Below are 103653 nucleotides of genomic sequence, written 5' to 3' on the forward strand. Positions count from 1 at the left end.
CTTAATAATCCACAGAACACTGTAAAAAGTTTTCACTGGTATCACTTTCTATGACGCCTGTGTCTATAATGCATTATAACCAGGTTTGGGAAGGTTACTGTGGAAATGTAATAGATTATAGATTACTAGTTACTCTATTTAATCTAATGTATTTAATTTACTTAATCAGAGTAATGTGACTTATTACATTTGATGACCACCAGCACCAAAATCTAAGTTCAGCTGTTTTTCATGGATACTGACATGATTTATAAGGAGATCATTTCTTATAAAGCAACATTTATCTCTCATTTGAAAATGTATTAATTAGTTCATGTAGATTTTGGAATATAAAATAAAGATATTTTATGAAAAAAAGTCAAAAGTCTGGTGCCTTTACATGTAACTACTTACCCCCCAACACTGATTATATCATACTTATAATGCATTATAATCTATTCATAGCACTGTGTAATTATAATTATAAGCACTCGTAAAAACTCATAATCACATTTTAAAGCACTGACACTTTTTGCAAGGCTCATAGTATATTATAATTCTCATAGCTGTAATATATTATAATCATTAAAATGTTAATATTCTTTTATAATATCCGTTAAAGTGCACTATAATGTGATTATAAATTACTCTAACTGGTCATTGGGTGCTTTAAATAATACAATTATTGATGATTAGGCATATATAAAACATTACAAGCTGATTATAAGTCACTATAAGTGGCCATTGTGTTTATGTGTCTAATATTAAGTAGCCTATTATGATACTTGACCTTATGACACATTATACAATTATTTACAATGTGTTATATTTATTGTTATAAAGCATATTGAATGTTTATAAGTGCTTAAAACTAGAATTATACAGTGCTATAAGCAGATTTTAATGCATTATAAGCATAATGTTTATGATGTATTTTATAGACATGGGTTTCATAGAAAATGCAACCAGTTGTTTTTTTTCTTCAATTCAAACTGTGGATAAAGTAAATTATCTTTATATTTAGATTAAACTGAAGTAAATTAGAAAAATATGTTATGTGATTATTAAGTGAACTGACTCTTTAAATCTTCTGATGAAACGCATATTTCACTATAAATATTTTCAGGCAGCTCAACCAGACATGAATGCTGATTGTAAAGAAACCAGTGAAGGATGCTTATTACTGCTCATTTTTAGAGATAAAACACAAACATTCATCCTTAATTTAAAGTGAGGAAGCTCATAAATGTAAAATGCATCTAACAATCATTTTAGGATATATAAGACTTGTCTTTTTTTTTTTTTTGGACAGAAATGTGATGCGAACATCGAAACAGGTTATATCTTCTTTGTTTGTTAATACGTGGTTCCTCACTAGTTTATTTATTAAAATATATGTTCCTATATATATATATATATATATATATATATATATATATATATATATATATACATGGACTATATGTTCACTTTCAGACACAATTTTAAAGTAAAAGCAGACTTGTATTAGCATTAAGAGTAATTTGTTGTTTTTTTAATCAGTCATCATTGTGTTATTGTTCTGTGTTCAGGTATCTTTACTAATGTTAATGTGCGGTGAGTGCCTTGAAATTAAAGACGCCTTTTAAACCTTCACATTTTGGTCTCTGGTTAGTATTTCCCAAAATGTTAAAAACTGTTACTTTAACTCAAGGTCCACTTACTGGCTTACTTTTCCAAGGCTTTCAACTTTATCCATTTTTTTTCTCCCCAGCAAATTTTGTGTGTGTGACAAATTTAATCTGCTGAGGAAGATCTTGATAAAAAAAATTAAGTGTTTCTACTTTCACACAAAGAAATACAAACTTTAAAACATGTTTTTTTTTTTACTTTATTATTAGAATTCCCTTAGTTGACATTGGAAAAAAAATGAGGTACTGTGTCTAAAATGACAAAGAAATGAGTTTTAAAATCATGACAACATAATTAGATGGAAATACATATTTTAAATGTATAAACCAAAGAAAAAAAAAGACAGGAGGAGAGACAGGATAAAGACGTAAGACAGTTGGGACTTTACACCCTTCTCACATTTATCCTATTAAGCATTTTGTTTTTCTTTGACTGGAATCATTGAGAGAACAATAAACTGTACAGATCTGAGGAGTGTAGATAGAGAAAGAAATCAAGAGAAAGAAAGAGAAAGAGAGAGAGAGAGAGAGAGAGAGAGAGCGCTGACAGTAACGAGTGCAGTCCCAAGAGCAACATGAGGAAACAGCTGGCTGTCGAAGTTAACACGCCCGGTGCCACTGAACCGCTAAAGATACCTACGAGACCGTCTATGCAAAAACAACCAAAGAAGAAGAAATAAGAGAAAAAAAATAAAAAAAAATCCTCAAATGATGACGTCCTCGTTCTTTGTGACCGCTGCTCTAAAGACAAGACAGATGAAAACAATATTGTAGAAATGTAAGGAATAATATAAGCTACCTAACTACCTAACTAATTAATATAAAGCTACCGGAAGATTCCACTACATTGATTTCACCTACCGATTTAAAAATGAGAAGTCACAAAAAAAAGGATTAAAAGATCATTTGGGGAGCATCTCATTGCTCCTGTAAATCGATTAAATAATGTCCAAAAAACACTCCTCATTAAAATGTGTTGTAACAAAAAAAACATGTACATGGATTTAAAAGTGGACAACAAAACTGAGCAAATCAAACAAAACAAAACACTCTGCACCTTTTTTTTCTTCCTGTTAACCAAGCAAATAAGCTTCTTCTTTTATTGTTTTAAGCTCTGCATCCCACATTCTTTTATATGCGTTTAGGAACAGCTGGAAAAAAAACTGAAACTTTATGTAAAAATGAGCTACACACGTACACCGATAGCTACGTCATCAACAATCGATCTACCTAACAAGGGGAAATAAATAGTTTCTGCTTCAATAACCAGAAAAAAACCCGGTAACAAACCACATTATGCACCGTCAGTTTCAACCTCACAGCTCCTTTCTTGATGGGGTGGTAAGGGGGGGGGGGTTAAAGAAGCTCGGACTCGACTATTACTGTCAAAAATGCTTGATAAGTGTGTGAACTGAGAGAAGGGAGGAGGAGGAGGAGAGGAGGTGCTACATGATGATGGTGGTGAATAGGGACAGAGGAGTGTGTGTGTGTGTGTGTGTGTGTGTGTGTGTGTGTGTGTGTGTGTGTGTGAGGGGCTTTTTCTTCTTTTTCATTGGAAGGGGTCCCGACTCGAGGTTGTTCTCTCTCTTTATGCTTCCAGCTCGAAGCCCATCCCCACTTTGTGTCCACCGGCGTTGAAGTTCTTCCCGTCGATCAGAGCAGAGAGGGTAACCTTCACACCTGCAAAAAAACCCACAAAGAAGAAGTAATTAACTCTCACTTTCTGTTGTAGTACAGAGGTTTTAAAGTTTTTAAAAAGTGGGAGGTGGGCCTGGTTTTTCTGGATGCGAAGAAATATTACATTACTTATTTTTAAAAAAAGGAGATGGTACTTCTGTGTTCTCCTCATTGCACCTGAGGTTAATTCATTTACACTTCCTTCATTTCCACCACTGAGGTGCCTCAGAGCGACGGCCTTTAACCACTCCAGCAGATTAGTCTGACTATTAATATACATGTATAAAAAGTATAATACATACAGTTTCAGACTTAATAATAATATAATATAATAAAGAATAATCCTCATGTTTTATTAAACATTTCACAGCTTACTGAAGTCTCACCTCTTTATAAATCTTGACCTATTTTCATTTGATAAAGTCTAATTTCTTGTGGCTTATTCTATCGCAGAAATATGGCGTGTGTGTGTTCTCTGTGTGTGTGTATATGTGTGTGTGTGTGTGTGCCTCTCCATTATGGTTAATGTGGTGTTTTGCAGCAGCTCCGTGCAGAGTGGAGCGACGATGCAATCATTGACCTCTGACCCCAGGCTGTGGTAACGTTTGTGGGTGAAGCTAAATTCTAAAAAATGAAGCTACTGAAATATCAGGAGGAAGTAGCAGCTACCAAGTTGGCGACAAAAACACTGTTTGAGTTCTTTATCTGTAGAGATTAACTGCTATAAGAGCAGTGCTGCAGCTTTTAGGTTAAAAAGTTGAGCTTCCGAGCATTAAATAACTGCACAGAAACCACAGGACATACAGCACAACTCGCTTGTTTTCCACTATAGATATATATATACATAAAATAAGCAGAATTAAATCAGATATTAACACAAAAAACCCCAAAATATACAATTTCATTGCTTTTTTGTTTGTTTGTTTGTATGTTTTTGTGTCTTTTGTCTTTTCTTAAACATTTCATCTTATTCTTGAAGATACTTGTTTATGTTCGCGGCATCTATTCTTCAGTAGAAGCTGCGATGAAGCTTTTTTAAAGAGATAAATTAAGCAGCTTTAAATCAGATGAAATATACAGTTTAATTTGGCTTTTACCCAAAGTGACGTACATCTGATGGATAATGCAACACAAGCAGGGATGCATGGAAGAAGTTTTTTGTTTGTTTTTCTTCTGTCACTTCTTCTTATACTTAAAGATACTTGTTTATGTTAACGGCATCGATTCCTCAGAAGAAACTGTTATGAAACTCTTTTTAAAGAGATAAAATAAGCAGAATTATATCAGATATTATAAAAAACCAAAAATGAGCTGTCCCAAACCAACATCTGGAGTCGTATCATCTCTTAGATCTTCATCCTCTCGAACGTTTGACGCCAAGCCAGGCAGCGTTCTTCAGATCGTCTGTTACAGATTATAAACATCTCACACAGAGAGAGACCGGCCTCCACAGCTGCCTTTTTCCCAAGAACAGATAACACGACGATTACACGAGTACCTTTAAGAATCTAATCTAAATCTTGTTATTAGAGACCCATAAAAACAAACAAACGACTTCTTCTCTGCGTTACTGCTTATGTTGCATTAACTCTCAGATGTACGTTGCTTAGGATAAAATCATCTGCTAAATGAAATGACTGTAAAGTTTGATTTATCCTCAACTTTTGAAAAATGTACATCGGTCTGCAACAGCACTCCTAAACAAAATCAATCTTTTTGTGTTGCATAACTTAAGTTTGTTTATTATTGAAGATGATTTATGGCTGTAAACATGTTGCTGATGATGCATTTACAAAATTAAACTGAATTTAAAAAAAGCAGGTGTTTTTTGTAATAATATCTGATTTAAAAGCTGCTTATTTTATCTATTTAAAAAAAAAAAAAGCTTCATAACAGATAGAATAGATGGCAGTAACATGAACGAGTATCTTCAAGAAGAAGAAATGTTTAAGAATAAACTTCTTCTCTGCAGCCCTGCTCATGTTGCATCAACTCTCAGATGTACGTTGTTTCTGCTAAATTGAATTACTGTAAAGTTTGATTTATCCCCAACTTTTGAAAAACGTGCATCCGTCTGCAACAGCCCACCTCAAAAGAATCAATTTTGATGTATTGTTCATATTCTGTGAAACACAGTTTATCTTTTTGTGTTGCACTACTTTAAAGTTGTATTATTACTGAAGATGATTTGTGGCTGATGATGCATTAGACTACACAGACTGGAGCCTACCTGGCCGGAGGCTCTGGGTGTATCCAACTCCGATCAGACTGGCGTTATTCACTTTGGCCTGCAGAGATGAAACAAGACATTACATGAAGCTAAAAAATACAAACCCAAAATAAACAAAACAGCAGAATCATTCATGAGATATTTTCTTGAGAGAGCTGTAATTCAATGTTTCCTTCACTCACAGACAGAGAGGTGTCTTTATCCAGCTTGTATTTGGCTGCGATGCCGAAGCGAGTGTTGTTGCTGCCGGCGGTCCAAGCCAGAGTGACCGCTGTCTCCAGCTCATCGTTCACCTTCTGGTAGATGGAGCCGCCGAACTCGGTCCCGTCGTTACTGAGAAAGAGAGAGAGAGATGCTGAGTCAGAAACATTCATGCACACAAATCCTGGCAGTAAGGACAGATGGAAGGAAGGAAGGAAAGATGGAAGGAAGGATGAAAGAAAAGTGAGAGGGAAGGATGAAAGGAAGGAGGGAACGACAAGAAGACAGGAAGGAAATAAAGGGAGGAAGGAAAGATGGAAGTAAGGAGGGAGGGAAGAAAGGGAGGAAGGACGGACGGAATGAAGGAAGGAAGAAAGGGAAGAAGGACAGACAGAAGGACAGAACGAAGGAAAGATGGAAGGAAGGAGGGAGGGAAGAAAGGGAGGAAGGACGGACAGAATGAAGGAAGGAAGAAAGGGAAGAAGGAAAGATGGAAGGAAGAAAGGCATTAAGGACAGATGGAAGGAAGGGAGGAAGGAAAGATGGAAGGAAGGAGGGAGGGAAGAAAGGGAGGAAGGACGGACAGAATGAAGGAAGGAAGAAAGGCATTAAGGACAGATGGAAGGAAAGATGGAAGGAAGGAAGGGAGGAAGGAAAGATGGAAGGGAGGAAGGAAAGATGGAAGGAAGGAAGGAAGGAAGGAAGGGAGGAAGGAAAGATGGAAGGAAGGATGAAAGAAAAGTGCATCTGTCCAATTTCTCTGCAGGATTATAGTGTTATAATAAATCCTGCCTGCTTTACCAAACTGTTACATAAAACCTTTGCACCGCCTGCAGGTTTTTTGTTTTCCACTTATGCGAACACGTTAATTAAACGAGTGGAGCCTGGAGTGAAAACCTGCAGCCACATGTCGTTTCCCTCCTTTTATATGAAGGTGTTTGGACATTCTTGCTGTAAACAGAGTCGCTATCACACAAGCCATGTCCGAAATATTTACTGACTTAATGGAGTTTGCAAACAGAAGTACACAAACACACACTTAATTTGACAAATATACCCCTTTAAAAATTTAAAATAATTATATATAAATACACATATGACAATGTAAGAAGGAGTTGAAATACACAGAGATTAATGATACTGAAAGAAAGCAGGAAAAACAACATTTCTGCAAAACAAAATGTTTTTACAGACGTATTTCCTACATTTCCTCTCTTTGTCTGTTGTGAGTTGCTGCCAAATGTTAAGAGTTTATCTACACAACTAGTGGATAAGCATTAATAGTGAAAGAGTGTAAGAAGTAGATGTTGCTTTGTTTTTAAACCCTGAGATATTAAAAGCTAAAAACAGGACATCTGGTTTTATATAAAGAGGAACACTTCACAGATTTAGTCTCACATCAACACTTCCATAAAAGTTGACGACTAACAAGAGACAGATTTTTAAAAAACGTATTCTTACAAGAGAAGATGAGAAACTTTTAGTCTCTAGAATTGCTCCAACAAAATGCTGAACTGTACAATTCCCAGGATGTAACTACATGAACTATTTTTTGTAATATATTTTGACATTTCTTGAGACCCTCCCTGCCTGATAAACACCTCCAAGTCTTTCCAACATTTAAACACGTGTAAAAAATTTATCTTAAATCCCATCAGGGTTATTTTCTCAGACTTTTTAAGCTTCACCAGAGACACAGGAGACTTTTAAAATCTATGACATCACTCTAACAGATCAATCTTCACACGTATGAAACGACCAGCTGGATCTGAGTGTGTGTCCCTATCATGCTTTCTATACAAGATTATACTTATTGAGAGTCTATATAAGCTATATATTAAACTATATTTTCTTTTAATGTGGGTGTTTTTGTATGCATGTATGTATGTATATATGAGTGCATGTGTATCACCAAAAGTAAGACTGAATGCTCCTGAAAATGTCAAATGGTGTAACCACAAAAGAATGATACATATTAAATATTTTATCCACCTACAGTGTATTTAAGTGTATTTATACAAATAATTACTTCATTTTAAAAAGCATCAAATAAAAAGAAACATTTTGCAGTATTTCTACATTTAAATTTTAAAGCATTTTGTCAATATTGAGCAGGACATATCCTAAAAAATAATTTTCTAAATAATTTGTGACAAATTATGTAAAAGTTGTCAAAAAACAGTGTTTTTACAAAAGTGGATTATATTTATTCCACATTTTAGTTCACATTTATTTTCCTGTATATAATCAGAATTTTATGAAAAAATGCTGGTTACACCAATTGACACTGGGTTGCATCACATCATTGACCCATACATTATTTTATTTCTATTTTTTTTAAATTTAATTTAATTTATTTATTTTTCTTTCAGCCTTGTGATGGGCGGAGTTGTATCGCTGTTAATTGTTCTGTAACCTGAAAAAAGGCCATAAATAAAGTGCTTAAAAAAATATATAAATAAATAAATGCCTTGTGCCATTAATGGGGAATTAAAATGACCAGTTATGTCAATGCACTGTAATGGTTATTTGAGAAAGGTTTGGATATCATGATGTATAATCCTAAGCAGGAGCAAAGGAAAGTACCTTTAAGCTCACACAGGTATATAAAAGGATGAGTTTCCCTTTAGCCAGTCAGTGTCTGATCCATGGAGCAGCTCTCACTTTGCTTGTACAATAAAGTCTCAATTTCTTTCTGACTATTGAATTTCTTTTGTCTTAATTGAAAAAACATGTTGAGAATAACTCAAAACCAGCAACAATCCCCTGCAGTACTCACACATTGGTGTGCAGCTGGAAGTCTCCGGCCCTGTATCCCAGAGCGAAGTTGTTCTGGGCCAGTTTGGACTTGGCCGTGTCGAAGGCCATCTGGTAGCCGGCCAGCCAGCCCTCGTAGCCAAGCACGGCCGTGGCGTGGATGATGGGACCCTCGAAGTCGACGTCGCAGCCCAGGTTGACGTAGTCGCGCTTGTAGCCCGACTTCAGCTTGCCACTCTTCTTACTAAAAAAACAAACAAAAAACAACAAATGCATGAAGTTAAAAGTTAGTTTATATATGATATTCTATTAAAAAGGATGAGTAAATATGTTTTATTTGTCTTATTATCAATAAATCTCATGAAAAGACCAAGCCTGATATATATTTGTGTTTTTTTAAACCTGCATGCAATTACTGTTTTGTCCACTTGAGGGCAGCAGAAACAAGACACATCATCACCTCTTAAAAAGTTGATATGTTGGACTTGATAGTTGTTTATTTCCACATCAAGCAGTTAATGATCATTCATTTCATTCACCTGCTGAACGTAAGTCCAATATTCACTCTCTTTTAGCTCTGTTTTATACTCTCTACCAACTCCTGAGGGAAATATCTAAATGCTCCACTATGTTCACCAGCTAGTCTACAGATAACTGTGTCTGTTAGCAGGTAGTGTACAGTGGCTTTTTATTTTTTTACAGCTTTCTCTCTGAAAATGACGCTATGAGAGCACTGAGTGTGAACTGAAACAGTAAAGTTGCAGGCAAACAGCTAAACAATGAGCTGAAACTCACTATAAAGCTCCGTAAACCCGAGAGGAGCTGCAGAGTCATATATATTCATATATATTCATTGTAGCTGCACTAATTATTAAAAATCAACAAGTGAATCTATTTCTACAGAGTGAATAATGAGAATTGTAATTAATATCAATTATAGCTGCAATAAATCTTCAGACAGAACTAAGGGGCTTCTTACTGGGAGTAGGAAAGATGTGCATTTAGAGATGGACGAACACATTGATTTTAGTCTTGTCATGTTGTTTGTTTGTTTATAATAACAATAATAATAACAACTTTATTTGTATAGTACCTTTCATACAATAAATGTATATTTGTATAAAATGTTTTTAAAAAAACAAAAAGCTATGTAACATAAGATAGAAAATAAACATCATTCAAATCAACAGTCATAATTTTAAAATAGTATAAAACAGAATAAATAGAAAATATAAAGTCAAGTAAAATACAACATTTTAAAAGACTTCTGAATCACCAGTTTTCTTCTTGTTAAAAATAAGGTCAGATCAGATCAGTAAAAATAATAATTAAACATGTGGAGGAAGGTTAAAGATAGATTAGTCTAATTTCAAATGTGGTGACTCAAAAAAAAAGAAGAAATAGGAAGGTGAAATCTATTCGTCTAACTCCTCGGGCCATTCAGAAAACTGTGAAAATAGCAGCTAATTATTAACACACACACACACACACACACAAACACCTATGGTTTAGTTTTTACCCACAGTTTATACTCCTTACGAAACGTTTCATGCAATCCATCAAGACACGATATCTATCTATCTAATTCATATATAAAATAAACTCACCCTGTGTTTGGTACAAAAGACGTGTCCAAGGCAACCTTCAATCCTTGAGCCAGCTGTGGATAAAGCAGCACTTTGTGTCAACACACTTGTACAATATACATTTCATCAATGGTTTGGACATTTTTCTGTGACTGTACCTGGTCCTCCACAGTAACTTCAGTCGCCAGCGTGTTATCTGTGTTCCACTTCTGGTTGAAGCTCAGGCCGAGCTCCTTCATCTTGTATTTGGTCTCCAGGCTCCCGGCAGCCTTTCCTGTGTCTGTGTTACTGGAGCCAGATGTGTTGAACTCCTGATGTGATTTAAGCAGGAGGAGACAAGAGAGAACGAAGCATTAGTTTTTGATTGCTTGTTTGCTTAAAAAATGTTCCAAAGAGTATCGAAAACCAAAAAAGGGGGTTAAATTAGAGAGAGAAAGAGAGGGAAAGAGTCATTCTAACATCAACTGAGCAAAAAAATTTAATTTCCTGTAAGCTATAAAGAAATACAAAAAATAAAACATGCTAAACATTTAAAAAGGACAAGTTAGTCATATCCTCATATGTACACTGAAACGGATATAGTTGGCTGCAATCATTCCTCCTGTTCATACTCTTAAATAATCGCTTCCTAAAGCTAAAAAAAAAAAAGCTAAAAATGTAATATAAATGAAGGTGAGACAAACTCCTTTTGTCTTTGATCTGTGCAAAAATAATCTTAAATAAAAAGAAAAGTTAACAGATTAATAAAAAACTATTAATGATCAGTATGAAGCAAGCTGCAGCTATCATATATGAAGACTGTAGTACCACCGACGGCCACTAGATGCTCCCACTGAGTCCCATTCAAAAAGGCCTCAAACTACTGAGTCAATCATTATTTTTACGAGTCATTCTGGGCTTATAAGTAGCTTTGACGATAGCTGTGATTGACAGTTGGCTCTGGACTATAGTCGCATATTTAATTAAATTTAATCTGGTTCATCATGTAAATCAGGAAGCATTACATTTCTTTCTTTTGTGGTTACACCATTTGAAATTTTCAGGAGCATTCAGTCTTACTTTTGGTAAAAAAAAAAATGGTGCAAATGTCATTTCAAATTATATAAAACCAACAAAAATACAGAATGTACATTTTAACAAACCTAATGCTGCTTTTAAAACTATTTTTTAACATATTTTTGATTTGCTTATCTTGCCAACCTTTATTTGTTACTGACCCATGAACAGGAAGAATGATCACAGCAAACACAACCTGTTTAACCCTCCTGTTGTCCTCGAGTCAAGGAAGGAAGGAAGGATGGAAGAGAGGAAGGAAGGAAAGGAGGGATGAAGGAAAGGAGGGAGGAAGAAGGGAGGAAGGAAAGGAGGGAAGCAAGGAAAGGAGGGAAGGAAGGAAGGAAAGGAGGGACGAAGGAGGGAGTAAAGGAGGGAGGAAGGAAAGAAGGACAGAGGAAAGAAGGAAGGTAATGGGGAGGAAAGAAAGAGAGAAGGAGGGAGGAAGAAGGGAAGGAATTAGAGGAGGGAAGGAAGGAAGGAAAGGAGGGAGGAAAGGAGGGAGGAAGGAGGGAAGGAGGGAGGAAGGAAGGAAGAAGGAAGGAAAGGAGGGAGGATGGAAAGAGAGTGAAGGAAGGGAGGAAGGAAAGAAGAAACAGTCAAAACAGACGGGCTGAATTTGACCCGGGAGGACGACAGGAAGATTAAAAACTATATAAAACCACAGAAAGACAGTTTAATGGAGAGCAGGATGTACAGTATGAGGGTTAATGTGTATTCAACATATATAAACAGTATCGAGACAGAAAGTTAGAGCTGATTATGACAGGAAAGAAAGTCACACATCGATTTTCATGCTTTATAAATGATTATCACAAAGACAATAAAACATCAAGACCATGATAACAATAAAAAATGATGTTAAACTGAACAATGGTCGTTATATGAATGAACAGAACAGGGACAGAAACTCATGATGAATGAACTCGGGGCTCTGATACACCGATCTTACCATCTAACATTAGAGCAGTGAGCAGTCCAGAGCAGCAGCGTGGAGACAGAGCAGGGGTTAGGAGAGTGCAGACAGAGAGACACACACAGGCCGCAAACACTTAAAAAAAAAAACCCAAACAGGCCTGTTGTGTTTCTCTAGAACAGAGCAGAAAGGTTAAAGCCAAGCAGCATCGCTCGCCTGTAAACCTTCCAGTTCAGGGTTACAGCAGGAAATCAGTTATTGAAACTTAAAAGGATGAGTTTATAAGTTTTCAGTGTGTCTTTAAACCAGCAGTCAGGTTTTTCCTTTGCTGTAATCATTCCTCCTTTTAATACTGACTATAAAAAGATCTCCTTCAAATGTTGCTTTTCAGTGTAAAATGATGCATTTAAAAGTAGATGATAGTAGTCTGAGTTAATCATATCAAGTGATATCTGACACATTTACTGTCTTTTTAGCATCAAATTCCCTCTTAAGGGGCGTTCAGACCAAAAGCGTCTAAAAAAAACGCGAAAAAATCGCTTCTATCGTGCCACTTAATTATAAATATAAATTTTTGGATCATTGGTTCATTCGCGCTTGTGACATCAGGAGAAACTCGCCGCTGATTGGATGTCGCTTCAGACGCTTGATTGATTCATTCATTCGCTTCAGACGCTTGATTCATTCATTCATTCGCTTCAGACGCTTCATTCGCACCGCCTGATATAAAATCGCTTGTTATCGCGCCATTTACATTCATTTTCTATGTAGACTTGCTGCTCAATTCGTGTCAGACGCTTTTGGTGTGAACGCAGCTTTAGTGTTTCCCTGTTGAGCTGTGGTGGAAGTATAGTAACAAAAAGACTTTGGTACTAAAAACACTTTAACGTTGAAACATAGAAGATGAATATCCTTGATCTTCCTTGTTCTTTCTTCTTCTTCCCTTCCTCATCTTTCTTTCTTTATCTTCGTCCTCCTTTTTCTTTCTTTGCTTCTTTCATTCTTTCTTTCCTCCTTCCTCCTTTTTCTTTCCTCCTTCCTCCCTTTTCTTTCTTTATCCTTCTTCTTTCTTATGCCTTTTCCCTCTTCTCTGTCTTTCTTCATCTTCGTCCTCCCTTTTCTTTCTTTCTTTCCTCCTTCCTTTTTCTTTCTTTCTTTCTTTCTTTCTTTCTTTCTTTCTTTCTTTCTTTCTTTCTTTCGCTTTTTCCCCTCTTCTCTTTCTTTCTTCATCCTCCCTTTTCTTTTTTTCTTTTGCTTTTTCCCACTTCTCTTTCTTTCTTCATCTTCGTCCTCCCTTTTCTTTCTTCTTTCTTTCTTCACCTTTTTCTTTCCTCCTTCCTCCTTTTTTCTTTCTTTCTTTCATTCCTCCTCCTTTTTCTTTCTTTGTTTTCTTTTCTTTCTTTTGGACGACTGAAGCTTCATATTAGCTTCAGATCAACTTTTAAACACATTAATTTTGCACAGAAGGAGGACTGTGAATTTAGTCCTCCTTCACTTCCATTGTAAGTGCATTATGAAAGCATCTTTTAATGGTCAGTATGAACAGGAGGAATGATTACAGCAAGAAAAAACATTTAATATTCGTTTGGGCTCTTGACAGTTGTTTTAAGACAGATTTGGAAAAAAGGGGGTGTTTTTGGAGCCTTGTGGGGGTTGGGATTAAAGTTTTCTAAGTGATGGCAGGATAAGGTGAAGGCAGGAGGGATGAACGGGGGACACAGCATTAACAAAAACAAGTTTCCTCACCACTCCACTTTGTGATTTGGTCTTGAGGTCCAGCTTCACAACACCAAAGCCTGAAAGGATTTAAACAAATAAACAGACTTGTATGTTAGCAGTATTGTGGTGCATGATGAATCAAATATAACAACATTTTAAACTACATTTTCATCATTTTTAATTCTTGTGGACATTCTTTTTAGTTCAGTCTAGAGCTGGGCGATATGGACAAAATCAAGTATCACGATATATTTGACCAAATACCTTGATATCGATATTGCAACAATAATGTAGAGATGACTCTTGATGCTTTCACAGAATATTTACACAATGAAATGTTTGATAAATAATCATCAGTAATGTGGATATAATGACAAAGTGGGTAAAAGGTAACAGTCCGTTAAGTTCAGAAAATTACATCATATTATAGTAATGCAGTCTTTAAAACCAGGAAATGAAAACTCTGATGACATATCACGATATTACGATATCCAAAATCTAAGAAGATATCTAATCTCATATCACGATATCGATATAATATCGATATATTGCCCAGCCCTATTTTATGTTGTCATGGCCTTAAAGAGGCAGAAAAAGCAAAGAAATTATTTTTTTAAACAGCATTTATTTTGTGTGACCTAAAAGTATCTGCAGTAAAATGTTCACTTCGTCTGTTTAAAAAAAAATATCTAACCTGGATTACGTCAAACGTATTCAATCACTATGTATATATACACACACATATGTAGATATTGTGTGGTAAAATTGTATATATACTTATATTAAATCCATATTATCCACCTCATGCTTAATCAGTAATAAGAAGCTTTCTGGGTGTCATTTCAAACCTCACACATATACTTTTAAAGCTTCCACACTTCACTTTATCTTTGGTGTTCTGCAGGTTTTGCAATCTGCTGCCACCCAAAAAAAAAAAAGATTAATATATCTTTAATCTAAATTTTTATCTGCAGAGTGGACAGAAGTCTTACACCACATTTGTACAGACTTTGTGTGTCTTTCAGGAATTTCTAATAGTTAATCATTTACTCTTTTTTTTTTTTTGGTTAAAAAATAAAAACTCACCATAGCCCTTGCTGAAGATATCCTTGGCAGCTTTGCCGAGGTCTGAGTATGAAGGAGGGACGGCCATTGTGCTGCAGGAGATAAAAGTCAGAAATGAGATCATTTGTGTATCAAAACTTAGTTTCTTCTTCTTTCTTCTCCCATTAATCATCTCACCACCCCTCACATTTATCTGCTGACCCTTTGGAGGGGCCCCACCCCTAGGTTGGGAACCACTGGACTAAACTAGCTAACTGTAGTAGTGTAAACTAGCTCCACCTCCAGCAGCTACAACAGTAACATGCTGCTCTAACACTGATGCTTCACTATTAATAATCTAATGATGTCATATATAATAATATATCAGTCAGAGGGACCAAACCACTACTTTTACTGTAATACTGCATACTACATCATTCATAATACTGCAGTACTTTTACTGCAATACTGCATACTACATCACTCATAATACTGCAGTACTTTTACTGTAATACTGCATACTACATCACTCATAATACTGCAGTACTTTTACTGTAATACTGCATACTACATCACTCATTATACTGCACTACTTTTACTGTAATACTGCATACTACATCGCTCATAATACTGCAGTACTTTTACTTTAATACTGCATACTACATCGCTCATAATACTGCAGTACTTTACTGTAATACTGCATACTACATCATTCATAATACTGCAGTACTTTTACTGTAATACTGCATACTACATCACTCATAATACTGCAGTACTTTTACTGTAATACTGCATACTACATCACTCATAATACTGCAGTACTTTTACTGTAATACTGCATACTACATCACTCATAATACTAAAGTACTTTTACTGTAATACTGCATACTACATCGCTCATAATACTGCAGTACTTTTACTGTAATACTGCATACTACGTCGCTCATAATACTGCAGTACTTTTACTGTAATACTGCATACTACGTCGCTCATAATACTGCAGTACTTTTACTGTAATACTGCATACTACATCGCTGATAATACTGCAGTACTTTTACTGTAATACTGCATACTACATCGCTCATAATACTGCAGTACTTTTACTGTAATACTGCATACTACATCGCTCATAATACTGCAGTACTTTTACTTTAATACTGCATACTACATCACTCATAATACTGCAGTACTTTTACTGTTTCATGCAGCACTTTTACTTGTAATGGAGTATTTTTACATTGCTGTATTGGTACTTTTATTTAAATAAAGTATCTGAGTATTTCCTCCATCACCCTGACCAGGTTTTCCTCTGAGCTCCAGCAGAAAGGAACAAGCTGTTCCTTTAAAGGCAGCTGGGAAACTAACAGCAACATCAGCTCTTGCATCTGGTTGAATCAAGAAGCTATTTGGACAACTTAAATAGTGGAAAGCTATTGATAAGTCTTAGTATAGTGGGTTTTTGATCTAGATCTAGTCTAATGTGTTTATGAAGGAGAAAAATTTAGTGAAACCATTTCCAAATAAAGATTTCACTAATCTGAAAGTGGGTTTAAACAATTTTAAGGCATTTTGCTATGATGTCTAATGCTTTTTCACACAGAACCAGCTGCTAAATATCATTATTTGTTTCCCCTTAACTTAATGACAATGAAGTCAGCTTCTGAGTCAGCATTAAGAGAAAATTTAGGGGAGAACTTAAGGGTGAAATATATAATGCTATTAAGCAGCTGATTTTCTGCTTTTGCATCACTTAAGATTGTGAAAAGAATGTTAAACATCGTTGCAAAAACCCCTTAACACTGTTTAAACCCACTTCCAGATTTGTGAATCATTTATTTTGCATAGTAGCAGTATGCAAACAGAAAAAAGGACGGTTCCACTGCTTCTTTTTCTCTCTTTTTTTAACCCATCCACATCACATTAAACTAGATCCAGATTATAAAAAACCCCACTATACTTACACTTATCAAATCTGGCTTTTAAAAATCACTGTGTATTAATGAGTCTCTGGAGTATCCTTGTTAATTTAGTCTAATATGCAAACATAGAGATAGATAGATAAATAGATAGAACAACCATGAATACCAAAAATGAAGCACAAAGAATAGAAACAATTCTAGTATGCACTAAATATAATTAAAAGATTCAAATAGTCATACATTATAACATATAGCTAATTAAGAGAATCCTATCACACAAGCACACAAATAGAACACCATACTATATACTTATAAATTGTGGTTTATATGTTAGTGTGAGTAAGATTTGATGAGTCTAAATGTAAAGTTAATGTGTTTTTTATCTGGATGCATTTTAAAAAAGCAGTAAAATCATCATTTTTTTAAGGTTAAAGTGAATTTAAACTATGTTAAGGGTTTTTTTGTGTGCTCATAAGTGAAAGTATCAGATGGTTTATATTAAGCTATGCATGTTTCCCCTTAACCCTGAATCTGAAGCTGACTTCATTGTCGTGTACTGCATCTTTTATTCAGGACAAAGGGACAACAGATGGGCCACAGAGACACAGAGACAGAGAGAAAGAGGGTTAGACTGATTATAATTAGCGTATGTCACTTTTTAGAGTAAAGTTAACCCTTCCTGCTTACAATAGAAACCTTTTTTACTGCAACTATAGTCACAAACCCTGTGCAGATAAAGCTGCTAAACCTGGCTGCACCATCACAAGGGGAAAAAACCTCTCATCCAAGGATTAAACTGTGCATTACAAGGCTGAACATCATTACATAACACAGGCACCCTTAGCTGCACGCATGCTAGGTTATCTTGCTAACCTTGGAGATTATACCTAGCTGCTGTTTGCATGATATTAAAACAAATACAATACAATAAAAGTGTTGCATTTGTGAGTAAGTAGTGGTATTAATGCGTCTTACCGGTGCTAATGTGTGCAAAGGGCGTCTGCAGAGCTTGTGGAGGGTCCCTGGTGTGATGCTGCAGGAGCGGATTGACAGCTAGCTTAGCTTCAGACAGGGCACAATGAAGGAGACATATGGCGCATGCGCAGACTGTGGGAAAACGAGAACAAAGAGTCGCGGCGAGCAAGAGATAAATCCTCCCTCCTTCTCCTTCCTCCTCCCGCCCAGAGAGAGAAAGCGAAGAGAAGCAGCAGCAAGAGAGAAATCCCCCCGATCAGAAACGAAGATGGTTTTATCTGAGTTTTATTCGCCAGTGTTATGAAAACTCTAAATAATTACTTACTAACTCAAAATAATGAAAACCTCTCAAAATAATGACTTACTAATTCAAAATAATGATGTACTATCTCAACAATAATGACTTATTGACTCAAAACAATAAGAAACTCTCAAGATAATGACTCAGTAAATCAAAAGCATGAAAAACGATCACAAAAATAATGACTAAATATCTCAAAATAGTGACTTAGTAACTCAAAATAATGATATACTATCTTTAAATAATGACTTGTCTCAAAATATTAAAAATCTAACTCAAAATAATGACTTAATAACTCAAAAATAGATATACTAGATATACTGGCTCAAAATAAAGATAAACTATCTCAAAATAAAGAAAAACTATCTAAAATGATGACTTAGTAACTCAAAATAATGACTTAGTAATTCAAAATAAAACATTAAGAGAATGGGTCGTGTTTTGTGTTGTATTTCTGTAGAACCAGACAAAAACAAACAAACAAAAGAAAAACCCACATTTTTTCTCTCCCATCACTGAGGCCCCTTCCTGCTTAAGGGCCCCTGGGAACTTGCCCAGATTGCCTGTATGGTAGATTTGGCCATGAGACCTACTCAAGCAAAGTTCAAGTACTTCAAAATTGTACTTAATTACAGTACTAAATGTAAAAACAACGGGCTGGAGCCCAACTTAACAAGGGAACCAGTTTTTTCTTACTGTAATGAATCCTCCTGTTCATACTGTCCATTAGAAGATCCCTTCAAAGTACAATGGAAGTGATGGAGGACTGAATCCACAGTCCTCCATCTGTGTAAAAAAAAAAAAAAGTATTCAAAAGTTTAATCTGAAGCTAATATGAAGCTTCAGTCGTCCAAATGAGTCAAATCTTCATCTTCTATGTTTCAACGTTAAAGTGTTTTTAGTGCCAAAGTCTTTTTGTTACTATACTTCCACCACAGCTCAACAGGGAAACACTAAGAGGGAATTTGATGCTTAAAAAGACCGTAAATGTGTCAGATATCGCTTGATATGACTAACTCAGACTGCTGAAGCTGAATAGAAGCTTCACATCTACTTTCTGTAGATGTTTTCCTCCATCACTTTCCATTAAAAGCACATTTAAACGAGATCTTTTAATAGTCAGTGTGAACAGGAGGAATGGGAATAGACACCTTACTGCTGTTTTTAAGCACACAGTTGAATAATTGTGAACTGGTCCTTTTATGCTTATTTATTACTCTTGTAAATCTAAATCTAAATAATTTAAATAATGTCATGATTATTTTACTACATATTTCTTACTATTATTGTTCTTATAAGGTTTTTTTTGTACTTATTATTTATTGTTCTTTATTCTTCTTTTTTTTTTTTGCTGATCTTATATTCTATTACTGTCCACTTGCTGCTGTGACAATGCAAACTTCCCCATTGTGCTGGGATTAATAAAGGAATCGTATCTTTTATTGAGGTGGAATGGAAACAGCGCCCTCTGCAGGCCTGTTTTCACATTGCAACAAAACACTCCAGTCCACCTTAAATGTTTATGACAATCATGGCGTTTTTCCGTGATGGGGTGGTGGAGGAGGTTGGTGTTTGGTGGAGTAGTGTGCTGGTGCTGCCCCGCCCTGAATGAACACTGACTCGACGCTATCAGCCCATGAGAGCCACGGAGGGAAACTTCACTGTCAAAAAGTACACAGACATTATTATCAACTCCTGCTCAGTGCTTAAAGTCCAATGGTCAGCTCGTCCTGCTTTGCCTCTGCACGGTTGCATCGCGACTCCTGCACAAAGCACCCAGACTGCATGAAGGCTTGAAAAAAGGGGCTCACTCGGTTTTGTTTTTTTGCTGCTGCAGTGGAGCACGTCCGTGTTGATATATAAAAAGAAAAAGTTTTCAAGGCCGGTTTGATCGCAGTCATGTCCGGACAACCAAGATTCGTGAGCCCGTTTCAAAGACCTCAGTGTCTGGCTGCTGCAGCTGCTGCTCCGGCGGGGAAACCCACATTTACGCACCCTGGCAAAGCTATCCTGGCAGGTAAGAAAGTTTATGTGGGACAGTTGCAGGAGGAGCAAGTTACACACACACACGTATACACACACAAGCTGCACTCAAGTTGTTTACACGTTTTATTACTCAATTTGCAGATGAGATCAGAGGCCTCTGCTGCAATCACACAGATCTTAAAAAGTCCAACCCTCCACTCAGGAGAAATGTTAAATTTGGTTTATTGTGACTTTACTTTGGATGTTTGAGCTTCACTGTGCAGGATGATGTATGTGCACAGTTTGACAGAGGAGGTTTTTATTTTATTTTATATTAATTTGTATTATTTCTTATAAGATATTAACCCTTAAACAGGCAGGAGTGGTAAATGACGTGATAATTATTCTTTCTATTTACTTTGGTGTTACTAGCTATCTTATTTGCACCAAAGTAAAACATTTCCACAAATAATTAAAAAAATGTTTAGTATACTTTGGATTTTATGAGTTGTATCTCCACCAGGATACATTGCCCCTATTAAGGTATAATAAAAAGTAAGTATATATGTATGTATCTCCTGGTGCACTTTGCCTAATATGCTGAAAGTGAAAAGTTTAATTGAAAGCTCATTGAAAATCAGATTTTAGGGGGCGGGCCTATACAAACTTGATTTGTGACATCACAAGTGATTTGCAGCCACTTCTGGAGTATGGACTTTACACTGAAGTAGGAGACACCTTGAGGTTTTTCATACATGTGCTGGCTGGGCTTGATTTGGTTTGACTTGTTGCATCGGCCCAGTACAGCAGGGATTGGCATTTCAACAGTTATACCCACTTAAGGTGACTTTAACTGATGATGCACCCGTCTTGAGTAGATGATATTTAAAAGCTGCACCCTCTTTAATGCTGTTTAATCAAAGCCCCTCAGGAAACGTGATGGGCTGTGACTCGTGGTTTAAAGGAGCATCTGTCAAAACGGTGGATAGGGCTGGGCGATATATAGATAAAATCAAATATCACAATATATTTTGACCAAATACCTCAATATCGATATTGCAACGATATTGTAGGGATGACTATCGGTGCTTCACAACATATTCACACATTGAAACTTTCTTTTAGATCAGTCCTTATCCCAACAGAATAAATAAATAAATGGAGTAAGCATAAATAAAAGGAATAACAAGGAATAAAAAGTCAAAATGACCATCAATATCGATATATTGCCCAACCTTAACGGTGGATACATTTCTTTTAGTGTCAACACCTCTCCAGAATGACTTGTTTCACTATCAGAGTTTGATGCATTTGGTCCGATAACATTTGTAAAAATCTAGAAGAGCTTCACCGATGAATAATTTATCCCATGCGTCTAAATTGAAAGCTAGCCAGCTCGTCCCTGAATGATGACGAAACCCATCTGACATCACTGCGACCCGCTTGTAGTTTGGTGAAGGACACATCGACCCAACTTGTGATATGATCCATCCATGGCTGGACTCAGCAGAACTCTGTGGGTTTAAACTTTTAATGGAAACACAAATCAACACAGCATGTTTTCGGTTTGGACAAAATTGCCAACCATTGGTCTAGAAGGCAAAGAAATTCAATTTACTCTAATGTAAGACAAGGAAAGACTGTACATTTTCACATTTGAGAAACTAAAACTATCAAAATGTTTGCTTAAAAAGTGACTCAAACGATTCATTGTCAAAATGGTTGCCGATTAAGTTCCTGTTGCTCAACTCGCTGATTAACTGACTAGTCGTTGCAGGTCTAAATAGAATACCATATGGTTTTGTAGGTCTAATCCTAACCCTATTTTAAAGTATTTCATTGATGATTCATTGATAATGAAAATAATCATTAGTTGCAGCACTACTGACTTTCCTCTTCATAGTTGGAACAAAAATAACAAAAGCAAATGGAAATCTGTGAGGGAATCCTGTTCCACCACAGAGAATGCTTTCATTTTAGGCCAGATTTATGGCTAATCTCGTTAAATATCGTCATACCTTATTGGTTTTAACAGACTTTCCATGACAGATAATCTCAGCTTCAGGCTACAGCGGCAAAACCTGTTACTTAGTTTGAAGACTTGAGGTTGGATTGTCTGGTATGTCTGCTGAACTTTAGCTAAAGGCCTTTTCCAAAGAAACCGGATTGATGCGAACTTTGGTATTAGTCAATCAGTGACAGATGATCTAACTCCACACTACAAGGCAATCATTATTGGTAATGTTGCAACATCAATAGGAAGCAAAGAGCTGACGGGTGCTGAATCTGTGGTGCCACTGATAGTATTTGAACCATAAAAGTTCAAGAGTAAAGCTCAGTTGTCTCTAGTTTTACATGCATTACTCTCTGCAGTTCAGTCGGGCCTTTTCTGTTGACCTGTTGCCCTCATACTGTGTACTGAGAATACTCACTGAGGCCCAGGCCTTCATGTTTTGCTCCACGAGCCACGATGACAAAGCACATTGCTCTGTCAGCCCCTGCACACATTCACCTGCGTTACAACATGCCTGTCACAAGTCCAGGTCAGGACCTTTTTACAAAACCGGCATGAGCGGTCAAGATGAATTATCCGGCTTTTTCTTATTCAGTCATGGCATGAATCATAAAATACTACTAGATGCATTTGTTTTTGTTTTAAAACAACAACTGTTAAGAGTTATAATAATTATGGGTTTCTAATGTTCATGACAACACTCAATTCACAATTGCAACTGGGAAACTCCCATTTTTATCTAAAAGCTCTGACATACTGTATTCAACTTAGCCCTTTATTATATGAAAGGGCTTGGAAACTAAGAAAGCATAGATGCCTCAAATGAGCAGAAGTATGTGGTTCAATTGTAATTAAATCAACATTTAATAGTATAATAGTATAATTTCAATGCACAGTATATTAAACCCTCTCATGTCCAATTTGATTATCATACAACCTTTCCTGAGCTGTCAGATGACGTTGCTAAAGCCCCCGTTTGACGTGAATGCTGCATAAGCACGACTTTAATAGACGACCCAGAATCAATGAATCAATGAGCATGGGTCACTTTGTTTGCACTCCATGAATCCTGATAGTACACTGAGCTGAAGGGATGACGTGGCAGCTATCAGAAAGTCACAAGTGGTCACTCTCCGGCTGGCAGAGAATGACTCAGTCACATGCCAAAGCTTTGTAAAACCCCCTGATCCCCACTGAAGCAGACAGCTTGGTATTACAGTGGGTAAACTCTGGAGTAATCTGTATTGATATGTTTTCTTTGTTGTGGTTGGTATCTCCAGAATCAATGCTAAACGAATGCATCTACAGGAATAGTTTTTACTTTTTTGGGAAATACAATTTCTTGAAAATGGATACCGCTCTCGTGTCTGTAAAGTCAATATGATTGCTCGAGTGAGAAGTGGTTTATCTTAGCTTAGCATAAGGACTGGAAATCAGGGGAAACAGCTTGCTTGGCTCGGGCTGAGAAAGTCACTGTGAAGAATTCATCTGGCAGATAACTAAAACCATGACCGTACTTTCCTACACATTAAACAAACTATATATACCATGTTAATTAGTGAGCTTTAAAGGTGCTAGTAAGCAGATTTCTTTCAACCTTTGGTCACAGAGCCAGGCTAGCTGTTTCCCCTCTATTTCCAGTCTTTATGCTAAGCTAAGCTAACTGTCTCCTGGCTGTAGCTTAACATCAAGCTGCTAGTTCCAGGTCTGAAAAGTGAAGCCAATGCGAAAGTGCCTTAAACCTGCATTCTCTCGAATGGCCATCATGGGGCGATACCACTGGCTCAAAAAACAAGTCTGTTTATATGGAAGAGTATGAGAAAATGACCCTACTTCTCACTTAATTTATTACCTCAGTAAACAGTTTCCTTATGAATTTATGGTCTCAATTATTTATGATTTCTATGACATTTTGTAAATTATAGCCCTCTTATAGCCTGAGTAAAATAGATGATAAAGCAGGGTGTGCTTTAGGGTGTGGCTACCTTGGGATTGACTAGCTGCTACCACAGTGGTACAAGAGGTGCTGTACTTTGAGCCTGGGCAGCTCGTCCTTTAGCTCCACACTCTTGTCCAACTATAGTTTCTTCTGGCTCCAAAAGACCAACATGGCAACAGTCAAAATGTCAAACTCAAGGCTTCAAAACGGGAGTCCAATGAGTGACGTCAGGGTGACTACGTTTATTATTTTTATACAGTCTATGCTTGACTTTTAACAGGCAAATAAATGTGATAAAGTGTGAAAGTAAAGGTATAGCTTCACATCTCGACATCAGATATTTATGATTGATGATCATGCAAACTTCATAAATTAATGACCCCTACTAGCTAAGGCTGGGTATCATACCAGTACCAATCCAAGTAATCTTAAAGTGATACCGGCACCAATTGAGTACTTCATCGATACCCATCGCATTAAATCGAAAAACGCTTGCATTGATTGGCTGTGAGCAAGTCCATACAAAAGGTCATATTTTCTAGCTCTGGGTGCAAAAAACGATCAATTGCAGGTATCGATTGACGGGCGACGTTTCAATACTACTTTATTTCAGTCGATACCTTAAAAGTACAGACACCCATCCCTACTTCTAGTATAGCTACATCCTTGAATTACTGTAATCACACACTGATATGGCTTTAATTATCAGAGCTTAATTTAATGGATTTGACTCAAAGATGTAGTGTAGTGGCTCAAAATAGTAGACATGTGTTTGTTATTTTAACTGTAAAAAATGTAAATAGAAAACAATATATTGAGTCAAAATCATGACGCTAAGCTCAGGTGGAACCAAATTTATAATCAGTGTCTCCGTTACACTGCAGTGACTCTGTTAGCCGTGACAGCCAGCCAGCATGCACAAGTCCTGGAGTCTGCAAAACAACCATTAACAAAATGTCGGCCTTGCAGGTTCCCTGTCACCTGCAGGGTTAAGACATATATCACATAACTGCAAACGTGGCAGTTTGATTCTTGCCTCAAACCTTGCCTGTCATGTCTCTCTGTCTTCACTTTCAACTGTCAAATAGAAGACTTGAGTTTTAGTTTCGTCTCAAGTAAGTCTGCAACTATTTGCATGTGTTTCCAGATTAATCACTGTGAAAAGGGCGCAAGGTGATCTCATTAAATGTCTTGTTTTGCCTCATTAAAACCCCCAAAATATTCAAGTTACTACAATGTAAGACCAGAAAAAAGCCCTTAAGAATCTGGAAACATCAAATAATCAATTTTTTTTTTGCTTGAAGAAAACCTTAAACAATGAATCAAATCTCAAAGTTTTGCAGCTTCTATTGTTGAGTTTTGTGTTACTTTTGCATTAAAATACAGTTAGCGACCCCCACTACCTCCCACCTTCCTCCTTCCTCTTCATCACACTCTTACTTCCACTACACCTGTCCTGTCTAACTGTCCATACATGCTGGACTTGATAAACTGGTTCCTTTGTCTTTTTCCAGCTACTTGAATACCGGGACGTGATGCAGGTACAACATGGGGGCTTGTTTGCAGATGATGATGATAATAATAATGATGATGATGTGGAATATTTTTTGAGTCGGTTTTAATTAGTAGTTACAGCCACACAGCTGCAGAAAACAGCGTCTAACCAAAGGAATGCCTGCATGTGACATAAACAGCACCGTTAAAGAGCTGCAGTTTGGTATTTTTGGTGTCTTTTTTAAATAAAATTTTAAAAAACAGTGATTAGACGAACTATAATCTTTGGATTTTACATGCACAAGCAGCGTGACTTGCATGTCTGATAGTAGGCTTCAACTATGTGTGTGTGTGTGTGTGTGTGTGTGTGTTGGATTTCTCTGCATGACATTTTGGGTAGAAAGAATGTATGTTAAAGCTCCAAGTATCAACAAAGAGCCCCTTTATACATTGGTAAAAGACGATGAAAGCATGCTTAAAAAAAAAAAAAAAACTCTACTGTTCATATTAAAGCTTCTTTTATCAGTTTTAGTGATTTTTTTTTTTTACCACTGCTGCAAAAAAATCTGGTATTTTTTAAATTATTACTTGCAAGTTGAGCCCTAAATAAACATATATCTAAGTTGTTAGATGTAGGATCATTTGTTAAACTTTCTCAGCTCCTTTACTTGAAACTGCACTTTTTTGTGGTTATTTTTGTGTCTGAAACTGTTAGTTTGCTTTTCTCCGCTTCATGCAAACTTCCTCACCTTCTGAGTGCATCAGAGGAATTGGACCACTGACTGACTAACTGACTGACTGCTTGTTTGTGTTGTTGAGCGGTAATGTGGTGAACACTATGTGCTCTGAAGGCTACACACCCCCTTGATTTGGACAGAGGCCAAGGGGAGTATCTCTACTCAGTCACACTGAGATCAGCCGAGCCAATGAGCGGCCGGCTGCGTGTTTGCTGTTGAACGGCAGATGTGTGACCGCCAGGGATTTAAGGTGGTTTCTGTAGATGAAATATCATAGAGCAAACATGCATGAAGCAAACTTTGTACGACTGTGATGATTACTAATGTGCACCTCGCTTAAAACTTATCTATTACTGAGAAATGTTCACTGTATTTTACTTCACCTGCAGTACTACTTGACATTTATTTATTGCTGATTTTATTCATTTTTAAATGCCTATATTAATTGATGCCTTTTGTTTTTTAATATTCCTATTCATTCCCATTTCCTGCATGTTTTATGTGGGTTTTTTTGTGAAGCACATTGTAATCCATATTTTCATGCAAAATGTGCATTATAAACAAAGTTGAATTGTTTAATGTGAAAAATAATGGAGGGACATTTTTAAAAGTAAGTTAACACACAAGGCAGTGTGATTAATGAATCAATCTTCCCCATTTAAATGAAGTATTTTACATTTTTGAAACAAGTATTAAAGTTTAAATTGTAATTTTCTGATGAATTACTTTCAGAGCACAACATTGCAAATAGATGATGTTCTGCAGGGGTGACAAATATTAATCAAGGAAATTATATTTGGAAAGTAAACTTGACTTTAGGGTATATTTATTGTTTGCCAGGGTTTGGTGTGTTGATGCACTTTTGTCAAATGAACGATTATTCCTCCCTGAAATGCATTTGTGTGTCATTGACAGAAAAACCTTTAAAGTGTCCATGTTTGTGGCTCTCTCGGTTTAAAATCTGTTTATTTCATGGCTTAATGTTTTTTCTGTGTTTTGTGATATTTCAGGAGGCATTGCAGGAGGAATAGAGATCTGCATCACTTTCCCCACAGAGTACGTAAAAACACAGCTGCAGCTCGACGAGAAGGCGAATCCTCCCAAATACAAAGGCGTTGGTGAGTGTTGTGTGTCTTGTTTTTACACCTCAACTATTCAAATGAGTTGTTAAGTATAACTTTAATTTCATTGGTGTGATCACGTGATAATAATACAACTATTTCCTTTTTATGCTCATATGTCTTTATTAGTTAATGCACTTGCTACCATTCAGAGGAGCATGGATGGATGGAGCTGTAACATTTTTTTAATAGTATATATAGTTGTCATTCAGATCTACTCAGTAAGTCAGTAAGAGACTGTTTTAAGCTATAATTGTCTACAGCTTTTATCAGTAGCTTTTGATTTATGATGTAGATTTTATTATCAGTCGTCTTTTTAAGGTTCAAAGTATTTATTTTGCGCACGTTTTATAGGTTTCATCTTCAAATCTTCAGATTGTCTAACGATCCAAAGTAACTTCTGACGTCGTCGTTATTGCAGATTTCGCTGGAAACATGAACAAACAGATGTGTGTTTGTGTAGTAAGTTAGCGTTTGTTTGATAAGAGCTTGTGAACTTTGACACAGAGCATGTTTGTCTGCAGAAACTCAGTATGAAGGACTGTTGTTTTAGCTGCAGTACACACGCACGTGAACCCCAGAAGGCCCCTGTTCCCCTCTTATTAACAACTGAGTAAGCTTTTTCTTGGCAGCAGTGAAATAGCCTTTTGACACCAGAACAAGAAATCAGTGTCTTGCCTTTTGTTCATCTTATTTATGACTTCTTCTTCTTCTTTCACTTATCCCCCTCTCTTTCTTGTTTTTTTCTCTCCCGCAGGTGACTGTGTAAAGCAGACGGTGAACAGTCATGGGGTGAGGGGTCTGTACAGAGGTCTCAGCTCTCTGCTCTATGGCTCGATACCTAAAGCAGCTGTCAGGTACTGCACCAAAACACTACAACCTAACATACTTGTGAATTAGGGCTGCAACTTCTGAGTATTTCTCTATTCATTCATAGTTTGGCCTTAAAAAATGTGAGAAAATAATGAAAAGTGACCATTATAATTCGTCCATAGCCAAAGATATTCAGTTATTACAAAGAAAAAACATGAAATAATCACATTTCAGACACTAAAACCAGCTAATTTTTGCATACAAATGAATAAAACAATGTATTAGTTAATAGTAAATGTGAAACAAACACTGTATAAATGTACAACAGCTTATTTTCCAACATAACTGCATGATGATCAATGCTAGATATGTAATACAAAGTTTCCACATTGATTATTTTATATTAATTATGATGAGGCAGCCTTTATAAAGTATTTATAAGTTGTAGATCTGAAACAAGACGTTGATTAATTGATTTGTTGGTTTGCTTAATATTAACCTGCAACAATTTTGATAATTGATTAATTGGTTTTTGATTATTTTTCTACCAAGACAGAACTCTAGAAACTATGATGACCTACTTTTAGAAAACAAACGTTAAGTGCAGCCCTGATAAGCTGTGATAGATATTTATTACTGGTTAATTAATAACTCACTAATGCTTTATACTGTATATCAGTTATAATCTGTTTATATAGAACAATATTTGAGTTGGCAGGTAATTCGGCAGGTGTGTCCTCCCTATTTATTAACCAATAAAGCCTCTGTCATTCAGGTCATTAACCCTCCTGTTGTCCTCGAGTCAAGGAAGGGAGGAAGGACGGAAGGAAAGGAGGGAAGGAAGGAAAGGAGGAAGGAAGGGAGGAAGAAGGAAGGAAGGAAGTAAAGGAGGAAGGAAGGGAGGAAGAAGGAAGGAAAGGAGGGAGGAAGAAAGAAGGAAGAGAGGGAGGAAGAAGGGAGGAAGAAGGAAGGAAGGGAGGAAGAAGGAAGGAAAGGAGGGATGAAGGAAGAAGGAAGGAAAGGAAGAAGGAAGGAAAGGAGGGAGGGAGGGAGGGAGGTAGGAAAGGAAGGAAGAAAGGACGGAGGAAAGAAGGAAGGAAGGAACGAGGGAGGAAAGGAGGAAGGAAAGGAAGGAAGGAAGTAAGGGAGGAAAGAAGGAACAGTCAAAACAGACAGGGTCAATTTGACCCGGGAGGACGACACAAAGGTTAATTGTGTTTTTTTAATTCTCTGTTAACTTACAGATTTGGAGTGTTTGAGTTCCTTAGTAATAAGATGCGGGATGAGAGCGGTAAACTCGACAGCAAGCGAGGATTCTTCTGTGGTCTCAGTGCTGGAGTGGCCGAGGCTGTGGTCGTAGTCTGTCCTATGGAGACAGTAAAGGTAAAAAAAAACGGGAAAAAAACTGCATCATTAAACCTGCAACACTAAAACATAACAATCACACATCAATACACACCTTCAATCAATCAATGAATGAATCAATCAATCAATCAATCAAAACTGTATAAGTTTATTCTCTATTTGGTAAATGTTTCAGAAAGGATCTTTGACTGTTGTGTAGCTAAGAAAAAGTCTGTCTATGTACATGAGAAAGAGTTTCCATGTGACTCTAGTTTGTGCCATTAATATCATGGAAAGAGCTCACACAGTGCTTCTAAATTTGGTTACTTCTCTAATAGTTTTGTGTCTTAAGTTGTTCATTTATGATCTAAACATCACACATGAAAACGTCTCTAATAAGGAACCTAAACATGTTATTTCATGTCTGTCAATTGTTTCGTAAATCTGTAATCAAAAGAAGAGAGGAATCGGAAAAGAATATTTTCCTTTAAAGAGCTTTTAGTTAATGATTTATTGTACTAACATGGAAATAAACTGTTCATAATGCTGTTTTGCACCTTGTACCATTTGTCAGATTTTTAACAGCTACTGCAATCGTCTTTGTTTTGATTCTCTGACACTTTGGCTCGTTTAATCTATTAATTATTGTTTTAATGTCATTTTAGGTCAAATTCATACATGATCAGACATCAGCGAACCCAAAGTACAGGGGATTTTTCCATGGAGTGAGGGAGATTATTAGAACTGAAGGTAAGAAAGGTTTCTCCGTTTATACACAGTCAGTAGCTTTTTACTGCCACCTACTGGTCAGACTTTGCCACATGAGAGGAAATTACTCTTAGAGGTTGTTTCTCATCACATCTATAATTTAGAGCAGGAGGGTCAAACTCGTCTTCATTATAGGGAAACATACATCTGATCTCATGAGGGCTGGTCCGTTAAAAAGATGGAAGGAAGGAAGGAAAGATGGAAGGAAGGAAGGACAGACAGATGGAGGGAAGGAGAGAAAGAAGGACAGAAGTAAGTAAGGAAGGAAGGAAAGAAAGAAGGAAGTTAGGAAGGAAGGAATGACGGTAGGAAGGAAAGAAAGAAATAAGAAGGGAAGGAAAGATGGACAGATGGAAGGAAGGAAGGAAAGAAAGAATGAATGAAGGTAGGAAGGAAGGAAAGAAAGAAAGAAAGAAGTAAGGAGGGAAGGAAAGATGGACAGACGGAAGGAAGGAAAGAAGGACAGACGGAAGGAAAGGACAGACGGAAGGAAAGAAGGACAGACAGAATGAAAGGACAGACAGACGGAAGGAAGGAAGGAAGGAAAGAAGGACAGACAGACAGAAGGAAAGAAGGACAGACAGACAGAAGGAAGAAAAGAAGGAATGACAGACAGAAGGAAAGGACAGACAGATGGAAGGAAGGAAGGACAGAAGGAAGGAAAAGAATACAGGAAGGAAAGTGGGCCAGATCAGACCCCTCGGCAGGCCAGTTCGGCCCCCAGGCCTCATGTTTAACCCTCCTGATTTAGAGGGTAATGTCCTTTTATAGCCTCATTATTACTTCCTGACTTCATTATTAATGTAAGTGTGGGTGAGTCAGAAGTAGGAAGTAGGAAGCTGATGCTGCTGCTGATGTGTCCTCAGGCCTCAAGGGAACGTATCAAGGTTTAACGGCCACAGTGCTGAAACAAGGCTCCAACCAGGCGATCCGCTTCTACGTCATGACTTCACTGAGGAACTGGTACAAAGGTGAGTGAGTGCATGAAATGTTCTATTTATAATCGTCACATAAAACCACTAAAGCAGCCCCAAAAAACTCATCTCTCTCTGTGTGTGTGTGTGTATTTTTTTTCATCACCAAGGCGACGACCCCAACAAATCCATTAACCCTCTGATAACTGGATCGTTCGGAGCCGTTGCTGGAGCTGCTAGCGTGTTCGGAAACACTCCGCTGGATGTCATTAAAACCAGAATGCAGGTTGGTTGAATAACACTTAATAATTATAATATCATAATTTAAATATAGTAATTAACGTGTGTGTGTGTGTGTGTGTGTGTGTGTGTGTGTGTGTGTGTGTGTGTGTGTGTGTTTTTTCTCAACAGGGTCTTGACGCTCACAAGTATAAAAGCACACTGGACTGTGCCGTCAAGATCATGAAGCACGAGGGACCAAAGGCGTAAGTTCATATAATGCAGGGTGGTCAAACATGAGGCCAGAAAACGGCCCGCTGAGGAGTCCAATCCAGCCCACTTTCCTTCCTTCCTTCTTTTCCTTCCATCTGTCCTTTCTTCCTGTCTTTCTTGCATTCTTTCTTTCTTCCTTTCATCTTTCCTTCCTTCGTCCCTTCCTTCCTTCCATCTTTCCTTCCTCCCAGAGCAGGGGGGTCAAACATGATGCCCACGGGCCAGAACCGGCCCGCCGAGAAATCCAATCCGGCCCACTTTCCTTCCTCCCTTCCTCCCTTTCTTCCTTCCATCTGTCCTTTCTTTCTTTCTTTCTTTCTTTCTTTCTTTCTTTCTTTCTTTCTTTCTTTCTTTCTTTCCTTCCTCCTTCCTTCCTTCCTTCCTTCCTTCCATCTTTCCTTCCTCCCTTTCTTCCTTCCATCTGTCCTTTCTTTCTTTCATTCCTTCCTGTCTTCTCTTCCTTCCATCTGTCTTTCACTCCTCCCTTCCTCCCTTCCTCCCTTCCATTTTCCTTCCTTCCTCAGCCGTAGCCTTTTAGGGCCTGATTTACTAAGATCCCAAATAGTGGGTACTAAATTGCGAGATTGCGCAGCGTTTAGTTAGCGTGTGTTTTGCGGCTGATCTACTAAAAATAACTGAGTAAATGAAAACAGGTGCAACAGGTGCAGACAGCAGTATTTAAATGAAGGTTTTGTGTCTTAATGGAGAGTTTGGACGAGCAGAAAGCTGCAAGCGCAAAATGAAATGTGATCAGGTTCTAGTGGAAGAGGTTAACAAATGTATTGAGTTATAACAAAAACTAATATTACCAGAAAAAAGGACATAAGTCGATGCTGTTAGTAAAACCAAAAATATTCCACTCCACAAATATTAACACAGGTGGAAAAACTCCGTCCGTCCATAGTAACAGCCGGTTAATACCTGTCCTTCAAAGGTATTATTTATAGACGCAGTTACCATCAGAAAAATTACCTTCAGGTTTGGTAAATCACAATGTGTGTGCTAAATAACATATATTTGCATTTTCTCCTCCCTGTATTTTGCACACTGGGGTTGAAACGCCCCATATTACATATTCATTAAGGCAAACGTACTAAATGGACAGAGCGTATTAACTTGTACAGTTGAAAGATGCAAACCTCAGTGCGCCGAGTTAGTAGATCAGCTTGCACATTACTTGCAGGTGATGTCAAGTTTGCATACATACATATCCACTCTTTCTTTTTGCCTATTCAGGTTCTACAAAGGTACTGTGCCTCGGCTGGGTCGGGTGTGTATGGACGTGGCCATAGTCTTCATCATCTATGAGGAAGTTGTGAAGATCCTCAACGTAGTTTGGAAGACGGACTGAAAAAAACGGGGACACGACGGTGCTACACGAGCAGGCAGGAGTGTTAGGACGAAGGGCCGCTCACACACTTTAACCTTAACAAACGGCCCCCGGTCCCAAACCAATCTCCTTAAAAACCCTGCTACTAGGTTCTAATATCTACCTCTAAGTGATTCACAGAAAGAAAGAAAGAAAGGGATTGGTATTTTCTTGATTTTATTTATAACAAAACTATAACAAGTCGGATCTGCATGAAAAAAAAGAATAAATGCTTACACTTTAAATTCCAGAGGGTGGCGGGTGGTAGGGGGGGGGGCGTTCCTTAAGAGCTCAGGGAGAGGAACAAAGGTGTTTTTATTTAGGACTAGACCTGCTTGACTAGAGAAATGGGAACACTGTCACTGGTAAAGAGGAGTGTGTCTCAACTACAGCACAGCGCTTCGAGTTAGGTGATACAAACGCTGTACGTACTTAATGAAAGAGAAACCAACACCCAACCCAACATAATGTGATTTAGACACTATAGACAAAGAAATTATACTTGAAGACGAGTGATGATACCAGAGATCATACATTTTAAAAGCCCTTTTTTTTTTTTTTTTTTTTAATATGCAAATATTTTAATTTTTGTTTTTTCTTTTTAATTCATTCTCTACCTGATGTCAAAAATCTTTAATTCAGATGTAAAATGCTGCAGAGGCTGAAGGGCACACTAAGAACTTAAATGCCTTACTTTAAATCAAGATTAAATTAAAAATGTATCGCGATTGCAGGATTCACAAATACAGATGCAGGTTTATTTAAAAAACAAAACAAATGATGTCACATTTTTTTTTCAAATGCATATTTTACACAAAAAAAACGTTCACAATAGTTCACTTTTTAAGTTGCAGGTATTGTTTTAAAATCTAATTAACGTACTAGTTTGATACTCTGAGAAGTGCCTAATATATCGTATGATTCATTTTGAGATCTTTTGAGATTAAGAATGATTGAATGTTGTATGTACTTAGTCACTACACATCTGTTAACAAAACACACGCACATGCAAACACTGCAGTGATGCCAGATGTTTAATTCCAGGCGTTGTCTGAGGTATATCAGAATTATGTATAGATCTTCTCAATCCATCGTAACTGCTAGTATTTCAATCATATTTCTGCTTCTAAAATGTTTATTTGCCTTTATTTTCATAGACATGCCTGTTTGAGAAATGCCATATATTATTATAGTAGTGCCTTCCATCTCATTCCAGTGGAGGACGAGTGGTTCGGGATAGATTTTTATTGCAGATTCAGTTTTAAATTTTTTTTTTTTTTTGGAACTATGTGATATTAATTGCCTTTTACTTTTATATCAACTGATAATCCAATGTGCCAACTGCTGCTCAGAGATATACAAATAATATCATGTTATAGACTGGAGTTTGTGAATCTGGCACGTTTACATGCAAATGCAGTCAGTTGTTGTTTTTTGCTCATCATCACACAGTTAATGTGTTGGACGCACAATGTTTACTTTAAGCTACATATTGTCAGCTTCAGCTTCAACGTGAACTTGCATACATGTAGACATGTGTCAGATATTTAGATATATCTTTTGGAGTTTTCATGTTAAAGGAGAGAGGGTTAGTCATGTTTCAAGTCAGTATTAAAACAACAGTTTGAAACCTTTTTTTCTTGCTGTAATCATTCCTCCTGTTCATACTGACTGTTAGAAGATCCCTTTATAATGCACTTACAATAGAAGTAATGGAGGACTAAATCCATAGTTAAAAATGGATTTAAAAGTTGATCTGAAGCTAGTTTGAGTCACCCAAACTAGTCAAATCAAGTGTGCATCTTCTAAAATGACCATCTTTTTTAATGTAAAATTCCCTCTTTTTGTTTCCCTGTTGATGTATAGCAACAAAAAGAGGGACATTTGTACTAAAATATCTGGAACTTTGGTAGATGTTGACTGGATTTGACTAATTTGGATAGCTTTAAACTAGCTTTAGATAACGTTTTGAGTATATTTTTGCACACAATGACTGGATTTTGCCCCCACATCTCTTTCATTGTAAGTGCATTAGGAACAGATCATCTAATAGTCAGTATGAACAGGAATTCATATGTGCACCTGACTGTTGTTTTAAGAGAGACTTGGAAAAAAAAAAAAGTGTGACGCTTTCCTTTAACACATGAAATTTCCCCAGTAGTGAAAATCCAGTATTGTGCCTTCAGTCTAATGAATTCTAATATGTATGCTCACAAATAAACATTGGATCAGACTGTTTAACATCGTCGTGTTCATTTCAAATATCATCCTGGTCTCATTTTTACTATTCAAGTCTGTCTTTAACCCTCCTGTTTTCTTCCCATTGACTGTGTAACTTTTGTTTGTTTGTTACAAAATTGGGTTAAATAGGGGATTTAAACCTGGTTTGACTGTTTATCACACAATTATTTGTTAGACCATTTTAGCCAACTTCAGTCCAACTGATTACCACAAGGTTTACACATATTTTTGGAAATGATGGTCAATAGGAAACCTGTTTTTCTTGCTATAATCATTCCTCCTGTTCATACTGACCATTAGAAGATCCCTTCATAATGCACTTAAAATGGAAGTGATGGAGGACTAAATCCACAGTCCTCCTACTGAAGCTAATATGAAGCTTCAGTCGTCCAAATGAGTCAAATCTTCATCTTCTATGTTTCAACGTTACAGTGTTTTTAGTAGCAAAGTCTTTTTGTTACTATACTTCCACCACAGCTCAACAGGGAAACACTAAGAGGGAATTTGATGCTAAAAAGACTGTAATTGTGCCAGATATCACTTGATATGACTAACTCAGACTGCTGAAGCTCAATAGAAGCTGATCATCTACTTTTAAATGCATCACTTTACATTGAAAGCACATTTGAAGGAGATCTTTTAATAGTCAGTATGAACAGGAGGAATGGAGGAGGAGCATTGCTGGACAGCTATTTTCAGCTCTTTCGAGAGATGTTCAATCAGGTTCAAGTCTGGGCCACTCAAGGACATTCACAGACTTGTCCCGAAGCCACTCCTTCATTGTCTTAGCTGTGTGCTTAGGGTTGTTGTCCTTGGAGCAGGTTTTCATCAAGGATCTCTCTGTACTTTGCTCCGTTCAGCTTTCCCTCGATCCTGACTAGTCTCCCAGTTCCTGCTGCTGAAAAACATCCCTGCAGCATGATGCTACCACCACCATGCTTCACCGTAAGGAAGCTATTAGCCAGGTGATGAGAAATGCCTGGTTTCCTCCAGACGTGACGCTTGGCATTCAGGCCAAAGAGTTCAATCTTGGTTTCATAATTTCTGAGAGTCCTTTAGGTGCCTTCTGGCAAACACCAAGCGGGCTGTTCATGAGCCTTTTACTGAGTAGAGGCTTCCGTCTGGCCGCTCTACCTGATTGGTGGAGAGCAGCAGAGATGGTTGTCCTTCTGGAAGGTTCTCTCATCTCCACAGTGGAACGCTGGAGCTCTGTCAGAGTGGTCTCCTCCCTGACCAAGGCCCTTCTCCCCCGATGGCTCAGTTTGGCGTCCAGCTCTAAGAAGAGTCCTGGTGGTTCCAAACTTCTTCCATGTACGAATGATGGAGACCACTGTGCTCTTCGGGACCTTCAATGCTGCAGATATTTTTTTTGTACCCTTCCCCAGATCTGTACCTCAAAACAATCCTGTCTCAGAGGTATACAGACAATTCCTTTGACTTCATGTCTTGGTTTCTGCTCTGACCTATAGACAGGTGTTTGCCTTTCCTAATCATGTCTAATCAATTGAATTTACTTCAGATGGACTCCAATTAAGGTGTAGAAGCATCTCAAGAATGATAACAGGAAGCACCTGAGCTCAATTTTGAGTGTCATAGCAAAGGGAGTGAATACTTATGTACATGCGATATTTCAGTTTTTTATTTTTAATATATTTGCAAAAATTTCTAAAAAAACGTTTTCGTTTTGTCATTATGGGGTATTGTGTAGATTGAAGAGGGGGGAAAAAAATAATTTAATCCATTTTGGAATAAGGCTGTAACATAACAAAATGTGGGTAAGTTCAGGGATGTGAATACTTGAAGACAGGAAAGAAAGAAAGAAAGAAAGAAAGAAAGGGCAGATGGAAGGAAAGAAGGAAGAAAGGAAAGAAGAGAATACAGAAAGGAGAGATGGAAGGAAGAAGGATGGAAGGATGGAAGTAAGGAAAGAAGGAAGGACAGATGGAAGGAATGAAGGAAGGAAAGAAGAAAGGAAAGAAGAAAGGAAAGAAGAGAAGACAGGAAGGAGATATTCAAGGAAGAAAGAAAGAGAAAAGGAAGGAAGGAAAGAAGGAAGGACAGATGGAAGGAATGAAGGAAAGAAAGAAAGAATAAAGGAAAGAAGAGAAGACAGGAAGGAGAGATTCAAGGAAGAAAGAAAGAAAAGGAAAGAAGGAAGGAAGGAAGGAAGGAAGGAAGGGAAGGGAGGAAGGAAGGATGGAAGGAAGGAAAAGAAGACAGGAAGGAAAGTGGGCCGGACTGGACTCCTCGGCGGGCCGGTTCTGTCCCGCGGGCCTCACGTTTTGACACCTAGCGTTTTCGTCTTGTCGTGACCTTGCTCTGCGCCTTTTAGACTCCGCTCGCTCGCCGTAGTTGTCAGTGCGGAGAGGTCGGAGGCTCGTTTGTAGAGAAGATGTTTATGTTCGTGCAGCAGTATTATTATTATTACTAAGAGGAGTCTGCTTTATTAAAACATGTCTGTCACTGGAGGAGGAAACAGAGGGTTTTACTTCAACACCGTGTTATCTTTGGCTCGGTCTCTTGCAGCTCACCATCAGGCTCCATTAGAAAAGGTAAAACGCTTCCTGCAGCTATTCAACCACAACGAGCTAAAGTCTCACTAAAAGAGGTTTAACTTCACCCCTATGTTCATATAATCGGTTGTGTTAGTCTTTTAAAAAACACAGTAAAAATAGCAGATGTATATGTTTAAATGTGTCACTGTGTGATTTATGGTGTTGTTTTGTGATTTAAAGCTTGGTGACAGAAAAGCTAGCGTCTTGTTAGCTGCTATTTAATCTTCTTGTTTGTGTTCAAATTGACATGACACATTTAACATGCATATATTAGTAAAAGTGACACCATATCATCAAATTTGCACCATTTATCTGTGATTATCAGTAACTTGTTACCAGATGAAAGCACAGGAAGCTCATGTCTTTAATTCATTTTCAACTCACATCTTTATAGTATTTAATCTCCTTTTTCGTGTTCAAATTGACATATTTAACATGCATATATTAGTAAAAGTGGCACTATATCATCACATTTGCACCTTTTATCTGTGATTATCTGTAGTTTGCTGCACAGTAAGCTTCAATTCATCTTTAACTCACGTCTTTAGAGTATTTAATCTTCTTGTTTGTGTTCAAAGTGACATATTTAACATGCATATATTAGTAAAAGTGACACCATATCATCACATTTGCACCTTTTATATGTGATTATCAGTATCTTCATCTTCAACTCCGATGTTTATAGTATTTAATCTGCAGAAAGTAACATTTATAGCCTATAAATCAATACACTTAGTATAGAAATGATCAATCTGTGTGTTTCAAAGCTTAGCTGCTAATCTGGTAGTAACAGGGCGTTGTGTGTTTTTGTCTATTGCACAATTATATTTCCTCATTTTAGTGTGTAGAAATAAAGAGGAAATGCATTTAACTGAGTCAGTGGTGCTGCTAGACAAATAGAGAAATAAAGATCATTATTAAAACTGATCAGAAATAACCCAATAAAACTTGTCTATGCAATTACATGCATGAAATATTTGTTAATTGTTTTAGTCATTTATTAATTATTAAAAAAAAAAAAAAAATATGCTGGTCCAGCCTCTAAAATGAGAAGCTTTTGAGGTTTTTCCTCTCTCTTTTTAAAAAAAACTTTTAACGCCATTCATAAACATTAACAGGCAATTTTAACTATACAGAATAAAATCAGGTTGGGCTTCATGCACACACATGTAGGCTAAATTACAAATAAAATAATGCTACATAGGGTCAATATGTTTAAACATCACATAAATAATGAAAGTTTTAACCAAGGTAGAGGATAATAACAATAAATGTAGGTATTTTGTACCTCACAGGATGGTTAATATGCATTATATATATAATTGTTTTTAAAAGTTCAGGCCACCAATGAGTCCTAAAGAACGTCATCTTCACTTTTATTTATTAAAAATACCAAACATATGGTTGTTGCAGCCTCTAAAATGATTGATAGATTTAATCCTTACAAGATATTCAGGGTCATATTTGATACATTTTTACATTTGAGAGCTGTAAAAACATCCTATACACATTAATTTTAGCTGGATTGTGTACAAAAATGTACAGTGTACAAAAATGGAGATAAAAAGCATCTTTATTAAATGTTTGTGCAGCCGATACACATTTTTAGATATGCAAATGTACAAATGTGGTCTGTGTTTATTAAAAAAACATTTAAAATCAGCATTAAAACATGATGTTAAATTCTTCATATGCTATAAAATGTTCTCCTGGAGCATAAAATAGTGATTATTTTCCCCCCAATAAGATCAATCAAACATTTATTAATGATTATTGAGACTAATATGAACATATATATGTAAAGGTTAAGGCTTTTACTGTGATCTGTTTATTGATAATAGCTCAGCACAAATATATTGATCTTTGCAAACATGTCTGCATAAAGCAACAAGAGGTAGTTTGTCTTCCTGAGAGAATTAATAGCTTTATTTTTAGTTCAGGGGCTAATAAATTCAGAGCTGCTGCAACTAAGAATTATTGTTTATTATCAATCAATCAGCTGATTATTTTCACAGCTGTTTGGTCTTTGAAATGTCAGTAAATAGTGAAAAGGGACTTTACAGTTTCACGTAGCGTTACTGGTCTTGTTTTAATCTGATCAACGGTTCAAAACCCAAAAAACCAGTCGCTGCTCTAATTTGTATTTGATGTTTGCTCGTTATGTTCTGCGTGTGTAAACATGTTTGCTGAGTTACAGTTGAATAAACACACAAGTGGAAAAATCTTAAACACACAAATGAAGATAAAATGAACCAGCCACCACTACATTCCTAAATAATGTGTTCGCTCAGAGGTATTAACCCTCCTGTTGTCTTCGAGTTAAGGAAGGAAGGATGGAAGAAGGAAGGAAGGAAGGGAGGGAGGAAGGAGGAAGGAAGGAAGGCAAGGAGGGAAGGCAAGGAGGGAGGGAGGGAGGAAAAAAGGAGGGAGGGAGAAAGAAAAAGAGGAAGGAATGAAAGAAGGAAGGGAGGAAGGTAGGGGGAGGAAAGAAAGAGAGAAGGAGGGAGGAATAAGGAAGGGAGGAAGGAAAGAAGGAGGGAGGGAGAAAGGAAGGACAGAAGGAAGGAAAAAAGGAGGGGAGAAAGAAAGGGGGATGGAGGAAGGACAGAAGGAAGGAAGGAAGAAAGAAAGAAAGGGGGATGGAGGAAGGAAAGAAGGAAGGGAGGAAAGAGAGAGGAAGGAAAGAAAGAGAAGGAGGGAGGGAGGAAGTACAGACGGAAGGAAGGAAGGGAGGAAAGAAGGAACAGTCAAAACAGACGGGGTCAATTTGACCCGGGGGGACGACACAAAGGTTAAATGAAGTTTATTCACTCTTTCTGTTGCTGTGTTATAGTGAGCACTGGTTAAAAGCATCTTCATTATGATATAACTGATTAATCTTTTATGTTTTTTTTTTTTTTTTTGCTGATTGCAGCTTCTCCATTTTAAAGATTTGCTGCTTTTTCTCATTTGCTGCAGAAAAAATCCTGTATCAATATATTGGCAGACAGTGTTATATGCACAGAATATATACATAAACACACTTTTTTTTTTTTTTTTTTTGCAATGATCCTTTAAATGTGGTTGTCAAACACTTAATTTATTGTGTAAAATGACGTCACTGCATTGAAACAGTAAACTTCACTTTGAATTTAATAATTATTATGAGCCACACATTTTTTTTAAAAACACACTGAACCAGACAAAATGCATATATTAAACTTGAATGCAGAAAAATAATCAAGTATGCATAAAATGCTGTTTATGTAACCGACACATAACAACATATTTGCTGATGCCGATATCTCTCAGTGTTTCCCATTAATTATACAGACTGTAGTGGCTCATCATAGTCTTAATTTATGCCACTGCAGATTCATAGTGTGCCAAACATGTCTGTGTACCCTACTGAACTAGTTTAACTTACATAATCACGTCTGCTTTGTTTGTTTCAGAGCTGAAATCTGCACATTAGTCTTTTGTTGATGGTTAATTTGGAACATTTATGAACTGGTAATCATTCCTATGCTTTGTGTGTGTGTCATCACCATTCATACTTAATACAACCAGTAATTAAATTACTAAAGCACAACATTGTTTAGAGAGCACGTTTTTTAATATATATATATTTTTAAAGATATTACCTCCTAATTTTGCTCTCAGAGTGCGCAAAATCATTTTAGTTCAAGGGTCACATACAGTCCAATTTGATCTCATGTGAGCCAGACCAGTAAAACCATTGCATAATAATCTATAAATAATAGTGATGCTCGATATTGTCCAACTCTTAATTTACGATTGCGATATCACCCGATACCGATATATGCAGGCTTTTTACACAACATATCATATCTCCTATTGTGGAATTAACACATTATGCCTAATTGTATTGTGATGCCCCACTGGATGCATACATAAATGCAACATGGCTTTCCAAATGTAAAACACTGTCTGTGCAAAATAAGAGAACAACTTCAACTTAAGTTATGGAAAAAAGTTTCCGAGCCTGCATGAACGCAGCATGGGACGTTTACCGGCGCGCGCTTGATGACGTATAACGACAACAACACGCAAGACTCGTGGGTCGCTAACCGTGGCTAATAAGCTAGCTCGCCCCGGTGCATGACGTTATGTCCAAGTGTGTCCTACGGAAAGTAAATTTGCAATTTGCAATGACTACAAAGCAGCATAATAAATATGGCACTATTTCTTGTTAAACGTCATCAAGCGCGCGCGCCGGTAAACGTCCCATGCTGCGTTCATCAAGGCTCGGAAATGCTGAAGCCTACAGAACAAACATCGGCTCTAAAAACCGATACCGATACCTTCCGATATTACATTTTTAAGTAAATATTGGCTAATAAATAATATACATAATATATATTATGACTTGACTGGAATAAACCATCTATTCACAAAACAGATGAATGTATACTCTAATACTCTTTGAGATGCAATTTCATGTTATGTCTCTGTCTGGAACATAGTTTTGTTTTATTGATCACAGAAAAAGAAAGAGAAAGAGATACTGATAAAATTGTCCTTCAAATCTGAATCACATTACAAGTTATTCATTCTTCCAGGTTGGATATTCTTAACTCTGAATGGCAAGCAAAAAACTATATGAGACAGGCATTTTAGTCTTTGCAATTGTTATGGGGAACACTGTCTGTGATAGATGAATATCGGCCAATAATATCTGTTAATCGATATATCGGTTGGGTTTTATAATGATAGTATATTCAATATGTTCGGATTTCTCGACTGTTGGTCACACAAAACATCATCTTTGTCTCTTTGTCATTATGATTGTCTTTTTTTCCACTATTGTCGGGTTCAATGGAGCAAATAATTAATCAGTTGTTCCAGGAAATAAATGTCAGGTCAAGGTATCTCTGATGTAATTGTACATTTTTGAGCCCTGCAGGAACAATCAATAGTACATGAGATAAATAAAAGGTTGAACAATTTATATTCCCTATAAAGGGCAGGCAGAGGTTGAACTGATTAGATTACAAATAGAGGGAAATGTTAACCATGACTTAGACAGAAAATATATGATATAATAAAAGCGATTGAGATTTAACCCTCACATACTGTTCAGAGTCAAATTTAACCCATTTTTACATTTATAAGCAGTAAAAACACTCTAAATACTTCTTACTTTTAGAGTTTTTGACCTATTGCATTCTTCACATTTAATATTAATGTTTTATTCTCTATAAATAAGAAGTGCAAAAACGGAATAATAAAGTCTCTTAGCTCTCTGAAAGCGTCATTAAGGATTCATCTCGCTATTTATCTGTGACTGATGGTGACTTATTCATGAATAATTTGGTCGAGACTAATTATAAAGAGGAAACTGTGAAGAGTCTGAATATGAACAGTGTGTGAGAGTAATAAATGAAGTCATTGTAGGTTTTGAGCCTTGAATAAATGGTTAAACTATTTATATTCACTATAAAGAACAGGCAGAGCTCGAACTGATTAGAAAGGAAGAAAGGAATGAATGAAAACAGATGGAAGGAAGGACGAAAAGACAAGAAAGAAAGAAACAGATGGAAGAAAGAGAAGACAGAAAAGAAATAAAGAAAGAAAGAACAGATGGAATGAAGGAAAGACAGATGGAAGGAAGGACGAGAAGACAAAAAGAAAGAAAGAGAACAAATGGAAGGAAGAGAAGACAGGAAGGAAAGATGGAAGGAAGGAAGAGAAGACAGGCAGGAAGATGGAAGGAAGAAATAAAGAAAGAGAAAGAAAGGGTGGATGGAAAAATAGGAAGGAAAAGAAGACAGGAAGGAAAGATGGAAGGAAGTACGAGAAGAAAAGAAAGAAAGAACACATGGAAGGAAGAAAGAGAAGACAGGAAATAAAAAAAGAAAGAAAGAAAGAACAGATGGAACGAAAGACGTAGAGAAGCGAGAAAGAGGGTGGATGGAAAAATAGAAGGAAGGAAAAGAAGACAGGAAGGAAAGAAAGAACAGATGGAACGAAGGAAGGAAGAGAAGACAGGCAGGAAGATGGAAGGAAGAAATAAAGAGAGAAAGAAAGGGTGGATAGAAAAATAGAAGGAAGGAAAAGAAGACAGGAAGGAAGAGAAGACAGGCAGGAAGATGGGAGGAAGAAATACAGAGAGAAAGAAAAGGTAGACGGAAAAATGGAAGGAAGGAAAAGAAGACAGGAAGGAAAGTGTGCCGGATTGGACTCCTCGGCGGGCCGATTCTGGCCCACGGGCCTCATGTTTGACCCCCCTGGATTAGATTAAAAATGAGGAAACGTTAACCACGATTTAAACAGAAAACATGACATATAATCAAAGAGCTGTGTTTTTTTTTAACAATATGCAGCTGTATCATTGTTGTGTTGACGTGTTTGGGGAAGTATTATTTAGAGAAGCAGTTGAGGAAGTAGAGCTGGAAACAGGAAGTAGTGTGTTGCTGACCTCCAGATTGTTCAATTCACCTCCTGATTTAAAAACTCTTCCCTGCGGCTTCAATACATCAGCCTCACTGTTTGCACAATAACCATTTATGTGAGGGGGTCAGGGCAGACGGTTGTACTTAATAACACACTGTTATATTGTGTTATATTGTGTTATATTGGCTTAAAAATCAAAATGTGGCACTGTGGTTCAATTCTAAGTAGGTTATTTAATCCCTTACATACTGTTCCGGGTCCAAATTTCACCCATTTTTACATTTAAGAGCTATAAAAACACTATATTCACATTTACTTTTGCAGGACTTTTCCTAATGTGACCCCAAAATGGAAATACAATGCAGTTTTTATTTTATTTTATTTTTGTGCAGGTGATAAACATTTTTATATATGCAAATGTACAAATTTGACCTGTATTTATAAGAAAATTCAAAAATCAGCATTAAAACATGTTGTTGTATTCATTATATTCTATAATATGTTCTCCTGGAGCATAAAATAGTGATTGTGAATGTCTTTTTTTCCCCATTCCCATTTATTTCATGACTGATGGGGGATTTATGACTAATTATGAGTCAGAATATGTACAGTATGTAATGGGTTAACATAAGCCACCACAGCAGTTTAATCTTTGGCATATAAACAGCTGAAAACCTGAATTTTTCTTCTTTTTTTAACATTTATTGCTGCCACTTTGTTCCCGATAAACATACCAGAGTTAAGATGATTTTTAGCGTTTAACATCTAGTGTTAATGATTTTTTAAATGGCAGATATGAGCAGAGACCCTCCTCTTATCCTTCAACAACATTATCAGTTTAAAAGATCCTCTGCATTGAGAGTGACATGCAGGCTCTGTGGCCGGTTTCACTCTCTGTGTTTAAGTGGTAGCTAATCCCTCTCAGAGCTTTTAAATCTGCCACTTTAACATTAGGCTAATTAATGCCGCAGGCAAAGGTTTTGGCTCGGTTCCTGAAACCCATTTAGCATCAAAAGAAAAATCATTATCGCTAATGGAACCAGACGTAAAATATGTCCTGTAGGCAGGTTCAGTATATAAAAAGATCAAGAGGCATTAGAGATAACGTCTGCAGCACTTTCTTTATCAAAGTTGCGTCTCATGTGAACTGTGAACTATGTTTTGTGCTCCTGCAGGTTCAGAAGTTACAATGCATGTGCCCCGTCGACTTCAGAGGAGTTTTCCAGCTGGATGAGAGGAGGAGAGATGCTGTGATTGCTCTGGGAATCTTTCTGGTAGAGTCCAACCTGCAGGTAAACATCGTACCATGATGATTTAGCAGCTACTGTAGAAGGGTCAGTGGCAAATAAGAGGTTGGCAAGATGAGCAATATATTTATTTAAATATCTTTAAAAAATAGTTTTTAAAGCATTATCAGGTTGCATTTGCACCATTTTTTACCAAAAGTAAGACTGAATGCTCCTGAAAATGTCAAATGGTGTAACCACAAAAGAATGATAGATATTAAATATTTTATCACCTAAACTGTATTTAAGTGGACTTATACTAATAATTACTTGACTGATCACTGATCTCCATGATTCCCCAGATTAAATGTAATATTTAGAACAATTGTATTCCATTACCTTTATTGAACCTTTACATAGTATTCAGGCTCAAATTTGACCCAATTCTACATTTCTTTTAGCTGGACTTTGACCTACAGTTTACAAAAATGGAAATAAAGTGCATCTTTTTACCGATTTTTACTGATACCGATTTTTGTATATGCAAGTGTACATTTTGACCTGTGTTTATTTATTTTTTTAAATTCAAAAATCCGCTTTAATTAATTAATATTATTCTATAAAATGTTCACCTGGACCATAAAATAGTGATTGTGAATGTCTTTTTTTCCCAGTTTATTAAAACATAATTAGCAACTGATGAATTTATGAAAGTGAATTGGTGTAAACACTAATTATGAGTCTGAATATGAACAGAATGTAAAGGGTTAACATAAATTTATAATGTAAGATCATGCCAAACTAGTTGATATGGTGTTTTATTGAGAATTTGGTGTTTTTAAGCAAGTTGAATTATTTGGTACAAAGTTTTTATGGTTACAGACATTTTTGCCATAATCCTCTAATATATTCTCTCAAAATTGATTAAAAGCAGAAATTTGATGCTGATCCACAAAAAAAGAATGTGTGCAAGTTATTCATATGTTTATTTTCACATTTTAACCCCTTTAAATTTGACTAAACCACATGGACACAAATATAAACATCATTGACCCATAAATATATATAACACGCTATTGAATATTTCTGTTGCAGCACAAAGATGCTATCGTCCCATACCTTCTTGGATTGCTTAAAGGACTTCCTAAAGTTCAGTGGATTGAAGAAAGCTCGGAGCGTAAAGGACGAGGTGAAGATATTATTACATGTATCATACAGTATAATGTTCAATCATATACTTGTCTGATGTTCTTGCTGCTACATTTATGCCGCTGTTAATTAACGTTTGGTGAACTTCCTGTCTTGCAGATGCTCTTCCTGTTGCAGAGAACTTCAGCTTTTGTCTGGTAACACTTCTGTCAGACGTTGCCCAAAGCGATGAGACCTTACGAGGACAGGTGTGTGTGCGTGTGCGTGTGTGCGTGTGTGTGTGTGTGTGTGTGTGTGTGTGTGTGTGTGTGTGTGTGTGTGTGTGTGTGTGTGTGTGTGTGTGTGTGTGTGTGTGTGTGTGTGTGTGTGAAATGCTGCCTGCAAGCCAAAAGCCAGGATTTCAAGTCAACCTGCTCTTGACACTTTGTCTGCAAAGTTACTTCTACTTCTTTTACATTAAAAATATAATATACAGTGTATTTTTTTTAGAGATGCGACCCCAGTAGTGTGTAGTTGAGAGCGTTTGTTGTGTTTAAAGGAGACATATGTTCTGTTATTTATGTACTGTTATTATGTTGGATACTAAACATAGTCATAGTTCCTAAACGTACAGATGTTTACATTTTGAGTAAAGAAGGAGAGAAAAATATGTGAAATCCTGCTACTATAGTTAGTTTATGTTGCCTCCGGAGCTGGAGGAAGCTTCCTGAAGCCGACCAATCAGAACTGAGTGGGCTCATCAGGAGGAGGAGGGGGGGCCTTAAAGAGACAGGAGCTAAAACGGCCTGTTTCAGACAGAGGCTGAACTGAGCGGCCACACAAAGGACCAGTAGAAGATAAATAAGGAGTTTTTAATGCAAAAATATTCTAGTAGAGCCCCAGAATATAAATACAGACCTGGAAATGTGCATGATGATTGCTGATGAAGTGGTTGAGTTGTGAAGAAATGTGCAATAAACACTCTCAGGATTCATGTCAATGTGCACTAAACACTTCATTATTTATGTCCAAGTGCAATACACTTAATACTTAATATTTAATGTACACACTTAATATTTATTTTACACAGTTAGTATTTATATATGTATATTTTTCTTTTACTTCTTTATCATTTTTCTTGTGTGCTACCTTTTTAAATCTTTTAAAATCATATAGTAAACAATCAATCAATCGATCAAACATCTTTATTTATCCCCGCAGGGCAATTCAGTTTGCAGCCTCAAGTCACATGGAAAGAACAAAAAACAAAACAAAAACAAAAAAACACATACAGCATCCGCTCTGTCAGTACCACAGGTTGGCATGGGCAACCGGAGCTAGCAGCAAGTAACAGTAATAGAAATATACACATTAGGGCTCTCAGGTTTACAATGCGTGACCTTTGTTCATTTAGCTGTCAGCAGCATTTAAAAGCCTGATGGCCGAAGGAATAAATTAATTTGCATATCTGTTTGTCTTCCTCAGGAAGTCAAGGTAACGCAAATAGAATAGAACAGAATTCAATAAAGTTTTGTCTAGGTCTAAGTCTAAGATTTGACGTACTTTTCAGATCCTGGAGGCGATCATGGAAATCATGCAGGTCCTGCAAGATATCTGCAAGAATCCAGAGGATCACGATAAAGGTACCAACATGACACATCTCATAATTCCTCTGTTTGTTACTTCTGAATATTAACACCTGCTCTCTCTCTTGTTTTAATACAGAATACCTGTGCAGGTACACGGTTCCCACCCTGCTCGGTGTGGCCAGAGCTTTCGGCCGATACAGCAACACCGACGAGCCGTTACTGTCCAAGCTGTTCCCTCGACCGGTCGTTCCCCCGCTGAACACGGGAGAAGACAGCGATGCGGTGCGCCGGCGGTCCTTCAGCGATTTCCGCTCCATCATGCCGAGCTCGTTGCTCAGCGTGTGTCACTCAGACAGTCTGAGACGTAAAGGCACCTCCATGACCAGCGTGTCACAGCAGGTACGACAAAAGCAAAGGAAGTTAAACTTGACCCATGAAACAGTGTGCAGCTATATAAGTCTGTGATGATATATCTGTTTTTTTAATGTTCTCAGGCCAGTCCAGAGAGAGTAGCTCTGACTCCCAGCTCACCTGCTGATCCTTCTGCACAGTACTTTGAAGGTAAATGCCTTAAATATGCCTTTAACCCTCCTGTTGTCCTCGAGTCAAGGAAGGAAGGAAGGAGGGAAGGAAGGAAGGAAAGGAGGAAGGAAGTAGGGAGGGAGGGAAGGAAGGAAGGGAGGAAAGGAAAGGAGGAAGGATGGAGGAAAGAAGGAAGGAAGGAAGGAGGGAGGGAGGTAGGGAGGAAAGAATGAAGCAGGGAGAGAGGAAGGGAGGAAGGAAGGAAGAAGGAAGGAAAGGAAGGAGGAAGGAAGGGAGGAAAGGAAAGGAAAGAAGGAAGGGAGGAAGGAAAGGAGGACAGAGGAAAGAAGGAAGAAAGGGGGATGGAGGAAGGAAAGAAGGGAGGAAGGGAGGTAGGGAGGAAAGAAGGAAGGAAGGGAGGAAAGGAAAGAAGGAAGAAAGGGGGATGGAGGAAGGAAAGAAGGGAGGAAAGAAAGAGAGAAGGAGGGAGGCAGGAATGAGAGAAAGAAGGAAGGAAGGAAGGAAGGGAGGAAAGAAGGAACAGACGGGGTCAATTTGACCCGGGAGGACGACACAAAGGTTAAATATGTATGTATCTTGTGGTGCTCGTTGCCTGTTTAAGAGTTTAAATAATTTAACATCTCACTACTATAATCCTCACAATGGACAGTTTATTAAAAAATACTATGAAAAAATATGTTTTATTCCACACATTCGTCTTCCTCCTATATTTTCCACAATGCAGCCGAATAGCTGAGAGTTCACTTGGAGATTTATGGTCCTCAGCTTGAACCCATGCTGACTCAAATGGCATCAATTTCTACACTTTCTGCATCACTTGTCACAATCAGATTCCTCACAGCTCCCTCCGAAGACACTTAAAAGCTTTTATTACTTTTTCCACACATGCAGCTGATGTGTAAAATCAGATTTCCACTTGAACAGATGCAGTTGAGCCCGTTGTGACTTTTTTTGTGAGCATATTTTTCAAACTAATCCGACTCTTCTCTTCTTCAGGCTCGTACCTCCCTGACGGCAGCGCTGTGGACCCGGATTACTACTTCTCCACCATCAGCTCCAGCTTCTCCCTCTCGCCTCTCTTCACCGGATGCAGCACCGGAGAGTTTCACGTCCCTCTCGACATGCTCAGACAGCTCCTCAGCATGGTCAGCATCAAATCAGCAGCACAGGAACTTAAAGATATAGACCAACATACATGCACAACATAACAATAACAATTAAAGCCGTAAGCGGCGATGGCGGGCCCTGGCTCACCCGTGCCACCGCGGGGCCTGAGGCATGGCGGGGCTGTGGCGTGAAGCAGAAAGTGAGAAAAAACCTGGAAGGAGGCCAAAAATGCAATGTTTCGTTCATCCAGTAGGGGGCAGTCACAGGTAGTTACACATATGGTCTGGTGTGTTCAGGGCGGTCACTCATCAATCATGTGAAGTTTGGAGTGAATTGGACAAAGCATGAAGGAGTTATGAGAGGTTGATGGTTCATCCACCAGGGGGCAGTAATGGGATGCATGCAGGTGTGTTCAGGGTCAGTCCCTCATCACACATGGGAAGTTTCGTGGAAATTGGACAATGTTGATGCAAAAAATGGCACTTCCTGTTTCCACTAGGGGGCGACATGAGCGACACCCCTATCAGATGGAAGAGGTCTCCACCCTGGACCTGTGTATCAATTTTCATGATGATACGTGTTCAATAAAGCCATCAAAAAGCCAAACGTATTTTCATGGCGAGGAATTGATGGTAGCCACGCCCCCACAGGGACGCCATTACTCGTAGCTTCACAGTGTTCATAATGTAGCTTCACCAACTGGTTCTGCATGTTTTAGAAGTGGAATGAAGTTGATGGGGTCAACTATGTATTTTTCATGAATTTAAGTTCACTTCCTGTTACCACCGGGGGGCGCTATGAGTTACGTGGGAAGTTAATATATCGGGACGTTCAGGGCCGAGCCATCATCATGTCCAGCAAGTTTGAAGCTGATTGGATGAAGTATGTGGGCGTGAGAGCCACTCGTATGTACATGGCGAGCACGCCAAAGTTAGTTGAGCCCTGGCAGACACGCCCTTTGACCTACGGATGCGCAGAGCACAACTTAAGCTCAGCTAGGTCTGGAGATGTTGCGTACCTAATTTGAACTTGATCGGGCGAACTCTGTGGGAGGAGTTAATTTTAGGCGGGAAAAATCAAAACCAAAATGGCCGACTTCCTGTTGGGTTGAGGTCATGAGGTCAAGAGGCTTTTTTGCATATGTGGGTATAATACATATGTGTACCGAATTTTGTGAGCATAGGACAAAGTTAGCAAAATTCCCTATGGGCATTTTTGGACTTTGTAGGGGGCACTATTCCGCCATTCTGCGTCGACCATGTGCGACCACCCAAAAATATCAAATTTCGGATGAGGCCGGACGTCCGTGCAAAAGTATAAGCATTTTCGCATTTGGGAAAGGGGCGAAATTGGGGCACGAAATGTCGGAAGAATAATAATAATAATAATAATAATAATAATTAAAGCTGCGAGCAGCGATGACCGGGCCCAAGCTCCCTCACCACGCCACTAATGAGCGAGACTTGGCGCGACGCATCTTCTAATTCAAATGGAAACAAACAGCGCCAAAATCGCAAATCCGATTCAAAATGGCCAACTTCCTGTTGGAGCGAGGATATGGGTCCAAGAGACTTTTTAGTGCGTCTTTACACAATACATATATATACCAAATTTTGTTCATCTACGTCAATCTAGAGGGAGGGGCTCAATTTCCTTAATCTTCTACGGGGTGCAGTGCCGCCATTTGGCCAGCAGTTCCTGTTTAATGGCGAAACATCAAAATTCCTCACATCACCACGAAGCAACCAAACCAGTAATCAAAAAGATTTTGATAACTTTTCATATCCAATGTCTGAAGATGTTTCTGAGTGAATTTGAAGGTGGTCAGATTAAATATCTAGGAGGAGTTCGTTCAAATACGAGGCGTTGAAATCGGCAAAATCGCACATATTTTTCAAAATGGCCGACTTCCTGTTGGAGTGAGGGTATGGGTCCAAGAGACTTTTTTGTGCGTCTTTACATAATACATATGTGTACCGAATTTTGTTTATCTATGTCAATCTGAGTTGAGGGGCTCAATTTTTTTTGATTTTCTACGGTGCGCTTTTGTATCCAGTAGGTGGCGCTATGGAGCTAACACAGTATTGATGCATAGACGTGTTCAGGGTGGGACCTTCTACATGCGTGATTAATTTGGTATAGATCGGACGATGTCTGTAGGAGTTATAAGGACTTCCTACTTTTTGGCGAAGGATCGAATGGCGAAGGAAATTGTCGGCACCGCCACGCCCAAACCGAATCCCTAATCAGAAAGTTTTTGATAACTTTTCATCTCCAATGTTTCAAGATGTTTCTGAGTGAATTTGAAGTTGGTCGGATTAAATCCCTAGGACAATTTCGTTAAAGTACAGTTTTTGATTTTCTAGGGTGCGCTATTGTATCCAGTAGGTGGCGCTGTGGAGCTAACACAGTATTTATGCATAGACGTGTTCAGGGCGGTACCCTCTACATGCGTGATTAATTTGGTGTAGATCGGACGATGTCTGTAGGAGTTATAAGGACTTCCTGCTTTTTGGCGAAGGATCGAATGGCGAAGGAAATTGTCGGCACCGCCACGCCCAAACCAAAAAACTTTTCATCTACAATGTGTCAAGATGATTCTGTGCAAATTTGAAGTTGGTCGGATTAAATCCCTAGGACAAGTTCGTTAAAGTACGGGGCGTGGAAATCGCCAAAATCGCACATATTTTTCAAAATGGCCGACTTCCTGTTGGAGTGACGTCATGGGTCCCACTGACTTTTTTGTGCGTTGGACATGATACATATATATATACCAAATTTCATTCATGTACGTCAATCTGTCATATTTTTATATTCGTTAGGGGGCGCTATTGAGCCATTTTGCGACGGCCATTTTGGCGGACCATAAAATATCGAATTTTTCGCCGAGTCTGATGGGCGCGCAAATTTTCGTGAGTTTTGGGGCACGTTTAGGCTGTCTAAAAGGCGTTTGTTTTCTATAATAATAATAATCTCTACGATTACAATAGGGCCTTCACACCTGTAGTGCTTGGGCCCTAATAATAATAATAATAATTAAAACTGCAAGCAGTGTCGAAGGGCCCTCGCACCCCCCCGTTTACCCCCCCAATTGTAACGCCGTACGTGCACGTCGGTGCGTGCGGCGGTCGCAGGGCTGTCAAAACTGGCATGTAGATGTCTTTGCTCCTGTGCCTTTAATTGAACATTGTGTGCAGCGGTTAATGTCTCCACTAGATGGCAGTCTAAGACCACAAATGAGTCTGAGTGACTTCTAAGCAATAAGGAATGTGGGTGAAGGGTCAAAAAATCATTGAGATTGAGCATTTTTGCCTGGATTGCAGACTTCCTGTTGGACTTAGGCTATGGCTCCAAGAGGCTTTTTTGTGCGTCTTTACACGATACATGTGTTTCCCGAATTTGGTTTGTTTACGTCAATCTGAGTGGAGGGGCTTGATTTTTTAAATTTTCTAGGGGGCGCTATTAATCAATTTTTGCGTCGGCCATTTCCGTGCTCCTTAAAATATCAAAGTGTTCTCCGGATCGGACATGATTGCAAGTTTTGGTGAGTTTTGGGGCATGTTTAGGCTGTCAAAAAGGCGTACAACTATAATAATAATAAAAATTATCCAGATTGAAAATTTTAGCCTGGATGGCCGACTTCCTGTTGGACTTAGGGTATGGGTCCAAGAGGCTTTTTTGTGCGTCTGGACATAATACATAGGCCTTGTCGATTTCATTTTTCTATGTCAATGTGGAAGGCGGGGCTTAAACTTTGAAATCTTCCAGGGGGCGCTGTGGAGTCATCTTCTCACTTAAAAATCCCAAACTTTGTCAGTAGTCAATCTTTGTGAATGTTGACGTATGTGTTCAATTTGGTGAGTGTAGGAGTTTGTGAAAATGTACAAAATGGATAAAGGCATTAGGGGGCGCTATTGAGCTGTTGTGCCACGCCCAAGGGCAGTTATGGTCTCAAATTAAAGTGCTCCTGAGTGTGAGCCTATGTGGCAAATCTGGTGATTCTGTGAAGACGGGAAAGTCCTCTAAACGCAGAGGGAAAAACGGAAAAGTGACGCAGGAAATGCACAATAACTCACTTCCTGTTAGAGCGACAATTTTGAAAAAAATAATTTGGGCGTTTACCCATGAGTGCTATGAGTCCTGTAAATTTCACTAAGATCAGACAAAGTCTTTGGTCACATGACCTGCTGTTAGGGGGCGCTATGGAGACCCCTTGCCACACCCACCCCCAATGATGTTGAAATTGAAACGGCGTCAACAAGTGTGACTTTTCACGTGATACATGTATAAACATCCGACAATGTATTGAGGAGTTATAAGGAGTTGTTTGTTTATACACACAAACGACTGCCACGCCCACCTGGTATAACGTAGGTAAAATCTGTTGTCAAGTTTACATCATCAAGATCTGAGGATGATATAGTTCCAATCTGAAGTCTGTGGAGTCAAAACTGCAGGAGGAGTGCGTTAAAGTGCGAGACCTGGAAATGGGGAAAATGGCGGAAAAAATGCACCTGTGATCCAAGATGGCCGACTTCCTGTTGGACTTAGGATATGGGTCCAAGAGGCTTTTTTGTGCGTCTGGACATGATACATGTGTTTCCCCGAATTTTGTTTGTCTACGTCAATCTGAGTCGAGGGGCTTGATTTTTTTAATTTTCTAGGGGGCGCTATTAATCAATTTTTGCGTCGGACATTTCCGCGCTCCTTAAAATATCAAAGTTTTCTCCGAGTCGGACATGATTGCAAGTTTTGGTGAGTTTTGGGGCATGTTTAGGCTGTCAAAAAGGCGTACAACTATAATAATAATAAAAATCATCCAGATTGAACATTTTAGACTGGATGGCCGACTTCCTGTTGGACTTAGGGTATGGGTCCAAGAGGCTTTTTTGTGCGTCTGGACATAATACATAGGCCTTGTAAATTTCATTTCTCTATGTCAATGTGGAAGGCGGGGCTTAAACTTTGAAATCTTCCAGGGGGCGCTGTGGAGTCATCTTCTCACTTAAAAATCCCAAACTTTGTCAGTAGTCAATATGTATGACTGTTGAGGTATGTGTACAATTTGGTGAGTGTAGGAGTTTGTGAAAATGTACAAAATGGATAAAGGCATTAGGGGGCGCTATTGAGCTGTTGTGCCACGCCCAGAGGCAGTTATGGTCTCAAATTAAAGTGCTCCTGAGTGTGAACCTATGTGGGCAATTTGGTGATTCTGTGAAGATGGGAAAGTCCTCTAAATGCAGAGGGAAAAACGGAAAATTGACGCAGGAAATGCACAATAACTCACTTCCTGTTAGAGCGAAAAATTTGAAAAAATTAATTTGAGGGTTTACCCATGAGTGCTATGAGACCTGTAAATTTCACGAAGATCAGACAAAGTTTGTGGTCACATGACCTGCTGTTAGGGGGCGCTATGGAGACCCCTTGCCACATCCACCCCCAATGATGTTGAAATTGAAACGGCGTCACCAGGTGTGACATTTTACGCAGTGCATGTATAAACATCCGACAATGTATGGAGGAGTTATAAGGAGTTGTTTGTTTATACAAACAAACGACTGCCACGCCCACCTGGTATAACGTAGGAAAAATCTGTCGTCAAGTTTACATCATCAAGGTCTGAGGATGATACAGTTCTAATCTGAAGTCTGTGGAGTCAAAACTGCAGGAGGAGTTCGTTAAAGTGCAAGGCCTGGAAATGGGGAAAATGGCGGCAAAAATGCACCTGTGATCCAAGATGGCCGACTTCCTGTTGGACTTAGGGTATGGGTCCAAGAGGCTTTTTTGTGCGTCTGGTCATGATATATATGAATCCTAAATTTCGTTCATGTACGTGCATGTAGAAGGCGGGGCTTCATTTTTTAATGTTCTAGGGGGCGCTGTAGAGTCATTTTGCAACTTAAAAGGTTGCGGTTATATCCAAAAATAATATTCGTGAGTCTTGATGAGTGTGTCCAATTTGGTGAGTTTTAGAGCTTGTCAGTACATGCTAAGTGGGAAAAGGCATTAGGGGGCGCTACTGAGCTGTTGGGGCAAAATATTGGGCAAATGTGGTATCAGATGAAAGAGCTCATGATTTGAAACCTACGTGGCAGGTTTCATGATTCTGTGAACATCATAAAGTCCTCAAAGCGGTGTTCGAAAAATGAAAATCGGTGCACGCCACGCCGCGTGGGCGACTTCCTGTTTGGTAAAAAAATTCCACAAAATTAATTTCCCAATGATCCAATGAGAGCTGTAACATATTTAAATTTCATGCCGATCCGAGAGGATTTGTGGTCACATGACCCGACGTTAGGGGGCGCTAGCGAGTCCCCTTACCACGCTTGCGTCCAATCACATTAAATTAAATAAATTTTCACCAGCTGCGACGTTTGTGCAGAATTTCATGAGTTTTCATTTATGTTCAAGCCGCCAAAAATGCGATTCATTACACGGCATAAGAACGTGAATAATAATTAAAACTGCAAGCAGTGTCGAAGGGCCCTCGCACCCCCCCGTTTTCCCCCCAACTGTAACGCCGTACGTGCACGTCGGTGCGTGCGGCGGTCGCAGGGCTGTCAAAACTGGCATGTAGATGTCTTTGCTCCTGTGCCTTTAATTGAACATTGTGTGCAGCGGTTAATGTCTCCACTAGATGGCAAACTAAGACCAGAAATGAGTCTGGGTGACTTCTCAGCACAAAGGAATGTGGGTGAAGGGCCAAAAAAGCGTCAAGATTGAGCATTTTAGCCTGGATGGCCGACTTCCTGTTGGACTTAGGCTATGGGTCCAAGAGGCTTTTTAGTGTGTCTGGACATGATACATGTGTTCACCGAATTTCGTTTGTCTACGTCAATCTGAGTGGAGGGGCTTGATTTTTTAAATTTTCTAGGGGGCGCTATTAATCAATTTTTGCGTCGGCCATTTCCCCGCTCCTTAAAATATCAAAGTTTTCTCCGGATCGGACATGATTGCAAGTTTTGGTGAGTTTTGGGGCATGTTTAGGCTGTCAAAAAGGCGTACAACTATAATAATAATAAAAATGATCCATATTGAACATTTTAGCCTGGATGGCCGACTTCCTGTTGGACTTAGGGTATGGGTCCAAGAGGCTTTTTTGTGCATCTGGACATAATACATAGGCCTTGTCGATTTCATTTTTCTATGTCAATGTGGAAGGCGGGGCTTAAACTTTGAAATCTTCCAGGGGGCGCTGTGGAGTCATCTTCTCACTTAAAAATCCCAAACTTTGTCACTAGTCAATATGTGTGACTGTTGACGTATGTGTACAATTTGGTGATTGTAGGAGTTTGTGAAAATGTACAAAATGGATAAAGGCATTAGGGGGCGCTATTGAGCTGTTGTGCCACGCCCAGAGGCAGTTATGGTCTCAAATTAAAGTGCGCCTGAGTGTGAACCTATGTGGGCAATTTGGTGATTCTGTGAAGACGGGAAAGTCCTCTAAACGCAGAGGGAAAAACGGAAAATTGACGCAGGAAATGCACAATAACTCACTTCCTGTTAGAGCGAAAAATTTGAAAAAAATAATCTGAGGGTTTACCCATGAGTGCTATGAGTCCTGTAAATTTCACGAAGATCAGACAAAGTTTGTGGTCACATGACCTGCTGTTAGGGGGCGCTATGGAGACCCCTTGCCACATCCACCCCCAATGATGTTGAAATTGAAACGGCGTCACCAGGTGTGACATTTTACGCAGTGCATGTATAAACATCCGACAATGTATGGAGGAGTTATAAGGAGTTGTTTGTTTATACAAACAAACGACTGCCACGCCCACCTGGTATAACGTAGGAAAAATCTGTTGTCAAGTTTACATCATCAAGGTCTGATGATGATACAATGCGAATCTTTAGTCTGTGGAGTCAAAACTGCAGGAGGAGTGCGTTAAAGTACGAGGCCTGGAAAAATGCACCTGTGGCGGAAAAAATGCACCTGTGATCCAAGATGGCCGACTTCCTGTTGGACTTAGGGTATGGGTCCAAGAGGCTTTTTTGTGCGTCTGGTCATGATATATATGATTCCTAAATTTCGTTCATGTACGTGCATGTAGAAGGCGGGGCTTCAACTTTTAATGTTCTAGGGGGCGCTGTAGAGTCATTTTGGCACTTAAAAGGTGGCGGTTATACCAAAAAATAATATTCGTGAGTCTTGACAAGTGTGTCCAATTTGGTGAGTTTTAGAGCTTGTCAGTACATGCTAAGTGGGAAAAGGCATTAGGGGGCGCTACTGAGCTGTTGGGCGAAAATATTGGGCAAATGTGGTATCAGATGAAAGAGCTCATGATTTGAAACCTACGTGGCAGGTTTCATGATTCTGTGAACATCATAAAGTCCTCAAAGCGTTGTTCGAAATTGTGAAAATCGGTGCACGCCACGCCGCGTGGTCAACTTCCTGTTTGGTAAAAAAATTCCACAAAATTAATTTCCCAATGATCCGATGAGAGCTGTAACATATTTAAATTTCATGCCGATCCGAGAGGATTTGTGGTCACATGACCCGACGTTAGGGGGCGCTAGCGAGTCCCCTTACCACGCTTGCGTCCAATCACGTTAAATTAAATAAATTTTCACCAGCTGCGACGTGTGTGCAGAATTTCATGAGTTTTCATTTATGTTCAAGCCGCCAAAAATGCGATTCATGACACGGCATAAGAACGTGAATAATAATAATAATAATAATAATAATTAAAACTGCAAGCAGTGTCGAAGGGCCCTCGCACCCCCCCGTTTACCCCCTCAATTGTAACGCCGTACGTGCACGTCGGTGCGTGCGGCGGTCGCAGGGCTGTCAAAACTGGCATGTAGATGTCTTTGCTCCTGTGCCTTTAATTGAACATTGTGTGCAGCGGTTAATGTCTCCACTAGATGGCAGTCTAAGACCACAAATGAGTCTGAGTGACTTCTAAGCAATAAGGAATGTGGGTGAAGGGTCAAAAAATCATTAAGATTGAGCATTTTTGCCTGGATGGCAGACTTCCTGTTGGACTTAGGCTATGGCTCCAAGAGGCTTTTTTGTGCGTCTTTACACGATACATGTGTTTCCCGAATTTGGTTTGTCTACGTCAATCTGAGTGGAGGGGCTTGATTTTTTAAATTTTCTAGGGGGCGCTATTAATCCATTTTTGCGTCGGCCATTTCCCCGCTCCTTAAAATATCAAAGTTTTCTCCGGATCGGACATGATTGCAAGTTTTGGTGAGTTTTGGGGCATGTTTAGGCTGTCAAAAAGGCGTACAACTATAATAATAATAAAAATGATCCAGATTGAACATTTTAGCCTGGATGGCCGACTTCCTGTTGGACTTAGGGTATGGGTCCAAGAGGCTTTTTTGTGCGTCTGGACATAATACATAGGCCTTGTCGATTTCATTTTTCTATGTCAATGTGGAAGGCGGGGCTTAAACTTTGAAATCTTCCAGGGGGCGCTGTGGAGTCATCTTCTCACTTAAAAATCCCAAACTTTGTCAGTTGTCAATATGTGTGACTGTTGACGTATGTGTACAATTTGGTGAGTGTAGGAGTTTGGGAAAATGTACAAAATGGATAAAGGCACTAGGGGGCGCTATTGAGCTGTTGTGCCACGCCCAGTGGCAGTTATGGTCTCAAATTAAAGTGCGCCTGAGTGTGAACCTATGTGGGCAATTTGGTGATTCTGTGAAGATGGGAAAGTCCTCTAAACGCAGAGGGAAAAACGGAAAATTGACGCAGGAAATGCACAATAACTCACTTCCTGTTAGAGCGAAAAATTTGAAAAAAATAATTTGAGGGTTTACCCATGAGTGCTATGAGTCCTGTAAATTTCACGAAGATCAGACAAAGTTTGTGGTCACATGACCTGCTGTTAGGGGGCGCTATGGAGACCCCTTGCCACATCCACCCCCAATGATGTTGAAATTGAAACGGCGTCACCAGGTGTGACATTTTACGCAGTGAATGTATAAACATCCGACAATGTATGGAGGAGTTATAAGGAGTTGTTTGTTTATACAAACAAACGACTGCCACGCCCACCTGGTATAACGTAGGAAAAATCTGTCGTCAAGTTTACATCATCAAGGTCTGAGGATGATATAGTTCCAATCTGAAGTCTGTGGAGTCAAAACTGCAGGAGGAGTGCGTTAAAGTGCAAGGCCTGGAAATGGGGAAAATGGCGGAAAAAATGCACCTGTGATCCAAGATGGCCGACTTCCTGTTGGACTTAGGGTATGGGTCCAAGAGGCTTTTTTGTGCGTCTGGTCATGATATATATGAATCCTAAATTTCGTTCATGTACGTGCATGTAGAAGGCGGGGCTTCAACTTTTAATGTTCTAGGGGGCGCTGTAGAGTCATTTTGCCACTTAAAAGGTTGCGGTTATACCAAAAAATAATATTTGTGAGTCTTGATGAGTGTGTCCAATTTGGTGAGTTTTAGAGCTTGTCAGTACATGCTAAGTGGGAAAAGGCATTAGGGGGCGCTACTGAGCTGTTGGGGCAAAATATTGGGCAAATGTGATATCAGATGAAAGAGCTCATGATTTGAAACCTACGTGGCAGGTTTCATGATTCTGTGAACATCATAAAGTCCTCAAAGCGTTGTTCGAAAAATGAAAATCGGTGCACGCCACGCCGCGTGGGCGACTTCCTGTTTGGTAAAAAAATTCCACAAAATTAATTTCCCAATGATCCGATGAGAGCTGTAACATATTTAAATTTCATGCCGATCGCAGAGGATTTGTGGTCACATGACCCGACGTTAGGGGGCGCTAGCGAGTCCCCTTACCACGCTTGCGTCCAATCACATTAAATTAAATAAATTTTCACCAACTGCGACGTGTGTGCAGAATTTCATGAGTTTTCATTTATGTTCAAGCCGCCAAAAATGCGATTCTTGACACGGCATAAGAACGTGAAAAATAATGAATAATAATAATAAGAATCCTGGCAAAAGCAATAGGTCCCTCACTGACTTGTCAGTGCTCGGGCCCTAATAATAAGAATCCTGGCAAAAGCAATAGGTCCCTCACTGACTTGTCAGTGCTCGGGCCCTAATAATAAGAATCCTGGCAAAAGCAATAGGTCCCTCACTGACTTGTCAGTGCTCGGGCCCTAATAAACATTACAATTTCAATAGGGCTTTCGCCAGGCGACTTGCTGTTCGGGCCCTAATAACCATTTAATGTTTGGAAAGGACTTTTTCTCGTCCTTCCCCCTTTTTTTCTTAAACAACAGAAACACACAAGAGAATAAAAAGAGCTAGAATAAAGAAGCAAAAACGTTAAAAATGTGCCAAAATGAAAATTAATTTTCCTTTTTTTCTCTTTACCAGGTTGAACAACTTGTGTCAGATTCATTTTTAAAATCACTGGATGAAATCTTGGCAGAGTTTTTACAGGTATGACTCTCTTTTCCACACATTTTTTTGCACTTTTTTTTTACACCACTGGTTCATTGTTATATTTCTGTTGCTTTCTTTTTTCACCAGTTGAATCCTGGTCTTCATCTGCACTACAAAACCTTCAGTGATCCTCTCTATGTAGCCATTTTTAAAATGCTAAGAGACACTCTCTACAATTTGAAAGGTAAGGAATCTTTTGCTCTCTTCTTTCTTCAATTTATCGAGCAATTAAACCTCCAATTTCTCTTCTTTAACCTTCGTGTCGTCCTTCAGGGTCAAATTGACCCCGTCTGTTTTGACTGTTCCTTCTTTCCTCTCTTCCTTCCTTCTGTCTGTACTTCCTCCATCCCCCTTTCTTCCTTCCTTCTTTCCTCCCTCCCTCCTTCTCTTTCTTTCCTCTGTCCTTCTTTCCTTTCTTCCTCCCTTCCTCTTTTCCTTTCTCCCTCCCTCCCTCCTTCCTTCTTTCCTCCATCCCCCTTTCTTCCTTCCTTCTTTCCTCCCTCCCTCCTTCTCTTTCTTTCCTCTGTCCTTCTTTCCTTCCTTCCTCCCTTCCTCTTTTCCTTTCTCCCTCCCTCCTTCCTTCTTTCCTTCCCTGCTTCCTTCCTTCCCTCCTTCCTTCCTCCCTCCTTTCCTTCCTTCTTCCTTCCTTCCTTCCCTCCTTCCTTCTTCCCTCCTTTCTCCTTCCATCCTTCCTTCCTTCCTCCCTCCCTCCTTTCCTTCCTTCTTCCTCCCTTCCTTCCTTCCTTCCTTCCTTCCTTCCTCCCTTCCTCTTTTCCTTCCTTCTTCCTTCCTCCCTTCTTAATCCCTTCCTTCTTCCTCCCTTCCTTCTTTGACTGGAGGACAACAGGAGGGTTAAAAGGAGAAAAATCAGTAATAATGTGTTTTTTTTATTCTGCGCTCATCATCAGACCTGCAGACGGACTTTGTGAAGGAGGTGCATGACTTTGTGTTAGAGCAGTTCAGCAGCAGCCAGGTGGAGCTGCAGAGGATCCTGCATGATGTGGAGTATCTGCAGAGTGAGCTGAGCCCGCTCAAGCTGCGTTGCCAGGCCAACGCCGCATGCGTGGACCTGATGGTTTGGGCTGTGACCGAGGAGCAGGGTGAGAACTCAGTGCACTCAGCCTAGTTCCTGTCGTTTATCTTATCCTACCCCACATTATTTCCTGTCCCCTCTGCTTTTGGCCACTGTATGAAAGTTAACATTTTTCCAGGCTAAGTTTACTTCAGAATGTCTCACTTGTCTGTCTGTCTTTCTTCACCAGGAGCCGAGAACCTTTGCACCAAACTGTCTGAGAAGCTGCAGTCCAAGACGTCCAGTAAAGTTATCATTGCTCACATGCCGCTGCTCATCTGCTGCTTACAGGTAACAGTTTCATTCTTAAAAAATCCTTATACTTACTTCACTTCTCATCCATGATACCTTCCATTTAGACAGGAACCATTAGATAAGATAAGATCAGATATTCCTTTATTAGTCCCACAATGGGGAAATTTGCATTATCACAGCCGCAAGTGGACAGTAATAGAATATAAGAGCAGCAATAAGAAAAAGAATAAAGAACAATAAATAATAAGTACAAAAAAAAAACTATAAGAACAATAATAGTAAGAAATATGTAGTAAAATAGTCGTGACATTATTTACATTATTTACAAGATTTACAAGAGTAATGTTAGTATTGAGTGGTAATATATCAGATATTCTTATTGCACAGATTAAAGTGAAACCATCCCAGTGTAAGCACTCTTACTACTATGGCTCACTGAGACACTGTGAAACTGAGCCTCTGTAAATGTTACTGGTCCCTGCTGTGATTTAGCAAATATCTCTGCTGTGAAAAGTGATGTCATGTCATATTTTTTTTAAACATTGCTTTATGCTCCTTTTAGGCATTTCTTGTATGAAAAGTGCTATACAAATAACGTTATTATTAAGTTATCTGAACTCAATGGATGTTAAATATCCTGGAAACTTCAATAGCAGCAGCCTTTATAAGTCATGTGTCTGTGTGTTGTGTGTTTTCAGGGTTTAGGTCGTCTGTGTGAGCGTTTTCCTGTGGTTGCACACTCCGTCACCTGTTCACTCAGAGACTTCCTGGTGGTGCCCTCTCCTGTCTTAGTGAAGCTGTACAAATATCACAGCCAGTACACTTCAGGTAAAAACAAAAAAAAGCACACAACACAATCACTCAGCAGCAGCAGCAGCAGCAGTGTTATTTCCACCTCTTCAATGCTTTACTTGGTTTTTTTTCCAAAGGAGCCGGCGAGATAAAGATCCACGTGACTAACGAACACTCCCAGTCGACCCTCAGCACTCAGAGCAAGAAGTCGCTCGCAGCCGTCCATGTACGAACAGCTGCGGGACATCTCCATAGACAACATCTGCAGGTGAATTCATCCACACACACACACACACTTCTCCAGCACACACACACACACACACACAGACACACACACTTACACACATACAAACTTCTACAGCACATGCACACACACACACACACACTAAAGTCAACACACACCTTTATTTAAATGTTCTCCTTCTGTCCTCAGGTGTCTGAAAGCAGGACTGACGATGGATAACGTCATCGTAGAAGCTTTTCTCGCCAGTCTGTCCAATCGTCTCTACATCTATCAGGAAAATGATAAGTAAGTCAAACATTTAAACTCTCTAAATTCAAAAAAAAGAAAGAAGAGTACTTACAGGCTCCTTTCTCCTCCTCAGGGACGCCCATTTGATCCCGGATCACACCATCAGGGCTTTGGGTCACATCGCTGTGGCTTTGCGGGACACTCCCAGAGTGATGGAGCCCATCCTGCAGATCCTGCAGCAGAAGTTCTGCCAGCCTCCGTCCCAGCTGGACGTCCTCATCATAGATCAGCTGGGCTGCATGGTCATCACAGGAAATGTGAGTTTTTATTCCTCTGCTTACTACTAATGGAGCAAATCTAACCTGCATGTTATCTACTGTTTGGAGGTTCAGGGAAATACTTATACAACAATCAAAAATCCAATTTTTATACTAAAGAAAAAAGCAATAAGAATTTAAATACAGCTGATTATCATGAACCAGCCAACATGTTTTTAATAAAATCACATATTCTCAAATTTAGACATCTGTTGGACTTGTATGAGGATCCAGAGTTTGTCCCAAATTTGAATGAGTCAATGTGAATTAAGAAGAATCTGCATATTAAAAAAGAATAAAGAGATCAAATAGAACAAATGCAAAACAAAGGTGTGTGTATCAGTTAAAGGACTCATTTTGTGGAATATACCTGAAAAATATTTTAAATACTGCATATATTAAAAAAGTGATTAAAGTCATTAAATATAAAACTGAAGCATAAATATTATTGTATATATGGATTTTGTTATGTATATGAACCTTGGTACTTTTGGGTATATATAACAATGCATATTTGAATTTTAATGTGTTTATTTATTTCAAAGATGAGAATAAAAACAGATAAAGAAGATAAACAAAACAAGAATAACAGTGTTTGAAAAGGAGTAGGAAGAAGTATGAAGTACATATTTAAGGAAATATGCATGTGTGTGTATATATGTATTTGTGTATATATGTGTGTGTTTTAAGTGTATGTTATTATGTAGGGAGTAGGGATCTATTCAAAAGACTAATTTAAAAAGCATAGGTGTTATAAGCTAAGGCTTTGTTTTCGGTTTATCACTGTTTCTAAAGGAGAAGAAGAAAACAAGGACATATTTACTTTATTTATTTATATGTGTATTTGAGTTGAAAATGGCTGAAATGAACTAAACTAAACTTCATAACTTTGTTTCCTTTCTTTCTCACCTCAGCAATACATCTACCAGGAAGTTTGGAATCTGTTCCAGCAGATCAGTGTGAAGGCCAGCTCCATGGTTTACTCCACCAAAGACTACAAGGATCACGGTTATAGGTGAAAAAGCAGCTTAAATAACACAAATACAGTTCATTATGGTTGTTAGATACATGAGAAAGTCAAAGTATGCTCCTCTAATGTAGCCTATAGTGTCATTTACAGTGTAGTTAAACGTGTGTGTGTGTGTGTGTGTGTGTGTGTGTGTGTGTGTGTGTGTGTGTGTGTGTGTGTGTGTGTGTGTGTGTGTGTGTGTGTGTGTGTGTGTGTGTGTGTGTGTGTGTGTGTGTGTGTGTGTGTGTGTGTGTATAGACACTGCTCTCTGGCTGTGATCAACGCTCTGGGGAACATAGCAGCGAACCTTCAGGCTGAGCATATGGTGGACGAGCTGCTGGTCAATCTGCTCGAGCTTTTCGTTCAGCTGGGTTTAGAAGGGAAGAGAGCCAGCGAGAGAGCCTCGGACAAAGGCCCGACTCTGAAGGTACGACACACACACACACACACATATATATACAATCACAGCAGCAATGACATCACTGTGTGGGTTTATTAAATACATGCAAGCACACATTTCAGTAACAGTGTTTCATACAGAAATGTTTACATAAAGATGGAGGAGCAAATAATTACTACCATGATTACTTTACAGAGTTGTAAAATGCCTCAAATGAGTTGAGAGGTTTTATGGAAGCAAACGAAAGTAGAGCCTAACCGATATATTGGTTAACTGATATTATCTATCACAGATATATCAGTATTGGTGTTGATGCTGTCTGATATGTGCCGACATTTTAAAGATAAATAAGCCAAATTTTTTATGTATATTTTTTGTCCTTTTTCCTAATTCAAGTTTAATATACACATTAAACTCCCAGTGAAGTTTACTGTTTCAGAGCACTGATGTCATTTTATAAACATTTTTATCATAAAAATGTATTCTTAAACTGTTAAATATATCACAGCCTCCATTGCATATCTTTGTCATAAATGTCTGGTAGCCACATTTGAAATAAAAGTGTGTTTATGTTTATATATTCTGTAAGATTATCGAATCTTAACAAAGGTAATATTTACATTTAGTCAAAAACACAATGTGCATTTCCTTAAGGTCTAACAAACATGTTAAATGCATTTTCTTACCCATAAAATATTTGCTAAACAGATTTTTTAAATCTCATATTGTTGACATCCATGTTTGCAGGCTTGCAGGCTTCTTCTTCTCTGCTTTTTTTGGTGTATTACAGCCACTAATCATTGGAGTAGTGTGAAACCATTTGGCAGGATATAAAAAAATGAGCACCCACTCATAAAAAAACTGCTTTAAAATGCTGATAGATGTCATAAACTCCTCAGGGTGCGTGCCCATAATAATGCAGCTCCTTGCAGTTTTAGTGTTTAGTCATTTTCTGCTGCATTGCTTAAATAAATGAATGAGGAGGCTGCGTTTTTTTTCTATCGACCCAAATCAGCTAAACTCAGGAACGAAAAGTCTCTTTTATGTTTTACTGCACCTGAAATACCATGATTATTTCACAGATTAGACTGACGACAGATTGCATAACGATGGCAGCGTTTGAAAAGCGGTTATCTCTCACAAGGAAGCAACAATACAGAGTCATCCTGTTGTTCTTTGTGTTTAATGCTGCGTGACTCTGATGTTTTGATTTGGATGTAATGAACAGATAAAAAAGGAGACATGCAGGGATGGAAAAGAAGGCTGAAAGCTCCTTATTGTCTGTCTTTATGTAGACAGAGACAGGCAACATAGCTTCATTTTTAATGTTGATAAATATGATACTGTGGCACAAGTTGCTGCCACCATGAATTCCCTCAGCAGAGAGCACAGACAGACACAGTTCAATTAACTATTTTATTTAATAATTCAAAACTCATAATACAAACTTAAAGCTCTTCAGCCTTTTTCTGCTCTGACGCTCCATCACTCTCTTTTGACGCTTTTCCACTATACAGTTCTAGCACTACTCGACTCGACCTCTTTTTTTTCCCTTTTCCATCAGGGATAGTACCAGGTACCTGGTACTTTTTTAGTATCTGCTCTGGCGAGGTTCCAAGCGGGCCGAGCCGATACTAAAATGTGACGTCAACAGACTGCCGGCCACTGATTGGTCAGAGAGTCACTGGAAGAGTCATGAGCCGTCCCACACAAGAATCAAACCCGGCATTTTTAAATACCGGCAACAGCGTTACAGCGATTCGTTTCTATTCTCTTGCTTTGTGTGTGACAGAAAGCCTCATACAGCAGCAAGTACACCACTGCCTCCATGTCCTCCATTATTTATGTGTTTGTGTCGCGTAAAAAATGAAGTCACGGCAGTTTAATGCAGCCGTGCTATGACGACCCCGCCCACATTGATGAAGTACTATAGTAATGGAAAAGGTTTCTGGTACCAAACTGAGTCGAGCCGAGTAGAGCTAGAACTGTATAGTGAAAAAGTGCCATTCGTCCAGCTCTTGATTAGACATCTCATCCCACCTGGAGCAGCTCTGCCTCTCTCTCCTACAGCTGACTTCCCAAACCACTCCCACCTCCACAGATACATTTCTCAATACTGATACTACAGCACTTTCATATTTTATGAATGAAGCTGAACATAAGTTCCTCTGAGACTTTGTTTGAGCAGTCAGTCCCGCTCAGCCCTGCAAACTCTTTCCCAATACTTTTTGAATCATCACAGTACAATCACTCTCCTGTTTTGTCTCTTCAGGCTTCAAGCAGCGCCGGAAACCTCGGTGTCCTCATTCCAGTTATTGCAGTGGTGAGTAGTTTAAATATTTCTAATGTCAAGTTTCTTCACTTTTAGTAGTCAGGCTCCATCAATTAACTTCACTTTTTATCTAAACTTGAGCATACGAAAGTCACTTTGTCTCACATGGTGACTCTTAGCATCTACGTGGATCATTTAATAACTGCAGAGATCTATTCTTTCTCTATTTTTTGCTGCTGTTAGCTGACTAAGAGGCTGCCACCAATCAAGGAAGCAAAACCACGTCTGCAGAAGCTCTTCAGGGACTTCTGGCTCTACTCTGTCGTCATGGGGTTTGCTGTGGAAGGCTCAGGTACAGAGTTTGTTGATCTACAGGAATATTAAATTAACTTGTGCATTTGAAAATTAAAATGTGTCACACTCGGTGGGGTCGTATAAGACGATTTGTTTCTGTTGAACTCTTCAGGTCTTTGGCCTGAAGAATGGCACGAAGGAGTTTGTGAGATTGCAACCAAATCTCCGCTGCTCACGTTTCCCAGCGGAGAGCCTCTACGCTCAGAGCTGCAGTACAACTCTGCACTGAAGAACGACACCGTCACTCCGGTAACGAGAACACACACACACACACACACACACACACACACACACACACACACACACACACACACACACACACACACACACACACACACACACACACACACACACACACACTCATAGCATAACTTCCCTTAGCAAAAAGTATTATACTTGAAGTTCATTTTATTAAGTATGCTTGAGTGTAAGTATAAGTATAGCAAGTATACTACGGACCATGTACTTGTAGTGTACTAGAAAGTATACTATTTTAATACCTCTTCGGACTAAATTGGAACATTTTTAAGTTTATAAAAGTTTACTTTAAGTATACTTTATAAGGTCATTTTAAGTTTATAAAAGTACACTTTCAAGTATACAACAAGTACACTCATCTATATAGTACTAGTGTACTAGGTATATACTTCTAGTCCACATTTTAGTTTATTGAAGTATACTTAAAGTATAGCACAAGTCCACTCTTCTATATACTGCCATTGTACTAGTTATATACTATATGATCTTGAACATATAAGTTTATAACAGGGGTAATACCTCAAAGCAAATGTGTGTAGTGAAAAACATTTTTATTCTGCTAAATTAAATGTAAGCACGAGTCAATGACTTGACCTTATTCTGTACTTGGATCAAGATATACTAAGTATTAGTATAGTCACAAAAACTGTCCAGTCCTGTTATTTACAATTAAGAACAATCTCCAAACTCAAGCCGATGCTCACCCACTCTGACCTGGAAAGAATTATTCATGCTTTCATTTTTACCCGTTTAGATTACTGCAACTCTCTCCTTTCCGGATTACCTCAAAAATGTCTCTCTCGCCTCCAACTAGTTCAGAACGCAGCAGCTAGGCTTCTTACTGATTTTAACAGACGACATCACATCACCCCAATCCTCGCTTCTCTTCACTGGCTCCCTGTTCATTTTAGATTTGATTTTAAGATTTTACTGATCACTTTTAAAGCACGTCTGGGTCTAGCTCCAAGCTACATAACGGACATGTTGACTCCGTATGAGCCGGCCCGCAGCCTTAGATCCTCAGGTGGGGCCTTTCTGGTTGTTCCCAAGTCAAGGCTGAAATCTAGAGGGGACCTTACTTTTGCCATCAGGGCCCCTCAGCTTTGGAACAACCTGCCTGAGGAAATAAGGCTGACACATTCAGTATCTTCTTTTAAATCATTACTAAAAACTCATTTCTACAGACTAGCTTTTATGTGATGTCATCTGCTTTTTTGTTCATTTTGCATATTGCTACTGTCTATTTAATCTTATTTTTACTTTGTCTTATGTATTTTATATATTTTTATATACTCTCATCTTGTCAATGCCAGTCTTGTTACCTCTCTCTGTGTTGTCTGTCTTGCTTTGTATTTTACTGCTTTTTGCCTTGTCTGTCAAAGTACTTTGTGAACCTTGTTTTTTTTAAAGGTGCTATATAAATAAAGTTTATTATTATTATTATTATTTTTATTATTAGTACTTTGTGGCAGAAAGAAGTAAAAAGTATACTAAAGTACAAGTATAAGCTTTAGTATTAAAGTATAAGTGTAAGTCTTAGTATTAATGTACTTAGTCTTAGACTTTTCTTTATACTTTTCAGTATAAGCCAAGTATACTTCACTATACTATTCTTAAGTATATAAAATATAGTATATAAAAAGTAAACTTCAAGTATACTGCCTCAGTTTTAGTATGAAATAAGTATACTCGTAGTACACTTGAATAAACTACTTTTTACTAAACTAGTAAACTAGTTTATGGTTTCCTGTTTAACTTCAGGCGGAGCTGAACGATCTGCGTAGCACCATCATCAACCTGCTGGATCCTCCTCCTGAAGTCGCTGCTCTCATCAACAAACTGGACTTTGCCATGTCGACATATTTGCTGTCAGTTTACAGATTAGAATACATGAGGTATGAGAAACATGCACACTGTATGTTAATCACTTCATCTGCTGGACTGTTTTCAATGATTATAAACAGAAGTGTGATTTATGTTTTCTCTCTACGTCTGTCAGGATGCTGCATTCTCAGGACTCGGATCGTTTTCAGGTCATGTTTCGATACTTTGAAGACAGAGCGATACAGAAGGATAAATCTGGTAAAGCAGAAGACAAAAAGATATAAAACATGCACTGTTAATGTTGGTGGTTCATTATTATGCATTAATACTTCATATATTCTTTCCAGGCATGATGCAGTGTGTGATTGCTGTTAGCGACAAGGTTTTTGAAGTCTTCCTGCAAATGATGGCTGAAAAAGTAAGCAAGAACTTATATCTTATTTACTGTGTATTCAGATTTTCACTTAGTGTTTAATTACACAGTGGGGGATATTAAAAAAGGGTTGTGTTATCATTGTTGCAAATTGTAGGTTTGGGCTCATGTAATATGTTGTTATGACCCAGCTTATAAGGAGAAATGGAAGCAACATAAATAACCAGGTTTATTTGGTATAATTAAAGTTGTTTATTTAACCCTCCTGTCGTCCTCTCGGGTCAAATTGACCCCATCTCTTTTGACTGTTCCTTCTTTCCTTTCCTTTCCTTCCTCCCTCTTTCTTTAATATTTCCTTCGTTCTTCTCCTCCTTCCCTCTTTCTTTGCTCCCTCCTCCTTCCATACTTCTTTCCCTCCTCCCTCCCTCCTTACTCCTTTCTTTCCTTCCTTCCTTCATTCCTCCCTCCCTCCTTACTCCTTTCCTTCCTTCCTTCCTCCCTCCCTCCCTTCCTTCCTTCCTTCCTTCCTTCCTTCCTCCTTCCTTCCTCCCTCCCTCCTTACTCCTTTCCTTCCTTCCTTCCTTCCTTCCTTCCTTCCTTCCTTCCTTCCTTCCCTCCTTACTCCTTTCCTTCCTTCTTCCCTCCCTTCCTTCCTTCCCTCCTTACTCCTTTCCTTCCTTCCTTCTTTCCTTCCTTCCTCCCTCCCTCCCTCCCTCCTTACCCCTTTCCTTCCTTCCTTCCTCCATCCCTCCCTCCCTCCTTACTTCTTTCCTTCCTGCCTTCCTTCCTTCCTTCCTTCCATCCTCCTTTCCTTCCTCCCTCCCTCCCTCCCTCCCTCCCTCCCTCCTCCCTCCTTCCTTCCTTCCTTCCTTCCTTCCTTCCTTCCTTCCTTCCATCCTCCTTTCCTCCCTCCCTCCTTACTCCTTTCCTTCATTCCTTCATTCCTTCCTTCCTTCCTTCCTTCCCTCCTTCCTTCCTTCCTTCCTTCCCTTCCTTGATCTGAGGAAAACAGGAGGGTTAAGAAAAAGATTGTTTCTAAAATACACAAACACACAAGAAGCAAACTAACAAAGAAGAAGAGGCCTGTGGATGATGTTTAAACCTTAGAAAACTAAATATAACCAAAAGAAAGACTCTTAAATTTGAGCTAAAACTAACACAAAGAAACAAATATGAGAATAAAACCTTCACTGTCTAATGAAACTAATTAAAGGAATACTACGTGTGTGTAGCAAAGGAGTGCCTCGTACTAGTTTCACAGCAAAATTATCTATATTTTTGAGTTTACTGTAACAAATAGCAGTCAGTGATCGAGTACTTCTTACTAGGTTCACAACCAAAGATAGATCCTCTCTGTTAAAAAAAAACAACAATGACAACATCCCAATAAAAATTATCTAATACAGCGCCGTAAAGCATTCACCCACAACCCCTGCAAGGCTGATAAGAATTAAAGATAATGTCACATCATGTAACATCATGATACTGTCTGTGACTTCAGAGGTAATATTGACGTTAAAATACATTTTGTTTAAAACTCGTTGGTCCATAGTTTGCTTTGTTATGTGTCAGAGACCTTATGGTGAAATCTATAGGCAACATTAGGCAGCAAATTCACCACAAAGAGCCGGTCAGGAAGATTCAGAAGTAAACTACAACTTAAATTGAGTTCTTACTATTTCTTATATTATTTTTTATTTATTATTACATTTGTGCATGATTATATTATATTTTAATAACTGTACAGCACTTTGGTCAACTGAGGTTGTTTTTAAATGTGCTTTACAAATAAACCTTGACTTAACTTGACTTAAAGGTAAAGTAAATATCTCAATGTGTCTTAATAAGAGAAACAATGAATCGATAGAATTTGCTATTTGTTTCTGTTATATATCATGGTAAACTGATCATGTGTTTGGTATTGTTTGTCTGATTACTGGCATTTCATAGACCAAACTATTTATCAATCAATTGAAGAAATAATCTTCAGATGAATCGACAATGGAAACAATCGTCCCAGTCTTAACCCTCCTGTTGTCCTCGAGTCAAGGAAGGAAGGGAGGAAGAAGGAAGGAAAAGAGGGAGGGAGGAAGAAGGAAGGAAAGGAGGGAGGGAGGAAGGAAGGAAAGGAGGAAGAATGAAGGAAAGGAGGGAGGGAGGAAGGAAGAAGGAAGCAAAGGAGGAAGGAAGGACGGTGGGAGGGAGGGAGAAAGGAAAAGAGGAAGGAAGGGGGGAGGAAAGAAGGAGCGGGGGAGGAAAGAAGGAAGGAAGGAAGGAAGGAAATAAGGAGGTAGGGAGGAAGGAAGGACAAAAGGAAGGAAGAAAGAAAAGGGGATGGAGGGAGGAAGGAAGGAAGGAAGGAAGTAAATAAGGAGGTAGGGAGGAAGGAAGGACAAAAGGAAGGAAGGAAGAAAAGGGGATGGAGGGAGGAAAGAAGGAAGGAAGTAAAGAAAGAGAGAAGGAGGGAGGGAGGAAGGACATACGGAAGGAAGGAAGGAAGGAAGGGAGGAAAGAAGGAAGGAAAGAAAGAGAGAAGCAGGGAGGGAGGAAGGACAGAAGGAAGGAAGGAAGGGAGGGGAGAAGGAAGGAAAGAAAGAGAGAAGGAGGGAGGGAGGAAGGACAGACAGAAGGAAGGAAGGAAGGGAGGAAAGAAGGAACAGTCAAAACAGACGGGGTCAATTTGACCCGGGAGGACGACACGAAGATTAAACAAAATGTTATATTTTTTAGGCAAAAACCAAATCCCACGAGGAGGAGCTGGAACGCCACGCTCAGTTCCTCTTGGTCAACTTCAACCACATCCACAAGAGGATCCGCAGAGTGGCTGATAAATATCTGTCGGGTCTGGCTGAAACGTGAGAGAGATAGCACTGATACACATGTTCATTCACTCAGACAACCACAGCAACACTTTAATAAGCAGGTTCATACACCCGGCAGAGTCAACATATCATCTCTCTCCTTAGATTCCCTCACCTTTTGTGGAGCGGCCGCGTGCTGAAGACCATGTTGGACATCCTGCAGACGCTCTCCCTCTCGCTGAGTGCTGTAAGTGGTCATCAGTCAGATTACTCATCAGTGTAGCAAATATTGTTTCAGGCTGGCTTTTATACTTCATTATTCCATGATGTTTAATGCTTTGTTGCAGGATATTCATAAAGACCAACCGTATTACGACATCCCAGACACTCCGTACAGAATCACCGTCCCAGACACGTATGAAGCCAGAGAGGTAATGTTATTGTAGTTAAAGTGCAAAAGTGGCAGCGACACACAGTACGAGCACAGATCTGAAGCCTAAGAAGGGTCGCTAACTTTGACGTTTTTTCACATTATAATAGAGAGCAAAAGCTCCAGCATCTTTGTATAATAAACAGAGACAAACCTATCTAATGAAATCACTTCTGGGTGTAATTCTGCTCCAAGTACGTGGTGAGAGAGGAGCAAAGCTGCATTAAATAAAATAAATGCTATTCTCACCTATTATCACAGTCGAGGCTTCTGATCTGCTTGTGGACGTTCAACTTAAAATAATTGACTTGAAATTTGTTTCAGATTTAAAGGAAATTTTCATCCTTCATGGGTTTGGACACATTTTAGATCAGGGGTGTCAAACATGAGGCCCGAGGGCCAGAACCAGCCCGTCAAGGAGTCCAATCCGGCCCACTTTCCTTCCTGTCTTCTTTTCCTTCCATCTGTCCTTCCTTCCTTCCTTCCTTTCTTCTTTCCATCTTTTCTTCCTGTCTTCCCTTCCTTCTTTTCCTTCCTTCCATTTGTCCTTTCTTCCTTCCTTCCATTTGTCCTTCCTTCCATCTTTCCTTCCTGTCTTCTCTTCCTTCTCTAGCTTGCTTCCTTCCTTCCTTCCTTCCTTCCTTCCTTCCTTCCTTCCTTCCTTCCTTCCTTCCTTCCTTCCTTTCTTCTTTCCATCTTTTCTTCCTGTCTTCCCTTCCTTCTTTTCCTTCCTTCCATTTGTTGGAATGATTGAGAATGTTGGGTCTCTTTAAAATTAAACCTTACGAGTACGTTTTAGACGGTTTGACGATGACTTTTGTTGTGATTTGGCGACATATAAATAAATAAAGATTGATAGTTCTTGGTGTGGATGGGCTTTTACTCAACTGTTTGTAACATGTATCTAAAAAGTGTGAAATAAACTTGAGAGTGTCTGACTTTTTGCATCTGTGATTGTAGAGCATAGTGAAGGATTTCGCTGCTCGCTGTGGTGAGATCCTTAAGGAAGCAATGAAATGGGCTCCATCAGTGACCAAATCCCACCTGCAGGTAACACAGACTTTATTATTAAAACATCTTAGAAATACAAAACAATCTCTACTAACAGAGTTCTTATAATAATAGATAACGTTTGTAATGAGGCCTCTGAACATTGCTTATTTAACTACTGTACTGTATGTGTGTTTTTTGTTTTTTTCAGGAGTATCTGAACAAACACCAGAACTGGGTGTCGGGTTTGTCCCAGCACACGGGCCTCGCCATGGCAACGGAAAGCATCCTGCACTTCGCTGGTTACAACAGACAGAGCACCACACTGGGGGTGAATAAAATAATAATTAACGGGTTTGTTTTGTAGTGACAGAGACAATTAATTTTAGCCTGATAATCTTTAACCTTCGTGTTCCCTCCCAGGTCAAATTGACCCTGTCTGTTTTGACTGTTCCTTCTTTCCTCCCTTCCTTCCTTCCTTCCTTCCTTCCTTCCTTCCTTCCTTCCTTCCTTCCTTCCTTCCTTCCTTCCTTCCTTCCTTCCTTCCTTCCTTCCTTCTGTCCTTCCTCCCTCCCTCCTCCTCTCTTTCTTTCCTCCCTCTCTCTTTCCTCCCTTCCTTCTGTCCTTCCTCCATCCCCCTTTCTTCCCTCCTTCTTTCCTTCCTTCCTCCCTTCCTCTTTTCCTTTCTCCCTCCCTCCCTCCTTCCTTCTTTCCTCCCTCCCTCCTTCCCTCCCTCCCTCCCTCCTACCTTCCTACCTTCCTTCTTTCATCCGTCCTTCCTCCCTTTCCTTCCTTCCTCCTTTCCTCCCTCCCTCCTTCTCTTTCTTTCCTCCCTCCTACCTTCCTTCTTTCCTCTGTCCTTCTTTCCTTCCTTCCTCCCTTCCTCTTTTCCTTTCTCCCTCCCTCCCTCTTTCCTTCTTTCCTCCCTCCCTCCCTTTCCTTCCTTCCTTCCCTCCTTCCTTCCTCCCTCCTTTCCTTCCTTCCTTCCCTCCTTCCTTCCTTCCTTCCTTCCTCCCTCCCTCCTTTCCTTCCTTCTTCCTCCCTTCCTTCCTTGACTCGAGGACAACAGGAGGGTTAATAGAAATTGTCTGCTCAGTTTAAAGTGTACAGAGTTAATACAAGGTTTATTATACCCAAAAAAGAGAAGATATACATACATACAAGTACAGAATTAATAAAGTAATTGTAGTAAAAGGAAGTTATACAAGATTTCAGTCCATTTTTTTAGACATTTTACATTATTTCCACCTAATCAAGTAAAATTCATATGCTTTTTATTTAGTGTTATGTCTCTTCTCTTTCACTTTTAGTCCACTCAGCTGACGGAGAGGCCGGCCTGTGTGAAGAAGGATTACTCTAACTTCATGGCGTCCCTCAACCTCAGGAACAGATACGCTGGAGAGGTAAAAAAACACCTGATCATAACAATTATTATCACATTCCCGTTCTTTCACTCTCTTTTTATCAACTACACTGTGTCCCAATGCAGCTGAAATCATAATTTAGTCGCTCTTATTTACTTATTTACTGTTTCTGTTGTCTGACATTGCAGAAATGAAAAAATATGGACTGAATAGTGGCTGATAAATATTAACTTTTAACTTCAGCTGCAGTGTTGGCCAAGTCATTATTTTACGATTGTGTTGTTTACTGTTTGATATAGTAAATGTTAATCCACATTAATAGCAACGGCTGTATTGTATTAGCAGCTATATTGTCATTTAAACTGAGTGAATACAGAGAAAGTTAAATGCTTCTTAAAGTGCAAACACAAGCATCTAGATGAGCTCCAAAACCTTATTCTATAGGCTTATAAAACACAAAAATATAGGCGAATCACTGCCTTATTTACACATTCACTACTCCCTATAGTGAACATCAAATCAAGATTTTGGACACTAACTAATCGTCTACATTTTGTGTCGTCACCATCAGCTGTAGAGTCACTTGATGGCAGTTTTCACGTCTTTAAAATGTGTGTATGCCATGAACGCTACTTTTTTCACTCCATCATTGAATATTTGAGGACAAAATATAATAGATATATTTACACGCTCAGCATTCAGACACTCAAATAAAATGGTAGAGGGTAAATGTAGAGCTCTGTATAGTAAATAGGAAGTGATTTCAGACAGCTGCTAAAGAAAAGAGAATCTGAAACTTTTCCGGTGGACATTGAAGCTGTAGTGTAACTGTAACATAATCCAGTCTGATCCAGTGGACATGGATGCTACTCAGTATATCATATTAATGCTGCTCTCCTTCATCTGTCTCTTTTCTCTTTTTGTCTCTAGGTATCCGGTATGATCCACTTCGCCCAGGCAGTCCGAGGACAGTCCGATCTGAGCCGGCTGATGATCAAACAGATGGGAGAAGCTTTGGACTCTGGACAGCCTGAAGCTTTCACCGAGTCCATGTTCAAACTAGCCGCTCTGCTCATCAGCACCAAAGGTTTGACGTTTACTTTAACAACGCTAAACATCAGTGCTGCACGATTAATCTAAGCGCAATAGCAATGTCAGCTTATGCACCATGAGAGGAGATACTTCACGCACTGCTGTCAGTCTCTGTGTAGTCAGTGATGGGTGTGCAGTGCATGGTCACATGACTTGCAGGTGTGCAGACCACAGACCAGGTGCTAATGGACGCTAAATTGGTCGCCAAAAAGAACGCAACCTCTGTTAAATGGTGATGTTTTGGATTTAAGCTCAGCGACATCGAGCAGAAAGAGGAACTCTGTAAACATCTCAAATAAAAGGGTTAGGGTCACGCAGCAACTCAACATGTTTATATCAGCAGCTTAGACAGCAAAAAGTAAAATATGAGATGCATCGCAGTGAAATGCTAACTAATAATGACTGAAAGCTGAGGCCTGTAAACAAACACAAAATACAAACTGATTCCGTAACGTGCTGCATGGCAAAAGACATGATGCTCCTGTACTCGGTTAGCAATGAGGGCTTTCAGAAAATGACTTGAGGATCACACCGGCAATAACACAGCGTTGGGCTTTAAAGAGGAATTGGCTGCATGTGTGAGGAGCGTCAGGTCGTTATTACAACAGATAACTACATTAACATTGTCTGAAAGCAGTGGAGCTTAATGAGTTAGATTCTCAAAATCATCAATAATGATATAGCCTTTTTCTCCCTTATGAAATTGGGGGAAAAGGTACAGAAGCATCTGCTCAAGAAACAACAAGACTGCTTCAAAGTTACTTCCCCCAAGCAGTCAGGCTCCTGAACCTGAAAAATAAATGAACTGCCAGTCAAATGACTGAAGTGAAGCACTTGCACCTTAGAGAAGTCACCTTATTGTTATTTGATTCTTAGCTTATTTATTTATAATACTTATTTTAGAAAATCTCACAATGTCTTGCCTTGTATCCTCTTTTTATTGATTCTCTTGGTTTTATTTTAAGCGAAACATTATTTCGTTTTTATTTATGCAAATGCATGAAAATGATCATTAAAGTGAATCTGAGATGAATATATATATGAATGAATGAATATAGAATACAAGAATAAGGAAAAAACACAGACACACATGGGGAAAAAAACAACAAAAAAACAAACAGATTAGTCTGAGAAAAAGCAGCAAAGTAGATCAATGAATCACATTTGTATCATGTGTACAGTGAGAGAGACTGTCACTTTCAGGAGGTAAGTATTCCAGTTTGTGGCTGTTCACTGAGCATTGAGCGTGCACTACTCATGATACCGTTTTGTTTATCATATCGTAATCGCAATATGACTTTTTCACCAAATCTTACAGCTCTACTAAACATACACGTTCACCTCAGCATGCTCTGAATTTACCATCTGACTGCTGCTATCCTTTTTTCTTTGGTTTAATGGTCGTCTAGACTGCGATCCTCAGCTCCTGCACCACCTCTGCTGGTCTCCTCTCAAGATGTTCACCGAGCACGGCATGGAAACCGCCATCGCCTGCTGGGAGTGGCTGCTGGCAGCACGAACTGGAGTGGAAGTACCGGTACAGCGATGCGTTTTATCATTTTTATCTATTTTTTTATGTCCTTGTCTGTCAGTGAACAACAAGATTTTATATGTGGCCCCAAAGCACAAGCACCAAATCAGACACAATGCTCATAACTGGATGAAGATGAACACATACACACAAACTAGAGATAGGGCAAATCAATTAACAGCAAATATCTTACTTTATTTTAAAACATCTATTAACAATATATTAAAATATGAGCAGTTAAGAATAAAAAATGAAAAGTATCCAAAATGATAAATATTAATGTCAACATATTTTACACGATAAAAGCAACACTCCTGCACATCACAAGGTCTATAAGTAAAGACAAATGATGAACACCAGTAAAACCAGAGCAAAATATTCATAAATATTAAAATTTGAGAGGCTAAGAAAAAAAGCAACTTGTACAAAACAAGGTCTACTTTATAAGTAAAGACAATGACAAATGAACATGAACACCCAATACGTCGCACACAATGCATCCATGTAACCATGGCAACACGCTGCACCCAGAGCCCTGTAGACCTCTGGTTGGAACTGTTGTGGCTATAAAACAGTGGATAAATTGATTTGATTGATCAGTGAATGTATATTTTATACACACAATCAATCTCAATCTCAATCTCCTCCTTTTTGTCTGTTTAGTTCATGCGGGAGATGGCGGGAGCTTGGCAGATGACTGTGGAGCTGAAGATGGGCTTGTTCTCAGACGCTCAGGTGGAGGCGGATCCTCTGGCAGCATCGGAGGAAAGTCAACCCGTCCCTTGTCCTCCAGATGTTACCCCTCACCACATATGGATCGAGGTCAGACAAAAGATATCTTGCTCTGGTTGCTGCTATATTTTCTTATCAATCTTCTCCTTTCACGTGTCTTATTGCTTCTTCTTTGATTTAGTTTCTAGTCCAGAGGTTTGAGATCGCAAAGTATTCCAGCGAAGATCAAGTGGAGATCTTCGGCAGTTTGCTACAACGCTCTCTGTCTCTTAACGTCGGTGGGGCGAAGGGTAGCCTCAACCGCCACGTGGCTGCTATTGGGCCTCGCTTCAGGTACACAAACACTCACACAAAAGCCTAAAGAAAAGGAATGGTGTGTTTTATGGTTCTTGTGCTTCTCAGATTCTTAGGTGTAATAAAAGCATGTTTAAGTGTTGGAGTTTAAGTGACAGATGATGTGTTTTTTAGTGATCATATTTCTCTGTTGCTTCAGGCTGCTGACTCTCGGTCTGGCTCTGCTCCACTCGGACGTCGTCACCAATTCAACCGTAAGAAATGTGCTCAGAGAGAAGATCTACTCGACCGCCTTCGATTACTTCAGGTAGCTACGATCATATTACTCTCTATATTTTCTAGGGCTGATTGATCTCTAATCCATCTATAAAATGTCAGAAAATACTGCAAAATAGCTCCCAGAACTTTACAGAGCTCAAGGTGACATCGATCAAATTTATTTCTTCAACCAATCAATCCAAAATTAAATGAGAGATTAAATTCACAGTGATACAAAGTGACAGAGAAGAGCAGAACATCTTAATATTTAAGATTATTTATTAGAGATCATTTTTCATTCATTGCAATTTCCAATTTTAGATTTTAAAGTTCTTGTTTTTTTAATTATTTTCTTTTTATTGGTAACATGTCTATAATGTCTTAAAACTTTTGGGGTTTTAAAATTTCATCAGCACATTCCTTTAACGTACTGGGTTTTCTGTGTCTTATTTATAAAATAAGTAAATAAATGAAATAAAACTAAAGAATTTTGGACAAGGAAATGTTTGGATTTTATGTTTGATAAACTATAAATTGGTAACTCAAATTTTAGTCAACTAAACACTAGTTTTAGCACTAGGGGCCATTTAATATATGCATATATGTACAAATTCTTTTCAATTCAAACCAGGGTTATTGTAGTTAATAATAACAAAAACTAGCAGAGATAAAAATCATTTTGTTAACTGAAAAAATAAAAATAATAGTTTAAAAAAACCCCAGTAAAAACTAAATAAAACTACTATGAACAATGCAAAATGAACTAAAACGAAACAGAATTGCAGATAAAATCAGCTTTGTTTTACTTTTGATTTAGCTCCTGGTGATAATTACTGAGCTTTGATGTGGGTTGAGCATCTTTAATGGTTAAAGAATAAAATAATAAAATGGCTTTTTGCACATTATGGTTCCTTTTTAATAAACAATATCACTTGGTAAACCATATTTGGTGCCATGCATTCTTTCATCCTTTTAAGCTTCTACAAATCAATTAAAAAAAAAATCATTTCCTCCTGATACCTGAAAAACAAAAATTGAGACTAAAACTAAATAAAAGCTAAACTAAAACTAGTCAATTCCTCAAAAAAACAACTAAAACTAAACTGACATTTTAAAAAAACAAAAGGAAAATAAAAACCATAATAACCCTGATTTAAACTCAATTGACTTAAAAACTATAACTGAATTTCACAAAAAAACACATAATAAACAACAAATAAAACATGATTTAAAAGAAAAACAATAGCTAACTAACACCTCTACTGATAACATACCTCTCCATTTCTCAATTTTCTTCTTCTCCTGTCTTCTCCAGCGTGTCTCCAAAGTTTCCCACCCAAGGCGACAAGCGTCTGCGCGAGGACATCAGCATCATCATCCGTTTCTACGCCAGCATCCTGTCCGACAAGAAGTACCTGGCAGCGTGCCACTTGGTCCCACCTGGTGAGCTTGGTACTACCCCGGCCCCGAGCACGCTCTCTGCCGGGATATTCGGATCGCTTATCGTGTCCAGCACTTCTCCGATATCTATCTTAAGTAAGCCTAAAGCGGCGCAGCTCGGACTGCACTGCAGCAGGGGCATGCTTTTACGCCTGTCAAATTTGACGCTTTTTATATCCTCACAATGCTGCTGATAGATCTTGGTATCTATCTGTGAAATTCACCTATATTCACCTACCTTTTTTTGTGTTTTTATAGCTTTTTTCCCCTCAATTTCCTTCTCTTGGTCCCTCTTATTTCTCACTTGTACCCTCACTGCCTTATTCCTTCCACTTTCCTTTCATTATATCACTTTTAATCCTCTTTAAAATCAGTCTGTTCTTACTCTTTTTTGTTTAGCAGCTGTGAGGAAAAAGCGCAAATTTGTCAGTTTGCGTTAAGATGCATGATTATTCATCATGTCAGCTAACCCCCCCCCCACCCCCACCCCTTCAGCCCCTTCTCCTGGAGTTATCAATTTGGTACCAAAAGGAGAAACCAAACAAAACAAAAAAGTTATTTTTTCACCCCACCTCAGAAAAATCCTCTCCATTCCCGACGACTAATGAGAAAAAAGACTCGGTCTCATTCTCATTCACATCGAACCGCTGTGCAGGTAGACGAAGTGCTCTAACCGCAGATCCTGGATCAGATTAAACCACCTTTCAGCCTCCTCGCTGCGCATTAACAAGATGAAATAATAATTAAATATAATTATAATAGTAATGACATCTGAGCCAGTATCAGTGGTTGAACTTCTGTAGATCCTGCTGGATTTCCCTGCTTTCCAAATGCATGATCATCCTGACAGCAGAGGACTAACTGATACACAGCTCATCTCGCTCTGCAGAAATTCCCTCATCATCGATCACATTGTTATGGATGTTTATCTCTGTTTAGAGTTTGTAAGAATCATCTATATTTATGTATGTTTGTATGTATAAAACCACATGAGAGCATAAGTTATTTTTTATTTATTCATAGTTGTAGTTTTGCCAATCTAGAAGAGATGACATGTTCAGTTAGAGGTAAACTAGAGCTGAAATAATGGATTGTAGATTTATATTATAATAGAATATAAATAACAAGTCTTTAAATGTATTAAAGTATTTAAAGAAAAAAAATCACACTTTTTGAGAAAGTTGAAATATTTCCAGAAAATAAGAATGTCATAATATGTAAAAAAAAAAAATTTGAATTTTTATTTTTATTTTTAGAGGAAGTTATAGTATATAAGGGAAAAAGTTATAAAATTTCAAGAAAAAATAAGTCGTAATATTTTAAGAAGGTTGTTTTTTTAAAGTAATTTGTAATATTTTAATTTTTTTAAAAGTCACAAATTTCAAGAAAAAAAAAGTTGCAATATTTCCAGGAAAAATGTCAAATTTTTTTGAGAAGTTATACAATTTAAAGACGTTTTTTTTTTGGAGGAAGTTGTAGTATAGTAGGAAAAAAGTTACAACATTTCAAGAAAAAAAATAAATAAATAAAAAAAGTCGTAATATTTTAAGAAGATTATATTTGTTTTGTTTTTTTTGAGGAAATTGTAGTAAAGTACAATTTTAAGTTGTAATATTTTAAGAAAAATACTTTTTGTTTTTAAGTTGTAATATTTCAATAAAATATAAAGAAATTAAATTAAATTTTTTTAAATTAAAAAAATAAAAATTATACATTTTAAAAAGTTGTAATATTTCAAGTAAAAAGCAATCATTTTTAAGAAAGTCATGATATTTCAAGAAAAATGTATTTATTTTTTAGAGGAAGTCGTAATATTTCAATTAAAAAGTGACAAAATTTCAAGAAAAATAAAAATGTTTAAGTTGTAATATTTCCAGGAAAGTTGTCGTATTTTAAGAAAAAAGTTATAAAAATTTAAAGAAAACTAATTATTGTTTTACTGGAAAAACGTCCAAAACGTTTACTAACTTTTAACATTTCAGGCCACGAGAAGGAGAAAGAGAGTTTGTCTTCGCTCTTCTCTTCTCCGTACTGACTCTGTTCACGTGTGTTTAGATAATCAGGATCCGTCCCTGAACAGTCTGTCAGTGATGAACGCAGCCGACCTGCGGAGCAACATGGACTCCAGCTCTCGCTCCCAGCAGAGCAGCCAGGGATGGATCAACACTTATCCTCTGTCCAGTGGCATGTCCACCGCCTCCAAGAAGTCAGGTAGTAGTACATTAACACAGAACAAGAAGTCAGGTAGTAGTACATTAACACAGAACAAGAAGTCAGGTAGTAGTACATTAACACAGAACAAGAAGTCAGGTAGTAGTACATTAACACAGAACAAGAAGTCAGGTAGTAGTACATTAACACAGAACAAGAAGTCAGGTAGTAGTACATTAACACAGAACAGGCCTTTTATGGTAATTTTCCATTATGGATCCAGCATAAAATTTCTGCTTTTAATCCATTTTGAGAGAATATATTAGAGGATTATGGCAAAAATCTCTAAGTGGCGTAACCATAAAAACTTTGTACCAAATAATTCAACTTGCTTAAAAACACCATATCAACTAGTTTAGCATGATCTTACATTATAACTTTTATATTAAATAAAGGTAATGGAATACAATTGTTCTAAATATTACATTTCATCTGGGGAATCATGGAGATCAGGAAACATTTACATGTTTTAAATGAAGTCATTATTAGTATAAGTCCACTTAAATACACTGTAGGTGGATAAAATATGTAATATGTATCATTCTTTTGTGGTTACACCATTTGACATTTTCAGGAGCATTCAGTCTTACTTTTGGTAAAAAATGGTGCAAATGATATAAAACCAACAAAAATACTAAATGTACATTTTAACAAACCTGATTTTAGATATTTTTGACATATTTCATCTTACCAACCCTTATTTGTCACTGACCTATTACTTAATTGATCCAAAAAGAAGAGTTTGATTAATTTCTTTAATGATTCATTTCTGGTAATGAGCTAGTAAACGGTTCCAACAGAGAGGAGCTCTGAATGAAATTAAAACATTTGGAAAATGTGTGGTGGAGATTATTGGCTGATCTCGTGTTGTAATCATGTAGTTGGCTAGCTGTGGACTTTTCTCACACTGTCTCCCACTAAAACACAAACACAGACTGAGAAAGATCTTAAACTTTAACACAGTAGTCTGACTCTCCTCACCTTCTTTTCACACCAAGGCACGTCCAAGAAGAGCAACAGAGGAACTCAGCTTCACAAATACTACATGAAGCGCAGGACTCTCCTACTGGCTTTACTGGTGAGTGTTTATAAAAGGGTTTCCATTGATCTCACTGATGATACCAACCAATCTTCACGCTCTCTTTTAACTCTTCTTCATCTTTATCCCCCCCTCCCTCTCTCTCTTCTCCAAACCTCAGGCCAGCGAGATCGAGCGTTTGACGACGTGGTACAACCCGCTGTCCACTCAGGAGCTGATCATCGCCACGGAGCAGTCGGTGGAGACGAGCATCGCCAACTGGAGGTCGAAATACATCAGTCTGACAGAGAAGCAGTGGAAGGACAACGTCAACCTGGCCTGGAGTATCGCTCCTTACCTGGCGATGCAGCTACCTACCAGGTTAACATTAAATATATACCTCCTTAAATCTGCAGGAGTATCACTCCTTACCTAGCGATGCAGCTACCCACCAGGTTAACATTAAATATATACCTCCTTAAATCTGCAGGTGTAGGAATAAGTTAGAACATTAAATATATACCTCCTTAAATCTGCAGGTGTAGGAATAAGTTAGAACATTAAATATATACCTCCTTAAATCTGCAGGTGTAGGAATAAGTTAGAACATTAAATATATACCTCCTTAAATCTGCAGGTGTGGGAATAAGTTAGAACATTAAATATATACCTCCTTAAATCTGCAGGTGTGGGAATAAGTTAAAACATTAAATATATACCTCCTTAAATCTGCAGGTGTAGGAATACGTTAGAACATTAAATATATACCTCCTTAAATCTGCAGGTGTAGGAATAAGTTAGAACATTAAATATATACCTCCTTAAATCTGCAGGTGTGGGAATAAGTTAAAACATTAAATATATACCTCCTTAAATCTGCAGGTGTAGGAATAAGTTAGAACATTAAATATATACCTCCTTAAATCTGCAGGTGTAGGAATAACAGTCAATCAATCAATCAATAAAACGCGATCTATACAGCAGCTTTCATTCAGGTTAAAGTAGTTTCCTCTTTTTTTCCTTTTCTTTCTTTCCTCCTTTTTCTTTCTTTCTTTCTTTCTTTCTTTCTTTCTCTTTCCTCCTTTTTCTTTCTTTTCTTTTCTTTCTTTCCTCCTTTTTCTTTCTTTCTTCCTTTTTCTTTCTTTCCTCCTTTCTTTCTCTTTCCTCCTTTTTCTTTTGTTTCTTTCTTCCTCCTTTTTCTTTCTTTTCTTTGTTTGTTTGTTTCTTTCCTTCTTTTTCTTTATTTCCCTTTCCTCCTTTTTCTTTCTTCGTCCTTTTTCTTTCTCTCTGCTTTTATTTCTTTCTTTTCTTTCTTTTTTTTTCTTTCTTTCTTCCTTTTTTCTTTTTCTTTCTTTTCTTTTCTCCCCATTAACCAGATAATGAATTACAGTATAGTAATAATATAAAATAAAAGTCCTTATATCTGTTATTATGTATTTACAGGTTTATTCACTGCTTATAAATGCTAAATAAGAAAACTGCTACTGATTATTATTCGCTTATTTTAAATCCTTGTTTCCAGGTTTAAGAATGACGCCATCGTTGCCGAGGTAACCAGGCTGGTTAGACTGGATCCTGGAGCGGTCAGTGACGTACCTGAAGCCGTGAAGGTAAAGTCACATCAACTAATGAGCTTCAGATATTTGTCTTTTATATATATTTGTGTGATTTAAACATTAATATCTAATGTCCTAGTTCTTGGTGACGTGGCACACGATCGACGCAGACTCTCCTGAACTGAGCCACATCCTGTGTTGGGCTCCGGCCGACCCGCCGACCGGTCTGTCGTACTTCAGCAGCATGTATCCTCCTCATCCTCTCACTGCTCAGTACGGAGTGAAGGTGCTGCGCTCCTTCCCTCCTGTAAGTCTCACACACTTCCTGGTTGATCTCTTCTTCTTTTAATCTGTAATGACTCTAATATGTACTTAATATATGTGTTTGTTTTCTCTTTGTTCTTAGGATGCCATCCTGTTTTACATTCCTCAAATTGTGCAGGCGCTCCGTTACGATAAGGTAAACACTGAAAACTCTGCTTTCATTTCTCTTTCCTCCTTTTTCTTTCTATCCTCCTTTTTCTTTCTATCCTCCTTTTCTTTCTTTCTTTGTTTCTTTCCTACTTTTCTTTCTTTCTTTTTTCCTCCTTTTCTTTCATTTCTTTCTTCCTTTTTCTTTCTTTTCTTTCTTTCTTTCTTTTTCTTTCTTCCTTTGTTTCTTTCTTACTTTTTCTTTCTTTTCTTTTTTTCCTCCTTTTTCTTTCATTTCTTTCCTCCTTTTTCTTTCTTTTCTTTCTTTCCTCCTTTTTCTTTTTTCATCCTTTTTCTTTCTTTTCTTTCTTTCTCTTTCCTACTTTTTCTTTCTTTTCTTTCTTTTTCATTTCATCAAGTACATGGTGGCTATTTTCTGCATTTGAATTTGCAAGTTTCAGTATTTTCTGACATTTATAGTCCAGAGAATCAAATCCAGTTTATCTTTAATAAATCTTTTCTGACTTTATGGACATTTAACATTTAAAAAACCCCAAAACAAACCCTGATATTAAACTCTTGACACTCTGTCCTGCTCAGATGGGCTATGTGAGAGAGTACATCCTGTGGGCGGCTCAGAAGTCTCAGCTTCTTGCTCATCAGTTCATCTGGAACATGAAGACCAACATCTACCTGGATGAAGAGGGACACCAGAAAGATCGTGAGTAGAGACGCTACGATCAGAACCTTTAAAGCTTTTTAGGGCCTGATTTACTAGGTCTGCATGTGTTAAAACGTTTGCAAAACTTGACATCACCTGCATAAAATGTGCAAGCTGATCTACTAACTCGGCGCACTGAGGTTTGCGTCTTTCAACTGTGCAAGATAGTACATTCTGTCCATTTAGTACGTTTACCATAATGAATGTGTAATATGAGGCGTTTCAACCCCAGTGTGCAAAATACAGTGAGGAGAACATGCTAATATGTTATTTAGCACACGCATTGTGATTTACCAAACCTGAAGGTATTTTTTCTGATGCTAACTGCGTCTATAAATAATACCTTTGAAGGGCAGGTATTAACCGGCTGTTACTATGGAGACGAGGAGACGGAGGCACAATGACAGAAAACACACAGGACTGAGTTTTTCCACCCGTGTTAATATTTTGGAGTGGAATATTTTTGGTTTTACTAACAGCATTGACTTTATCACAAATACTCTCCCATATGTGGGTTTTCTGGTGATATTAGTTTTTGTTATAACTCAATATATTTGTTAACCTCTTCCACTAGAACCTGATCACATTTCATTTTGCGCTTGCAGCTTTCTGCTCGTCCAAACTCTCCATTAAGACACAAAACCCTCATTTAAATACTGCTGTCTGCACCTGTTGCACCTGTTTTCATTTACGCAGTTATTTTTAGTAAATCAACCGCAATCTATTGCACTGTGCACGCAATTTAGTACCCTTTATTTGGGATATTAGTAAATCAGGCTCTTAATGTGAAGAAGAAGAAGAAGAGCAGTAGAGAAAAACACCTGCAGGGAATCTTTATTTATTTATGTGTAATTAAATTGTTCCACCTAATGGGAAAACTCTTATCAGGCTTGATTATATCTAATTAAATGGCTGTAATCACACTTTTGCAGTATTCATAGCTCATTCATCTCTTATGTGTAGCTGACATCGGCGAGCTTTTGGAGCAGATGGTTGAGGAGATCACAGGATCGCTGTCGGGTCCGGCCAAAGACTTCTACCAGAGAGAGTTCGACTTCTTCAACAAGATCACCAACGTGTCCGCCATCATCAAGTAAATCCACCACATCAGTCACGTGATAGTTGTTGCAAGAAACGAGGAGAGGATTCGGTGCGATATGAACACTGATACTTTATTTTTATTTTTCAGGCCGGTTCCGAAGGGAGATGAGAGAAAAAGGGCTTGTCTGAAAGCTCTGTCGGATATCAGAGTGCAGCCAGGTAAACGCTACACTTTATCCACTAGACCAGGGGTCTCAAACATGAGGCCCGAGGGCCAGAACCGGCCCGCCGAGTAGTCCAATCCGGCCCACTTTCCTTCCTGTCTTCTTTTCCTTCCTTTTTGTCTTTCACTCCTTCCTTCCTTCCTTCCTTCCATCTTTTCTTCCTTTCTTCCTTCCATATGTCCTTTCTTTCTTTCTTTCTTTATTTCTTTCTTTCTTTCTTTCTTTCTTTCTTTCTTTCTTTCTTTCTTTCTTTCTTTCTTTCTTTCTTTCTTTCTTTCTTTCTTTCTTTCTTTCTTTCTTTCTTTCTTTCTTTCTTTCTTTCTTTCTTCTCTTCCTTCTTTCTCTTCCTTCTTTCTGTCTTTCACTCCTTCTTTCCTTCCTTCCTTCCATCTTTTCTTCCTTTCTTCCTTCTATCTTTCCTGCCTGTCTTTCATTCATTCCTTCCTTCCTTCCTTTCTTCCTTCTATCTTTCCTGCCTGTCTTTCATTCATTCCTTCCTTCCTTCCTTCTTTTACTTCCTGTCTTCTCTTCCTTCCTTCCACCTGTCTTTCCTTCCTTCCTTCCTTCCTTCCTTCCTTCCTTCCATCTGTCTTTCCTTCCTTCCTTCCTTCCTTGTTTTCTTCAGCCTCAAACATGCACATGTATGACGTATTTGGAAAGTTTATATTTTGAGTAAAGAACAAGAAAAAGAAGTGGAGCAACGACCAGTAAAACCATTGCATAATAACCCTATAAATGATAACTTTACTATAATAAACCATCTATTCACATTTTAGACGGGTTAAGAAAAAATAATCAAATTTCAACAATATTATGACTCAGAGTTTTTTTTCAGATTATTTTGCACAGAAGCTGCTTGTTGACAACATTATGCACAATGTTCAATATATCAGTGTTTTAAATATGACCACAACATGTATTCTATTTAAAGAGACAGGAGCTAACAGAGGCTGAACCGAGGAGCTGCTTTTTTTAATGTCTGTCTCACCTTTTCTAGGTTGTTACCTCCCAAGTAACCCTGAAGCCATCGTTCTGGACATCGACTACAAGTCTGGAACACCCATGCAGAGGTAACGACAGGATTTTATTACACCTGATAAATCATTGCTTTTTTGTTTTGTTTTTTTTTTTGATAGGGCCAGTGCAAGTTAACCCTTAAAAACAGGCAGGAGTGGAAAATTAGATGTAGATAATTTGATGTCACTAGTAAAACATTTCCATAAATATAGTTTTTAAATATTTTGTATATTTTGGAGTTTTATCTCCATAATATGTGTAAAAAATGGTCATAATGGTTAAAACAATTTAATGTTTCATTTGATAAAGAGAAGTGATACATTCTTGCTTTCTCTGGTCATTAATATCACACATACTAGTTTCTAATCTGATTTTTTTTAATCATTTCTATCAAAGTATAGAGCTACTTACAAGCTTCAATTCTACCAATTCAAGCCACATACAACTGAACAACCACTTTAACCAGATAGTCTGTATCTTCTGCCATTACAAACAAGTTGAATACTGATACTACCAAAAAAATGGAAATAAATCAAGTATACAAGTTACATTCAATTTAAAACCTAAAATTAAACACATTTCAAGGTATTAAAAATCGCGTACAGCTCTGATTTTGCCGTCTTCTTCTTCTAATCTCTCGTCTTCCTCACAGCGCTGCTAAGGCTCCTTATCTGGCTAAGTTCAAAGTGAAGCGCTGCGGTGTGAGCGAGCTGGAGCGCGAAGGTCTCCGCTGCCCTTCGGACTCTATGGAGGACGGAGAAGAGAATCCAGACGGATCTCGCAGGATCTGCTGGCAGGCGGCCATCTTCAAAGTGGGAGACGACTGCAGACAGGTTCGCTTTTTCTTTCTTTCACTCGCTGAGCTCAGTTAGACGAGTCACAGGATAGAAAAACTAAACTCATCGTCCTGTGATCCTCTTCTTCTTCCTCTCCTCTCTCAGGATATGCTGGCTCTGCAGATCATCGGGCTTTTTAAGAATATCTTCCAGCTGGTTGGTCTGGATCTGTTCGTGTTCCCCTACAGAGTGGTGGCCACTGCACCAGGGGTAAGACTTCATTTCCCATCACTTCCTCCACATCCATCTACATCTCTGTCATCAAGCTTTTATTGCCTGGTTCTCTCTCTTTTTTTGTGTGGTTTTGGTTATCATTTCTTATTAGTTATGATTACATCTTTCGCACCTGTTTGACTCTGAATGTGGAGCGTAGAAACATGCAATCAATGTGCAAAACACACACATCATTCTTGTGCAAATGAACTTGTACTTATTGTACTTTTTCTAAGAGTAATAACCAAAATATACTTAATTACATTTAGATAAAGTAAAAACAATTCCAAGCCTGCATAGGTCTCAAAGCAGGGAAAAGGAGATATATAATATATAATATATAATATGACAACACTGCTACAGATGAGACAAATCTGGCACAATGCAGTCTAAACATCATGTAAAACAATGCTTTGTTTAAATTGAAAACAAACACAACATATAACATTCCCACATAACAGTCTCGGCAATTAGGACAAAATCAAAAAACTTAAAAATAACCCCAAATAATGCTAATTAACCATATATATGTATATATACAATAAATACACATACTGTATGTACATCCATCCCTACACTAAAATACACACATATATTAAAATATATATAAAGCATTAAAAAAAACAAAAAAACAAGTAGATAGAATAAACTTTAAAAAGCTTATTTGTGAATGTGATGTAAAGGTTGTAAATACCCAAATTTACCATTAAAAATATCCTCACATTGTAAAACTGACCGTTCAGCAGGTTTAAACTGATCCAGGGAGTCTCACTGCAATACATCAGGCTTTCATAAAGGGTAGTTTGGTTAATAATATGTCACTTTTCACATTTAAAAAAGTTCCAACATATTCAAAAAGCAGAGAGGGCCAAAGCTTTTAAAATAAACCCATAATGCTTTATGTTATTTCCATAACCAGGTGTTTCATTGACGTCTCTGTATTTCCTCAGTGTGGAGTGATCGAGTGCATCCCAGACTGTAAATCCAGAGATCAGCTTGGCAGGCAGACGGATTTTGGGATGTACGATTACTTCCGTAACCAGTACGGCGACGAATCCACCCTCGCCTTCCAGAAGGTGAGCAGCTTTAAATCCTTCATCCTGAAAAGATGAATGGAAAGTTTACGGAGGAAAAATGAATAGTGTGAACAAATATAAGCAGAATTTCACAATAAATGTCCCGCTCTCCTTCCGCAGGCTCGGTATAACTTCATCCGCAGTATGGCCGCCTACAGTCTGCTGCTGTTCCTGCTGCAGATCAAAGACCGACACAACGGGAACATCATGCTGGACAGCAAGGGACACCTCATCCACATCGGTACGAAGGATGTGCAACAGTATAAAGGGCCGTCCACACTGACAACGATATCTATACTATAACTATAACTATAAAGATATCTATACTATAACTATAAAGATATCTATACTATAACTATAAAGATATCTATACTATAACTATAACGATGTGAGCGTCCACACTGACAACGATAACTATAACTATAAAGATATCTATACTATAATTTTAACTATAAAGATATCTACACTATAACTTTAACTATAAAGATATCTATACTATACTATAACTTTAACTATAAAGATATCTATACTATAACTATAACGATAATGTTGTGAGCGTCCACACTGACAATGATAATTATACTATAACTATAAAGATATCTATACTATAACGATGTGAGCTTCCAAAAGAACTTGAACTACAGTATGCAGACATGGTCATGTTTCATTATTCTTTTAAATGTGATTTACTCAGTTAATAGTTTTTTGTTGCTGATTGTTCATCTTGTTTATCTCTCACTCTCTCCCTCACTCTCTCCCTCTCTCCCTCCAGACTTTGGCTTCATGTTTGAGAGCTCTCCCGGAGGAAACCTCGGTTGGGAGCCGGACATCAAGCTGACGGATGAGATGGTGATGATCATGGGAGGAAAGATGGAGGCAACGCCGTTCAAGTGGTTCATGGAGATGTGTGTCAGAGGATACCTGGCTGTACGGTAAGAAAACGTTCAAATAAAATGCATATCCTTTAAGATTGATCCTCTGTTTGGGGTTTGTTGTTATAGTAGATATAGATAGATAGATACACTATACCAAATGTACAACAGTATACATCATAAATAGATAAATGAATAAATGTAGGTAAAACAAACAAAACAAAACATCAATAAAAAAAAAAAGATCTATCTCTAATCTATATATGAAAAGTTGGAGTCTATCAAAGGCAATCATAATGTTTGCCACATTTGTTGACTCTGCCAAATATTGCTATTAGCTTGCCAAAAGTCTGTTAACTTAGGGCAGAGCCAAAACACAAGCGATAAAGTGGCTGGTGTTGTTCCACAGCGATCACAGTTAGGGTTGAAATTTGGTGCAAATTTTGCCAATCTAATGTATTATTTTTCATTTTTAAAAGCAAACTTAAGACAAACCTTTTTAGCCTGGCTTTTGATTAGATTTTATTTATAGGTTTTATTATATTCTATCCCTTTTTAGCGTATTTATTGTATAAATAAATATCTTTTTAGTTCTGGTTCTAATTTATCTTTTATTAAGCTGTCATCTATTAATGATTGTGTTTGTGTCTTTTGGTTTTGCTTCTGCTTTGTTTTGCTTGGTTTTATTGTGTGAAGCACTTTATTGTATTAAAAGTGCCATATAAATAAAGTCTGATTGATTGATTGATATGACACACACATACACACATACAAATGCAAAAAAAACCCACTCACAAAATACAAATCAAGTATACATAGTGGCAGTAATAAATACTTTTTGTGTCTTTTCTCATCATATAGACCGTACATGGACGCAGTGGTTTCTTTAGTGACTCTCATGCTGGACACTGGACTGCCGTGCTTCAGAGGACAAACCATTAAACTCCTCAAGTAAGTTAAACAGCCAGATGTTTAAAAACTGAGCTAAACAAATAAACAACACAACTTTAATGCATTTTTCTTCTTTTTTTCTTTAAACCAGAGGACGGTTTAATCCTCAGATGAGCGAGAAAGAAGCTGCAGCGTTCATCATCAAAGTTATTCAGAGCTGCTTCCTCAGTAGCAGGTAAGAAAGAGACTCAATACTTCCTCACTGCTCCCTACGAATATATATTTAGTAAATAAATCATGACGTGGGCTTATTAGGAGCACTGATGCATGCCAGGCTTTTGACTTTATTCATCAAATATCTTTATTTTATATTCCAAAATCTACATGAACTAATGAATAGATAGATAAATGTTGCTTTATAAGAAATGATCTCCCTTATAAATCATGTCAGTATCCATGAAAAACAGCTGGACTTAATGGGAACACTTACCCTAACAGCTGAAAACATTGGTTAGAACATTAGAAAAGTCATCAAATGTAATAAGTTACTTATTGCATTTTAATGTCATGGCTTATGCAAGAGCCACAACTGCTCTAAATGCTCAGAAAACCTGATTTTTGTACACTTTATATGTGCAATACTAAGGAGAAATTGTGCAATTATAACAGCAGAATGTGGAATGTCTTGTGTATTATAAATTGCATGTTTTTATGTTTTTGTTTCCAATTCTTACTGTTAAATGTTTGTTTTATATAAGGCACATTGAGTTGCCCCTGGGTATGAAATGTGCTATATAAATAAGGCTGCCTTTCACTTTCCTTTTAGTTTAGTACTAAATATGTATTCATTTAGTATCTTTTATAAGCTTTAACTTTAACTTACGGCACAAATAAGGATTGCTTTCTATTTCATTGTACGTGTACAATGACGATAAAGACTATTCTATTCCATTAAACAGAGTAACTAGTAATGTGTGACCTATTACATTCCAAAAATAACCGTCCCAACCCTGATTATAACCTGCATTAACGTTCTCATTAACATATTTTTAATCATTTATTTTCCACAGGAGTAAAACGTACGACATGCTGCAATATTACCAGAACCAAATCCCTTACTGAGGATCTCCTGCCGGGTTTCTACTGTATACGTCCGACGCAGACGTCTCTACAACAAGCAATGCAAACCTCCTTCTGGCTGGTTTTTAACGAGGTGGAGGATCGCACCTTACATGAGTTTAATATCTTCTGTGTGTCTGTCAGTCAGAGAGAGAGAGAGAGAGAGAGAGAAAGAGAGAGAGAGAGAGGTGACGATGATTTGACACTTTTGATCTCCGGTTTTATTCCGCTTAAGATTTTTTGTAACTTGGAAGTTTTTTCGAGTCAATCTTTATTTAACTCAAGAGTTAAATGATAATCTTTTACCAACCCTAACCCTAAAAGAGGTATTTGAATCACCCTTTAATTATTATTTTTTTTCTCTTCTTCATGCTGTTCTTCGTTTCTTCACCGTCACATTCGAGGAGGATTATTATCACAAAGGGACCATCAAAGCAGCTGTTAATATCATTTTTTATTACTATGCTGATATTCACTTTTATGCACTTTACAGATCACAGTATTTCATTGCACCTGCGTACGATCGACCGCGAGCTTGAACATAGATTATATATATTATATGTATCAGACATCAGAGATTAAAACAATTTATCAGTTCCTTTTTTTTATAGTAGAAAAACGAGCCAGTGTAGTCAAGATAGATCAAAATAAATAGATACAAATCAATGCAGGAATCAATCAGCATCTTAACCGAACAATAGTGTTTTAGAAAAAAAAGGTATTTAGGGAATGAAGCGTAATCAAGCTGTAGTATTTGCTGTAAAAGACGTTCAGCGTCACGGTTCTTTCTGTGATTTTTACGTGTAGAGAATATATTAATCCGATTTTAAAGACTTTTAACTGTGCGACTTTGACGCTTATCCTCAAAGTACAACGTCACATCACGTCAGCTGTAAGTCATTTTAAATGGAGGCATGTTGGAGTCTTGTTTTTGTCTTTCCACTATGAGAACTTAACGATTTATAACCTAAAGTTTACATTTAAGTATAAATGTAAAAGCTGATTTATTGTCGGTCATTTGACACTTTTTAAATAAATGTCACTCTTCAGGAATTAAAGACTCGAGCCATATATATTCGATTTATGCTTCGGCGAAATGTTTAGATTTATTAAACAAATTATCTAAAGTTACAGACTGAATTAAAGCCGCAAGCGGCGATGGCGGGCCCTCGCTCATCCATGCTACCGCGGGGCCTGAGGCATGGCGGGGCTGTGGCGTGAAGCAGAAAGTGAGAAAAAACCTGGAAGGAGGCCAAAAATGCAATGTTTCGTTCATCCAGTAGGGGGCAGTCACAGGTAGTTACACATATGGTCTGGTGTGGTCTGGTGTGTTCAGGGCGGCCACTCATCAGTCATGTGAAGTTTGGAGTGAATTGGACAAAGCATGAAGGAGTTATGAGAGGTTGATGGTTCATCCACCAGGGGGCAGTAGAGTGTAACAAAACACAAGCGGTTGCGTTCAGGGTGGGACAGTGATTACACATGTGAAGTTTTGTGGAAATCGCACAATGATGATGTAAAATATGGCACTTCCTGTTTCCACGAGGGGGCGACACGAGTGAGATCGCCTATGAGCGAATGGAGACGTTGAGGTCGGCACCCTGGACCTGTGTACCAATTTTCATGATGATACGAGTTCAATAAAGCCATCAAAAAGCCAAACGTATTTTCATGGCGAGGAATTGATGGTCGCCGCGTCGCCACACGGACGCCATTACTCGTAGCTTCACAGTCTTCATAATGTAGCTTCACCAACTGGTTCTTAATGAAGTTGATGGGGCAAAGTATGTAATTTTAATGAATCTTAGTTAACTTCCTGTTACCACCGGGGGGCGCTATGAGTTACGTGGGAAGTTAATATATCGGGATGTTCAGGGCGGAGCCATCATCAACTCCAGCAAGTTTGAAGCTGATTGGATGAAGTATGTGGGCGTGAGAGCCACTCGTATGTACATGGCGAGCACGCCAAAGTTAGTTGAGCCCTGGCAGACACGCCCTTTGACCTACGGATGCGCAGAGCACAACTTAAGCTCAGCTAGGTCTGGAGATGTTGCGTACCTAATTTGAACTTGATCGGGCGAACGCTGTGGGAGGAGTTAATTTTAGGCGGGAAAAATCAAAACCAAAATGGCCGACTTCCTGTTGGGTTGAGGTCATGAGGTCAAGAGGCTTTTTTGCATATGTGGGTATAATACATATGTGTACCGAATTTTGTGAGCATAGGACAAAGTTAGCAAAATTCCCTATGGGCATTTTTGGACTTTGTAGGGGGCGCTATTCCGCCATTCTGCGTCGACCATGTGCGACCACCCAAAAATATCGAATTTCGGATGAGGCCGGACGTCCGTGCAAAAGTATAAGCATTTTCGCATTTGGGAAAGGGGCGAAATTGTGGCACGAAATGTCGGAAGAATAATTATAATAAACATTACAATTTCAATAGGGCTTTCGCCAGGCGACTTGCAGTCATGGCCGTAGCTACCATTGAGGACACCGAGGTCATGTCCTCGGTATTTTTTTCGTTTTGTTGTGAAGTGAAAATAGCCGATGAGACAATTATCCTTGCATCAACGGACCGTCACGCGACACGTACTTGCAGATACTGCTACCATGTCAAAACAAAAGTAGTCGGCTATAACCAGCGGCGGAGTGATTCCTTGAAATCCACCGGGAATTTTTTCACTGGCCCCCAGTATGTCCCAACTGGTTTCCAATTTAACTGGTTTCCTTACAGAACAGCTCCAGCTGTGTTGTGCTTCCGTCAGCAGATTCGTCACAAATTCACAAATATACACAGCATATTAGGCTACTGGAGATTTTTAAGTGCTCACTTTCAGAAAAAATATTCGCTGCAGTAGATGTAGTAGTGAACTGCGACTTGAAAATAGCCAGAAATATGTTTATGTCTACATTCGTGAATTGGACATGACCCGATTTTGCAAAGTGTTCATTCATTGGACCAGCCCTTTTCTCCCTTTCCCAGCAGGCCGTGCTTTATTCCACATTTTAAGAACAAACAAAGAAAATTATATATTGCAGTTATACTTTTTAAAGATACAACCATAGAAGTTGTAGAATACTGAAATAGGAGTTGATTTAAGTTGCAAAATTGGAAGTGATAAGAAAGAACTGGACCACAAGAGTGACCATGACTGAGAAATGCACAGTAAGAAAGTGGTATAAATACATCATGGATTACTTCTAACTATTATATGAGATGTGGTTTTCTTTTTGACCTCGGTATTTGAAAAATCCTGGCTACGGCCTTGCTTGCAGTCGCCGCTCGGGCCCTAAATATCACGAAGGAAATTAAGTGAAAACTACGACACTATCACAAAATCCTCCAGGTGCGTGACTATGAAAGGAAAGTGTTGAGTGACATAAATCAGCCTCAATGATTTGGGCTCGGTCTCATGTTTCCACATTATTTTAGAAAACCAGTAAATTTTAGATATTTTTTTTGATGAAGCAAGAAAAAAAAAAGTCCTCACACTGCAGCTCCCAATGTAGGTAGGACGTTTTTACTTGCTTTTACACACATTTTGTTATTTGGTCCAGTTCCTGCTTTCTTACTCTTACTTTTTTGGATATATCTGTGATGAAAAATAATACTAATCGTGTGTGCCTCTCTCATGTGTTACAATTACACTCAAATCACAGAGCAAAGCATCTAGTTATCTGAAAAATAAACATGCTGCCATCTTTGGAATAAACAAGAAGGTGATTGAACAACAAAGATTTACCCTCAAAGACATTTCAAGCCATCTGGATAAAAAAAGTCTTTTTTTTTTCTTTTTTCTTTTTTTTGTGACTACATTTCTTATCCAGGAAGCTGAAATTTTTCTTTCTGTTAAACACAAATGCAAAATATTAACACATGATTTTGTGTGAAATTGCAAAACCAAAACTTTGGTTCACAGTGTAAAATTTGAGCAAGGACATGATATACTTTTATATCTTAAAAGTGTTAGTTTAAGTTTACTTTAAAAACAGTGTTAATCTTCTTCTTTTTTTTTTTTTTTTACTGTGCAGCCGGGGGAATATTTTTCATCCAGATGATTAAAAAAGTTTTTTAAATGTTTGCAAATAATTCAGGACAATTCAGATGACTTATTTTTCAGAAAGATTGTTCTCAGCTCTGTTAATATATTGATTCATGTAACACATGAGAAGCACAAACTGGGTTTACTCTATTTTTTTCTTAAAGCAAATGAAATAAAACATATTGATTCTGCTTAATGTTTCTAAACTTTAAGCAGAATTAAACTTTAAACTAAACTGCAAATCTAGTTTTTACATAAAGGAGCAAAACACTTATATTAGATACTGGGAATCAGAATATCACCAGTATACTGAAACACACTTCCTTGCTGGGTTTTTACTTTATTAATTAATGTGTTTCCTGTCTTCTGTATTTAATCCAAATGTTAAATTACAGGTTGTTAACTACCTGTAGTGGAAAATCCATCACACACACACACACACACACACACACACACACACACACACACACACACACACACACACACACACACACACACACACACACACACACACACACACACACACAGATTGAACCAGGAGCCCATGAGCTGCTCTACACTAACATCCTGCATGCTTCAAATAGAAATAAACATATACATATTTTTGCCCTGTCTGATAAAACCTGTCAGAATAAAGGCGTTCTTCATGTGTTCGTAACCTTTTTACAACATGTCTAACTGTTTGGAAACATTCCTCTCTGTTTTGAGTTTCTATCGAGCCTCTCGGGTGCAAGATGATGATTTTACCTTAAAATAAAAAAAGCCATTTCTCCTACCCTTGGTAGAAACACAACTGTAGTAATACTTGACAAAAGGAAGAAAGAAAAACAAAATCAAACCCTAACTTTATGCAATATATTCATGTATATTGATTCTGTATTTGTGCGTGTGTGTTGTGTTTAACAGATGTATTATAAATCCTTCCATCCTGATCCTTTTACTGTGTTTTATGTTGCGCCTGCCGTTTTAATTAATGTAGTCGATTTTTATTGAGTTGCAGTTACTTTAAGTTTGCAGGTGATTCCCTTACGTCCATCTGTTATCTGTAAATCAAAAAGTGTTGGTTAATATGTAAATTATATACGTATGTTTGTGCTTTTTTTTTTTTTTTTCGTTTTGTTTGTATTTGCTCGGTTTGTGGCGACATCATTGCCCACTCAGATGATCACGTCTGTTACTCTGAAAAATGTGTGAAAACTTCTTATTTCCAGATTAAATGCTGTATGTGTACATTTCATCGGTGTCGGATATTTTTTACTTTTATGGCTGAAATGACTCAAACTAATGATTTAAAACATTTATCAGGTGACACTTTACACTAACAACAGTCATTTACTGCTCAGTTGTTTTAAAATGAGTCTATTAAGGGCTAATTATTAAATCATATAAAGTCTATTGGGTCACCATGACTGCTGTTTTCATTGTTTTACCTTTACATGAAGAACAATCCATTACTTATAATTATACAGTACATCAAAGCTGTTTTAAATATGACCTAAAATTATGCAATTTTTTGGATGTTTTTTTGCTGATATACAGAAAATTAACAGAGCATTTAAGACTTTCCAGTAACAATAATTTTAATGTTTCAAATATGATCAAATGTTTTTGGTCTCAGATATTTCGCCTCCAGATTGTTTGCGGGAAATATGTGAATGATTTTTCATGTATTTTACATTTTTATAAAAATGCTTTATGTCTACTTACATTACATAGTTCTCCTCATAAAAGTTACTCCTGTATAGATTATTTTTTGTTAGATTCAAGGTTGCTATCAGCTGTCACCGCTTGCTCCTATCATAACATCCTCATATCAGACCACGCTCCGGTGTCATTGGATCTTAAACTGAATTTATGGCGCTTTTCCACTACACAACTCTTCTGACCAATCAGTGTCTGGCAGTCTGTTGACGTCACATTTCGTATAGGCTCGGCTCGCTTGGAATCTCACCAGAGCAGGTACTAAAAAAGTACCAGGTACCAGGTACTATTCCTAGTGGAACCGCGAAAAAAACCGAGGTGAGTTGAGCCGAGTCGAGTCGAGGCGTGCTGGAACTGTGTAGTGGAAAAGCGCCATTAGACAGGGGGGAATATACCTGGCGTCTAAATACCACCTTGTTAAACAGCCCAGAATTCTGTACATTCCTCTCAGACCAAATTTCAGCTTTTTTAAGCAATAATGATAAGGTAAATGACTCTATACTTGGGAGTCCATGAAAGCAGTCCTTAGAGGACATATAATGTCATATGAGGCAGCGGAAAAGAAGCGTGCTAGGTTGAGACTAACTGAGATAGAAAGTGAGTTAACATCTTTAGAAACAGCATATCAACACAACCAAACCACAACTACATTAAATAAAATCATCTCTCTTAAATATGAATACAACACCATAATCTCAAGGACTGTTTAGAAATTACTTACACTAGTCAGACAACAATACTTTGAACTAGGAGACAAGCCGCATAGATTGTTAGCCAGACAGCTGAGGCAGGCACAAACTGCAAGAGCTATTCACAGTATTCAATCTAGAAATGGCAGCATATTGACAGACCCTAAAAAAATCAACAAGTGCTTTGCAGACTTATATGAGGGTGTATATCAAACACAAGGTAGAGTTGATGCGAATGTAATAAAAAACTTTTTCGCTAATTTAGATATGCCAAAACTGTCTGAAGAAGCTGCTACAACAATGGATGAAGAAATTACCCCAAAAGAAATACGCAGTGCTATCTCCTCCTTTCCATCCAATAAGGCCCCAGGCCCTGATGGTTTTGGCATTGAATTCTTTAAGAAATATAATTCTACAGTTACACCACTGCTTCTATAAAGCAAATGTTTCTCTAATCTTAAAGCCGGGCCGGGATGCGATGGAAGTTTAATCGTATCGTCCTATTTCACTGCTGCCAACAGAAACTAAGATCATCGGTAAGATACTAGCCACCAGCCTCAAAGCATTTATATGCACAATTGTTCATTCCGATCAAACCGGATTTATACCAGGGAGACACATGTTCTTTAACCTACGTCGCCTGTTTAATATCCTATATACAAAACATACATCAGATGCAATTATTATCTCGCTAGACGCCCAACGTGCTTTTGATCAGGTCAAATGGCAATATATGCATTACACTTTGGAAGAATTTGACTTTGGTCCCTCATTCAGACAGTGGATAGAGGTTATTTACTCACACCCTGTTGCTTCTATCATTACCAACCAAAACGCCTCTCACCGGTTTCAGATGAACCGTGGAACAAGACAGGGTTGTCCCCTCTCCCCATTCCTAATTGCAGTTATGGTGGAGCCATTAACAATCAACATTAGACAGAACCCAGAAATAACCCCAATAGTCTTACAAGGATCGCCATAACAACTTTCTCTTTATGCCGACGACATCCTCGTATACCTATCAAACCCAGAGACATCAACACCTCCGCTCCTCTCGCTAATTAACCATTTCAGCTCGTTTTCAGGATTTACAATCAATTGGGAGAAAAGAGAGTTAATGCCCATTTCCACAAATGTCAGCAAGCAATTTTTACAAGCTTCCCCCTTCAAAAAAGCTTACAATAGTTTTACATATCTTGGAATCACGATAACTAAAAAGGCAGAAGATCTTCTTCAGGTCAACTGGAAGAAGAGAATCAATCAACTGAAGCAAAATATAGAATTTTGTATGTAGAAAATGCTCTGTATCTCCATGCCTGGGAGAATCAATGCCATCAAAATGGTTGCTCTCCCATGTGGCCTTATATCTGGACGGGCACTTTATGTCATTTGAGCAGCTGCAGAGAGCGTATAATATCCCAACTTCTAACTTCTTCAGGTACCTGCAAATTCCCGACTATGTAAGGAAAAATATGGCTAACTATGAAAGGGTCAGCTCCCATAACTTTCTTGAGAAGATTAGTATATTTGACCCACACAGCAAAGGAGCAGTATCTTACTTTTATAAAACCATACAAGAATACACAGATGTTACTACAGGTGTTTTTAAGCAAAATTGGGAGGCTGAACTAGGTGAGGTGATAGATGAGGAGACCTGGGAGGAATATCTTGAAAGCGTACATAAATGTTCAATTAACTCCAGACACAATCTGATACAGTTCAAAATAATACATCGATTGTACTATTCCAAAGACAAATTACACAGGATTTTCCCCGAGGTGTCCCCCCTTTGTAGCAGGTGTAAGGACACAGAGGGGTCGTTGACGCACTCTCTTTGGACATGTCGGAAATTGTTCACTTATTGGGAAAATATATTTGAATGTTTCTCTAAAGCCTTTAATAAAAACTGGGAACCTAATCCAGTAGCTGCTGTGTTAGGAGCCATGAGTGTGTTTCCTATGATAAATAAGAATGAAAGTCAGGCTATTGCATATGGTATGGTTGTAGCGAGAAAACTTATTCTACTTGTGTAAGTCAGATAACTCACCAACATATGTTATGTGGAAAAGAGAGCTGATTAATGTGTTGCACTTAGAAAGGATAAGGTTCTCTAGCAAGGACAAAACACAAATGTTCGACAGAATTTTGAGTCCTGTACTTAAATACCTTGAGATTGAAGAACTGAAGACATAACTGTGTATTCTCTATTGCTGTGCACTTTTTATTTTATTTGATTGAAATTACACTATCCTATGTTTTTTCTTTTTTTAATCTGTGAAGACTGATGAATCGTGGCTGAGCTGTTCATGTTCATGAAATGTACTGAATGTTTGTTTATACTGAAAATCAAAAATAAATGTTTAAAAAAAAAATAAAGTGATTTTATGAGGACAACATTTTACAACAGGAGGTAGTAAACCATTGCTCTCTGTTGCTTCTCTCGACCAAACAAAAGTGCCATCAAACGCTGAATATTTATGCAGGGAACACAAAGACCAAGACAGTTGTGGGAGTGAAACCCTGAC

At 38.2% G+C, this 103653-nt stretch overlaps 3 protein-coding genes across 3 annotated transcripts; 2 read left to right on the forward strand and 1 right to left on the reverse strand.

Annotated features, from left to right (window-relative positions):
* Positions 1–1831: 1831 nt before the first annotated feature.
* Positions 1832–19649, reverse strand: zgc:56235 (Voltage-dependent anion-selective channel protein 2-like). The gene is made up of 10 exons (XM_062434545.1): positions 19539–19649; positions 17727–17858; positions 14875–14945; positions 13816–13865; positions 10259–10411; positions 10122–10174; positions 8537–8758; positions 5739–5889; positions 5557–5614; positions 1832–3329 (listed from the first exon to the last, which is right to left on the reverse strand). Exons 3-10 carry the CDS (start codon positions 14939–14941, stop codon positions 3238–3240), a joined length of 846 nt encoding a protein of 281 aa, XP_062290529.1. The 5' UTR covers positions 14942–14945; positions 17727–17858; positions 19539–19649; the 3' UTR covers positions 1832–3237.
* Positions 19650–19683: 34 nt separating this feature from the next.
* slc25a1b (slc25a1 solute carrier family 25 member 1b) lies at positions 19684–35238 on the forward strand. Its single transcript, XM_062434542.1, has 9 exons — positions 19684–20044; positions 27187–27294; positions 28055–28154; positions 29355–29493; positions 30120–30204; positions 31089–31193; positions 31307–31422; positions 31548–31621; positions 32865–35238. The coding sequence occupies exons 1-9, from the start codon at positions 19927–19929 to the stop codon at positions 32977–32979; spliced, it is 960 nt and encodes a 319-aa protein (XP_062290526.1). The 5' UTR covers positions 19684–19926; the 3' UTR covers positions 32980–35238.
* A 2137-nt stretch (positions 35239–37375) lies between these two features.
* Positions 37376–99214, forward strand: pi4kaa (phosphatidylinositol 4-kinase, catalytic, alpha a). The gene is given in 55 exon segments (XM_062434494.1): positions 37376–37790; positions 45365–45481; positions 46511–46604; positions 46724–46812; positions 48114–48186; positions 48269–48531; positions 48627–48693; positions 49672–49820; positions 61091–61156; positions 61247–61343; positions 62068–62259; positions 62422–62522; positions 63185–63314; positions 63416–63486; positions 63488–63546; positions 63712–63807; positions 63884–64067; positions 64982–65082; positions 65335–65503; positions 67749–67799; positions 67992–68100; positions 68215–68351; positions 70122–70255; positions 70360–70442; positions 70532–70602; positions 73288–73412; positions 73524–73605; positions 73706–73789; positions 74749–74838; positions 74990–75109; positions 76089–76181; positions 77073–77229; positions 78644–78771; positions 79429–79587; positions 79679–79830; positions 79991–80098; positions 81365–81492; positions 83545–83700; positions 84699–84778; positions 84900–85099; positions 86241–86328; positions 86414–86581; positions 86681–86734; positions 87286–87406; positions 88370–88499; positions 88596–88666; positions 89669–89741; positions 90341–90521; positions 90630–90734; positions 91688–91813; positions 91934–92054; positions 92586–92745; positions 93547–93636; positions 93728–93811; positions 94647–99214. Coding segments are annotated over 55 exon segments (6288 nt in total). The 5' UTR covers positions 37376–37691; the 3' UTR covers positions 94699–99214.
* The last annotated feature ends 4439 nt before the right edge of the window (positions 99215–103653 follow it).

The sequence above is a fragment of the Scomber scombrus genome, chromosome 15 (assembly GCF_963691925.1).
Source record: "Scomber scombrus chromosome 15, fScoSco1.1, whole genome shotgun sequence".
NCBI lineage: Eukaryota > Metazoa > Chordata > Actinopteri > Scombriformes > Scombridae > Scomber > Scomber scombrus.

Coding starts and splice junctions, on each gene's coding strand:
- zgc:56235 (XM_062434545.1), bottom strand. CDS start 14,941: ATGGCCGTCCCTCCTTCATACTCAGACCTCGGCAAAGCTGCCAAGGAT. Junction 13,866..14,874: donor TATCTTCAGCAAGGGCTATG/GTGAGTTTTTAT, acceptor AAATCCTTTCAG/GCTTTGGTGTTGTGAAGCTG. Junction 8,759..10,121: donor TCTTTTGTACCAAACACAGG/GTGAGTTTATTT, acceptor TTGTTTTTTTAG/TAAGAAGAGTGGCAAGCTGA.
- slc25a1b (XM_062434542.1), top strand. CDS start 19,927: ATGTCCGGACAACCAAGATTCGTGAGCCCGTTTCAAAGACCTCAGTGT. Junction 29,494..30,119: donor GTCCTATGGAGACAGTAAAG/GTAAAAAAAAAC, acceptor ATGTCATTTTAG/GTCAAATTCATACATGATCA. Junction 31,194..31,306: donor ACTGAGGAACTGGTACAAAG/GTGAGTGAGTGC, acceptor TTCATCACCAAG/GCGACGACCCCAACAAATCC.